At 38.1% G+C, this 142,392-nt stretch overlaps 1 protein-coding gene across 1 annotated transcript; it reads right to left on the bottom strand.

The window, feature by feature from the left end:
• Positions 1-33,074: 33,074 nt before the first annotated feature.
• Positions 33,075-101,129, bottom strand: LOC113040353 (alpha-N-acetylgalactosaminide alpha-2,6-sialyltransferase 3-like). The gene is made up of 5 exons (XM_026198712.1): positions 101,109-101,129; positions 100,278-100,472; positions 77,752-78,161; positions 37,759-37,866; positions 33,075-33,675 (listed from the first exon to the last, which is right to left on the bottom strand). Exons 1-5 carry the CDS (start codon positions 101,127-101,129, stop codon positions 33,486-33,488), a joined length of 924 nt encoding a protein of 307 aa, XP_026054497.1. The 3' UTR covers positions 33,075-33,485.
• Between the last annotated feature and the right edge of the window lie 41,263 nt (positions 101,130-142,392).

Below are 142,392 nucleotides of genomic sequence, written 5' to 3'. Positions count from 1 at the left end.
ACTTCCTCCTTCTGTCAAGCACAGTGTGCTCTGATTGGCCAACTGACCCAGTGCATTCTGATTGACCGGACATTGTTGTAAGCACTAGTCGGAAATGTAACGCCCCTTTCCATAATCGCAAGACTTATCTTTCAAAATAAATGTAAAGGTAGTTACATTCTTACACACTTCTACACACTGCAGGATTTTAGCAAACTTATAATATCATTGCAAAACACACTGTGCGAAATTAATATGATAAACTTGGGTATGACATACATGCAAACAGTATGATGATGACATCTGGGGTCCGTTCTTTGTACGTTGCTTAATACAGCCGTGATGAAATGTCACATCCAAGATGATATCATCACGCTAATCAGGATTGGCAAGACGGCAGCGTAATGACAATTAAAAAAGACAGCTGATAAAAAACTTGACAAATTTCAAGACTTTTATTACGAAACAGCCAAGAGAACAAGTCACTCCCATAAAATCTGTCATCACTCAAATTAATGCACGACTCTTAGCTGTGTGTAAGACTCTAATACAATTATGAATTAATTATTTCACTTTCAGTGAGCAAAACTTGCTGTGTCTATAGTATTAATGATGACACAACATTATTATATTATATTTAATTTAATTTTTAAATGATTATTATTTTTAATTGTTGTCCCTCTATCAGTAAGATGCTCCCCATATAAAGTAGTGCTGGTAGTGGACAGATTTAAGTATCAGTTCTGCTTAAAAATATTCGATCTAATCCTGTTTATACGAAATAAGCCAGCTCCCGAGCTGCTCCCGAGCTTACTATGACGGCAACTCCAGGATGAGCTTCCAAAATCAAATCCAGCTAACTGAGTTAGTGAGGTACGAAGAACGGGATCCTGGTGACTCGTAAGCTATGATGCATGTTACTATGGAAGAATATAACATCATCAGCATGAACTAGTGGTACACAAAAATGATGAATAATAGTTTGGCAGCTGTAGTTTGTATGTGTGATGAAAAAAAAAAAAAAAAAAAAGTGGAAGTGGTGAAAGAGGATGGGATAAAAGCTTGAGGTAAACAGTTTTATATTTTAGTGCCGTGTCGTGTTGATTTCATGTCAAATTTTTATTGACATAGGTTGTAGCAGCAAACACACTGCGATGATCATGCTGAATTTCACACTTTTGCTGCTATTAAGGTGGGATACATACAGGTATAAGGTTAGGGTCATATTTGGTGGAGTGGTTAGGTTTAGGGGGTAGAGGTAGGGTCAACACTGTAATTATAGATGTAACTACAGGACAGTAGTTTAAAATACAGTGTAACAACATGTATGTACACAATGAGGTCATTGTATCAGAAAATGTATTTAAATGAAGGCTAAAATAAATAGTAGTTAAGGACACTTAATATAAAGTGGGTCCACTAAAACTAATTTAAAGAAATTATGAAAACCATTGTTATATTCAAAACACAATAATAAAAATGTAAAAACACAACAAATCTTAGTCAAAATATTAACAAAAACTACAATAGTTTATCAATGATACTAAAATTACACAGATTTTGCGTTGTGATAAAATTATATAATATGTTTCTGCAATTGTGAGAACCATCAATATTGTTTAACTCCATTACAATTACAATAAAGAGCATGTCTGCCATATTGCAAAGGTCTAAATCGGTACAGTAACATAAAAATTAACTGAACTGACAGGTGTGGTTTTCAAAGGCCGCAGCAGTCATTGCATGCTGATTTTTTCATGCAAATTTTCAACTCAATCTCATGAGAAAACAACTATTTTACAAGGTGGCAATTTCCTATAAAATCATACAGTGTGATTTGTACAGAAAAATACAATTTTAAGCCAAACAAATTATACATAATTCAAACAAATGGGTCTTATAATGATACTGATAAATATAGAGCAGCCTGATTGCTTAAATGAGTGAGATTAGTAAACATAAATGTAAAAAATCTAAAACAAATGGTCATAAATGAATCTAGTCATCCAAAAATATCCATCGTTATTGCTATCATAATTTTTTTTTATAATCAGTAGATAGCATCAGTCTTTTTTCATGGAAATTCATTATAGGTTGTTATTATAAACCACACACTAAGCTTGTAATAAAACAAAAACATCCATTTTGGAAATTTGGGTCTTTCTCATAGAAATTTGTTATAGTCAATAAAAACCACACTCAAAGTTTGCATTAACTAAAATAATGATTATAATAATTTATCATTTCCATTTATCCTTACCATGAAATTAGCTTGTCAAAATGGTTTGAAATCAGAAAGAAAGAAAGAAAGAAAGAAAGAAAGAAAGAAAGAAAGAAAGAAAGAACTTATAACGTACATCACTTGTCTTATTATTTCTGATGAGTTCAACCCAAAGTTTTATGACGGTCAGTAACTGTTGGTGAAAACAGACATGAGTGGGTAGTTATATAAATAAATCCTATCAGTCATACAACTGGTGTGATGTTTTTTCAGCACACTCCAAATAAAGCTCTTTAAAAAATTTATATATCATGGCAGACAAGTTAAAGATTAGCATCCAGGTATTCAAATATATTTTATAATGAACTGTTACCACAAAACCCATTTGAAATTAACTTCCCAGACTCAGTTCCCTTGTGTCCCCACTATTTCCACCACAGTATTATTGAACAGCTCCTGACCATAAGTTGCAAACTGGATCATATTTTATGCCGCCAGCCAAAAGTCTGGCTCTGAGAGACTACCTATAATCCATTTTCCTTCAAGCAGTTAACTGCTCAAACTGAACTGCAACCTCAATCAATGTCCTGTACACCAATTTAGATAAAAATCCTAATGTAAAGTTTGTGTTTCAAAACGTATTTAAAAGAAAGAAGATTTGGTCCTCTGATGCTGTCTGATGCTAGAATGAAAAGTTGTGTGCAAGTCAGTTTGCTTTAAATCCTCACTGATATTAATTTATGTGAGGACCACTGTGCTGAACGAGTTTGCCAAAGCACACACCATGCACACACCGGGTGTGCTCACCTCATTACATTTGCTGCCAAAAGGCACATGTGTGGATGTTGCTATGACAGCCACATTAGGAGAGAGGGGGAGAGAGCGTGAGGAAGAGGCACAGCGACTGATTTGCTATTTGTCATCAACTGCATATGATCATGCATATTTCATCATTTTTTCATATTTCAAGTCCCTTCGAGAAGTTGTAAAACACAGCAAGTCTTAGTGACACATGTGCAATGCTGTGGGATGTTTATCCAGTAGAAGTACATGGCAGATAATACAAACAACTAATACCTGCTGTTTATGAATTTTATGCTAAACCTGCTTATTTCAGAACTTGTGATTTTGAGTGGAATGTCTCATGGTTACAGCTCATCTAAAACTTGAAAAAGCAGCATTTCTCACCTCCGATAAACAGAACAATAGGGATATTTCTTTAATGCAAATTCAGTAAAAAAAAAAAGAAAAAGAAAAAAAAAGAGATGTTTCGAAAGACACACAATTTTGCCATTTAAGACTGGAAAGCAATTTGTAAATGGTTACAGAGAAAAACTGGACATAACCAACTGAGGACCACATACTACACATGTCTCATATCCTCCAACTAGACACAATCATAGTCTGAAGTCTCAATTCATAGTCATCATACAATATAAGACATTTTCATATTTGTCAGCTCTATCCAGCAACTATCCAGACTGCAAATTGGGCCAAAAACTGGTGAAATTTTAGTTTGTTTATTGCAGCCTTTATTTGGTCTATTTTTGCTAAGTAAACTAAAATAGTTGCAAAACAGAGAAAAAAAATTGTATATAGGCAACACACAGTAGATCTGTTCTGTTTCTGAATGAATCAGTGTTTTTCAATGGATTGATTGAGTGAATAATTCATTGACTAAATAACCCATAAATAGAGTCACTATTGAATGCATGCCAATGGAGGACACTCACAGAAAAAGGCATTGATACAAAAATGCTAAATTGTGATATCTGCCAGGGGTGTCAATGTGAAACATGGTGGCAGAGAAAATCATCATTCATAACAAATGTTTTTATTTATTTATTTTTTTTATTTTTTATTTCAGTGATTAATTAATATATCCATAGAATAAGTTAAGAAGAGGTTCTAACAAAAATGTCAAGTTAGACACAGATTTCATTTTACAAAATAAATGTTTTGTTGATTTTTTTTATTGGATACTGTATGTGCAAATAAGCGATATAAATAAAAATGATAAAAAAATATATATAATAAAAATTTACATTTCCATACATTTTTTTTTTCAGACCTGAATGTCTCGCTGTCTGGTCTCTGTTTCCCTGGGTTTCCACTATTGGTCTCACTTCCCCATAGGCACCTCACCGCAGGCACTACTATTCCCACAAGCCTTGTCCCTTCATCACAGTAACTGCACTCCTGTTAATTGCACTCAGGTGTCTTCACTTGATAGTCATTACCCTGCCTATATATCTGGTCTGTTTCCCATTGTCTGCATGGAGTCCTTACTTTCCGTCCCCTAGTTTCCTCGCGTTTCCTAGTCCTTGAGTTCCTGTTCTTGTTCCTGTTTGTTTGTTTGTTTCTGTTTGGATTATGTTGGTTACGACCCCGGTTTGTTTTTGACCCTGATTTGGATTACCCTTAATAAAACCACACTGCACTTGGATCTTCCGTCTCCTGTGTTCCCGTACGTGACAGAAGTATTCCATCATGCCAAGATCCAGCGGTGTGGGATTTCACATACGTTCTCCAGACACCATAGAGGAGCGGATGGGGAGGCTTTCCAACCTAACCACTCTCCGTCAAAAGGGGAGTGAGGTGGGGTGCTTGGCACAAATGTTGTGGACAATGGCAGTGGGGATGGGGTATAATGATAAGACCTGAAGGACCTATTCAATGACTGCCTGGATGACCCTTTGTCTGGTTGGGAGATGAAGGGGCTGGAGATACTGGACTTTTGGGGTTTCAGCAGTTACCTACAGCATCGTTCTCGGTGGGATGACCCAGCCACAACCATTTCTCTCGGAGAGATGGCCAAACATGATCACAATATGGCCGCCAGCCCAGCGCCACAGCACAAGGTGGCCGCCGGTCCAGCGCCACTGCCCAAGATGGCCGCCGGCCAAGTGCCACAGCACAAGGTGGCCGCCGGTCCAGCGCCACTGCCCAAGATGGCCACCGGCCAAGTGCCACAGCACAAGGTGGCCGCCAGCCCAGCGCCACTGCCCAAGATGGCTGCCGGTCCAGAGTCATGGCACAAGATGGCCGCTTGTCCAGCACCTCTACACGGGATGACAGCCACAGTTGACCCTCCAGAGTCGAGTCAGGTTCCCGCTGACCCTCCAGAGTCGAGTCAGGTTCCCGTTGACCCTCCAGAGTCGAGTCAGATTCCCGTTGACACCAGGTTCCCGTTGACCCTCCAGAGTCGAGTCAGGTTCCCGTTGACCCTCCAGAATCGATTCAGGTTCCCGTTGACACTCCAGAGTCAGGTCAAGTCACCGTTGACACTCCAGAGTCAGGTCAAGTCACCGTTGACACTCCAGAGTCAAGTCAAGTCACTGGTGATCTTCAAGGACAGAGTCAAGTCACCGGTGTTCTTCATGGGCAGATTCAAGTCACCATTGATCTTCATGGACAAAGTCAAGTCACCAGTGATCTTCATGGACAAAGTCAAGTCACCAGTGATCTTCATGGACAAAGTCAAGTCACCAATGATCTTCATGGGCCAAGTCAAGTCACCAGTGATCTTCATGGGCAAAGTCAAGTCACCAGTGTTCTTCACGGGCAAAGGCAAGTCACCAATGATCTTCATGAGCAGAGTCAGATCACCAATGATCCTCATGAGCAGAGTCAAGTCACCATTGATCTTCGTGAATCCAGTCTAAACTCTGCGGAACTACCATAGCTTCTCCACGTCTCTGCTGAACTACCAAAGCCTCTCCACCTCTCTGCTGAACTACCAGAGCCTCTCCACTTCTCGGGCAAACTCTCTGAGCGCTCGACTGATCCTGTCGTGGCCACGGAGGCCATCCTTAACTTGTTCATGTTCTCTGTTTCAGACTTGCCTATCCAGACTTGCTCTCATGTATCATCGATCCAATTGTGGTGGTCTTCTGCACCGCCCTGGTGGGCTTCTGTATCGACCACACGGATGTGGTGGTCATCTGCGCCGCCCTGGTGGGGTTCTGTTTCGACCGCACGGCTGTAGTGGTCTTTTGCACCGCCCTGGTGGGCTTCTGTCTCGACCACACAGATGTGGTGGTCTTTTGCGCCACCCTGGTGGGCTTCTTTCTCGCCCGCACGGTTGTGGTAGTCTTCTGCGCCGCCCTGCTGGGCTACTGTTTCGACCGCACAGATGTGGTGGTTTTCTGCGCTACCCCGGTGGGTTTCTGACTCAACCGCATGGCTCCAGTTCCACCTTGCTCCACCCTGGATTACTGACGTGTCGGTTCATCCCTGGGCCACTGAACTTTCTGTCCTTCCTGGACTTGTGTTTTGTTGTTGTTGTTTTTTTTTCCCTCTATGGACCTGGCCCTCCGTCCCTCCCCCTGATCCTCCGCCGGTCCACCTCCCTCCTGGGCTCCTTGTTTTTGTTTTGCACTTCCTGTCTCTGTTTCCCCATTTTTACCTGGCCCTCCGTCCCTCCCCCTAGTCCTCCGCCGCTCCACCTCCCTCCTGGTCTCTGTGTTCCTTGGTCTCTTCTTGGTTTCGGGTGGAGCATCTGGTAGCTGCTCCGTGGAGGACGGGGTAATGTCACGCTGTCTGGTCTCTGTTTCCCTGGGTGTCCACTAGTGGTCACACTTCCCCATAGGCACCTCACCGCAGGCACTACTATTCCCACAAGCCTTGTCCCTTCATCGCAATAATTGCACTCCTGTTATATTCACTCAGGTGTCTTCACTTGATAGTCATTACCCTGCCTATATATCCGGTCTGTTTCCCATTGTCTGCATGGAGTCCTTACTTTCCGTCCCCTAGTTTCCTCGCGTTTCCTAGTCCTTGAGTTCCTGTTCTTTTTCCTGTTTGTTTGTTTGTTTGTTTCTGTTTGGATTATGTTGGTTATGACCCCGGCTTGTTTTTGACCCTGATTTGGATTACCCTTAATAAAACCACACTGCACTTGGATCTTCCGTCTCCTGTGTTCCTGTACGTGACACCGAATGAATGACAAATACATGTAGGAACTTCTCATATGAACTTGAAGGAAAGACAATTTTAACTTATGGGTTATTTTATTCTAGGTGTTTATTAGCAATAAGATTCAGTAAAGTGAAACAACAACAACAAAATTAAATCATGACAAACAGTTATTTGGAATTATTATTTGTTTATCACACCTGGCCAGGTATTTCAGTAATAAAGATATTTAGACTAGTACTCCCAATAAGATTAGGTTTGTGCCTCACATATACTGCATGTAGCTTTACAAGCAATCAGACAACAGACAGGTGTTTGAGACAGAAGCATAGATTTTTGACAAGTCATCAACAAACAGATGGTTTGAGCTAGCCCATAACAGTGAAATATTAAGGAGAACCAAATTAAAGATCAAGAAGAACATAAAACAAGAAAGTAATAAATTGCACCTGGGTCGAAGCCGGAGGAGGGTTAGGAGGGCACCAAGGCAATAAAATCTAAATGGGAAACGTGAGGCACAGGCTATTATTTATGTTTCATACAATCTTTTCATTAAAGGAATAGCCATCACTAAGAAGCTTTCCTGGAAAAGGTAATCAAGAAATGTGTTACCAAGAAACAGTGGGATGTCAGCCTTATACAGCACAGCATGTGCTTGGATCTCTATAAAGACCTCAAAGGTGATAGAATAGAGATTCAAAAAGACTCTGTGCAACAACAAGCATATCGACATCCATCTATGAGAGACATTAAAAGCTTCAACCTTTTTGTGGTATTAAAGCTAGTATTACAGATAATAAGCCCCAATTATGTCAAATAATCATTGATGGGCCTTTTTATGGCACATTAAAGGATAGAGTTCAAAATACCAGAAAAGAGCTAGCTTGCAAATCATACAAGAAATTTGTCCATATCTTCTTGTAGGTACTAAAGCATTAAACTAAGAGGCAGACAAATGATGTGAAATGATGTGAAACTGCCAGTGATTTTGTCTCTGTGTGTTCTCATCTGGACCTAAAATGACTGCTGAACTCCAGCATACTGAATAGAGCTAATTGGGATCCTTGTGAAACTTGATGATATTCACAGAAAAGTAAATTATCCTTTACATATTTTAAAGTACTTATGCTTCTGTAATGGGTCTTGAATCATAATTTAAAATTTACTTTTTAAGATTCTTTCTTTTTAAATAATACAGGCTTAGAAACTGCAGCTCAAGGGGAATGATGAAGACAATAAAAACGAGTTTTAAAACTGTAATTAATAAAATGTAAAGGTTATGTAAAAGTATTGTATGAAGTTTGTTTTTTGACTGTAATAAAGCATAAAAATACCATAATATGTTTGCAGATATTTAGGAAACATCACATTCACATACTGGTTTCTCTGAAAAACAACACGACAGCCAGTTATTCTACTTCGTGCGTTCCGTAAATGTGCGTTCCATGTTGGAATGTTTTTTTTTTTTGTCTGTGTGATTCTGCCCACTGCCAGTTTACCCAATAGCATTTCGACATACTAGGTTGCCAGTTGGTTGAAAATACAGTGTATTGGAGCCATGAAGGCCGGAAAATGAACTGGGTCAGAGAATGCAGATTCTTCTACCTAAAAATCCTTGGCATACATACAGCAACACAGTATTATCTATCACTTCTACACATTTCTCTCAGCAGTGATGAGTGTTGTATCGATTCAATGGCTCTGCCATAAAGACAGTAAAAACCAAAAGGATGTTAGTAGAGGATTCTGATATTGTGCCTGGATCACAATGGAAAAAGTTCCAGTGCTGTTACTGTCACAACGCTATGAACAATATTTGACCGATCAGATTCGAGGAACTGTTGTGTAAATTTGCTGAATGTGTAAACATTTTATTTACTAATGATTGCCAGTTTGTGATGGTGGAAGGGTGACAGTGTAAAACATTGCAACGGACAAGCCTGTTATGAATGGTAATGGTGCTGTATTTCAACAATTATTTAATATATTTTAAATAAGGTATGAAAAAGTTTATAGAAACAAATGAAATGTTTATCACTCCTTTCATTGTTCTCATGATTTTATTGTTAGATACTGTGATTGAATACTCAACACATGACAGAAATGAAAATTAAATATATACATTGAACAAAATTATAAGTGCAACACTTTTGTTTTTGCCACCATTTTCATGACCTAAACTCAAAGATCTAAGACTTTTCTATTTACACAAAAGGCCTATTTCTCTCAAATATTGTACACAAATCTGTCTAAATCTTTGCTGAGATGATCAATCCACCTCACAGGAGTGGCATATCAAGATGCTGATTAGACAGCATGATTATTGCACAGGTGTGCCTTAGGCTGGCCACAATAAAAAGCCACTCTAAAATGTGCAGTTTTATCACACAGCACAATGCCTATGTGGAATGTTGGTCCACTCCTCTTCAATGGCTGTGCGAAGTTGCTGGATATTGGCAGGAACTGGAACATGCTGTCGTATTACCCAATCCAGAGCATCCCAAACATGCTCAATGCGTGACATGTCCGGTGAGAATGCACAGATCCTTGCAAAATGGGGCCATGCTCATCGAATGTGAGCATTTGCCCACTCAAGTCGGTTACGATGACGAACTGCAGTCAGGTGGAGACCCTGATGAGTACGACAAGCATGGAGATGAGCTTCCCTGAGACAGTTTCTGACAGTTTGTGCAGAAATTGTTTGGTTATGTAAACCAATTGTTGCAGCAGCTGTCTGGGTGGCTGGTCTCAGATGTTCTTTGAGGTGAAGATGCTGGATGTGGAGGTCCTAGGCTGGTGTGGTTACACGTGGTCTGCAGTTGTGAGGCCGGTTGGATGTACTGCCAAATTCTCTGAAATGCCTTTGGAGATGGCTTATGGTAGAGAAATAAACATTCAATTCATGGGCAATAGCTCTGGTGGACATTCCTGCAGTCAGCATGCCAATTGTATGCTCCCTCAAAACTTGCAACATCTGTGGCATTGTGCTGTGTGATAAAACATTTTAGAGTGGTCTGTTATTGTGGCCAGCCTAAGGCACACCTGTGCAATAATCTTTCTGTCTAATCAGCATCTTGATATGCCACACCTGTGAGGTGGATGGATTTTCTCGGCAAAGGAGAAGTGCTCACTAACACAGATTTAGACAGTATATATATATATATATATATATATATATATATATATATATATATATATATATATATATATATATATACACACAGTTATTCAACCCCCTAGAGACTGCATGTGACGATGTGTGTTATAAGAAACACAAGGAGAGGGAAAGATCCAATTGCAGGTAGTCTTTAATAACAAAAAGGGTAATCCAAAACAAAACAGTACTAGGAAGACAAACAAAACAAAACAAAAGAGGGAACCGGATGAAACGGACTGGAACTCGGAGGAACAAGAAGGTAAGGGTAAGTCTCGGGAGACGAGAACATAGTACCACAGACGGTAAGGACTCCATACAAACAACAGAGAAGGACAGCTATTTATAAGGAGGCTAACGAGAAAGGATTGTCTGCACCTGTGTGATTAATTGGAGTGCAATTACTGTGAAGACAGGACCAGACTAGAGGAATAAAAGTGCCTATGGTGAAGTGCCTAAGGAGAAGTGAGCTCACTAGGGAACACCCAGGAAAACAGAGACTGACAGCGTGACACTGCAGTACTTTACAAGCTTTTCTGAAGATCCAGTATAAAATAAAAATTGTATCTATAACAGTTCACTGGCATATTAAAAGTAATATTGTCAATATATAATGTAATACTTTTGAGTTATAAGATTTTTTTATAATACTGCTATGTCATAATTATTCAACCCCTATTCAACATTGCTGTTTTTAAAACACTTATTTGCATGGTGGGGAATAAAACAGTCTCAAAACACAATTAAGCCTTTAGAAACTCTATTAAAAACAGAATTAGCTTGAGCCGTTACACATACAGTTAGCCCATGCATGTGTTGAAGTTGAGTAGCAAAAATTTCAACAGAGATCTCACAAAAGCTAAAGAGAATAAATATCGTAGTACTTTAGAAAGGCTAAGGCTATCTGAAGATTTCCAAGACATTGAAAGTTCCTAGAGACACAGCTCTCAGCCTTATTCCTTAGCTTAAAGTGTGTTTTACCAGAAAATCTTTGAGGTTGTGGAAGAAAAGCACAATATCATAAAATGTTTAATCAGAGCAACTGAGAAAAATCTGCAATGTTAAGCCAAAGACTTGCAAGATGACCCGATGAAAGGAGGAAAACCATTTCAAAGCAGTGTGTAAGAAGTTCACTGACTAGACAAGTATTGCCTTTATGTGGAGACATCTTACAGAATACCACTCTTGATAAAGAAGAACAAAGGACAACTTGAACTTGATAAAATTCACTTGTGTAGACTTGTGGAGCTCTGGAGGAATGTTATATGGAGTGATGTGAACAAAATTGAACTTTTTGGACCCATGGATCAGCAGTATGTCTGCTGCAAAACAGGCAAAGCTCATAAGCAGAAGAACACCATCTCCATCCTCAAACTTGGAGGTCGATCAGTCCTGTTATGGGGTTTCTTCACTGTAGAAGGAAGTGGAAATCATGACTGTATGAAGGACATCATGGATTCTTTAAAGTGTCAGGCCATTTTGACAAGAATTGTGATGCCTTTGGTGCAAAAACTGAAGCTGATGATCAATGGACTTTCCTGCAGGACAGTCATGCCAAAGTACATAATCCAAATCTACTTCTCCTTGGTTCAGGGATCAGTCATAGAATGTTCTTGAGTGATCTGTTCAGTCTCCAGGCTTAATTCTCATTTCAGATATCTGGTTGAATTTGAAGAAAGCAGTGGCAATGTGAAAACCAAAGATTATCAGTGATCTGAAAGCTTTTTCAGGTGTGGAATGGGCCAAAACTGTAGTAGAGAGGTGACAGAAGCTTCTAAACCCTTACAGACAGCGTTTATTGGAGATTTTAAAGAATAAAAGATTCTGCACAAAGGGGGTTGAATAATTTTGAACATGAATGTTTAGAGCCAATTCGAATTTTATCATGATTCATCAATGTTCCATTCTCAGAATCACTCAAAAGTGTATTTACAAACTTTCTCTAATACTTTACTGATGCATTTTTTAAATTGATTTCATAAAATGTTATCCTCCACAACAAATTGTCTTGCAAGTCAATAATTTTGAACACAACTGTGTATATATATATATATATATATATATATATATATATATATATATATATATATATATATACTGAACAAAATTATGAATGCAAAACTTTTGTTTTTGCCCCCATTTTCATTGAGCTGAAGTCTATGTACACAAAAGGCCTACAGTATGGACTATGGAAAAGAAACTGGAGCTCATAACTAGGAACCTAAGGGGAAGACAATCCAAAACAGAGTCCTAAGAATAATTCATTAAAACGTAAAGGCTATTTCATGTAAATTTATACAAAAATATCCATAAGGAAGGCTCTGTTGCATTCTCTAATGTATGACACCGTATCGTCCATCACCTCAATGCACTCTCCACAGCAGTGCCATATTTCTGCAGGGAACAGATACCGGAGTGAAAATAGGCCTCCCTCCCATTTGTCACTAGCGTTTGGGTAATGAACGAGGTGGAATGGACGTACTTGCTAATTATATATAGGACAAAGAGCCAGCCAAAGCCTCGAGTCAAGGTCTCAGTGCCACTGCGGCAATTGCTCTGGCTGATGAAGTAAATGCACTCAAGTCTTAAATTTGTCGTGGTGTAAAAAAGAAATACAAGAAGATACTCATTATCATCAGGGATGCAATCATCTAGTCTAGAGTCAAGCTGAAATGACATGTGTAGCCATTCTTTAGCTGCTGTAATGAGCTCATTTGGCAAGTCATTGCTGTATTTCTGCAGATTTCTCTGATGGCATAAAAAATTTACTCTTTCATTGGTAATACTGCTGCTGTACTTTGTTTAGTTTTAATGAAGGTTTACTATAAAAATATACAGAGAGCACAAACAAATGTCCATTGTATGTTGAGGTCATTTCTGGTGGTGAGGGATGCTTGTTGTGTGTTTGTTTTGCACTCTTGAGGTTTTAGAGTTTAACCCCTTCATTGCTATCTGCTTTTTATTTTATTTTGTTTGTTTGCTTATTTATAAAATATGTGCTGCTGAAGCATGTTTGAGTGCTGCTTGCCAATGCTTTTTACTTAAAATAAAAAAGTTTAAATCTTTGGCATAGAATAACTTGACATATTACATTATAAGTACTTTTCCCCCTTTATTCTGGGTGATATGCTATTGTCTCATGAGACAAAAACACCATCTGGATTATTTCCTTTATTTCAGATGTTTAGCCTACTTATCAAAAGGAAGACCAATCTCCAGTAAGATATTCTAGTATTCTACACTTGTTCCTGAGTTTGCTTATAGCTGATGATTGCCCTACGCTCAGAGCAGAGCTTTAATTAAATTGCTCCCTGAGGCATGATGGAGCTGGAATCTAGTTTCAGGGGTGACTACGCTACAGGAGCTCTGAGACTCCCAGCTCTTATGCCTGGCTGACTTATACACACCAGCCCTTGTAGACATTTTGCCCTAATCCACATGACACAAAAAGAAAAAAAGGAACTACACCTTGTTTCCCTTCTGTTTTTTTCCCCTTAACAATTAGTCTTGATGATAATCCCCATTAGGGAAGCACTATTAGCTCCTGCCACAGGAGCTGCTGAAACAGTTCTACTCTGCCATCATTGAATCCGTCCTCTGCTCTTCAGTAACTGTCTGGTTCTGCTCCGCTACCAAATCTGACCTTAGAAGACTACAGAGAGTAGCCCAGACTGCTGAGCGAATCATTGGCACAACACTCCCTTCTATTCAAGAACTGTTCTCATCCAGAGTGAGCAAAAGGGCTGGCAAAATCACTCTGGACCCCTCACATCCAGCACACTACCTCTTTGAACTGTTGCCATCTGGTCGATGCTACAGAGCTCTGAGCACCTGAACGGCAAGACACAGGTTCAGTTTCTTCCCTCAGGCAATCCATCTTATGAACAGCTGATAATAACTGTGGAACACACAACACTATTTATTCCCTCACACACTGATTTATCTAACACACACACTTAGTCTACACTTCAGATTGTGACATGATAAACCTATACATAGAAAACTGTCTATTGTAATATGTTGTGTTATTTCTTATTTAATTGTTCTATTTTATTTAATTTTTGTATATGTGTTTTTGTTCTGTTGCTGTCATCCTATTGCACTGCGGAAGCTTCTGTCATGAAAACAAATTTCTCGTACGAGTAAACATACCTGGCAATAAAGCTCATTCTGATTCTGATTACAGTAGGCTTATAGTCTATAGAGATCCGATCTGGTAGTAAATAAGAGGCAGCTGTTTTTACAGTCTCTCAATACAGTTCTTTATTAATGGTCCATACTAATGTGTTGCTTGCTACAGTACATCTTTAGTAGTTGTTATTAATAGTGTAGATTGGCATCAAATGTCCTCTATTTCTCTCAACTGAATAAAACACGAAATTAAAATAAAGTAAAATCATCACACTTCCAATTACAATGGCTTTGTGTAAATAATGGACTGAAATTGAAGTAGTTTTTCACTGAAATGCTGCTCATCCAGAGATCTGACACAGTAATGATACACAAGTAAATGTCTTCATATTTGACCAACATTATTTGATTAATCTTTTTTTTAGATAAATAATATTCTAACTTGGCTTGTAGCTGTTTTTGCTGTTTTTATAGAGTAGTCTATTATTGTTTTATTTTATTTTTTATTTAGACTTAATTATTTTTTATTAAGTTCTTCCATGGTGTTAGTAAACTGGTAATATAATGTTAAGTTGTCTTAAAGAACACTTACTGTATAGGTAATGTCATCCATTCAATTCTGTTATTCAGTAGTAATTCAACTATTAAACTGGCAATTTACAAAGAGCATACTTTAAAGTGTATTTTCATAAACTCAAAAGTGGGCTAAAAGCATATAGCTAGAAAACTAACAGTACCGTATACAGTAAAACAGTATATAAGTTCACACTATACATGACAGACTTGCAGTTACACTTAAAGTATAATTAAAAGAATTTTATTCTTACCTTTGTTTCACGTTACACGTAGAGTACTTACTTTTATAATAACAATTAACTATGCATAATTACATGCAAGTAACCCTGAGTCAAACCCAAATCCTAACCCTAACCCTAACCCTATCCATATAGTAGTAAGTATAACCAAGTAGTAAGTATAGTACATGTAGTTAATTTATATTACTCAGTACTTAAATGTATAATTAAACTTTACCAAAAACACCTTAAAATAAAGTGAAACTGCTTACTTTTATAAATATTTATATAGAAAACTAAACTGTACAACTATATACTTAAAAACAAAAATGGGAAAGTTAAATCACAAAAAAGTAGCCTATTGAAAACACACTGAAGATATACAAAGCACAGAATGCACAAACTTTCTGTAAAATTACATAATTTTGTGTGAAAATGAAATGTTAACAGTCTCCCATGCCCATGTCCCATTTTTTTTTTTTTATTCAAGTGAGCCATTAGTATACTTTCTTAAATTTACTTTAAATGTATTATGTATTTATTTATCTGAGATATTATTCAAATTACATGACTTATGCTGACAAGTACAGATAAGTTTTTGTCATACTTAATTTTTTGATTGCGTTCAACACAGCAAAATGTACGTATTAGAAGTATTCTTGGCTTGTAGTTGTGTTTAATCTTTTTATATAATAGCCTATTGAATCTATTATTATTTTTTCACATGTATTGGTACACATGTAAGGCCATATTTACTATAAGCTTTGTGCCAGATCAAACCTTCTTTTGGCACTAAAAAAATAACTAAATTAAACCTACTGTCTGAATTTATTAAAGACGTGCAGTGAAAAATTATCAATGAAAAGGTGTAGACACAGTTAATCTTGCCGCTGATCAATTGCACATGCAGAAGTTGTGTTATGTGTTATGGGAGGTCAATTTACTGGCACTTGTACCATTTTTTAACACACAAAAAAAGCAAATCTGGTCCACCTGGCACACATCTACTCGTACACTGACATTAGTATACTTACTAAATAACCTATATAAAGAAAATATACTTGTATTTTAAGTTTATTTAACTTGACATATTTTTTTATAAGGGCTAGGGGCATCACAAACTTGCTCAATCTAATTAACTTGACATTAACTGATATTTGAAAGCTATTTTCAGGTGATGGCAACTGATCCTGCTGTCTTATTTTGCACATCAGCTGTAAAACAATCTGTCTATGACTCCTGGAAAAAGTGACACATTTCAGAAAACTTGTAGCTTGAGATGTCCCCATGACGAAATATGATGTTATCTGAGTGTTTCTTTGAACTGTTGCCCATTCTCCAGCATGTCTCAGTCTGCCAGCGTGTTCCTCATTAAAATTTGATTGGAGGCGCTTTGGTCTTTGACTTCAGAGCGAGTCGAGCTGATTGATATTGTGGAAAGGAGGTATTAGTGTGATTAGAACTCCACCACTTAATAGCCTCCATCATTTAAATTGGCACTCATGCAGAAATATGCTTAACTTCTGTCTCATTGAGGTTAATGACAATTCATTTAAGCTAAGAAATCTGATTAAAATTTCAATTATCAAATACATCATAAAAATACCTTCTCATGATTCTTAAATGTGTGAAATCTAGGTGTTTATACCCAATTTTATTAACTTGGGATGACCAGAACCAATACTAATCAAACTAAAAAGGAAACATCTAGCATTTCTAGCATTTAACTGTCTAGTAGTCAGTGTTGAGTGTAACTTATGTTGCAAATGCAAATTACTCCATCAGATTACTTTTTTAAGTAATGTGTTACTTGAAAATTACAAGCACTTTTACATTTGCCAAAAATAGTACTATTTTATATAAAAAATTCACAAGCCCAAATGAGAGAAGGTAACACAAAAGTAATGCAACAAATTCTAAAAGAAATTATGCAATTAGTACATTTTTACGGAGCAATTCAATATTGTAATGCATTTATTTTGAATTGAATTGAACACCTTTATTGTCATTGCAATTTTCTGCATACAACAAAATTAAGTGTTAACTAATGTTAGAAAAACAAACATAAAACCACAGACAATACATAAGACTATAAGACTGTACAGTACAATTTTATAAATAAATGCAACAAGTGACTGAGTCATGATCTTCACATTGAGCAGTCTGAGTAAAGTGACCATTTATAGTATTGCACACTGGCCTTCACATTGATATGCACAGTAAGTTTATACAAAAGATACATTAAAATGGAATGAGAAACTGTAGTGATTTAGTGACTATACAGTATATAGTATTGTACATTGACATATAGTGTATATTATTGCACATATATTATTGCACCTTTACTGCAGATATGGTGTTTCACATTTAGTAGCCAGATATATTATTTCACCCTGACATACTTTTTAGTGCATTTGTTTGAAGTTCTGATAAATAAAGTGTTTCAGACAGTGGTATTGCAGATTGGCATTCTGCATATTGTACAATATTGTATATTGCATGATGTATAGCAGCAGTATTGAAAGAAGAGATTTGAATGAAATAAATGTAAAAAGAATAACATGGTTGGAATAGTATTTTAACATTAGTGCGTTTATGAGTTGGGGAAGAAACTGTTCTGTAAGCGAGTGGCTTTCGCTCTTAAGGATATGTACTGCCTCCTCAGGGCAGAAGATTAAACAGGTGGTGTCCTGGTGGGATGTGTCCTTGATTATGTTTTTGGCCCTTGAGAGATAATGGGAGCGAGCAATGCTTTCCAGGGAGGGTAGTGAGCAGGCAGTGATTTGTTTTGGGACTGTGTTAATTATTCTTTGGAGGGCTTTCTTGTTTGCTGCAGTGGAACTGGAGTACCACACTGAAATGCAGTACACTAACACACTCTCTGTGGTAGAGCAGTAAAAGGACACCAGCAGCTTACACTCTAGGTAAACTCTGCATGACATCGCCCAGGACCGACGTTGCCTACCCCTGCTCTAGGTTGTTCTTCCTGAGCACTATGAGGAGGTGTAGACGTTAATGTGCCTTTTTGATAGTTGCTGAGGTGTAGGCAGACCAAGACATGTCATTGGATATGTGTACTCCCAGGAATTTGAAGGTGTGGACCCTTTCAACACAGTCCCCATTGATGCAGAGAGGGGCTTGTTCAGTATGGCACCTCCTGAAGTGTATGGCGTCTCCTCATCTCTGTAGGATGATTCATAATCTCCTGACATGAGTCCAATCACTGTGTATCCTCTGCGATTTTGATGATGGTGTTGGTGGGATGAGTGGGAGTACAATCATATGTGTACAAGGAGAAGAGTAGAGGGCTCAATACACAGCCTTGTGGAGAGCAGTTTCTGAGCTTGATGGTCTAGGAGAGGTGGGGGCCGAGCTTAACAGTTTGTGAGGAAGTCCTATATTCATGTGCAGATGAAGGTGCTAAGTTGTTGTGGGTTGCTTAACCTCAAAGCGGGCAAAGAAATGGTTCTTCAGCCAGTGAAGCATCAGCGTTAACAGTGCTGTGATTATTTTTCTTGTAATTGGTAATGCTGTGAATACCCTGCCACACTTTTTCTTGGATTTTTGTCTGCGAGGTGGTCCTCAATTTTCTTTTTTATAATCTACTTTGACAAGTTTGATGCTTCTCTTTATGTTGGATCTAGCAGTGCTTAAATACATAATTACACTGTAGCAAGGACACCTTAAAATTAAGTGTAACCATAACTTTCACCATCTCCGCTAGTATTTTTATACTGAGAATTTCGGATAAAAGCAAATAAACGTAAATGTTACTTATGAGAAAAATATTTGATTATTCTCACACGTGTCTCATCTCAATTTTAATAAGAGAAAAACAGAAACTCCATTAAATGAAAGAATGACCTCAGAGCAAAAACATTGGTCTCTGTGAAGACTCTCTCTAGCAGAAGCTTAACATGGCATATTTACAATACACATTTTCTCATAAACCCATGTGGTCATCATTACCAGCAGCTGCAGGTAAAAAATCAGGCTATTTATCAACTTCGAACAGACCACCACAGCAGCACTGTCTGAACCTGGAGGCTTTGGCTCTGGGAGCCTATTTTTCAGCCTGCTTATCGTTGATCCATTTGGCTCATGTGGTTCTATCTTTAAATGGGAAAATAAAAAAGCTCTTTATCTAGGGCTGGAGTCAATGAAGATATATAAACAACTTTAATGGGGAGGATTTCATTTATTGTAAACATTGTGCAGGAGAATGTGATTGTACAGCATCTGCTTCAGAATATCTTTGAACCAATCCATTGCAGCAGGCAGGGAGCTAGTTAATTGGGTTGTGGCAGGAAAAAAGACAGCTTATGTGATTCAAGTCTCCTGCCAGGGAAACCTTCAATCATAGCATTATTTTTTAGAAACTCACCAGATACAAGTCAAACAGCGGTCCTCAAATATGCCCCATTTTATTTGTTTTCTTGGTCTGTTCAACACCACTGATGTCACTACTATGCATCTACTTGAATATAAAGTTAAGTAACTATATGTTAAGTATGTATTACGGTCAATGACAAATAAAAGTGTCCTTAATAAAGAACGAGGCAAATATAGTTTGTATTTATGTTGGTTTCATTTAGTTTTAAGAAACCTTTACGCCATTACTGAGAAGGATTAATTTAATGATTCTATAAAAATATCATGTGGTGTAACCATCAAATAAAATGTAATATTTTTCTTACAGCTAGAATATGTAAGCATGCACATCATTATTTTCAAAAAGGTTTTTAAATATATTTTCCAAGGTAAAAACTAATTTACCAGCAGATGCTTGTACCTGCAGAAATTCATAAATTATTCATAAATATCATTTTTGTGGAGTTGCACTACAATGACATTTAACAACCTAAACTAACCTTGCCTTGCCATAAAAAGGTCAAATTGTCAGAAATTATAATTTTTTTTTTCTCCAGTATGTACTATATGGAAGATCTCAGGAGCTGGATTGTTAAATCATCATACAATTTTAACTATTATTGCCTAGCTATGTGATTGATTATATTGTAAAAAAAAAAAAAAAAAAAAAAAAAAAAAAATATATATATATATATGAAAATTATTACTTTTGATCTAATTTGTTTATCATATTGATTTATATTGGATAATCTTGTACCATACTGATATAAAACTGAAAAGAAAAAGAAAATGTATTCTGTTCATTACTATTAGCAACTTGAAGTGCATTTAACATTACATCAATGTTTTCTAAACTGGGGTTTGTGAATGAACTGCAGGGGGGTTTGTGAAGTTTGTGAATGGTTTAATAATAATAATAAAACAATCTATCAAAATAAAACACTTACTAAAAAAATAATAATATTTGTTTACCTGCATTTCATGTGACTATTAACCAATGTCAGAGAACTGTGAAAATGTAAGTGTGTTACTTAGTAATTATTTCCTTAAAATCTCAGGGGTACTTCAAGTAAATTTATTAGGCAAAAGAGGTTCAGATGAAAAAAAAAATGTTTGGGCATACCTTTTAATGTAAATAAGAAACAATGTGAATCTGTGAGTTTTAATGTGTTTAAAATACAAAAGCATTCAACAGAGTGTGATTCATGGTTAAATAAACCACTGAGTGATAATTCAAATAAAAATTAATGCAGGAGATTCCTGCTCCTTTCCCCACTGCATTGATACCAACACAACCAGTGGAAGAAGTCACCACAACCGGACTGCTCACTCAACCACAGAGAACGTAAATATCTTTATCCAAACCTCTTCAAGAGACCTTGGATGTTGGTATTCATTCAGTAGTTTAATGATTACTTATGTCTATCTTTTGTTAATAAAATATATTTTATTACGCTTGTGTCTCCCCTGAGTTGATAATACAGTCAGAAGTTCAACAGGTTAGATATCCCACCAATCTTCCTTATGTGATGTACTCATACCCGCACCTTAAGCGATGTGATCCAAAAATCATAACGTTGTCGGTAACACGAATACCAATCACTACAATATTTCTTTTCCATAGGCTGGCGAAAGCAAAATCTCTACAATATCAGGGCAGATGTATCACCCCGACATTTTTACTTTAGGCCAGACAAACATCCAAATGAATTTTAATTAAAAGTCATTTTATTGAATTAGATTATTTTTTGAATAAATAAATATACCCAGATGAAAAAAGCATGCCATCGACCCATTAATTAAAGATTTTCAGAATGCAGTATTTTATGTGTTTCATGTTACTACCAAGCACAAAAAATTCCCTAATTTATTACAAACTGCCAGACAACAAGTACAAAAAATGAGTGTGACACAATCCCATTGCTTGAAAAGCAAACATTTATGTCAATGCACAACTTTTTTTTTATTTTTTTTATTAAAAAAACAAACACTGGACCATCCAGGCAGAAGGAGAGCCAACTCTAGGGTAAGTAGCCTAGTGTAATCTATTAAATACATTATAAACCCATCTTTTTAGTCAAGTACCATATGTGGGTGTCAAAGAATATTTTAATACAACAATTTTATTTAACGTGATCACAATTTGAAGCAAATGGAGACATTATGTCGAACGTCATATGGGGTCTCACTTGGGAGGCCAATCATCTCTGAGTTTAGGAAAAAACGCCAATGAAAATTGGCTAGTGGATTTAACACACCTGAGCCACTCCCCGTGCCAATGGGTATAAAGAGGCGACAGGTGCATCCACTCATTAGGTTTTACGCTGAGGAGCCGAACGTGTCCCGGCCACCCCGAACAGTTTCAGGTTGTGGCATGGGGACATAACGTCTCAGTTCCCTCCATCAGAGAATGAAGGTTACATACGTAACGGAGACGTTCCCTATCTTTTGGTCACTACAAGTTATGTCGAATGATCCTATGGAAAACCCCACAACCAGATCACCGTCACAACCCTGTGGTGCTGTAATTGTCGGCAAGCCATGGCATTCCGGGGTCTCAGGACAACGTGAGAGTAGGCTGGCCCAAACACAAGGCACTCTTCACTTACCGAAAATGCTTGGAGGTCTCCGACCCTCTTGATGGAAGTGAGAGCGACCAGGAGCGCTGTCTTGAGAGACAGGAACTTAAGCTCAACTGAATACAGTGGCTCAAACGGACCCCTCTGAACGGACCCCTAACCACCAGGTCATGCCTCCCCAGGGACCAGCCGTCCACTGCATCATGATGGGCTGCAATGGCAGCCACATACACTTTCAGGATGGAGGGTGACAGCCTATGCTCCAACCTTTCTTGCGGGAAAGAAGTACGACTGTGAATGGGCATCTTTGGGGGTCTTCTTGGTGAGAAGGACGCCAGTTCGTGAACAGACTCCACTTCAGAGCATAGGCCTGCCTAACAGAGGGGGCTCTAGCCTGAGTGATAGTGTCTACCACGGAGGTTCCAATGATCTGAAAGCAGGTGCCAAATGGTGCCCAACCCCTAAGAGAGGAGGTCCCTCCTCAGGGGGATGCACCAGGGAGGGGCTGTCATGAGGAGCATGAGTTCCGAAAACCAGTTCCGGGTGGGCCAGTAAGGCGCAACCAACTGGACCTGTTCCTTTTCCTCCCTGTCCATAAACAGCATCTGAGCGGGCAGGCTCACTGGGGGAAATGCATACTTGAGTAGAGCCAGAGGCCAGCTGTGTGCCAGTGCATCCGTGGCTAGGGTGGCCTGGGACAGGGAATAGTACAGCTGGCAGTGGGAGGACTCGTGGGAAGCAAACAGGTCTACCTGTGCTTCCCCGAATCAACTCCAGATCAGCTGGACCGTCTTAGGGATGGAGTCACCATTCCCCAGGAAAGATGAGCTGTTGTGAGAGCGTGTCGGCTGCACGATTGAGCACCCCTGGGATGTGGATAGCGCACAGCAACTTGAGCCGCATCTGACTCTAGAGGAGGAGATGGCGGGCGAGTTGTGGGCGAGACATGGGACATGATCGTAGACCGCCCTATCGGTTGACGTATAAAACAGCCACAGTGTTGTCCGTGCGGACCAACACGTGCCTGTCTAGCAACAGCAGCCAAAACCGCCGAAAGCTAGATGCACTGCCAGCAACTCCAGACAGTTGATGTGCCAAATCAGTCGAGGTCCTGCCCAGGAAGCTGCCTGCCCATTGCATGTTGCACCCCAGCCCGTGTTGGAGGCATCTGTTGGGACAACAACATGCCGGGACACTTTTTCTAAGGGCATGCCTGCCCGTAGAAAGGCAAGGTTTACTATGGGCTGATTAGACGGCATGATGGTGAATAGGCGGTGTGATGGTGACAAGTTGTGTACCGAGGCACGAAACCCATCTCGGGAATCCTCATCCTCAGAGGTCTATAACCCATCCCTCGATGCAGCAAGCGACAATCGATCCTCGGGGGGGTTGGTGGCAGAGAGACTGGGACGGGTGGTGACAGAGGGGTCTGCTACACTTCCCTTGAGGAGTGAGTGATGTGATCGCAGTGATGCCATGTTCATACGCCCACAATAGTTGCATGAATCATCCACGAATGTAGCCTCAGCGTGTTGGATGCCCAGACACTGCAGACAATGCTCAACCAGCAACCAAAAACAGGAAACGACTACATCCAGAGGAACACAAACTAAATGGAATCTTGAAAAAGACACGAATTGTCCGTGATTTGCTCTTTTAGAAACTGCTCTTTTAGTTGAAGCGCCCAGGGGAATCGCCGTCACAGGGATACCGCTGTACTGTGCCATCACACCAATCAGGAACAGCTCGAACACAAAGATGAATGGCTTTGTAGTGACAAGTTGCACCTGTCGCCTATTTATACCCGTTGGCATGGGGAGTGGCTCAGGTATGTTAACTCCACTAGCCAAATTTCATTGTCATTTTTTCATAAACTCAGAGATGATTGGCCTCCCAAGTGAGACCCCATATATCGTTCGACATTACTCGTAGTGACTGACAGATAGGGAACTGTAGTTTTATTGATGACAAATCTGAATGCCTCTGATTGGTTATTGCATTCATAAGCTCAACAGAATTGGTGTGATTGGTTATAATGAGCAACATTTTAAAAACAAATTTCTAATAAAAAAAGTTCTAATTTTAATGCTGTAATCAACACTTTTCATTTAATTTCCATTTTATATGTGACATCTGTCAAATATGGGGCATTTTTGCCCCGAGGCCCCATTAATTTCTGACCTGTGACCAGGGGAAGGCTAATCCTTGCCCAGCCATACATACAATCCGCCAAAAAAAAAAGCAGCATACATAGTTACAGATGTTAAAGACAAAGTGATAATATTAAACACAGAACCATCAGCTTCTACAACATAAAAATGTAAACTCCATAATAAAGGTGTCATTTTTCACCTCTGTGATGGATAAGCAAAATAATATATAATTTTCAATTAATATAAATATTACCATAACAATATATGCTACTGAAAAGGGGGATTCAAAAAAAAACCAAGACAAAAAACCAAGCCGAACAGATATCCAGGACAAGTAACAATAATACAGCCATCCAGAGTGGTGTGTGAGAAGAGAATATATAGTCCATGACAATGAGAAACAGCTGTGTGTGATTGAGAGACAGGTGTGCGGAGTGAAGGTAATGAGCACGGGAGCAAGGGAGAAACACAGGTGGAGCAACTAAACAGGAATGAGGTCACAAGGTGGGCGGGGTCAGAAAAGGACAGGAGAGAGCACATGGCACCAAACAAAAACAACACTCACAGAAGACAGTGACAGCAAGACAGAAGACTGTGACAAGTTCATCCAATAGTTCATAGCTGTCCAAAATGTAGATTTGAGGTTTGAGGATAGATGACTTGTATTTTACCCAGAAACAACAGTTTCAAGTTAAAAACATATTGATGTATTAATTACCAACACACATATTTTTGCTTCAGAAGATGTTAATTGAGGGATTGGAGTTGTGTGTGTTACTTTTGGATTATTGTGATGTTTTTACCAGCTGTTTGGGCTCTCATAATGACGGCTTTTTGGGTGAACCACTCATTTAAAACAAACCTAAGATGGTTTGCTTGTCTTAGCTGGTTTAAGTTGGTGTTCACATAGCCAGCTAGTTGGTCTCCCAGTCTGACCAGACCCCCCCCCATCCCCCCCCCCAACAGGGTCATTAAAAATATAATTGTAAAGATATTCCCTAAGTGTTTTCTCACATAGCTTCCTTACAGCCATTCAGCAGAACAGCAGTGAAATAGTGGTTGTTGCTGTGAGCGGAGGCCTAGGTGGGAGCACAGTAAATATGGCAATGCCATCTGTTCAATGAAAGGCAACAGCTATTAGGAGAAATTACTTAGTAGGAAAATCCAGCATTTGATAAGTGAAGTTACAAGCTGTCTGGACTACTTCAACAAAGTTTGAGATGCTATACAGAATGTCAAATGAACATCATTGACATAGCACTGCCCACTGGCATTAGCCTTAGGGGTCTTACAGGACTTTCAGAATTACAGAAGATATAAGAAAATGTGAAAAGGCTGATGGGGCATTAAAGCTCATTTTCCCTCACTGTCCCATGGTTCATTTAGATTTTAATGAGGAGTGTAACCATTGTTTCATTTCCACTGCTCAAATGCAACCACATCTGGAAACAACAGAGCTGTAAACCAACCAATATAACAAAGGCATGATTAATACATGCCACCAACTAATAATATATACTGTTATGTCATTTTCCAACCTGGACTGTCAGAATTCATAGTTATTTAGAGAAAATAATACTTACAATTTGCTTTTCTATTGGTAAAAAGTTTGGAATAATTACACACACACATACGCATACACACACGTGCACACACACACACACACACACACACACACACACACACATGCACGCATACACACACACACACACATATATATATATATATATATATATATATATATATATAGTATAATAATTCTTTTCTTCTTAAATGCTCACAAAAGCTGCATTTGTTTGATCACAAATGTGGTAAAAACAATAATATTGTGAACTATTATCACAATTTAAAATAAAAAAGTTTTAGCATCCATTACTCCAGACTTCAGTGTCACATGATCCTTCAGAATTCATTCTAATATGTTGATTGCCTTATGATATTTTTGTTACACTTCAACCTACCATACAGTACATTACCATACATCTTTTTCCAAAGAAATTAATACTTTTAAGCAAAGACGCATTAAATTGTTGCCAAACGTTTATTTTTCAAATAAATGCGTAATGTAATTATTGATTATTTACCATTATTGATAATTGGGCACCAATAACAGTTGACAATAATTGCGCACCATATCAGTGTATTAGAATGATTTCTGAAGGATCATGTGACACTGAAGACTGGAGTAATTTTCTTTGCCATCAGCAACAAATTCCATTTTAAAAATGCATATTAATATTTTAATAAATAAAATAAATAGAAAACTTATTTTAAATTGTAACAGAGTCAGAATCAGTACCTCTGAATCAATGTTATGAGGATATTCACACATTCTCTGACAGCATGAAGAGAAAGAATAGGAAATGACAAGACACAGTACTGTAAAATCCAGGTAAATATGTTTTATCAATAAATGAAAATTAATCAAAAAGTATGTGAGACAAACTAGCCGCTCCCTATTTGATTGTGCATAGCTGATAATTACACACTACAGTACAGTAGACTGACCAGCAAACAAACTAACCAAATATAATGTAATTATATTATATCAGTGTACTATGCCCAAACAGTTTGGATCCATCACTTTTGCAATAAGGAACAGACATCTTTTGTACACACCACAAAAGAGTTAACATAACAAGACTCATTTTTACAAACCAACACTGTGAATCCTTCAATACTTCAAATTTCATAACACGATCAAGATCACAACACAGGATGATACAGCGCTTTACAAAGGTATTCAGACCCTTAAATAGTACCCTCATTATTCTATAGGTATAAATCCAATTTTAAAGAAAATTTGTTTTACATTTTTAATAAAAATAAAAACGGCGTATTCAGTCTACACATTTGAGTATATTATAAAGCTAACATTGAAGCACTGCCAGCTACAAACCTGGCTCTATAAATGTATTTTGTGGTATGTACCAGCTTTTCACAGCTGCATTAGGGTGTAATTGTGTCCCATTTTCCCCAGGCAGACTGATATTTCAGGTTAGTCAGTGACTCTTCCGCACCAATGATTGGCAAATTGCGCCAGAGACTCATAATTGGACTGAGATCATGATTTTGAGGGTGCTATTGTAGGAAATTCACCTTGTAGACCACTCCATTGTTAAACTGGTTTCATGCGTAGGATCATTTTCAAGCTAAAATATATTTTAGAATGATCCATTCTTCCTTCTTTTTTTAACAAGATACCAAGTCCCTGCTTATGACAAACAGTCCCACAGCCACAGCAGGATGCTATCATGACTTTACTTCACTGTAAATGTGAGGGGTTTATATTAGATATGGGTGTTAGATTTGGTTTCAAAATACCAAAAATATTTTCACATATTCCAGCTAGGTCATGGTTATGTTTTTTTTTTTTTTGCTTCCATGTATATTTTTGTACCACTTTATCATAATATTATGACAAAATCTTTGTGTCCATCTGTTTAAATTGTAGCTTCATTTTGTTATTTTTAATTTAACGTTGATTTAGTTGTGATTCTCATTAATTCAGATACAGATAATTCAGATAGCGTACTGCACTTTTCATTTCAGGTTGTGACTTTGGCACCACTTTGATTTTATTTAAAAATTCAAGGCAATTGAACTTTAAAGTAAAAAAAAAACTATGGAATGTTGTGTGTGTGTGTAATTTATAAACCTAATTTATACTGAAAAAGCAAAATCTAGCGATCCGAATAACCTAACAATTGTTGGTGGGCTGTTGTGACCTAGGCCACTTGGCAACCAAATAGCAAAATGTTAAAAATCACTAGCTTAGAAAGACCTAGCATCATAGCAAGTTTTGCACCACTGTAAAAATCTAATGCTAAAGTAATAGCTTGTGCTACTGTGAACCTTCTCATCTATGCATTTCTTCTCACTTAATTGTAAAGCGAATTACTTTATTTAATATATATATATATATATATTATTCCAATAGACTATATATATATATATATATATATATATATATATATATATATATATATATATATATATATATATATATATATATATATATATATATATATAGTCTATTGGAATAAGAGAATGATAATGGATCTGAATGATGATTCCTTTTTATGTGGAAGTCATTTCAACGAGTCACAGTTAGAGGGCAATTGTAAGGCAATTGTGTCCTTGTTAGTGGGATTGTTACCTTTGAAAAGTACTGTATATTTGATTCTTAGTAGATTGCACTAACAATGGAGAGAAACACTCAGCAAATCATCGCACATCTGATTGCAGTGAATGTCTAAAACCTTAATTGTGTGAGCATATAGAGAAAGAAAAAGACATGCAGCAAAAATACAATAACTAGAATGAAAGTTAAAAGCAACTAAAAAAAGACTCAAGCTTGCACCCTTTTAAAAGGCTCAAGAAATGCACTTACAGTACAACTTTTGGAATATAAACCACCTAACAGAACAAGGTCCATGCAAAAGCCAGTATAGTGTTTTTCAGAAAACAAAAAGAAAATTAAATGTGAAATTTTAGAAAATGTGACTTAGTCGGCCATCTGGGTGACGAGTCAACATTCACATGCTTGTGCTGAAGAGCTAAAGCTGCTGTAGGTCAGTGGAAAGGCATCGACTGCATCAGACAGATCAGGAGACTGAGATAACAGAACTTTCCTTTCGCAGCTCTGATATGCTCAACATGGCCATAAGCATGTGGACACCCACTTTTAATTAACACATGTGGCTATTTTAGATACACCCATTATTGACAAGTGAATAAAATCAGGAATACAATCATGCCATCTCCTAAAATGAACATTTTTAAAAGAATGTGCCATTTTTCTGTTCCAGTCACTGTGAGCTAAGAAAGATTAATGGAAAAACTTGAGTGGCCTTCACAAAGCTTGCACAAATCCCACTGAACACCTCTGGAATTAATTTGGAAAGCTGAGTGAGCCAGACCTCATCACCCACCATCAGCACCCGACCTCACAGATGCTCCTGTGTCTGTATAGAAGCAAATCCCTGCATCTATATTCCAACATCTGGTGGAAAGCCTCCCTAGAGAGGAAGCTTTTAAAGCAGCAAAGGAAGAAGCACTTCAATATTAATGCCAATGGCTTTAAAAGAAGCACATAAAGGTGCGATGTTCAAGTGTACCTCAAAATAATTTTCTAAATGAGTTTTTTTGTATTGTTTTCTATTAAAAATATCTGTAAATCCACGAGATACACTATAGTTCAAAAGTCTGGGGTCGGTAAGATAAAAAAAAAAAAAAGTTTTCTATCTTCTATTATTACAATTTAAAAAATTGTGTTCTATTTTTAAATACTATAAATTGCAATTTATTCCTGTCATGGAAAAGCTGAATTTTCAGTCTTCAGCATCACATGATAGGAGATCACATGATCATACACAAAACTAATAATAATAATAATAATAATAATATTTTATATTTTTATCATAAAGTAATTATATAATTAAGAAATAAGTAACTATTATTACTAACAACAACATCAACAGCAACACTAATAATAATGTTGTTGTTGTTGTTGTTGTAAGAAACAAAAATAACTTTCTTAAAACTACCATTATCTTGCTTCGAATATAAATACAGCCACATTTACTTATGGTTTATGCTGCTAATACACACACACATACACACAGAGAGAGAGAGAGAAGTGGGTAAAAAACATGATAATAATAAGCAAATTATGAAAATAATTATCTTACAATTCTCGAGTGAATGGATGTGTTCTGTTGTTTTAGACTATATTTTTACGGGAAAACAAGACAAAAATACAACTAAACAAAATTATTTTTTGCATTGTCCACATACTTTTAGTCATGAAGTGTATATCATGAGAACATCAGGTATAACTGAGGCATGAACAACAGAAGCTAAGGTCAACAATACATCGCAGAGTGAAGTGCCATTTCTTGACCAGCTCTGTTTTATGCCACATGGTGAATAAAATCAATACAGAGGCCAGGAAATGAGGATCCTCGGTCAGCACTCTGAGAAATTGAGCTGACATCAATTGTTTTAATGAACATGTTGGCCAGAGAGGAGTGAGCAGTATCTCATCAAAGTGCTCCAGCACTGGCGCCTGCTTCCCATTCTGTGTATCACTCTCATATTCTCATGCCGTATAATTCTCTCTTCACACTGCCAGTGCATCCAGTCCATCTTTTCTCCAGGGAAAAAACTGTGACGGTGCTCACACGATGTTGCAGTGCTGGTCAAACATGCACAGAGTGGTGCATTAAAGAGAAAGGCTGTCCAGGCTGAGCTTCCAGATGATGTCAGAATCACAAGCTGATACGAAAACTTGTTAAGCACAGTATCGACAATGATGTATGTTTTTGATATACATGCAAAAAGAGTGCATGCAGTGTTTGATGGGGAAAAATGACGTCTCAAAGCAGGTGGGGAGCCATAAATGCACTGCATTGTCTGCTGGTTTATATGATGCTGCAATACTTAGCCACAGTAGATGATCAAATTAACCTCCTGATCTGACAACAGGGACAGTGTAGCTTCATCTCATGGGAATTCAGGATACTGACAGATGGTGGACTGGAGCGTCATTTTAAAATAACCAAATAAGGCATAAACAATGAAGATACATTGCTTTGCACAGTAAACATATGCTACACTTCTTACAGGCACAGTCTTGACATCCGAATTCAGTCATTCTGAACTGTTCCTCATCTCTTTTGTCTACAGCAGACATTGAAATCGTAAGTAATGCTGCTTTCTTGTCACGGCATGTAACAACAGAATATCACTTTGTATTCTACAGTCTCAGATCAACAAACATGGATTCTACTCATGTATTCCTTTGTTCAGGGAATAAATAAAACATGGGGAATAATAAGTTGCTGAATGACCTATTAAGCAGTTCAAAGGAGACTCTGAATGTCTCATGTTTTCAAAGTGATGTCAGCGGTGTAGTGAAACAGCTGAGGATTTTGGGCTAATGATTTTTGTAGGTTTTGTACAAAAGTGAAACATTTAACAGTGACAGATGTTTTCCTTAGATTGGTTTCAGTCCAAAGGTATGTCTATGAGAAATAACCATAACATAAGTTTATGTAAAAATAAAAATATGCAGCATTGTGAATCATCATAATTTAAAGCTGCGGTAGGGAACTTTTGACGCTCTAGCGGTTAATAAACAGAACTGCTTGCGTCTTGCGGAAGAACATCTTAGCCGGAACTACTTCTCTCTGTTTATGTCTATGAAGAATCACAAAGGTACTGGGTTACTCCACCGCGGTATCCCCGAAGCAATCTAAAATAGTCCGAATATAAACACTTATTATAGGTGCACCCTAGTGATTCAGCACAAGCTAAAAACACGGTTTGGAAAATGGATTCATGGTGTACTCGCTTATTATATAAATTTTCCTACATTTCGAACACAAACAAAGTTACGGACCTGATTGGTTGTTTCTTACCGGGAGCGATGGAGTTTCTGCAAATGGCAATAGGACCACTGGGACAAGCCAGAGGACCTTGATTTTTTTCACAGATTATCTGTCTCATATTCTACTGTCAGGACATAATGACAGGTTTAATAAATATGTAAAAAAAATATATTTTTTTACAAAAGTTCCCTACAGCACCTTTAATGTGATTTTAATTTGCCTATTGTTTCCTAAAGACTGTGTCAAACTTGAGAATGAGAGTGTTTAAAGAAACATTTGATCTGGTTTAGTGCCATTATTAAAGTCTAAACTTAATTATAGAAGGTTAATTGAAGGATAATTGATAGGTTAATTGATTCAAAATTCTGATTCAGCTATTTGTTTGTACAGATTTCTCTATTGTAATTTAACAATGGCTGTTTGTAAAAATAAATAAATAAATAATAAAATAAAATACTTTTTGTAAAAAAAGACTTTATCAATGCCTAGAATCACAGTGAAGTCTATTAATAAGAAGTGGAAGGTATTTGGTACAACACAGACCCTCCCTGGATCACGTCACTCCAAACTGGATGAAACAGCCAGGAGGAAACTGGTCAGAGAAGCAACCAAGATTCTGACAGCAACTCTGAAACAGCTGCAGGAGTTTAGACAAAAAGTAGAGTAATCATTGTGTGCTTGCAAAAAAAATAACACAAATTCTCCACAAATGTGACTTGTATGGGAGGTTTGCAAGAAAAAAGCCACTCCTCAAGAGAGTCCACATGCGGTCACGACTGAGCTTTGCCAAAACACACCTTCTGATTCTAAAGGCAGCATTAGAACAATAACAGCATTCCTACAGTAAGGCACGGAGGTGGTAATACCCTGTTATGGGTGTGTTTCTCTGCAGCAGGGACTGGAGCACTTGTCAAGATAGAGGGAAAATAGATGGGGCAAAATATAGTCATCAAATTATTGAGGAAAACCTGCTGCTCGAAAGTTGTCAGTGGGAAGAAGGTTTACCTTCCAACAATACTGTGAACCTGAGCACACAGTGGTTGAAGGAGAAAAAGGTGAATGTCCTTGCATGGCCTAGTCAGAATCCATTATTAAACCCCACTGAAAATATGTGGAATGACTTGAAGACTACAGTCACAAACGGTCACCATCAAATCTAACTGAACTTAAACAGTTTTGCAAAGAAGAGTGGGCAAATATTGCAAAGTCTAGCAAAGTTTGTAGAGATATTTCCCAACAGACTAAAGGCTGTAATTAAAACAAAAGGTGGTTCAACAAAATACTGACACAATGGGGTGATCCTTTTTACAGCTTCAGTGATTCTGTTTTTATTTTATTTTTTTTAATTTTATTTTATTTTTTCTGACATGTTGGTGTTGTCTTTCACTTGGATTCTTTTCTATACCTACTGTAAAAGTTTATGAATAATTAAATTGAGCCCATTTGAGGTGATGAAAGCTAAAGCAAGGATGTGGCATTCTTTGTAGATTTTTTCTGAAATACGTGTGCTCTGAAAAAAACTTCACTACTTGATTGTAAATGAGTATAAAATGAGAACATGTAAAATACACTATTTGATCACATCAGGATCTACACAAGGTTCATTAGAATCCTCTCCTCATAGTCACGATGGGACTTACTTCACTCAGACAACTGCTATTAGAAACTGCAATTGGAATGATTAGTTTAGCCATTGCGTGGCACATTTTGTGAGCATTACTTTACGATGCAGGAGGAACGAGCCAACAGAGCTGTAGTATCAGGGGATATTCTGAAAGAAAGGAAGTCTTGGTCATAACAGCTGCCACTCCGGACTGAAAAACTTGATGGGGTTTGTCTTAGCCCACTTTGCAAAAACAGCCTTCTCTGTGATGAACCGATGTCCACCATAAGGGGCGCTCTCGTGCAAGAGGTATTCGGGACATTCATCACGACTTCCTGCTTCATAGTAATGGTATGGTACCTTCCTGTAGCCTTCCGATCTAAAATTAGAAAATAAATAAATGTTACTTTAGTATTCCATCACAATAAAGCATACTATTAAGTGTAGTTCTCAGGATATTTAAATGCATTAACAATCTATTTTATTTCTGCATTACGTATTTCTGAGTGAAACCTAAAGAAAAGAAATAAAGAAAAAAAAAACATAGGAAAGTAAAAAAAAAGCAAGGATGTTTTTCTCTGTAATGCACTGATGAAATGTGCACAATAAAGACCTGGAAGCATGTAGCAGTTTTGATGTAGTTGAAGCTTTTACCCATTGCTACTTTTTATTCAAAGACTGAGTGCTCTGAGCCTGTAAGGAGAATTTCTGTGGAGAAATGATAATTCAGGAGGCCTTCTCTCCTCCCTTACAAATAGATTCAATTTTTCAATCCCAGTAGCACCTGTTGAATTTTAATTACCAAAAATCCAGTTAGGTCAATTGCAAAACTTCCCAGAATAACTGCCTTTCATCAAAATGGCTATGTTCTAGCCACTGTTTTAGCATTTTTCAGTTTTTACCAGCTGCTGTGAAATGAAAATTGCTCATTGTTTTTAAAGTGAAAGTGAAATGAATAAATGGCTGGCAAAACAGAATATAATAGCTGCTTTATTAACACGCTAATCACATCATTCCATGCTATGCTTATGTCTATCTGCAGCAGAGGGGAGATGAGGTAGTTATGGACACTATCATTAAAATGGAAATATAGTGTGAGATTCTGGGTAAAGGGTTTTAAATGCTGCCAGTGAACAACAGAATCACAGAGACAGACTATTTTGGCAATTTAGAAACAATTTATTGCAGTAAGGATGATAGAGCCCCAAAAACTTTTTAACCTGATAACTGTCACTCACGTTTTTGAAAATAGACATAAATGTGCATGATACAAACCTAAATTTTGATAATTCATGACTGAAAACATTTTGTAACATGATTTTGATGTACCATTTACATGGTAATGCAATGTCTGATTTTAAAATGGGTTTTGAAGGATGAATTTTGAGATTTTATGTTTTCAAGTGATATATAACTTCTGATGATTTCTAAAATGTGATAGAGAAAAAGGCAACGAGGAAGTCTTTTTTTTAAAACAAAGGTCAAAACTCCTTTTGTAATGTAGATTTCCGAGGGTGCACTCTTGTCATAAATTCATCTATTAGTTTTCCTACATAATTTTTAACAAAAAATATTGGTAAAATATATATTTGGAAGTCTTAGACCTTTCCAACGATATATAGTTTGTCAAGATTAGATTAGATTTGATTGTAATATAGTATAGTCAACGTAGGTGAATTAATGAATTAACGGGGTGACAATTAACAGGTTAAGAAAATTATTTTTAAAGTAAAACAAGAAGTGACCTGCCTGGAACTACTTTACCCATACAAAAATAAATGCACACTATAGAATGTTCCTGTTTTCTTTATTCCTGCTTCTTATTTGTTGCCATGGACATTATGTTATTCACCTGTTTATAGGTTATTCTATTTATTATGAATATACTCTTGTTTTTTGTTTTACTTCTTGTTATAATCCGTATCTCTCCATATCATATGCACAATTTAAAATCTGAATTCCAAAAAAGTTGGGACAATGTACAAATTGTGAGTAAAAAAGGAATGGGATAATTTACAAAATCTCATAAACTTATATTTTATTCACAATACAACATAGATAACATATCAAATGTTTTAAGTGAGACATTTTGAAATGTCATGCCAAATATTATCTCATTTTGGATTTCATGAGAGCTACACACATCCCAAAAAAGTTGGGACAGGTAGCAATAAGAGGCAGGAAAAGTTAAATGTACATATAAAGAACAGTTGAAGGACCAATTTGCAACTTATTAGGTCAATTGGAAACATGATTGGGTATAAGAAGAGCCTCTCAGAGTGGCAGTGTCTCTCAGAAGTCAAGATGGGCAGAGGATCACCAATTCCCCAATACTGTGGCGAAAAATAGTGGAGCAATATCAGAAAGGAGTTTCTCAGAGAAAAATTGCAAAGGGTTTGAAGTTATCATCATCTACAGTGCATAATATCATCAAGTTTCAGAGAATCTGGAACAATCTCTGTGCATAAGGGTCAAGGACGAAAAAAACATACTGGATGCCTGTGATCTTCGGGCCCTTAGACGGCATTGCATCATAAACAGGAATGCTACTGTAATACAAATCAAAATATGGGCTCAGGAATACTTCCAGAAAACATTGTCGGTGAATACAATCCACCGTGCCATTCGCCGTTGCCAGTTAAAACTCTCTAAGTCAAAAAAGAAGCCATATCTAAACATGATCCAGAAGCGCAGGCATGCGTTGCATGAGTGCGTGTAGCACGGGCAGCTTACACATCTGGAAAGGCACCATTAATGCTGAAAGGTATTATCCAAGTTCTAGAACAACATATGCTCCCATCCAGACGTCGTCTCTTTCAGGGAAGACCCTGCATTTTCCAACATGACAATGCCAGACCACATACTGCATCAATTACAACATCATGGCTGCGTAGAAGAAGGATCCGGGCACTGAAATGGCCAGCCTGCAGTCCAGATCTTTCACCCATAGAAAACATTTGGCAAATCATAAAGAGGAAGATGCGACAACGAAGACCTAAGACAGTTGAGCAACTAGAAGCCTGTATTAGACAAGAATGGGACAATATTCCTATTCCTAAACTTGAGCTACTTATCTCCTTAGTCCCTAGACATTATAAAAACAAGAGGGGATGCCACACATTGGTAAACATGGCCTTGTCTCAAATTTTTTGATGTGTTGATGCCATGAAATTTAAAATCAACTTATTTTCCCCATAAAATTATATTTAAAAAAAATCAGTTTAAACATATGATATGTGATCTATGTTGTATTTTGAATAAAATATTGAAATTTGAAACTTCCACATCATTGCATTCTGTTTTTATTCACAATTTGTACAGTGTCCCAACTTTTTTGGAATCTGGTTTGTACTATATAGTATGTGATTTTGGATGCAGCCAAAACTACTTCTTTCGTCTCGTTTCATAGGCTGTGCCTTCCAAAGGTCACATTTGTTAGCTGCATGATTCATCCAAGATGTCTCATTTCAGAAAGTCAATCAATGCAAAGTGAACTGTTATTTCTTGTGAGTTATACATTTTTGTAATTCCTTTCTTTCCTTGAAATGTACTAGTTTCTAAAATGAGGCAGCTACTGAGTATATCTTCAAATTAATGAACTGAATATGAAAGGATTGATAAATGGAACTGAATGTAGTGCCAGTGGTGTAGTCCAGACCAGTTAATTCGAGTCCGAGTCAAGATTGAGTTCAGAGATGTTTGATTTCCGAGTCAAGACCGAGTTCAGAAAGGGTTAGGTCCGAGTCAAGACCGAGACCAGAGAGATTGGGTCTGAGACAAGACCTAAAGAAATCTTCAAGAGTATGTAAAATGTTTGGTGGAAACAATAAAATTGGCACTATACTCAAACAGTACATCAAATATAACATGGTATGTACACTGTATTTTATTTATTTGACATAGGTTTAAAAAATATTATCAGTAAAAGGGTGAAAGGGCCACATATCACAGAATGTTTCTTTTTTAGAATCTTACTGCATATGAACTCTTTGTGGCTCTTATATGAAAACTGAATAATAGATGATGTAACAGACGTTTTAAAAAGTTAATGTGTTAAGTTCATGAGACATCCTGACCCGAATCCTGCTGCCTCTACACTAACGTTACACTAACACCTCATGTCACAAGAAAATCACTGTTTAGCGCTACTCTTAGTAATCATGCAGCAAATCATACTGCAGTTGTGTTATTTTACATAGGTGCAAATATTTTCTGAGGGGTTCAAAGTATAATAAAACATATTGCAACATTGCATTATCTAAAATGGTAACTAGTGGAGAATTCTGAAGCACAGATATTTGTTTGCATGTCTGTATAATGGAAGGGTGGACACTTCCCCCAATGTTTAAATGAAACCCAGAGCACTGCGCTTGTATCAGCTCTGATGTCCTATTTCACTTTGAAATCAGGTGAAGCTTCTTTAAAGCCCATTGTCAAGTGATAGATTGCATGTCAGTCTTACTTGCAGTATGTGTCATTGATCATGACGTAGACACGGATCTCCTTGCACATGTCCATGGCCAGAATGAGTGTGAACCAACCGGTGCTGAGATATGACCCAGACTGAATCCTGCCAACATAAAGTCATCACTTAATTTCAACATGCATTTGAGTGATCTATATTCAAGTAATCTACAATATAGCTCCCAAAAATGCTGTGATAGCTCTTTCAAAACAAAAATGAAGCACCTGTGTGTAGAACATAAACCGAGTGAACCTTATAGGTGAAAGAGTGACCAGGACCATCAACATAGAAGCTGCTGTATACAGAAGAGAAGCATCTCCCTTAACAGGTAAGAAATAATTAGTTTGTTTGAGATTTAATCTGAAATATGTTAAAGTAAATAAAGTTCCATCACACTTTAAGTGCACATGTGCTCCCTTGACTTGTACAAAAGCATCTCCACAGACTCGGTACCTCCATCACACAGTCCTGACACTTATATTCCCAGCAAGTTGAGCCCGTGAAACTTTCCCCACACAAGGCTCAGGAAAGTGGTCAGTCATCAAGACATATTAGAGCACATGGCCATTTAGAGAAGCTATTGGCACCTGTGGGAAGATCCATTTCCCAGGCACTTTGTAAAGAACACCGGTTTCATCAGAAAGAGCAGACCTGGTTTCAAAGTACAAGCATTAATTCCCAGCTATCAAACCTCCTCTGCTCTGTGAAGTTTTAAATTGACATTTATACAGTTTCAGAGACATTGTTCAGCTGAAGACAACACCCCTTAATGACGGCTTCTGGTGAATGGAAAACCTAAAGGGATAGTTGAGACAAAAATTTAAATTCAGGAATTACATGCTCCAAACCCATTTATTGTGTTTTTGTTCTGTGGAAAACAAATTTTAACATTTCAGAGAATGTTCATGCAGCTCTCAAAAACCTTCAGAAAAAGGAAACATCACAAAAATACCCCAACTTAAAGGAATACTTTATCCAAAAATGAAAATTCGCTGGTTATTAACTTACTCTTAGGCGATCCGTTTATATAGGCAACTTTCTTGGTTTCAGTAGAAAGTAAGAAGATTTTTTTAGCTGAAACCATGGTCCTCGAGGAAGCATAAAATGCCAGTCAGCGGCTACTGACATTTGAGAGTCAAAAAAGGATATACAGCAAGACATAATTAATACTCAAAGCTCTTAATATATTTTGAGGTCTCATTAAGCAATACCATTGGGATATGCAAGAAATACCAGCATATATGATCCTATGATGCAGGTTTTTGCCAACTCATTCAGCGTTCCATTTCCTCCAACCATCACTTAACTGAGGAAACTTTTCTGACTCGGACTGAAGACTGATGAGCTGCAGATATGAGCATGCATGAACTGAGCACTTGAATGAAGGGTACATGTAACATTTTCTCACACTAGGTACGGTTGCCTTGAACCAAGTCCGAGCGTGATTAAACCCCCTCCCCATTCTCCTGCTGGCCTGCACTCACACTTGCATTGAACTTCCCGGGCTGGAGTAAGCTTACGTCATGTATGAGATAATGGAGGAAACCACTAGCTAATATTCTGCAGAATAATTAATACAAATTTATTTGTAATTTATGCCTCACATTGATTTTTACTTTTATGTATCAGAAAATTATTAAGGAGACAGCTGAATTTGCAGCTTTACGAGAGCTTTTTTTTTTTTTGCAAACTACATTTCCTGTCCATCAATAAGGTAAGTACCAGGGGTCTCATTTATAAAAATTGCGTACACACACAATAGGCATAGAAATCGTGTACACAATTTTGTACACACATATCGGGATTGATAAAATATAAACTAGCCGTAAATATGTACGCACCTTACAGACATTATAGACCATGCATACACACTCTTTTTCCTGGCCTGAGAAAAGTAATGAAGTAAGGAATTAATTTAAAATCTGTAATTTTAATGTAATACACATTTACATTAAATATTCCACTCTCATTAATGGAGATAAGCACTGAAAAAAAAAAGTCATTACGCATAAATTAAATAGAAAATTATTCGAATTTAGACATATTAAGTGGACGTGCTTGATCACTTTTCCTGTTGCATTCTGTTTTAATGACAGCAAGGAGTGCTATGCACAATAATTCATCTTTAAACTGAAATGCAGATCTCATGCTATGCAAAATATTTTAGTAAGAACAATGATCAATGATGTGCACTTAATTCTATATTATGGGGGACACTGCTGGATTCAGTGGTCGAATGGTCCATTGTCCGGTTTAAATAGGTCCAATGATGATAGCTTACTAATAGCTAACCACAGCTGCACGGAGGTGATGATGTCACGTGAAGTCATCTCTACAACATTATGCAAAATGCTACTGTATTTGAAGTATACAACTTGAAGAAAATGGTATTTACATGCTTTCTTTTTAAAATAGGCTACTTTGTCCGTGACATGCTGAGTCAGACAATTCTATTTACACTGCAATAATAGGCTAAAAATAACTAAAAGATGTTCACCTTATCAGCAAAACGGCATAAATTAAATTTGATTTGAGTGGTTTAAAACAATTGAAATACTATTTGGCCAGTGGAAAGGAATGAGACCTACTATGTTCTAAAATATTTATCTGAGAACGATTTTAAACACTTTTGTTTTTAGGGATTCTTATTTATATATATTTATGCTAAAACATAACAAGGATACTAGATAATTTTTAGCTAGAAAAATTGTGTATGGCACAAATAGCATTTATAGTCCATATCTCATATTTCCTTAATGTCTTGTACCTTTAACAGTGTTAAATATGGTGTCACGTTGATGGGAATATGCATAGTAATTATATGCAGATGAGATTATGCATAGTAAAACTAGGCGTTGTAAGCTCCATATATGGTTGATTTTGAGGAGGAGTTGGGGTGGAGAAGCACATACACACAATCTTACTCTGACTGGATTTTAGGGATTTTTGCGCAGTTTCTGATGTACGCATGGTTTTATAAATCTTAAAACATTTGTGAGTATGCAAAATCTGGCTTTTGAGCATACATATACTTTTAAGATTAAATCTACAGAGAGTTTTATAAATGAGACCCCAGAGCTGTTATAAACCTAAGTATATTTAATAAAATTAATTGAAAAGTGTAGTGTAGTAGTAGTAATAGAATATGTTCCCTTTCAGTCGGTCATGTTCGACATTAAGTCAGAAAGAGACTGACGAATGGGGTCTTGCCCAAGAACCCAATCACCTTCGCTGTGTGGGTGTATAACTCACATTCAAGCTTTCACTTTGGAGTCAAGCACATCTAATCTGCTATTAAGTATTAAGTATTTTCAAAGCGAGTCAGCTTGTGTTGGTGAGATGGCGCGGTTCAGCAGTTCGTCAAAGAGCTTTTTCTAAAAGAGTATACAGGTTGAGTTTGTGTCTTTTTAAAGATGTCAATCCGCCCGTGTTTCTGGGTGCGGTCGATATATGGCTCAACGTGATGGCTATGATCACTGTGTCATGTGTCTGGGCTTTCAGCAAACTGAGACTGCTTTTGTGGATGACTCATGTTCTCATTGCCGGAACATGATCATCTCCTAATGTGGCCTCCTCGGGCCACACCCCCTTCACAAACACAGCAGCTGGTTGAGTTTCCAGATGAGCTTGCTGGACCCTCTCAGCAGGATCCTAGCATCTCATTCAGGGCTCAGGACGAGGACTGGATGTCAATTGTTGCATCACAAGGTGGGCTTGAGTCATTGAGTCACCTCCAGTGGAGCACTCCGTTGCGAAGCAATTGTGTCCTCAGAGCATCTCCGCCTGGCTTGGTGGTCCTAAGCTCCCATCCAAGGCCTGTAAGTTCTCATCCATGCTTGTGGCTAAGGCTTACAGAGCTGCGGGTCAGGCTGCTTCCGCTCTGCATGCCATGGCCACCCTTCAGGCCTATTAGGCCAAGGTGCTCAAGGAGCTGCACAAGGGCAGTGCTGACTCAGAGGTCTTGCAGGAGGTGTGCACTGCTACCGACCTTGCCCTATGGGCGGTGAAGGTCACTGCATGCTCCCTGGGTCAGGTGATGTCCACTTTGGTGGTCCTGGAGCACCACCTATGGCTGAACCTGGCAGACATGAGAGAGTCTGATCAGAATGAGCTCCTCATCTCCCCGGTATTCCAGGCTGGCCTCTTCAGCGACGCAGTGGATAGTTTTTCCCATCATTTCTCTGGCGCCCAGAAGCAATCTGAGGCTATTAAGCACATTCTGCTCCCATGGCTCATGAAAAATCTCAAAGTGCTACAGTAAGACATAATAAAACAAGGTAATTTAAACTAAACATTGATTTTAACAGGAAAAAGAAAAATACTTTTAAAAAAGGTACTTTTTAAGAACATTAAAAATATCAGTCCTTTGTGGGGCCCTCAGATGTTCAGGGAGGACATTCAACCGTATAGGAGCGACGGCACAGAAAGCTCTGTCACCAATGGTGCGAGTCTTAGTCCTCGGGGGAAGGAGCCGATAAGTGTTTGTGGAGCGAAGGGAACATGCTGGGATCTGTGGTGTAAGTAGTTCTTGAAGGTAACTGGGGGCATTTCCATGGATATCAAGGTCTGGAGTCTGGAGGAAGACTGGAAAGTCTCAGTTACTTCTTGAGTAAATATATCTTCATCTAGATTTTAATCTATTTTAACCTGAAAATGAGTGATAGTCACTGTTGGGAACGTTACTTAAAAAAAGTAATTAGTTATAGTTACTCACTAGGCTACTTGTTCCAAAAAGTAACTGAGTTAGTAACTGAATTAGTCTATAAAAAAACTCGTTACCAGGGAAGTAACTATTTGCGTTACTGTAAAAAAAAAAAAAAAAAAAAAAAAAAAAAAAAAAAAAGTTGCTATACGTCAAATAATTGTATTTATTTATTTTTTAGCAGTTTTCACAAGTCAGTTGAAATGAATAGAACAGACAGGTGTTCGTACATAACTTTCAACATTTATTGCACGTCAAAAGACAGCAAGAGTTTTATCCTGCACTTCAAGTATTATCTTTGTAAGAAGTGTTTTGGGCCACTAGCTTTGTAGACGCGTGTCACACATTACATGTACACATTACATGCACGTTCTTGCCTTTGACCACAATGAATTTGAAGTAGCGCTTATATCTCCACCTTGAAAATTTCAACTTTTCATCGGATTGCTCCTGACTCACCATTTCTGCTGCTGCTGCTGCGAATCTCTGTGTAGCTGTTGCGTGTGTGTGTGTGTTTGCTGTTTGCTGTTGACGGCTGTACTGCGTTTGAGCTCCGTCACTATATTCTTTTCATTGACTATTTTTAACTTAAAAATCTATTTTATACATCATTGTTTCCGTTTATATAACGCGTGAATATATCCTCTATTGTATTCTACAACAAAAACAATCAGAGCGCCTCGCTATCACTAGTTTTATTTTGATCTCCCGGCAAGCGTGGTTGCTGCTAACTGCGCTTACATTGCTAATACTCTATTCTCACACATTACCACTGCTGTACTCACTGTTACTTGCTTTAATGGCGGATGAATGTCTCCACTCTGTGCAGCTCGAGCTCGAGGCCGTGGGGAAGCAGATTCGCGACCTGGAACATAGGCAGGCCCAGCTGAAAGAGCGGAGAGCCGCGCTGGAATCATCCCGGGCTGACGCTCATAAGTCCGGGGTAAGTATACAGCGTGCTGTTAACAGTCCCACCACGTCTACTCCGTGTGTTTCTCTGCGCAGGCACGGTGCACCCAGGACGCGATCTTCCCAGATGTCCTTCACTGCGACGCCGGGACACCACGGACCCTGGGTGCATCCACAGCGGAGGACGCGAGCTGGGTCCCGGGCGACTACTTCTCCCCCTCCTGCCTTCGAGCTCTCCATCCAGAACCGCTTCGCTCCCCTCCGCGAGACAGGACGCGACGCTGTGATCATCGGAGACTCCATCGTCCGACACGTAAGTGCTACGTTAGCCGAAGGTAAAGTGCACACTCATTGTTTGCCTGGTGCTCGTGTTCTCGATGTTTCTGCGCAGATACCCGCGATCCTGAAGGACGGCGAGAGCCCCAGAGCGGTCGTGCTTCACGCCGGGGTTAACGACACCACGCTGCGGCAGACGGAGACGCTGAAGAGGGACTTCAGGAGCCTGATCGAGACGGTTCGCAGCACGACGCCCGCGGCGACGATCGTCGTGTCAGGACCACTGCCCACGTATCGACGAGGACACGAAAGGTTCAGTAGACTTTTTGCTTTAAATGAATGGTTGTTGTCATGGTGTAAAGAACAGAAACTGCTATTTGTTAATAACTGGAATCTTTTCTGGGAGCGTCCTAGACTGTTTCGCGCTGATGGATTACACCCCAGCAGAATTGGAGCGGAGCTTCTCTCTGACAACATCTCCAGGACACTTCGCTCCATGTGACTAGTAAGACAATTCTCAAATAACCATTATGATGAGTTTTGTTCTAACCGCTTAAATGCTAAAGGTACTTGCGCTGTAAAACCTATTAAGACTGTGTCTGTTCCCCGAATAGTGAGGTCAAAATATAAATATAATGTAGGATCTAGAAAAAATCTTATCGTAATTAAACCAGAAAAATGTAAAGTAAATGAACAAAAACAATTTTTAAAGTTTGGGCTCATAAATATTAGATCACTCGCACCAAAAGCAGTTATTGTAAATGAAATAATCACAGATAATAGTTTTGATTTACTCTGCTTGACTGAAACCTGGCTAAAACCAAATGATTATTTTGGTCTAAATGAGTCTACTCCACCAAACTACTGTTATAAGCATGAGCCCCGTCAGACTGGTCGTGGCGGGGGTGTTGCAACAATATATAGTGATATTCTCAATGTTACCCAGAAAACAGGATACAGGTTTAACTCTTTTGAAATACTTCTGCTAAATGTTACTCTGTCAGACATGCAAAAGAAATCTAATGTATCTCTTGCTCTGGCTACTGTGTACAGACCACCAGGGCCGTATACAGAATTCCTGAAAGAATTTGCAGATTTCCTCTCAGACCTTCTAGTTACAGTTGATAAGGCGCTAATCATGGGAGATTTTAATATTCACGTTGATAATGCAAATGATACATTAGGACTTGCGTTTACTGACCTAATAAACTCCTTTGGAGTCAAGCAAAATGTCACCGGGCCCACTCATCGTTTTAATCATACACTAGATTTAATTATATCGCATGGAATCGATCTTACTGCTATACATATTGTACCTCAAAGTGATGATATTACAGACCATTTCCTTGTATCGTGCATGCTGCGTATAACTGATATTAACTATATGTCGCAGCGTTACCGTCTGGGCAGAACTATTGTTCCAGCCACCAAAGAAAGATTCGCAAATAACCTGCCTGATCTATCTCAACTGCTAATTGTACCCAAAAATACACACGAATTAGACGAAATTACTGACAACATGGGCACTATTTTCTCTAATACATTAGTAGCTGTTGCCCCAATCAAATTGAAAAAAGTTAGAGAAAAACGTACTGTACCATGGTATAACAGTAACACTCACTCTCTCAAGAAATTAACTCGTAGTCTTGAACGCAAATGGAGAAAAACTAACTTAGAAGTTTTTAGAATTGCATGGAAAAACAGTATGTCCAGCTATAGACAGGCTCTAAAAACTGCTAGGGCAGAGCATATACACAAACTCATTGAAAATAACCAAAACAATCCTAGGTTTTTATTTAGCACAGTGGCTAAGTTAACAAATTACCAGATGCCACCTGATTCAAATATTCCACCAACGTTAAATAGTAATGACTTTATGAATTTCTTCACTGATAAAATAGATAACATTAGAAATACAATAGCGAATGTAGATTCTACAGCGTCTAACACTTCAGTTTCATCCATCGCACCCAAAGATAAACTGCAGTGCTTTACAACCATAGGACAGGAAGAGCTAAATAAACTTATCACTGTATCTAAACCAACAACATGTTTATTAGATCCTGTACCCTCAAAATTACTGAAAGAGCTGTTACCTGTAGCAGAAGAAACGCTTCTCAATATCATAAACTCGTCGTTAACTTTAGGACACGTCCCAAAACCATTCAAGCTGGTGGTTATCAAGCCTCTTATTAAGAAACCAAAACTAGATCCTAGTGTACTGGCAAATTATAGGCCTATTTCAAATCTTCCATTTATGTCTAAAATTTTAGAGAAAGTTGTGTCTGCTCAATTGAGCACCTTCCTGCATAAAAATGATATGTATGAAGAATTTCAGTCAGGTTTTAGGCCCCACCATAGCACAGAAACTGCACTTGTTAAAATTACAAATGACCTGCTCCTTGCATCAGACCAAGGCTGCATCTCATTTCTAGTCTTACTTGATCTTAGTGCTGCGTTCGACACCATAGATCATGCATACTCATAGATCGATTACAAAACTATACAGGTATTCAAGGGCAGGCTCTAAGATGGTTTAGATCCTACCTGTCCGATCGCTACCATTAAATGGGGAGTCATCTCATTTATCATCAGTAAAATATGGAGTGCCACAAGGATCCGTCCTAGGTCCCCTTCTATTTTCAATATATATGTTGCCCCTTGGTAATATTATTAGAAAATACGGAATTAGCTTCCACTGTTATGCTGATGATACTCAGGTATATATCTCAACGAGACCAGATGAAACTTCCCAATTATCTAAGCTAACAGAGTGTGTTAAAAATGTAAAAGATTGGATGACACACAATTTTCTCCAATTAAATTCGGATAAGACAGAGATACTAATTATTGGACCAAAAAACACTACACAGAATCTTGTAGATTACAATCTGCAACTAGACGGATGTACTGTTACTTCCTCTACAGTCAGAAATCTGGGTGTTATATTAGACAGCAATTTGTCTTTTGAAAATCATATTTCCAATGTTACAAAAACTGCATTCTTCCATCTTAGAAACATTGCCAAGCTACGAAACATGTTATCTGTTTCTGATGCAGAAAAGCTAGTTCATGCATTCATGACCTCTAGACTGGACTATTGTAATGCACTTCTAGGTGGTTGTCCTGCTTCTTCAATAAACAACAGCTAAATGCAGCAGCTAGAGTCCTTATGAGGTCAAGAAAATATGATCATATTACCCCAATTTTACAGTCTCTGCACTGGCTACCTATTAAGTTCCGTATCAGTTACAAATTATCATTACTTACCTATAAGGCCCTAAATGGTTTAGCTCCAGCGTACCTAACTAGCCTTCTACCACGTTACAACCCATCACGCACCCTAAGGTCACAAAACGCTGGACTTTTGGTCGTTCCTAGGATAGCAAAGTCCACTAAAGGAGGTAGAGCTTTCTCACATTTGGCTCCCAAACTCTGGAATAGCCTTCCTGATAATGTTCGGGGTTCAGACACACTCTCTCTGTTTAAATCTAGATTAAAAACACATCTCTTTCGCCAAGCATTCAAATAATGTATCTTTTTAATTGTGAGTGTAGTTGCATCTGTTCAAAGTTGCATTTTTATTCATTAGCTTGGGTTAAACTAATTTTACTTTGTTGGATCAGCAGCTATGCTAATGATGTCTGTATTTTGTTTCTATGTTTCGCCATGGGATTTACATCCCGTGGTAACTAGGATTTAAACAAGCTCCAGTCTGGATCCAGAACACCTGAGAAGAGATGATGCTGACCCTCAGAAGACCTCAGATGATGCTAACCTTGAATCAACAAACAGAACTAACAATTATTGCTAAATGTGTGACTGAATCATATAATAACTTAATTAATAATATTGATAGTTCATCGTCTAGCTGACTACGTCTTGTATTATTATTATTATTTTTTCTAAAATCCTGTCAAATGTGCACAAACTACTAGCTACTACTAAATATTGTAGAAACATAATTTTCTGTAAAGTTGCTTTGTAACGATTTATTTTGTAAAAAGCGCTATACAAATAAACTTGAATTGAATTGAATTGAATTGAATTGTGTGTGTGTGTGTGTGTGTGCGTGTGTGTGTTTGGCGCCGCTGGCGCTGGCGCGTGTGCCGGCATGTGTGTAAAAACACTGGCTCTGACTGGCTACCATGAAACACATGACTCTGCCTTAGCCAATCATAATCGCTTATCTCGTTTTTAACCCACCTCCACACTCACTGTGTGAGCCAGGGGTGCGTTCAGATTGCATAGGTTATTAAATCAATGCATAGTAACGCACCACATTTAACTTTCAGTAATGGTAACGGCGGGAAAAGTAATTAGTTAGATTATCCTGTTACTGAAAAAATAACGTTGTTACCTAACGCCGTTCTTTTAAACGCCGTTATTCCAAACACTGGTGATAGTTCACCTAAAAATTTACATTTTGTCATCGTTTTCAACATTTTTACTTTCAAACAGGCGTGGCTCATCTATATGGGCATTTGGGGTGGAGCCCCACCAAAATATTTATCCAAAACATAGACCTCTATATAAACTGAATCAATAATAAATTGCAAATGTGTTCAGCACTCAGCAACAAATATTTTTTTATCAAAAAGTAAACAGTATATATTAAATGATGTTTTATTAACAAGATTCAGGAGGAGCATGTCAGATACTAAGCCTAATCAACACAGGTGGACCATAATCCTATAGAATAAATATAGCTGATTTACCTCTATCCATTGACGTTTTATCAGCATCCATCCTCCACCCCATCAGGTCAGGATACACTATTGCTTTCAAATTATATTATTTTATTTCTTCTGTTAAGCTAAGCTATTTTCAAGAATGTTTTCAACTATTTGTGTCCATACAATACAAATTCAATGAAATTCCATGAGAAACAACTCTGGATCACACTTGCTTTTACTGTATGAATATTAGCACTATAGTATTTTTGAAAAATTTGAAAATGTATGCTTTTTTTTTTAAACTATCATTTAAAAAAAAAAGATGTATCCTTTTTTTTAAAGAAATACATCCAAGAATCATGTTTATGTTAATGCACTTACAATGGAAGTTTATGGGACAAGAAACTGGAATAAACTTTTAAATAAACACTATTGGTAATATATAGCCACAAGACTTAGCCAACATTATACTATGCCACTAGATAGAATTGCTTACCAACAAGTACTGCTATTCTTTACCCAATTGATTTATCTAAACAGCTAATTTTTAATGGTGAAATTCAGCTGACTAATACAGCTGAACAGTGCTTCCTTGAGATGTTTTAAACTATTTATTCCCTTTGGAGTGAATTTTTAATTTAGCCAGAGGAGAAGAGTTAGAGTTGCCTAGCGCTCTTTGTCTGTGCCAATTTATCTTTGTGAGAGAACTAAGTACGGCTATTATTACCTGGCACATTAAAGAAGACAGACCGTTCCTCCAAGCTAAGGTTGTGTTTACTTTCATTTAAGCAAGATCTATTAATAACCCTGAGGCTGTCAATGGGTTGCTAGTAAATGATAGGCCTTTAGTAAGTGCACCAGCTCCTGGTCTTAAATGGTTTTACTTGGTCACCACAAGTTCAATTTATCCAGCAGAAGCTCATGCTGCCGTACCTTTTTTCAGTAGGGCTGTCAAGTGAATAAAATTTTTAAGCTAATTACTTGCATGATGTGCCGATTAATTATTGAAATGAATCGCAAATTAATCACATATTAATTTTGGCTTAGAAATTACCCCCCAAAAGATCATTTAAAGTCATTATTGTGGTAGATGAGAAAAGCATTGAATAGATAATACAAAAATAACTTTAGAAAGAAATATGTTGATTGCATAACTAATGATAATATATTTATATATATATATATATATATATATATATATATATATATATATATATATATATAAAGATTGTAAAAAAGATTGAAATCACAGCTACATTTTTTACCAAGATGGGAACGTCTTGGAGGCTGCTTCTGCAACTTGTTATTGATACAAAAAATATATATACTTTTTAAATTAAGTAAGAGTAATGAATTTATAAATCTAGTTTGGATACAGTAAAAAGAGGTATCAGGACAAGATAAAAGCAATAATCAAGCATATTATCAAAACTATGCAGCCATAGTTGGCATTTACAATCATGACAGGAGAGACTTTTTGCCATGGCCGACTGAATACATTGTCAAAGGAAGTATCTCCAGTTGCTTAGCAGGAGTTTCATTTTGTCAGTGTGTGTTTTAAAAGGTAATCTGGCAATGGAATTTGTAGAGTTTATGATTTGCTGAGTGGTTGTTGCGGTTGTCATCCATGATAGAAAGTCGTACACAGCTCTCAGACACACTCTCCGCTTCTCTATCGCTTGTTTGTGTGCTTTAAAGTGAAATCAAGGAAACATGCTGTGATGCAGAGCTACAATTTTGACTGATCAATACTAAAACTTATATCAGGGCAACTAGTCGTGCTCTATAATTCATGCATCCATGTTCTCGCCTACAAAATAGATCAAACAATATGTCAAATAACTGTATTAAATAAATTAATACATGTGTATTTTAAAAGGGATAGTTGAAAATTCTGTAATTTGCTGTAATGTTTGAATTTCTTTCATCTGCTAAACACAAAAAAAGGTATTTTGAAGAATGTTGGTAACCAAAGAGTTACCAGTAGCCACTGACTTCTATTGTATTTTTTCCCCCATACTATGGAAGTCAACTGTTTAAATCTTGACAGATGTCTTGGCCTACTTTGCAGAAACAGCTAAGGTAGCCATAAGGGATGTTTCATGCAAGAGATACATTGATCAAAACCTAATGCTTCATGCAATGGCATGTTCCTAGATGTTTTGAACCCTCAAAAAATTCTCAAAGGAAATCTAGGCAGACATAAGTTTTGTTTGTGCATTCTGTAAACAGTGCTCCATAAAGTTTCAGTATCCAGAACCCTTTATTAGTCATGATAGCTCAGTCTCCCAAATGAGGTGACCTCAAATATTACTATACATTCACAGTCTTGACTGAGTTTCTGTACACGGAAAGAAGAATTCTAAAAAAATTTAATATGATGAGTCAGTGCATGAAATTATTTATCACACTACTCACTTTTTACACATTGGACTGCTTACTGAAAGAAATATTCAATAATCTATGACGTGCTAAAGCTCTGTGCTCTGATCTCTATCATTTCAGAGAAACAGCATTGCATGGTTTTGCCATATTTTATGGTTATAAATAGATTTAATGTCTTTAATGTCAGTTTCAGCTCATCTAAGGATAGTTTGTGAATTTAAAGTAGGGAGAAATATTTCTGGATTAAGCTGATTAATTTCATTAATTTGCACTTATCTTAATTAGCGGTTTAATACGGTAGAATGATTAAAAAGTGATTAAAGATTGTTATTAGAAATTATATCTGTACATGATATCTGTTTAACTGTTTAATAACTTGTATATTTTAATTGGGTGTTTGACTTGTTTAAGGCAACTTCTGGCAAAATAAATACATATTTTAGGTTTTCTTTTGCTATTCCTGTTAATTTTGTTGAATAAACAACAACAAATACACTCAAGTTCATTGCTTTTCACTTGTGAGTTGCTGCTGCATAACAGTTCAAATTGAATGTGTTAAATTTGCTTACATCTTTATGAATGCATATTTCAGCTAATATAACAGGTCACCATTTCTTTTAAGTTTTCCAAAGTATATAAAAAAAGTAAAATGCTGTTTAAAACAGTTTTACATGGAATCTGTCACACTGCAGGCTTCTGTTCTGTATGCGTTCACCGTGAGCTAAATGTCTTCTTCCTATCATTTACACATCAAAACAAAAAAATACCTTTACCGAGACAGCCAGAATTGACAATTTTAGATCTAAAATCAATCTTCAAGGGCTAAATTGACTTTGTTGAACTACAAATCTAATCTGGGTGTAGCTGCAGTTGCTGCAGGACGGAATATGAGCGAGCAGAATAATGAACAATTTCGATATTTGAATTCTGCTCACATCCCATCTGGGTAATGGCTCTTTCAAAGGCTCGAGGATCTGTAATAATAGCATATGAATGATGAGGCCTTTTGCGTGCATTAGGACTTTTATTCCCTCACCCTATTCATACAGTTTTCTGGCAGCGCTTGAATTCATGGACTATAAAGCCATCCATCCCGACACGCGGTTGATTCAACAGAACTTTCCCAAGAATACACAAACGGCGGTGCCTCGGGAAGCACTCTTTGGATAATGGGAGGTCATTTCTTCTATTTTGCTGACATTCAGCCAAAATCTACAAAGAGCTGAAATTACAGGGACTGCTAAAAAGAGGAAATGGTTTTTCTAATATCATAAGCATGTATTAACACATCAGATACTAGGGAGTCAATACAGAATATATGTATTAAAATTATGCAGAGAGACTTTGGGAAGCTGAGCAAAATAACAAATAAATGAAAAAATAAGCACATTTCAGAAATCCTCCTCGAACACTCCAGAATGAAAATAGTACGCTGAAGAACTAATCAAAAGGATTACCTTTGTGCCTCCAGTATGAATGACATGATTAGGGTTAAAATATGTGTCAGTGCTGTATGTTGACATGGTAGGTTTCAGACTTTTGAAGGCATTTTTAAATGAAGGTGCAGGCCAATTCTCACAAAGCTTTCCTATGCATTTTTAACAAATAAATTAATTACAATAAATTAACTACATAGATACAACATCACACTTCAGATGAGTCAAGATGTGCCAGTTATTCTTAATTACTTTTTTTCTTAAAAACCTACCTTTTTTAACTTAAAAATACAATGCTCATGGGGGAAGATGCTAAAAATAAATAAATAAATAAATAATTCATAAAATAATATTAATTAAACATAAATTTTGTATTTTAAGTTATACATAAAAAGTGAGTATATAATCAAGTCACATGGTTTTCTTTACACATGGTTTCAATCCAGCTGTAGAGAAAATCATGATGTAATTGTTCTAATAATAATAACTTCATATTACCTGCGTAGGACATTGGGTTGTTTTAACTCAAGTTTGGGTTGAAAATTGGTCTGGATTATAACCTAGCGGCGCTGGGTTTGGGAACGCATTGTGAAGGAAAGCACACACGTCACGTTAAGATCGTACGTCTCCAGTGCGAGCAGCCGCCATTTTCTCAGCATGAAATTAACGAGAAGGAGTGAAAGACATTATGGTAAGTAAAGATTCAAAATGTAAAGTTATCGTTTATTGTTTACCCCGTTTTATGAAAGGCGGAAACAAAAGAGCTTAACATTATATATAAAAATATGAGGACACGGCTTTCACCTCAGAAACGGAGGTCTTAATGGCCTCATTTAAAGGGGGGGTGAAATGCTCGTTTTCACTCAATATCCTGTTAATCTTGAATACCTATAGAGTAGTACTGCATCCTTCATAACTCCAAAAAGTCTTTAGTTTTATTATATTCATAAGAGAAAGATAGTTTGTACCGATTTTTCCCGGAAAAACACGAGCCGCTGGAGGCGTGACGTGTGGGCGGAGCTAAAGAATCACGAGCGCCAGTAGGCTTTTGCGTTGAGAGCGTTTGGAAGCTGTGACATTACCGTGAGGAAAAAAACATCCAAAACAAACCATGGCTAACAGTCAGATTCAGCCTATATTTATGATCCAGAATCAGATACAGAGGCTGAAATTTAACAAGAGCAGCATCAGCAACGACATCTCTATGTGGTATGTACTGAAACTGTATATATTTGATTAGCGGTTTTGGAAAATGACTAAGTTCCACTTTGTCGCCTTTTTTTCTTTTTTTTTTTTTCTTTTTTTTTTAAGCTGTAACGTTACATGTGGAAAGTGCAGTTTGATGCCAACATCGCATGTTGTTTACTTGATGTGCTTACGCGCCGATAGCTAAGTTAACAACAAAGAGATATTTTAAGCAGTTTTACTCACCGCCTGCGGTTCCAACACACGATCGTGACCCTTTTTTGTTGGGACTGCATTATCCTTAAGAAATAAACGATGTGCAAATCCGGCGTCAAACTGGGCCTTGTTTGTAAAACAAGCATCTTCGAAATGCAGGGAACAAACAAAAACACTTGCACAACTCCGTCGATGTTCTCGATCAGTGAAGGTCTCTGCTCTGCTATACGGGAGCGCGCGCTCTTCCGGGAGAAGTGCCCTTAGGACCCATATAAGGAAATTCCGCTCCATTTAACGTCACACCCATACTCTAAAAAAAACTTTTACAAACCGGAAGGAGTATTTTTGGAACAAAAATACTCCTTCAAACGTACAACTTAATTTTTTGAAACTTTGTCCATGTTTAGCATGGGAATCCAACTCTTTAACAGTGTAAAAAACTCAGTATGCATGAAATAGCATTTCACCCCCCCTTTAACGTTACTGAACGGAAGAGGTACTTTTAATACAACGTCGGTGAGAGTCTTATGTCATATTTACAGAATATTTTACAATATCTGCACTTTTTGAGGTGTTAATATACAGTTATGGTTACAGTTATGGATATGGTTGTAGGTTACATTCATGTTAATTTGTTATCTTATTTTTCGTGGTTAAACTAAATGTACGTTAGTTTCCTAAAGGAAACTGCGTTATGTAATAAAGACTAGCATGATTATTTTGAGGCTGTTGAAGTGGTAATTGTTAAAAGTATGTTTTACATTTAATATTTCAGACTTGTTGAGCTCGTGTCTTCATTGTGTTTGCACTGAGAGTCACAGACTGTCTGAGGAGGAGGTGTTCTCAGCTTTTTCTGAAGAGAGGGACAGACGGGTTTAAGGCGAGTAAACTTCAGAATTCCATCAAGTTAACTTTCTTTTTACTAAGACTAAAATAATGTTTGTTTTTGTAGATGTTGAAACCCAGAGACAAGATAACTTCATTCTTTTGAGACTGATGCGAGTTATTTTTTTTAGAAAATTAGTGTTTCTTTTGTGTCCTCCCTGTTTACTTCACATTTTGATGCAACAACAGTGTGATTACATGTTCATATTTTATTGAAACTATTGATGTCCCTTTTTTCTTTGCAGAACTTTAACTTTGGAATTAAAGACACAGAAGTCTGCTTGTGTGAGGAGGAGGTGATTTTTCTCTATTTCTATAGAAGAGAGGGAAAGATAGTTTAAGGCAAGTAAACTTCATAATTTCATGTTATTAGTTATCAGTTGTTGTTTTTTAGTAAGAGTAAAATAATGTTTGTTTTTTGTTTCTGTAGAAGTTGAAAGCCAGAGACATAGGAGAGCATCATTCTTTTGAGATTTATGTAAGTTATTTTTAGAAAATAAATGTTTATTTTGTCTCCTGCCTGTTTACTTCACATTTTGATGCAACAACAGTGTGATTACGTGCTAATTTCATTAAGAGCATTGATGTCTGTGTTTTTCATTGCAGAACTCAAATCAGCTTTGGAGTTGTCTGATTTGGAGAGTCATCATTCTTGGTCTTCCCTCATAAAGGAATAGTACACACACACACACACACACACACACAAAACATTTACTTGCCCTCATGTCATTCCAAACCTATAAGACTTATGTCTCTCTTTACAACACAAATAAATATATTTAAAATTTTCAATTTTTTTTGTTAATCCATTTATAGTCTAGATAATCAGTATTTTCAAGCCTCATAAATACAGATTTATTGTAGAAGTAATCCATTCCAATATTTATATATGAATAAATCTTATATGATAGCAAACATGTATGTTCAAAATAAAATATTGGTCTCCCACACTAGCAATGGAGGACAAAAAATAAGAGAATATTAAATAGATTTATTTGTGTTCCAAAAATGAGCAGAGTTTGTATGGGTCTGGAACAACATGGGGAGAGTAAATTATGAAGGGTTGGTGAACTAACCCTTTGAAGAGCAGCCCTCCACGTACATGAACATTTGTGAGGTATGTGTATGTCGTGTCTCTTTTAATGTTTCAGTAAAGTAGCTTTCGGAAGCAATATTTATTCAAACAATATTATATGCCCTCACACTAGTGCTGCCATTATAGCACACTAGATCGCTGTGGTAGACAGAGACATTACACAACCACACAAAGTTTTGAAATTATAAAACAGATTGTTTACCTATTCTTACGGATGTGAATATTGTAAATGTATTATATAATAGTGTTTTCGTATATTTGTATACAATATATAAAATATATAGTCCAATTTGATCTTAAAAGTTATATTCAACAAATGTTCAGTGCTTTATTGATGAACTCTATAGCTGTTAATGCCATACTTTTCTGCATTTGTTCTTACATGTTACTTTTTGACTTTTCTCTTGTTTTTAATAAATATTTACCTTTTGATAGTTATTATTTGTGTGTAAAAGTGATATTTAAAATGAACACCATTTGTAGGTTTAATGCCTAGCTTAATTTGGGTTAATTTTAGCCTAGCAATAAAGTGTTTCCTACAGCCTTACACTCAATTCCTGACGGCAATCCGCAAATAAATTTTCTGCCAGCAAGACTCGCTTTAAGAACGGGAGAGGTAGAGGTTTCTCCAGTAATGGCTGCAAAGCAGCACTGAGCTCACAAACACTGCCTCATCAAGCATTACATGCCAAATGAAATCGAACATTTTCAAAATACAGTAGGTTTCCTTCTGAAATACAGTGATAAAAAAAAAAAACACCCGCTCTGGTTTTTGAAACCCTGCAATTTAGTAATTTTAAACCATAAAAAAGCAACCCAGCATGCTAAGTTAAACAATAACCCAAGTGGCTAAGGGTTCGTCCCTTTTTGACTCAGTGCTAGGTTGCCAAAATAACCCAAATATGGTTGTTTTCAACCCAGCAGTTTTTCAGAACTTTAGAAATCCTTCTAAAAACTTCTTTTTTTTAATCCGTCATTAAGAAATTGTGCTCATGCTATTGATTGCTCTCAATAAAAATGTTTCACGAGTTCACCCTTACATCTAATCTGAAGGCGAATAGTAGGCATATTTTGGCGTGCTGTCCTGGGGGAGGGGTCCGGGCCCAATTTGGCCAATTTGGGATAAATAGATTAGAAGTGAGGAGTTGGGGTGGAGGAGGGATGCCGAAAAAACTGTCGTGGGACAGGAGGTAGGAAGACTGGATATATATATATATATATATATATATATATACACGCTTGTATGCTATTTAGGATGATTAGCTAAACGAGATGCACCTGTGCCAAATTGAATGATTATCTGATCGTGCTTCTCCCGAACTTTGTTAATAAAACCACATTTCGAGTGACATATGATATTATATATCATAGGAATTGTCATGATTAGAATGATGGTATTCTGCTTATTATCTCAGATGTATTGAACTATATACAAAGAATGAAGCCTGCAGCAGATTTATGAATGCTAACTTGATGGATTTTATTGCCACCCCCAATAAGGATTGAGGTTGTATTAGTTTTTTTTTTTTTTTTTTTTTTTTTAAATGCCTCCAAACTTTCAGTTCCAATTAAACTATTACAAAATCAACTTTGAGTCATTAGGAACTGAAACTGTTAGCTAATAAAAGTGCAGAATGGACCGTGACACCATGGTGTCCAGTGATTCAGATATGCTTTTGTTTTAAGAGCTGCATCTTGGCAACTTGATCATCAGGGTTACATTTAAAGTCCACTCAGTGTGTTTGAACGCACTTTAGTCTGATTATTTCCAACCAAACAGTCAGCAGATCTAATTATCTCTAATGATATTATACTGTCACATTATATTGCATGATGTGCAGGTGCACTCATTAATATAGTGGGTGAAAGGGTCTGATTCAATTAGGCATTGAGAGGAAGCCGACCAATGCTTTCCCTAGGCAGAACAGTAACTACTTCACAATTGTTGATGAGAACCATAAGAGTCTGTGAGGGCAATTAAATGCTACATTTAAACCCACCTGTTAAATGATGGTATAAAATGGACAGTTCAAACTTTAACATTTTAAATGGGATGATCCAAACATGAAAGCTTATTTGACTGTAAATAAATTCTGTATTAATATGGCAAGTGTATAGTGGCAAATGCAATGTTAAGCTACTGTTTGGATACTCTTTATCACTGCTCCAAAACATTCAGAATTGCAATGTTACAACAAAAAAGGGATTTTTTCCCACCCCACCCAGCCTCCCACTGCCTGCAGCTCCTGCAAATGTAATATATATGTACATATATTACATTTTGATATATAAAATATATTATCAAATGAAGTAAAATATATATGAAACCTAGAAATTGGAACAGTTTCATATATTAGTCTTTATGCCTAGATCATATAAATATGTATGTGCATATAAATATGTATGGATGTTTATGCATGTGTAAAACTTTTGGATATACAGTATATGTCATGTACTGGTATGTCCATTCTAAAACCTGTCAATACATGTTATCATAATTAAATTATAAGTAATAATAATAATAATAATTATTATTATTATTATTATTATTATTATTATTATTATTTGCTTTTATTGCAAAAGGACAGTATAGAAAAGGGGAAGAGGAGGATGGGACCGGGAAGTTTCCTCTAATCAGGACTCAAACTCATGTCACCTTTTTGTTCATTCGCAATTTGTTCATTCAACTTAACATTTTAAGTTTTCACTGTCTCAGTTTGTTTGTATGTTGAATTCTGCTGAATTCAAGTATTTGCCCTCTCAACTTATAATGCATAAGTCGACGTACGTGTGAAATCAATTCAATAACAATATCCCGTTCTCAACAACATCATTAAAAACAGCAACACCAACACCAATAAAAAACATTATTAGTGAATTGTTTGCCTTTTACAAAGTATGTTAATTTACTGTACATGTACTCAATTATTTGGTAGGGACTCATTTTGCTTTAATTGCTGCCTCAATTCAGAGTGGCATGGACGTGATCAGTTTGTGGCACTGCTGGCGTGGTATGGAAGCAGGTTTCTTTGACAGTAGCCATCAGCTCATCTGTATTTTTTGGTCTCTTCTTTCTCATTTTCCTCTCAACAATACCCCATCTCTGGGGTTCAGGTCTGGTGAGTTTGCTGGCCAGTCAAGCACACCAACACCATGGTCATTTAACCAACTTTTTGTGCTTTTGGCATTGTGGACAGATGCCAAATCCTGCTGGAAAATGCTGGTCTGGAGAAGGAAGCATGAAGTGCTCCAAAAATTCTTGGTAAACGGGTGCAGCGACTTTGGTTTTCAAAAAACACAATGGATCAATAAGAGCAGATGACATTGCACCCCAAATCATCACAAACTGTGGAAACTTAACACTAGATTTCAAGCAAATTGGGCTATAAGCTTCTCTACCCTTCCCCCATGCTCTAGGACCTTGGTTTCCAAATAAAATTCAAAACTTGCTCTCATCTGAAAAGAGGACTTTGGACCAATGGCAACAGTCCAGCTCTTCTTCTCCTTAGCCCAGGTAAGACGCATCTGATGTTGTCTGTGGTTTAGGAGTGGCTTAATAAGAGGAATATGACAACTGTAGCCAAATTCCTTGACACGTCTGTATGCCTTGACCCCAGCCTCAGTCCATTCCTTGTGAAGTTAGGGTGTCAATGATTGTCTTCCGGACAACTGCCAGATCAGCAGTTGTGAACCAAAGTGAACCAAACTGAGAGACCATTTTGAAGGCTCAGGAAACCTTTGCAGGTGTTTTGATTTGATTAGCTGTTTGTCATGTCACCATATTCTAATTTGTTGAGATAATGAATTGGTGGGTTTTTGTTAAATGTGAGCCAAATTCATCACAATTAAAAGAACCAAAGACTTTAACTACTTCAGTCTTTGTGCATTTAATTTATTTAATACACCAGTTTCACAATTTGAGTTGAATTACTGAAATAAATATTGTCTGTTATGGTGGACAGTAGAAGCTGACGGCTGTATCCAAGCAGAGGCTGGCCCACTGGATAGTGAATGCCATCACCTTGGCCTATGAAGCACAAAGTGTGCCCTGCCCGCTTAAGCTGCATGCTCACTCCACTAGGATAATACTTGATATTACCTAGAATATCAAAATCAATTGTGGGCGGCAGATCCTTTTTATACTTAATGTCTAAACTCTGGAATAACCTACCTAACATTGTTCGGGAGGCAGATACACTCTTGCAGTTCAAATCTAGATTAAATACCCATCTCTTTAACCTTGCTTACATATAACACACTACACTTCTAATATCCAAATCTGTTATTTTTAGAAAAATGGTATCTACGCTAATATTAGTCTGTTTCTCTCTTATTCCGAGGTCACCAAAGCCACCAGATTCAGTCTATATTCAGATCAGATGGTCAATGCAGTCACCCAGATCCAGTACGTATCCATCCCAGATGGTGGATCAGCACCTAGAAAGGGCCTCTACAGCCCTGAAAGACAGCAGAGACCAGGACAACTAGATGAGCCCCAGATACAGATCCCCTGTAAAGACCTTGTCTCAAACGACCACCGGGAGAAGACCACAGGAAACAGATGATTCTTCTGCACAATCTGACTTTGCTGCAGCCTGGAATTGAACTGCTGGTTTTGTCTGGTACTGGGAGAACTGGCCCGACTGAGCCTGGTTTCTTCCAAAGTTTTTTCTCCATTCAGTCATTGATGGGAGTTTTAGTTCCTCGCCACTGTTGCCTCTGGCTTGCTTAGTTGGAGACACTTAATTTACAGTGATATGATTGACTTGATTGCAAATGATTTCACTGAATTCAATGATAAACTGCCTTTAACTGTCATTTTACATTATTGACACACTGTTTTCCTAATTAATGTTGTTCAGTTGCTTTGACACAATCTGTTTTGTTTAAAGCACTATATAAATTAAGGTGGAGGGCGAGGAGCAGGTCTTGTTAGTGGCTACATATTGGCCCAACAGGACCTTGTTCCCATAACTCAAGCTCCTCACAACAACCCCTCCCTGGCTGATTCCTCTGAGAAAGAATCTTCTTTCTCAGAGATGGGGCACCCATTGGCATCCATGTCCAGACCATGTCCATGTGGAAACTCCATGTGTGATCCCTGGATGGGATACGGAGGTTCTACATTACCTACCCCAGGAGGTAGCTATGAATATCAAAATTTGTTCCTCCCACTAGGAGGACGCCTGGAGATCAGGGATGGAAATTAGCACCAGCCACCAGCCACCAGCCAAATGCAGGTGATTTTGTGTTGTGGTGGGTAAACTCGCTTCACCTATCGGCCACCGTGGCGGGTAAATAAAAATAGCATACTGTTTCACATGACAATAAAAGTTAATTTCCATCCCTGGAAATTTTCAGAAGTTAGCTCTGTGGCTAGTAAGTCAACCCTCTACATTGCGAGTAAATCACTCACATATGCGACTAAATCTTCCTTCTGGCTACTAAATGATGTCTAATATTAGCCAATGGCTAAAAAATTTTCAGATTTTACTCGCTAATGTGTTAGTTGGAGGCTAAGTATAAGTTTAGTACAGATGTTTTCACTCACAAACACTCTCTGACTCTCTGTCAGACGATCTGTGCTTTTTTTCCCTCAATGGATCCGCGACGCACCTGTATAATGTACAGTTTTAAAAAAAAGTGTTAAGGCGCACACATAACCGTTGCTTTCTCTCACACTCACACAGAGAAAGAGAAAGAGAGGGAGAGAGAGGGGATTGATGTGCTACATTTAAACAATATTATTTGTTGTATTTTCCTGTCAAAATAACGGAGTTCCTATGGAAGACTTCAGCTTTTAAGAACAGCTGGGTTTACCGGTAGTGGGTGGAGTTAATGCACGAATGGCAATCTCATTGGCTGGTGCTCACCTATTATCGTCCCTGTTTTGATTTCAGCAAATCAGTTCGACCGAACAAACGAAACCTGATTAATATTCATGAATACAGTAGCTCATTAATCCTTAGTGTTTTATAGTCTTTATTAGTAGGAATCGTATTATTTTTATCTTATCAGTATTTTTGTACGTTTGTTTTTTTTTTTTTTTTTTACAGAAACACTGAATCACCCAAAAAAGCACCACCACCAGTCCAGTTAAAATGTTCAGTTAAAATGACTAATAAGCATTCAAACATGGTTATCAAGTTTACTTCTAATTACTAAAGTTCTATTCTTAAATGATACTTGATTATTATAAAGCTTGACTGACTGGCGAGTAAACTAAAATAATTACTAGCAAATGGCGATTCAATTGCCAAGGTGTCCGTAGAGGGTTGTAAGTTGTTATGTAGAAACAACATTGTATCACTACACATGTTTGACAGCGCTGGCGTGACGAGACACGTAAAAACGATGTATTAAAAATGCTGAGCGTTCGTTTGTCGATGGTGTAAAAGTTTGTGAGCCAAGATTTCTTTCAGTAATACCGTGTTGAACAGAGGACTTTTCCCCACGTGTTCCCTCAACCACAAAAAAAAAAAAAAAAAAAAAAAAAAAAAAAAAATACACTTACACACACAAATACTGGTTCATTCAATTCAATTCAAGTTTATTTGTATAGCGCTTTTTACAAAATAAATCGTTACAAAGCAACTTTACAGAAAATTATGTTTCTACAATATTTAGTAGTAGCTAGTAGTTTGTGCACATTTGACAGGATTTTAGAAAAAAAAATAATAATAATAATACAAGACGTAGTCAGCTAGACGATGAACTATCAATATTATTAATTAAGTTATTATATGATTCAGTCACACATTTAGCAATAATTGTTAGTTCTGTTTGTTGATTCAAGGTAGCATCATCTGGGGTCCTCTGAGGGTCAGCATCATCTCTTCTCAGGTTTTCTGGATTCAGACTGGAGCTTGTTTAAATCCTAGTTACCCCGTGGCAAAACATAGAAACAAAATACAGACATCATTAGCATAGCTGCTGATCCAACAAAGTAAAATTAGTTTAACCCAAGCTAATGAATAAAAATGCAACTTTGAACAGATGCAACTACACTCACAATTAAAAAGATACATTATTTGAATGCTTGGCGAAAGAGATGTGTTTTTAATCTAGATTTAAACAGAGAGAGTGTGTCTGAACCCCGAACATTATCAGGAAGGCTATTCCAGAGTTTGGGAGCCAAATGTGAGAAAGCTCTACCTCCTTTAGTGGACTTTGCTATCCTAGGAACGACCAAAAGTCCAGCTTTTTGTGACCTTAGGGTGCGTGATGGGTTGTAACGTGGTAGAAGGCTAGTTAGGTACGCTGGAGCTAAACCATTTAGGGCCTTATAGGTAAGTAATGATAATTTGTAACTGATACGGAACTTAATAGGTAGCCAGTGCAGAGACTGTAAAATTGGGGTAATATGATCATATTTTCTTGACCTCATAAGGACTCTAGCTGCTGCATTTTGGACTACCTGTAGCTTGTTTATTGAAGAAGCAGGACAACCACCTAGAAGTGCGTTACAATAGTCCAGTCTAGAGGTCATGAATGCATGAACTAGCTTTTCTGCATCAGAAACAGATAACATGTTTCGTAGCTTGGCAATGTTTCTAAGATGGAAGAATGCAGTTTTTGTAACATTGGAAATATGATTTTCAAAAGACAAATTGTTGTCTAATATAACACCCAGATTTCTGACTGTAGAGGAAGTAACAGTACATCCGTCTATTTGCAGATTGTAATCTACAAGATTCTGTGTAGTGTTTTTTGGTCCAATAATTAGTATCTCTGTCTTATCCGAATTTAATTGGAGAAAATTGTGTGTCATCCAATCTTTTACATTTTTAACACACTCTGTTAGCTTAGATAATTGGGAAGTTTCATCTGGTCTCGTTGAGATATATAGCTGAGTATCATCAGCATAACAGTGGAAGCTAATTCCGTATTTTCTAATAATATTACCAAGGGGCAACATATATATTGAAAATAGAAGGGGACCTAGGACGGATCCTTGTGGCACTCCATATTTTACTGATGATAAATGAGATGACTCCCCATTTAAGTAAACAAAATGGTAGCGATCGGACAGGTAGGATCTAAACCATCTTAGAGCCTGCCCTTGAATACCTGTATAGTTTTGTAATCGATCTATGAGTATGTCATGATCTATGGTGTCGAACGCAGCACTAAGATCAAGTAAGACTAGAAATGAGATGCAGCCTTGGTCTGACGCAAGGAGCAGGTCATTTGTAATTTTAACAAGTGCAGTTTCTGTGCTATGGTGGGGCCTAAAACCTGACTGAAATTCTTCATACATATCATTTTTATGCAGGAAGGTGCTCAATTGAGCAGACACAACTTTCTCTAAAATTTTAGACATAAATGGAAGATTTGAGATAGGCCTATAATTTGCCAGTACACTAGGATCTAGTTTTGGTTTCTTAATAAGAGGCTTGATAACCGCCAGCTTGAATGGTTTTGGGACGTGTCCTAAAGTTAACGACGAGTTTATGATATTGAGAAGCATTTCTTCTGCTACAGGTAACAGCTCTTTCAGTAATTTTGAGGGTACAGGATCTAATAAACATGTTGTTGGTTTAGATACAGTGATAAGTTTATTTAGCTCTTCCTGTCCTATGGTTGTAAAGCACTGCAGTTTATCTTTGGGTGCGATGGATGAAACTGAAGTGTTAGACGCTGTAGAATCTACATTCACTATTGTATTTCTAATGTTATCTATTTTATCAGTGAAGAAATTCATAAAGTCATTACTATTTAACGTTGGTGGAATATTTGAATCAGGTGGCATCTGGTAATTTGTTAACTTAGCCACTGTGCTAAATAAAAACCTAGGATTGTTTTGGTTATTTTCAATGAGTTTGTGTATATGCTCTGCCCTAGCAGTTTTTAGAGCCTGTCTATAGCTGGACATACTGTTTTTCCATGCAATTCTAAAAACTTCTAAGTTAGTTTTTCTCCATTTGCGTTCAAGACTACGAGTTAATTTCTTGAGAGAGTGAGTATTACTGTTATACCATGGTACAGTACGTTTTTCTCTAACTTTTTTCAATTTGATTGGGGCAACAGCTTCTAATGTATTAGAGAAAATAGTGCCCATGTTGTCAGTAATACAAATACTGGTGAATCCTTTCCTTTGGAATTAAATACAACATTATTAATGTGTACAAAAACTGTTTAGAAAGTCGTAAAAATGTTTCTGTGCATTAAAAAGGTTGAGTGCAGTGTATCATCTGGTTGGGCTATGGAGCTGGGAGAATGAGCTGCTTCAGCAAGAGTCAGCTTTTTCAAAACCTAGTAAGCTGCCTAAATAGGCAGCATTTTTGAGCATCACTGAAAGAGAAAATGTCAGTATTTCATTGAGACTTGAGATTAAATAAACTGCTTAAGTATTGTAGATCTTTTAGTATTAATTTTCACATGCAGTTACACATTGTTGGTTAAAAACAAGAAAGTGGCTGGTAAAACGTTGAGTGGCTGGTAGATTTTGAAATCCACCAGACACAGTGGCCGGTGGACAAAAAAAGTAAATTTCCATCCCTGCTGGAGATGTTCGATCAGAGACGTGCTTTCCTTCTTGAAGCAAGGGTTGGAATTTAGGATGTCCCCCTTCACCCTTAAAGTTTACATTGATGCTATTTCAACCCATCATGACTCCAGAGAGGGGAGGTCAGTGGGGAAGCATGATCTCGTTGTTAGGTTTCTTAGGGGGGGCAGGAGGTTAAATCCCTCTGGACCACCTTCTCTGCCCTCTTGGGATTTGGCATTGGTGCTAAGAGCCCTACAAGCTGCCCCCTTCGAACCTTTGCAGTCAGCCGAGTTGAAGTTTCTTTTTATGAAAATCCTGCTCCTGACTGCATTGGCCTCGATCAAGAGGGTGGGGGACCTGCAGGCATTTTTGGTTGACAAATCGTGCCTTGAGTTTGGACCAGCTGATTTCAGTGTAACAGTGTATCCATGCCACCAATGTGACGTTGAGAGTGACTGACTGAAAGGGAACTTCTTAGTTATTTATATAACCTTCCTGAAAGAGGGAACGGAGGCATCACATCACCATGGCTGCAGTACCACCACTGAGTGGCCAGGTGACTGGCTGGACTCCTCAGTGAAAACCTGGTATGCATTGCACCTGCTGCCTTTTTATAACAATTTGCATAGATTGGCACATAGTTTTCTTGTGATGGTGCCACTTGAGGGAGGCTCATATGTGGCGTAATTCATTATTTTCATCTATTTTTGATGGATGCCATGTCCAAGCCACATAGTAGATACAGAATGAAAGTAAAAAAAATTACTTGTCAACTTCAAAACAAACACCTTTCACAGACTCCCAATCATATTTAACATCACTATATGCTTGCCAGGAATCCAGAAATGGAATTTGGAATATAGATATAAGATAAATTAGGATTTATTTTAGACTACTATACACGGCTACAAAACTTTAATGCTAGTCGTTCAAAACTGGACTTTTAAATTGTACTCTACACCACTCATGTTCAGTGTAGACAAGGTGTTAGGCCCGCCCCAAATGCTCTCTTTGGTTGAGACGCATGATGAAGCCAATCCCAAACCAGTACTGGTCAACATCCCACCCCTCCTGTGACCCATGGTGTGTTTGTATGTGTATTCAAATCCAGTGAGCATCGGACTATCAAAATATCAATTATAATAATAAAAACTGTGTTAATGCATGATAAAATAATTGTTACTTAATGTGTTAAATCGATAATAACGCGTTAACTTGCGCAGCTGTAATATATATATATGTTGCCCAGCTGTAATATATATATATATATATATATATATATATATATATATATATATATATATATATATATATATATATATATATATATATATATATATGTGTGTATGTATGTATGTATGTATGTATATATATATATATATATATATATATATATATATATATATATATATATATTAGGGGTGTAACGGTTCACAAAATTCATGGTTCGGTTCGATACGATTCACTGGTGTCACGGTTCGGATCGGTACGGATCGGCACATTTTAGATACAGCAAAAAATAAATAAATTGGCAGATAAATTTCCTTGATTTTTAAAAAAATATTTTATTTATTAAAACTAACAAAGTACGTTTTTTTTTTTTACATTGAACAATGATGGAGCTATTCTTTACCCATTTTCTATGGTGTTTTCTTAGCAGCATACTGTATATAAAAAAAAAAAAAAAAAAAAAAATGAAAATGTTATATTGTTGTAGTAGTTATGAACAAATACAAAGATGTAACTTTTTATATGGAACTCTATAACTCTTTATATTGAGTGTGTTTTTACTCAATTGGCTTATGTTTTTTGGAACAAAGCAGGAATTACGGTCTGGCTGAAATGGGCGCGTGAAGGAATATTGTAACGGGGCTCAATTACACATGTTCTTAAAACCTGCGTTTTCACTACACTCTTTCACACAGGACGCGGTATGCGCGGCGCGGGACCCTGGGCTAAGCGTTGCCCTTCAGATACAACGTGATTTGCGCTGCACTATGCCAAGAGCAAAGTAGGTGGAGTTTTCAAAACTGCCCGTGCATACGTTCTATTTATAACAGTTCTTCTATCTAATAACGTGCAGGCCTGTTAATCGTATCGTACTGCTCAGGAAATTCCAACACAGTACACTACTAGTCCATTTTGATTTCGGGATGCCCTGATCGATTGGTAAAGTGCACCCAAACACCAGACCTGTTGGTTATTGGAGGATCTTCTATTTCTGGTCTGTTAAACGCATTGGCTATTTTGCAACGAGCCTTCAGCGTGTGCTGAGTGAGCCAGCGCCTGACTGAGTAGCCTAACATAAACAAAGTTGGTGTTTTTTTTCTTCTTCGGGAGTGTCAGGGGCGTTGACTGTTACGTCGTTTGGGTTATTGGGCTACCTTGTTGAATGCATATCAGTATATTTCACAATTTTTTATTTATTTTCCAAATATAATTAATTAGTCCAACGAACCGTTCGGTACATAATGCGTACCGCGTACCGAACCGAAAGCCTCGTACCGAACTGTTCAATATGAATACGCGTATCGTTACACCGCTAATATATATATATATATATATATATATATATATATATATATATATATATATATATATATATATATATATATATATATATACAGTGCCCTCAATAAGTATTGGAACAGTAAAGACAAAATTGCTTTCTCTGCTGTGGAATCAAGACATTTGTCTGTTATCAACTACTGTTGTTTTTCTCAGCCGATCAGGTTGCTGATGTCACTGGTAGCTTCAAAACTCTTTCATATAGTTCTAACTGACTTCCTCTTTTCTTTTAGAATCCAAATTGCTTGCTTTTCTTTCAGAAGCAATAGACATAACTGATAAGACACATTCCCTGCTTTTATTATCTGAAGAATCATTGCAACAGGACACAGCTGAACATTTAGAAAGACATGTGAGGCAACTGTGCCAATATTTATGCTCACATAAATATCCTTAAAAAGTGGGTTGTGGCTTGATGACCATGGGAAAATGTGGGTCCTATGGGAAAACCAATTGAGAAACACTGATCTAGCCATTTCATCCACTGTTATTCGGGATCTGATCATTTCTGTATTTTCTTTAATATATTGATCTGTCTTCCCAGTTAAGCTAGAGCTGCTCCTGTCAAAAAGAGATGCAAACATTACATATACCTGCAGAATAGGCAGAATATATGTAGATGAAAGAAGCACAACAGACCTTTCAAACATTATAAACCGCACCTTAAACAAAACTTGCACTCTTTTTGCTAATATAGAGAGGCTAACAATCCCCCCCCCCCAACCCCAAGTCACATTCCCAGTGAACTACCATTTCCTTTTTTCTGAAAAGTTTGATAATACCTGAAATGTGATCAACATGTCCTCAACTTGCACTGATGTCACACAGATGTAAGGGAATCAGGTCAATTTAGCTCAAAGGGAATCGTTTAAGATTTTAAAGGGAATTTGAACAGAATCACTGTTTCAAGGCTGATCACTGAGACGCCCTGCGATTCACTGAACGAGCCGTTTAACATCAAATCTGCGCTGGATATTAATATCCAAAGTATAGTGAAAACACTATTAATTAGCACAGTAACAAGATCGGCAGTTTAAGACATTAACTTGTAAGCACAAAACACAAGATACTTCTCTTTTCAATATGAATAAGGCTTTATTAGATAAATCTAAGACATATAAACTAATTTAACACATAAACGCACGCATGCACACATTCACACAAGTTGCAGGAAGATCGAAAGTTAGGGAAAGATGAGTTTAAGAGAATGGAAATGTGGAATCCCAAGTTTACAGCAATAGGTTAAATTGCATAGACATGAACAACCATCAGTCACGTACTTAGCCCTCGCATTGAGTTCCTCAGTGAGGTTAATATTATATTAGATACACCAGTAAAGGTCACAGTCTGGAGGTAAAGTTACTTGCAAGGGAGTCCCCTTTGTTGTCTTGTCTTTGCAATCTGACTTTGCTGCAGCCTGGAATTGAACTACTGGTTTCGTCTGGTCAGAGGAGAACTGGCCCCCCAACTGAGCCTGGTTTCTCCCAAGGTTTTTTTCTCCATTCTGTCACCGATGGAGTTTCGGTTCCTTGCCGCTGTCGCCTCTGGCTTGCTTAGTTGGGGTCACTTCATCTACAGCGATATCGTTGACTTGATTGCAAATTAAAACAGACACTATTTCATCTGAACAGAGATGACATCAATGAATTCAATGATGAACTGCCTTTAACTATCATTTTGCATTATTGAGACACTGTTTTCCAAATGAATGTTGTTCAGTGCTTTGGCGCAATGTATTTTGTTTAAAGCACTATATAAATAAAGGTGATTGATTGATTGATTGATTGTTGTCGTTGAAAGGGGTATCCCAATGTCGCTGATTGGCTGGAAGTTCAGTAGTCGCTGAAGTGACGTCTTGGGAAGCCCGTGGTTGGGCGTTGACTGAAGATGCAGAGTTGTGTGGCTGGGTGTAGTTGAACTTGACGTTACAAAACTTAACTCAGAACACGAAACTCTCAAACGGAAAATAAAAGAAGTAAAGTTTAACGAGACTAGGTGGTGTTTCTTCTCATCGTGGCTAAGTAGCAGTAGGCGTGCAGGCTGAAGCACGCTGCAACCGCGCTCAAAGAACAGTGATGACAAACAGCATGGCTAAAAGCTAAAGCTAAGAAGCAAAGCTAAAAGCAGGCATGACTGATAGCAAAAGCAAAGCTAAAACTACAAGTAAACATGACTAATAGCAGAAGCATAGCTAAAGACTAAAAGCAAGATTTTATGGTGTCCTGAGTATTTAAACTGGCCTGTTGGCCACACCTCAAATGTTGTCTTGACCAATCAGATATTGTCTTGGCTCGGGGGTATCATAAATCATATGTTATCTTACCAAGCATGTGGTCCGAATTTTCCTATATAATTTTCCTATATAGATTCCTATAACAAGAATATGATACATTTGACAAATAACTGATTGTCAGGACTATTTCAAGCAAGCAGATGCGATTTCATAGATACTAGACATGGATATGTATCTTTAAGCTATCCGATAGTTATTAAAAGACATACACAATAAGTGATTATAACATGATAGTCAAATGTGTGGGTCACATATAAATGAATATGGAGTGAAGCGATGGACTGATTTTCATTTATAAGTCTTTTTGAGTTCATTTTTGTCCATATATATGTAGAAAAGACAGTTTCTTTGCCATTCTCTTGACAAAGATTTCTGTGGAGACCAGAGGTTCAAAGCCTCCTCCCCCTTAGGAATTTCTGTCTGGTTCTGCTAGGTGGGGGGAAGTCAAAGGATCTTGTGTAGTGCACTCATTGGTTTACACGTGATGTCCGGCGTTGCATTTCAACAAATTGGACAATCTTTTCTGCGAATTAAAATTGACAATAATTGTTCTAGTGGTGTTAATGTTGAAAGCTGTTCTGTGAAAAGCGTTGGTTGATTGGTTATCTCTGGTTCGAGTCATTTCTGCTACACAGACCTGGCCAGAACAACTTAAAGAACTTCAATTCAACTTAAGAAATTAGTCAACGTATGATTTCAAGACAACTGATGGTTATGTAATGGATGTTCTGGAAGAAACTGTACAGCATTTTAAAACATCAACCGGCTCCCTTAACACACCACAAATCTTTTTTAAAAAGTGCATTTAACGGTTTAGAAGATCTCTTTGAAGTGGTAAATGCCTCACTGAGTCCTCTTGTAGCTATTATGCCACAGCTGGAACCAGCATCTAAAAGAGATCAGATGTGCCCCAATACATTTGTTTAGTTGTGCATTTACTGAATGAGCACTCGGCTACATCTGACTGATTGCACTGTATCTTATCTATGTATCCTTTTCTTTTAGGGTGTACTCACACTAGCCAGTTTGAACCGTGCCCGAGTGCATTTGACCACCAAAGAGCGGTTCGTTTGACTAGTGTGAGTGCTCCAAACCGTGCCCGGGCACGGCTCGATTAGCCGGCCCTGTCACGCTTGGAAGAGGTGGGCCAGGGCACGGTTCAGTTGGACTCGGGCGCGGTTCGCATGCAGTGTGAGCGCTAACCGTGCCGGAGCACGGAAAAGGACGCTTTGCATCACGGTTTTGCGACTCTCCAAAACCAACATGGCAGGGAAAGGGTTGCTTTGGTCTACGGCAGAGGTGCAAAACGCATAAAAACTAAAAACTGCAAAGTCCTTGCTGCACTTCAGCTGGTACCTTGCAAACATCCTCATAAGAACAGCACAATTACGTGAAAATGTTCGCGCCACTAAGGCGACACATCTGTTTAACAACAGGCTGTGAGAGGGCTGTGGACCAAACAAAACAAAATGATCCACAAAGAAAACAGAGCGATGCACTCCATTGTGTTCAGAGAGCGCCGCTCTTCCTGTTTATGCCGAAACCGTCGCACCATAATGACGTAAGCGTGCTCCGGCACGAATGCTGAAACCCTATATGTTAGTGCAGGCCAGAGGGGGAGTGGGGAGGGGGGACAATCGTACTTGGGCCCGGTTCATGGCAACCGTGCCTAGTGTGAGTACACCCTTAAACACTTTTTTCTTTGCTTTTATTGTTTTTATTATTATTATTCATTATTATTAATTCATTCAATAAAAAAATTAAAAATAAATATGCTTTAGAAATAAACTTGCCTTGCTTGGTAACCACCATATAGTACCATGTAGTGTTGTCAAAAGTACTGATGTTGATACCAGTACTGAAATTGAAAAAAATTTGATGATGCCAGCATTTCCCGCTAGCATTTTGAGCACAACTGAGCAGATTCTTAAACCACTCTGATTGGCCACTGTATTCACACACTCAACAGATATGTCTTTCAGCGGATCCATATATGAGCAGATATATTAGGGATCCACTGATAGATGCTGCTTTCAAACGCTCCCTTGTGTATCTGTGTAAGCACTCGGTGAAGAACATGAAGCGATGACCATTGTAGCCAATCACAGACATATGTGTTGAGTGCGTGAACACAATGTGAACCCTGTGTGTTTGTGTCAACAGAGGGGTCATCAGGACTATCATTGCAACAAGGTAATGTGACAGTGTGATTTAGGAGGCTTGTCCGCTGTTATCTGCACATAGTTTACCAGACCACCCCCACACACAGCATGACAGCAAACCGGTAAATGTGTGACATTTAAGATAAAAGAACTCAGTCTGGAAGATTCTGCCTGGCCCATTGCACTGCAGGTGCTGTTCAGGTACAGAGATTGCACATAAGCTAACACACAGCCTGTGAGGAAACACAGAATGGTTGAGGTGGCGGTCGAGGAGGGGAGAAATAAAGGATAATGAAAGCAGAGAAAGAAAGGTCAGAAGAACATAAAAAATGATAAAAGAAGAAGGCTAGGATGCATAGTAAAAATAAAATAAATTATATAATACAAGTGTATAGTACTGCTGAAAAGAGTTAGTACTGTGCTGTCCTTGGTAACACTTTACAACCTTTCATTTGTTCAACTACATTGGTTAACATGAACAATAAAAAATACTTATACATCATTTACTAATCTTAGTTAAAAACAAATTTTAATGAAAATTTGTCTCTGTTAATGCACTGTGAACTAACTTGAACAAGCAATGAATAATTGTTTATGTTTGTTTGTTTACAGTGAGTGAGCTGTTGGAAATGTGCCAGAAATGAATGTATAAATGTTAATTATTGTATAGTTAGTTAAACATCATTATATTAGATAAAAGTGAGAGTTAATCTATAAATTCAAATGTTTAAAATGTATTAATTAACTTTATTATAGATGTATTCATCCGTCAGCAGATTTTACCTAAGTTTATTCCACTGAAATTGACTTAAAATATGCATGCAAAAACTTCTAAACTAAATCTTACTTGTCATTTCTTTAAGCTGAAGAAAAATGAGCAGTTCCATCTCTAAGCCGATTAAGAATCTGAAAAATTCACAAGTTGATCCATATACAATACAAAAAAAGAGAGAACTTAATCATTCACACCATGATGTGAGAAAACAAATATTTAATTGCTTGGATTAGTGAGTCAGAGGACTCTGTAGTTCCTGCAGTAATACAGATGCATGTCTCATTCCACTGCAATGCAATGATGCTAATTAAAGTCGTCTGATATGCCCTGTCACAAAAAAAAAAAAAAAAAGAAGAAATTATACAATATGCCAAAGCACATGCCTGGTATTATTATGAAGCTCAAACTCATAAATGCTCATAAATCTTTGTTTACTGCACTGCATTGTCTTTATACAGTACTTGTACTCCCTGACTGCCTTTTAAACAAAGTTAAATTTGCATTTCCCAAAGGAAATATCAGTTCCTGCAAGGCTGCAAAAGCATAATGTTAAAGTTTTAACCTTTAAGAATCATGTGCACACCAGGGTGACTTTAAATGTCTAAGTATATGGAAAGATTACAAGACCAATGATAATTCAGTATGCAAATATATGTAAGTAAGAAGATGAATCACAATCGAATATGGAAATATTATGACAACATCACTAGCAATCATATTTTGAACATTAAATGTAATCTTTACAGACATTTTCAGACTTTTTACTAAAATCTAAAATGAAAACTATGTACAGTAAAAAAAAAAAAAAAAAAAAAAAGAAAGAAAGAAAATGAATAGAGAAAAGTGGTTTGTGCTCAATTTATGGTTTACGGGATTAGAACCTGAATATTTTAGAAATAACAATTAGTGGAGAATGTTTAAAGACTTCAAGTGATCCAAATATAAATCTACTTAATGTTGACAGTAAATGAGAGAGTTTTATCCTGTTTGCTTTTCTACTAATAACAGAAAAAAACAAACACTATAATACTGTCTCAAATACCATTTACTAATCATTTATTAGACAGAACTGTTAAAAAGTGACAGTAATCTGATGAAGACAGAGAATTGCCTCTGGCATTCTGAGGTTCCAAAATAAAATTCCCGCTTCTGACACATCGGCCAAACAGAGAAACTTATTGTCTGATGCCAATAATAAAAAAATAAATAAAATCCAAATATTGTCTATGCATTGGCCAAATATATTGGTTGACCACATTCATTTACAAAACTGAATACAGAAAATCACAAATGTTAACATAATCTAACCTTATTATTTCCAACCTACAGTAGGATTATTGGAAAGATGCACCTCTATACATTTTTGCGATTCCAAAAAAGAGCAGTTGTGTACAAGTCCTATGAAACACAAGTTGTGATAGAAGAGCTCACAGATCATTATAAGCAAGAAAAAATGTTGCTTCAATTAATGCTTTGTTATCTCACGTTTGCACATTTAGGGTAGGGTTTAGTGTAAGTGGTACTTCCTGTATTAAGCCTCATTAAACAGGGAGTTTACTTTGGGCCTTTTTGTAATGTCTACTGTTAGAACTGACAATCAGCCTCAGACTGCTTTCACTTACAGTACAGTATCAGGAGAGAACACAATAGCTCAAACTGAGCACAATCATTCTCCTGGAACCCTTATGTTCTCATTCATCATGTGCTACATTAGAGCTGTCATCACTCATAGCTGAAACGTCATTTGTGCTCACAATCAGATGGGTGGATGTCTGACACTCAGAATAATGGGCTGTCTTTCATTCACTTCCCCTGCTGGTTCACACTGTTAGCCTCTGATTGATGGATCACGCTGGACTAATGTGACAGAAATGGATGTTCTCATGTACTCTTGGGATTTCATTCAGTGTTTGACAGGTATTTAAAACTGGATTTAGGTGTGAACAATGTGAAAATTGAAACTCGAATAATACACAGAGATAAATAATAATGCATACATCAAAAAAATAAAGTTTTGCCATCATTGAAAAACAAAACAAAATAAATAAATTAAATAAAGCACAGAACCATTATTTTGAATTGTAACGATATTTCACAATATGATAGTATTTCATCAAATAATTTTTTGACTGTTTTTTTCTATGCAGCCTTGGTGAGTAAAAGTAAAATATATAAAAACGGTATATAAAAAATTAAAAAACACAGTAAAAAATACTACAGACTCCAAACTTTTAAAAGGCAATGTAATGAAAAGATTGTACAAGACTACCCAAGGTTTTCTTTTCAAAGCTCCCCAAATAACAAGCATATTGCTTCCAAAGAGGAATAACAATATGCTTAACATAGAAGAGGTGTATTCAAGTGTCATTGTATTTATGAACTGCATATTAAAAAAAAGAAAAAAAAAACTTTATTCATTCCTGTTAAAAGTCAAGCAGCATGTCATTGTCCCTGACACGTTATCCTAAATTTGACCTTAGTCTGTATGTGCTGTAATAAATCCAATAAAGTTATTGATAAACCAAAAGATAAAGGAATCTGTCTTTATAAAAAAAAAAGAAAAACTCCCTTTCACAATTTCACACTCCCCCAAAAATCAAACAGCCATTAAATCCATTGCCATCAAAGATCTCAAAAGGATTCAAATATGTAAAGTGACAGGTTGCAAGCTATCCTGTTCATCTATTACTCTATATTGAATAGTTCTCAGTAGAACCTAAACAGAGTGTGAAATTGGTGTGTGAAATTTGCAATGAAATTCTCGGGAAACAAGTTCTCGTTAGGAGCTGCTAAAACATTTATCTTATTTTTAAGTCTTAAAGTAGTTTAGATTTTTTTTATTTTTTGGGGTGTACTATAATTGATTGACTGAATGTGGATTTTAAATGCACTAAGTACTTAAATTTTTTGCAATTGTAACAATAAAAGAAGATGGCTAGGGTTTCAGAATCTAATCTTGTTTTGTATACACAGTGTATAATTTAAAGTATTCGTTTTTTTTTTGTTTTTTTTTTGAGGAAATTAAAGTCACCAAGACATTTACTTTAGTAAAATGGCAGATATCTGTGTGTAACGGAATATTTTTCTTTTCTTTCTTTTTTCTTTTTCTTTTTAAGAACTAAAATACCTTGATTTCATCTTTTTAGAATTTATTGATGTGTTAAAGGGGGCATTAGGTTAGAGGGAGAGGGTAAAAAATTAAGAGAGATTTGTGACATCAGTCAAAATAGAAAGCTGTTACTGAGGTGGAGAAAGTTATATATATATATATATATATATATATATATATATATATATATATATATATATATATATATATATATATATATATATATATATATTTGTTAGTGTGAAGGGTATTTAAAAAAATTGCTCCTTCCTCTATAAAGAACTTGTTCGGTTCTTCATGCATCCACAGATGTCAATAATAATAATAAAAAAACTCTTTATTGTTATGATTCTATAATTATTGTGTTATTCTGTAATAACCATATCCACAGGCATTTAAGTTCTTTTGAATTCTGCTACAGCTTTCTGTGATTTAAAGCTGTATTAGTGATAATTCGGTGCCTTTCAACTACACTGTTCAATCAAAAGTGCTGTCTGGAAGTGAAGCTGGTCCGAAAATGTGAATCAGAACAAAGGCTTTGCTGCCAACTGTTTCCTGACATGCCGATCTGCTCTATTAAGGCTGATTTATTACTGATATTACACACACATCTGCTCATGGCCATGCATTCACTCACACTATTAGTGACTCTTCTCTATGTGGTAAATGGCCGCATCTCACCTACCAACTACAGCACACTGTTAGAGACATCATTATCTGCTTGTGTTTCCTCTAAAGAAATTGATGTAGGATAAAGGATAATCCTCTTCAGCCCTCCTTAGGAATATATCTTATCTGTGCTATAACACAACAGCATTAGGGCTATCATGTGGGGATTACTTTTGAAAGGCAGAACTATCGCAGCATTTCAGTCGGACTGATCAAATATAATCTAAGCCTCACAATGAAATAAAGATTTTTAGAGAGTTACAGTGAACCTGCTGACTTTGTGAGCACTCAACTTCAAATGAAACATTCATGAGGGTGTTATGTTATGGTCTGATGACTGTAATGAGTAATATCAACAGCTGATTAATTCCTGCGCTATGAGCGCACAGTGTGCCAGACTCATTAGCACACAGCGAGTGCACTTCGAAACTCAAGTAACCTTGAGAGTCCATTGATTTCTTCTGACAACATCTCACCTTTGGTACCGCTGGGATGTTGACAACAACACGAGGAAGATTTTACTTAATCTGCCTTCCTGAGAGTTGCTTAAGTGCCATTTTACAGAAGGCTACAGATATTTGTATTGCAGATCTAAAGAGGACAAGAACACATTGGCTTCAGATGTGACATGATAAAATGAAATGTGCAACTGACATTCCGGGATTCATGTCTGAATCAATAAAAAACGTATATGTATAAAATGTAAAAAAGCCTGCAAAGCCACTATTCATGAATGTCTTTAACTATTTCAAAACACACAGTTTTGGTTATGGGTTACTTTTTACCCCTCTGTATTTCCAAGTTGCACCACATGACCTTGATTCAGTGGACAAATGCTTTAAAAAATATTAATAAGGAATAAGTACCATCACCTTTTATTAATTAATAAGTAAAGTATAAATACAATTACTATTGAATTATATTTTATATTAAATACCATTAATTAATAATAAATAATATATAGCGTTTGCACCATATGACATTTTACAACCTAAAATAAAAAAATATATATTTTAAGAGACTTATTGATTAATATAATTTCCTGCTTACCTTTTTTTCTACGTTTCCACGTTAGTTCCACGAATCTGACCAGATTTACTACTGCCTTCATATGCACAGTGCACCTCAAACAGGTGACAGTGGTTACAGTATTCTCACCTGTCTTTGCCCGTCTCCTGCTTGAAAACGGTGTCGCAATAATTCATGCGGTCTTCTGTGGTGATGTAGATGCGTGCATGTGGGTAGTTTTCCACCGTTTGCCGCAGCATGTTGTACACAATGCCCTTGCCATCCTGCCTCATGTTGCGCAAGGGTCCCCACACCACATTGACGGTCTCATTCCCCTGGCCAAAGAAGTGCTGGGGTTTTTGGATTAGCAGAGGAACACTAGTGTGAGACACCACTCTCAGGTCTGTTCTGTGGCCCACGTCCCTCTCAAAGCCTCGGGTGGGTGCACTGTTCATTCTCCATATGCAGGAGGACTGGTCGATCTCAGCTCCTGCTTTTCGGCCCAGCATCTGGCCAGAGCTGGACACTATACTGCAAACCTTACAATTCAGCTTCAACGGCTAAAGGAGAGAAAAGGAAATTGGTGAATTAGCATCAGAAGTTTATTTAAATCATGCACTGAAAGCTTTTATTTTATAGTCTATTTTGACTGTGTTAAACAAACAGCTTTTCATTGCAGTGACAATACTAAATCTATTGATCCTGATTAGGTATGTGTGTTCAAGTTAGTTTTATGTGTGTAGAGCTTTTCACAATATGTACTGTTTCACAAAACTCCACACATTACAAGAAATGTGAAAACGTAATAATGTCATTAACTTGTGAACAATAGTGAGCAATGCTTGTAAAAACACGAATGGCACAATTTTTTTTTTACATATTTTACAATGTAATTTATTCCTGTAATTGGTAAAACTGAATTTTAAGCATCCATTGCTCCAAACAATTTTTTGTTGTTGCTGTTGCTGTTTATACTTAAAAAATATATTATTCCAATGAGTTCTTGGAAGACTTTCTTTGAAACCGAAATATTAAAATGTCTCTATTGTAACTTTAGTGCAACTTCATGCAATACGTATACACACACTGACAAACACACAGTAACATGCATATATACATAGACAGACAGACAGAGAGATAGATAGATATAGATAGATATATACTGTAGATATATTTATGATCTTTAGTGTCTGTTTATGGCATGAGCAACAACTCATTTTGTTTTCCGACTGAATCATTCATCTAAACCTTGGTCTAACAACTAAATCCACTGAGTGTCTGATTAAAGGCAGTACTTGGCCTGGAAAGTCTGAGAACCACTGTAATAGATGTAATAGTCCGCTTTGCTTGACAAATATACTAAAAATGTGGGTATGCAGAGTGTGAAATTCTGCTTTGACAGGACCCTTAAATTCTTACCCCTTCTAACCAGCAGTGTAATGACTAATCATCAACACCATGGCATTAAATCTATTACCCTGGTCTATCCATTTATTCACTTAGAATACAAAAGGGATGCTGAGTGCCAAGAGATTGGCCTAATATATTACAGCATGTTTGCCCTGCTTGGCTGATCTGCCGATCTGAGCACAAATTACTGTTGCTCAAGGCAGGATAATGGTGGCAGGGGTCGATCAATAGCTTATGACTGACCAGCAGATCAGTAACAATTAGGAAGTAATTTGAGTTACGCCTCTTTAAATGTTACATTACTCACATTATTCTCCAGGGAACAAAGAACTGATAAGACAAGCACTGAATCACTGTGGCTGTGACATGCAGAAAAACAACAGCAGTAAGCTTTCAGGCACACTTAGTGCTTGGAAAATGATAGACATTTGGCTTCCAAAAGTGGAAATGAAATTATGTGTATCAGCAGATGAAAGAAATATATGAATTTAAAACAGATGCAGTACAATCTACAGTATTTTAAAGAAGGCCATCTTAGCAAGGCTTAATCTGACTAATTTAATCAATCAAATTAAAGTAAAATTGCGTAAACTACTCCCCATATTAATTAAATCAATATAGCATTCACCATGTTTTTTATACCATTACTATTCATTCATTTTTCAAATCACACCTGTTTTTCTGCATCACTATATATTAAAGCATGACATTTATTTAGAAAAGCCAGTCATGATCTGAAACAGTCAACTTCAAGTCTGTGGATTAGGAGGAGGTTTAGAGCTACCTTGAGTCCTGCCTTATAAGTATAGCTATGGTTCCCTTTCAGTTGGTCACTCTCGACGCCACGTCGGTGACCAACGAATATGGGATATCGCTTTGATAGACCAATCTACTTCGAGTGTAAATTAAATGAGCCAATGCACATTGGCATGCAATTATTGCATCCAGCTGCCGCTGATCACTGCGTGAGTATAAGAGGGCAGCAGGTGCAATGCATACCAGTTTTTTGCTGAGGAGCCGAGCCGGGAACCCGGCAGCTCAGCGGCGGTACAGCAACCATGGCGATGGGACGTGGCGTCTCTGTTCCCTCCTTCAGGGAACGAGGGTTACCATAGGTAACCGAGACCGGTTAACCGAGCTTTTCGCTTCAGAACCGAGCGTTAGTATCGCCATGCTCAACTGTGTCTGCTGTGAACTACGAGTTCAGCATGGTCACGATTGCTGCCTCATGTGTCTGGGTGAGTGGATTGCACACTTCAGGCTGCACTACCCCTGTTGTGTTGCAAACGGACAATTCCCCTGTGCGCCTCAGCACTAAAAGAGCATTTCCTAAAGAGCAAATTTCTCTAAAAGACCCTTCATGGGTGCGTCTTTGTAAAGGCGACGGATCGTCCTTATAAGGATGCCGTTTCACCCGTGCGTTTCTGGGTGCGGTCGTTACCTGGCAACGTTACCTGATCAGTTGTGCGAGCACAAGGATGTGGTGCTCCGGCACCTGAGCCTGTTGGGCCTTCAGGTCAGCTGGGAAAAGAGCAAACTCTCGGTATGGAGTTGGATTCGGTCGAACAGACAGCATGCCTCACAAAGGAACGTGCGCGGTCAGTGCTAGCCTGCTAGAATACGTTCAAGAGCAGGACAGCGGTCCCACTGAAACTCTTTCAGAGGCTCCTGGGGTATATGGCGGCCGCTGCGGCACTTACACCGCTCGACCTATTACATATGAGACCGCTCCAGCACTGGCTTTATGGCCGAGTCCTGAGGTGGGCGTGGAAGCATGGCACTCACCGGGTCCAAGTTACACCGGCCTGTCGCCAAACCCTCACTCCATGGTCAGATCTTGCATTTCTCTGGGCAGGGGTGCCCCTAAAGGAGATCCCCAGGCATGCTGTGGTTTACACGGATGCCTCCACCACCGGCTGGGGGGCCATGTACAATGGGCATGCAGTCTCAGGGGTTTGGACGGGCCCGCAGCTGCAGTGGCACATCAATTGCCTAGAGTTTTTAGCAGCGCACCTTGCCTTGAACCGTCTCAAAGGTCTCTTACGAGGCAAGCATGTGCTGGTCCGATTGGACAACACTGCGACTGTTGCGTACATCAACCGACAAGGTGGTCTGCGCTCTCGTCGCATCTCGCAACTCACCCGCCACCTCCGCCTTTGGAGTCAGAAGGTTCTGAGGTCACTTCGTGCTGTTCACATTCCAGGCCTGCTTAGTCATACAGCCCACGAGCTGTCTCGAGCAATGCTCCCGGGAGAATGGCGACTCCATCCCCTGACGGTCCAGCTGATTTGGAGGCGGTTCAGTGCCGCTCAGGTAGACCTGTTTGCTGCTCCAGAAACCACTCACTGCCAGTTGTTCTACTCCCTGACTGAGGGAACTCTCGGCACGGACGCACCAATTCCTCTGACGAAGGATCTACTGACTCAGAGATGGGGCACCATTTGGCACCCGCGTCCAGACCTTTGGAAACTCCATATCTGGTCCCTGGACGGGACGCGGAGGTTCTAGGTGACCTACCCCAAGAGGTAGCGAACACCATCACTTCGGCAAGAGCACCATCTATGAGACACGCTTACGCCTTGAAGTGGAACCTGTTCATTGAGTGGTGTTCTTCTCGCTGAGAAGACCCCCGAAGATGCCCGATTGCGGTTGTGCTGTACTTTCTGCAGCAAGGGCTGGAGCAAAAGCTGTCTCCCTCCACCCTCAAAGTCCAGGTTGCTGCTATTGCTGTGTACCATGACCCCGTGAATGGGAAGTCTTTGGGTAAGCATGACCTCATCATCAGGTTCCTTAGAGGGGTCAGGAGGTTAAATCCATCCCGGCCCCCCTGTATACCCTCTTGGGACCTGTCTCTAGTGCTTAAATCACTACAGCAGGGCCCATTCGAGCCTTTGCATTCAGTTGAGCTAAAGTTTCTTTCATTGAAAACTCTGCTCCTGTTTGCATTGGCCTCCATCAAGAGGGTAGGGGACCTGCATGCATTTTCGGTCGACGATTGGTGCCTAGAGTTCAGGCCGGCTGACTCCCAGGTAATCCTGAGGCCCCGGCCTGGCTACGTGCCCAAAGTTCCCACTACACCCTTCAAAGACCAAGTGGTGAACCTGCAAGCGCTGCCCCTGGAGGAGGCAGACCCAGCCCTGGCTTTGCTTTGTCCCGTCCGAGCATTAAGGTGCTACGTAGACCGTACGCAAAGCTTCAGGACCTCAGACCAGCTCTTTGTATGTTACGGAGGCCGGAAGAAGGGGAATGCCGTCTCTAAGCAGAGGATGGCCCACTGGATTGTGGATGCCATAACCCTGGCTTATCAGGCTCAGGATGTGCCCTGCCCGTTCAGGTTGTGAGCTCACTCAACTAGAAGTGTTGCATCCTCCTGGGCCCTGGTTCGTGGCACCTCACTGACAGATATTTGTAGAGCTGCGGGCTTGGCGACCCCTAACACGTTCCCTAGGTTCTATAGCCTTTGTGTAGAGCCGGTATCCTCCTGTGTTCTCACCTCAAACGGGTAGTGGCACTGAGAGGCCCTGGTTAGTGTCGGCTTGCTAAAACTGCTCCAGAGTGTCCGTACTATAGACCCTGTTGAGATCCTCCATCATCCTAGGCAGCTGGCCGTGGCGGAACGTCCGGCGCCAGGCCTTCATGATGAATCCGTGAGAACCATGGAAGGCTGGGTTCCATATTGAGACCTAAGTGGTACTCATATGTGTATAGTCCACGGTATAGCCTTAGAGCCTGTGTTTCCCTGGCAGACTTCTGCCTTCCCAAGAGGGTTTTAAGCAACTCAAATTTCCCCATATACACCTAAACGGATGCTATATGTGCATTTGCTCCCGAGACCTCCTTCGGAAAGGATGGGGCTTCCGCAGTGTCCCTGTTCCAAGCGAACGGGTACGTTTTTCCAGTGTTATCCAATCTCACCCAGTGAGGTAGTGCTTTGACAATGGTGAGTGGAACTACTTGTTCCGAGCCCCGGCCTACACCTAATAGGGGCGCAGGCAGCTCACACAGGGCACTGGAAGGGGCAGAACCCATGGCGCTTTGGTAGGGATCCCATGTGGCGTCGAGAGTGACCGACTGAAAGGGAACGTCTCGGTTACGTATGGTAACCCTCGTTCCCTGAAGGAGGAAACGGAGACGCCCCGTCCCGTCGCCATGGTTGCTGTACCGCCGCTAAGCTGCCGGGTCCCCAGCTCGGCTCCTCAGCGAAAAACTGGTATGCATTGCCTCATTGTTCAGGCCCCTTATCTTCTTGATAAATCACACTATGTTTCCTCACTGCATGTGTTTTATTTTGAAAAGTATTGTCTCCGTTGTAGGTCTTAAAGGGGTCATATGAATTTGTCATATGAATATTATTTTGTGTATTTTGTATAATGAAATGTGTTTATGCGGTTTAAGGTAAAGAAAAAATAAATACACATTTTCTTCTACATACTGCACATTATTGTTTGTCCTCTATGTCCCGCCTTTCTGAAATGTATATTTTCGCTTTCGCCACGAAACGCAGCGTCTCTATAACTTGGCAGCGGCAACAATACTAAAGTGAGTATCATTTGGACGGTGCTATGCAAAACTTCCACACAGCGACTTAGATATGTGGGGGACTGTTTAAACGAATCGATTTAGGAGGGCATGGATGAGTATTAACTTTTATAAAGAATATCTGTTGGGTTTGAGACTAATATTTGCAACTTCAGGGATCTTATCTATTCATGAACAGCTTGTAATACTCCAAAGAGAAAGGAAAACTTGAAATCGCATCATATGACGCCTTTAATTTCATACTTTTCACACAAATAAAGTATAAACTCACCAGTCTGAAGGATAACTTTGCTCCAGCCAAAACTTTATTTGAATTAAAATAATAAACTAAGTAATAAATAAATGAAATGTAACACATTAGTATGCATATTACAATAATTGTTTAGTTTTATAAGTTTATTAGTACTCCCTTATAACAACCCCATAACCTAAACTTAACCACCTTACTAACAATTAATATGCAGCAAAGTAGTAGTTTACTAAGGCAAAGGTCATAGTTAATAGTTAGTTATCAGTGAGAATTGGTCCCCATTAAAACTACAACAGGTATTTGAATTTATTCTACCTCATTTCCATTTTAATCCTATTTCTTTAAATTCAGTGTGATTTACAAATTTGCATCCTGTTTGCTACCTCATTTGAAAATCAGTTTAAAATCTACTAGTTACCTGCATTGAATATAATAGTGCACCACATCCAGATCTAATCCCTCCAGCATGAAAACATTTAGGGGACATTGAGGGAAATTTCAGAGCATCTGTGGGACTCTTGCTTGTCCTTCTATAAAGACCCAGTTTGTCTAAACTTGCTGCTGGACTTTTACAACTTACACAATCTACAAATATCGATTGAATGGTTGGACCAGGAACACACTGTCATTGGTAGTCATTAAACCGTTCAAGAACATCTGGCCTGTGCCTGGGTTTCATATGCCAATCTGGGCAGAATAACAAAAAATACATGCACAGACGAAAAAACACACAAGGCAAATAAATAAAGTGTTTTGATGTATAATGGATGAAATGAAATTCACTGCTACAATATCATATATTTACATTTACAACAGTAAGTATATTGTATAGCAACACTGAAATATTAAGCAGTGGGTTATCATGTAAAATACAAGGTTATTGTATGAGCACCAAATAAAATATTATGCTTAAAATATCTACAGTAAAGCCTCCACTAAAAATGCAGAAGAAAACTATGCCCGTTACAGGAGTTTTTTTTGACATTCATAAGTTCAGTTATAGATAACTGAATACCTTTATGGATAATGTTTATGCTATCGGTTCAGAGGTCTGTTTTATGACTGGGCTTCATGTATTATCACTTTTGATGTAAAGCCCCATGCAGAGTTCAGCACCTCTGGATATGTTAAATCAGACTGAAAACAAGGTCATAAAGAGAGAGAGAGAGAGAGAGAGAGAGACCAAATGCAAATAGCAATGACTAAATGTGATCCAAAGCAGACCAGCGCTTTTATCATAAAAATAGTACATCTGATTAAAGACAAAAGCATGTTTGTCCTAGATTTTACAGTTCCACTTTGGAGACGGGATGTATTTTGTAGTTTATTGTACAATGGAAATTAATTCACTTAAAATTAGTGATTAGACTTTATGTGGGACTCTTTTTCTTGATGTAGTTTAAAGCAATACTTTGCTGAAAAAAAAAAAAAAAATAATAATAATAATATTTTATATATATATATATATATATATATATATATATATATATATATATATATATATATATATATATATATATATATATATATATATATATACACACACACACACACACACACACACACAAACAGTATATGCTGAAACTTTACTAACACTTAGGTTACCCGAGATGTTTCTTCATTCGTATAGATTTGGAGAAATTTAGCATTACATCACTTGTTCAGCAGTAGATTCACTGCTGTGAATGGGTGCTGTCAGAATGGTTTGGGAAGCAAAAAGTAATATATTTGTAATAAACAAAACCCTAAAGACATTTTTAAAAGGGTCAAATGATGCTATTTTCAAAGCTCATCATTTTGTGTATTGGGTGTAACAGAATATGTTAGCATGCTTTAATGTTCAAATGTTCATGTACTGTTCATTATTGCAGATCCTCTATGCACAGTCTTTCTAAAATGTGTGGATTTCTACAAAGCCCCTCCTTCGAGTGCAGTGCGCTCTGATTGGCCACATGACCCAGTGCATTGTTATTGGCCGAACATCTCAAGCATGTGTCGGAAATGTAATGCCCCTTACCATAATCATGAGCTTTGGCTTTCAAAGCAATTATAAGACGGTTAATAATGTCATCAGTTTTACTATATCATAACGGGCGCATACTTCTTCAGCTCTACTTGAGTGACCAGTGTGAAGCAGAACATGTAATGAATTATGTATTTTTGCCGCCAGTTATTCAGAGAACAGAGGATACTACGTTTCTTAACCACTGACTCCTAATTGCATCCAGTATTGCTTTCAGAAGGCCAAAAAAAAAGTGCTTTTGCTTTCGCATAGAAATACATGTGTCTCCACGGCATAGCGGCAATAACGCCTTCTTTTTATGTAATCCATTTGGGTGGTATTATGCAAATATTTCCACATATAGTGAGGTAGATATGTGAGGGAAAATCCAAGGCATTTTCAGCTGGTCTGGATCAGTCTTCTCCTTTAGATAGGAAAAAAAAAAATTGTGTTAGACTTCGAGCTATTTTCTAAGCGTATATGTTGGCCGATTTTTATTTGAGAGGACAACAGGAGATTGACTTTTACACTGGAGAAAAAGCCGTTGTTGAGCAAGTGATGTAGCGCTAAATTTCTCACAAACTCCCCTAATAAACAAACAAATTCACTTACACCTTGGATGGCCAGAGGGTGAATAAAATTTCACCTAATTTACATTTTTGTGCAAACTATTTCTTAAGGGAATATCTCTTGGCTAAAGTTTAAAAATCTTAGCATTACAGAAATCTCCTTGTTCATGACATCAAATAAATGATCAATTAGATCTTAAAAGTAATGATATTAGATCACCTAAAAAGTATCATCTAAGCATTGCAGTTGTGTCATTTGTTATGAGTGACTCATTACCTTTCGCAAGTACCCAGCACTGCTGGAAGACATAAACAAATGGTTGGCATTGTAGGATCCTAATAAGTTAGGGATGGATAAACAAACACACACGATACACTAAGAGAATGAATAATAGGCACGTCTTAAAAGCACATATTTTACAACTCTGAACCCCTATTTGAATTAAATTTATACTTGTTTGTTTTTGTTCAGAAAAAAATGCCATGTGGAATGGTAATTACTACACTATTTAGTTCTCTGACAGTGCTTATACAATTCTTTATTAGATAAAAAGAAAGAGAGAGATGAGAGACAGAGAATTCAGTTTTCATTTAGTATTCAAACCAGAGATGGAATACAATACTTCAGACCACTGCAAGCCAATATAAATTGAACTCTTCAAGCATTTATATACACTCAGCAGCCTAACTCCAGTGAACAGAATAAAACCAAAAATTAGGCTTGTCCTGGTTCACCTGCCAAAACAAAGAAGGTCTCTGTGACTCGATGCAGAAAAGATTTAGCTTTAGGACTGCTGAAAAATAAATAAATACATTTTTACCATAATCTCTATTTGCTAGGAATTAAAAGCATCAATAATATTTGCCATAAACAAGAGGAAATAAATGAAAAACTATGACAAATTGGCCCATTTCTAGCTGAGAATGTAACTTTTGCTAATTTAGGTGGGGTCCATATGGTGAAACGTTAATTGTGCTTTCAAGTTCAATTTAACTCCAGTTTTATTTGACGCTAAAGTGAAATTTAATAGGATTAATCCATTATATATCAAGATTAAACTGTTTGTATTAAAGCAATTCAAAGTAATGTGGATCGGATTAATGTAATGAGTATTTTTGGGGTGTTTTACTCCTTTATTTTTTTTATCCTTTAAACTTTCTCTGCTGGTAAATAAAATAAACCTCAGATTTTCTTACCATTTTATATCTACACGAATAGAATAGGGTTGGTATTATAACTAAAGTATATCCTTCAACAAAGTGTCAAAACAAGGCCGTCCAAATAGCATGGAAGACGATGTAAACACACACAATAAATAATACAGCATAAAGTTATACTATGTGATATCATACTTGTCAATAAATCATAATTATAATCTTCAGAATTACACACAACCATGACATTCATTAAGATTCTTAAGAACTTTTCTATAAATTATTCTTTGAAAATAGCATCTATATTTGCATTTTGTGCCAAACAGGCAGCCTCCACAGGAGTCTCTTCCACTACTTCATTTTAGACCAAAAAAAAAAAAAAGTGATCTTAATATGCATGTGTGAAGGTAATATTATGCACCAAAGGTTGGATAAAACGTCCTCTGTCGACAGATCCCGGTTTTTAAGTGTATAGCACTATGCCCTTGGCTCGGCTATCAGCCTAAACATCGCTCACTCTTAAAGGGCAAGTCACACATTTCTGTCAAAATAAATGTCAGAGGAGGCACATTTATGGTCTCTGATAAGATTTAGTCATGTTGAAACATAATCCTGTGCTGATAATATACACTAATGACATAATCAAATACCCCTAGTACTTTTAACAAGGACAAAAATAGATTAGAAAGGGACAAAAAAAAAAAAGAAAAGAAAATATGCAATGTCAATAAAACCAAAAAACAGCCTCAATACAGATTAGACTATAATGCATTTGAAATGGCATACATGATGCCTGCGTAGGGGACTACAAAGGGAGAACAATCACGTCTGATCCGATACGAACAAAAAAAAAAAAAGAAAAGAAAGAAATGCTTCAAAGGGCACTTTGAAATGAAAGTTTTTGTAGAGTTCAACTGAAGTACACTGTGATAACTTCTCTGTCTGGTTCATTTCTTCGTAAATCTGTACAGGGTTTGTCAAGAATTGTGTAAACCAAACAATCTTCACATGAAAAATATGCTTTGATTGAGTAAACAAAAAGCAGTGGGAAAAAACAACTTCATCTCAGTAGCTCAATTAAACAACAACAACAATAATGATAATAAAAATAAAAGTAAATTTGCTTTTGCTTTTGGAACTGGTTATTGCTGTTAAAAGGTTTAGATTTAGAATCTTGCTCATAATCATGCATAATTTATTGTTATTGCAATAATTTACAACAATGTCACTGTAAAATAATGTGCTATCAAAAAGAAACAAACTAGCATTTACATTTTTTAATAATTGAATATAAAGTTTTGTGTACTATATCCTGTTTAACTACTAAATAAAATTCACGATCTCAACAAATTAGAATATTATGCTAATCAGGTAATCAACTCAAAACACTTCAAACCTTCAAAATGGTCTCTGACAATCATTGACACACTTCACAAGGAGTGTAAGTCACAAAAAAAAAAAAATTTGCCAAAAAAGATGGCTGTTCACAGAGTGCTGTATCCAAGCATGTTAACAGAAAGTTGAGTGGAACGAAAAAGTGTGGATAAAAAAAAGATGCAAAACCAACCGAGAGAACCACAGCCGTATGAGGACTGTCAAGCAAACTGGATTCAAGAATTTTAAAGAACTTCACAAGGAATGCTCTGAGGCTGGGGTCAAGGCATCAAGAGCCGCCACACACAGAAGTGTCAAGGAATTTGGCTACAGTTTCCAGAAAGCCAACAGTTCACTTAATATTTTAATTTATTGGTTTTATGAAGTTTTCTAATTTGTTGAGACTGTGAATTGCTGGGTTTTTGTTAAATGTGAGCCAAAATCATCACAATTAAAAAAACCAAAGACTTAAACTACTTCAGTCTGTGTGTGTTGAATTTATTTAATACGATTTTCACAATTTGAGTTGAATTACTGAAATAAATTAACTTGTCCTCGACATTCTAATTTATTGAGAAGCACCTGTATAACAAAATATCAAAGTGGTAATTTATTAGGTAAACAATTAAATAGGTTTTCATAAAGTTTACTGATTTAAAAGCATTTTATTTTGGTTTGCATTCTAAAAAAGTTGTCAATAGAGTCAATATATAAAAACTTGTATTAATTATATTAATCCACTCACTGCATCTCAAATAACATCACATATGAATTTATTAATATAATCGCATTATTTATTATATATTTATTTTTTACTTTGTATGGCACTTTGTGAACTATTATGAATAATGTGTACAATTTCAAAGTGTTAGCTTATCTACACCATAATTATGTAAAATGCATTTTTACCTAAATAAACTGATGAGTCAACAACAGTTTTCAACCAGATGAAATAGTTTAATCAAATAATTGTTATTTTAATTGCACAACGCTTACTTCAGACTTTAACATTTAAATCCAAAAGTATCTTAATTTTAGAATGTGGAAGAACAATCCTGAAAAAAAAATCTTTTCATTTTATTTATTTATTTTATTTTTTCTGAAAATGTATCGTCCAACTGTCCCCTGTTACAGTCAGCCTGGTTTTTCCCCAAAGTAAGTTCATCATTCACATGGAAAGCACGCAAGAATGTGTAAGAATGATAATTTAGGAGTTACTGATAGCTTACACAGCAACCTTTCTGAAAGCACACAACCTGATATGTCACCTGACAGAAGGCCACAACCTTAACCTTTCTGACCTCATGAAACACCATGAATGATTCATGGGACACACAACAGGAATTTTGCTGACACGTGGCCTTACATTACCTGCAGACAGGAAAGAGTAGAGCTGTAGTCAAGTCCGGCTTTGTCGAGTCCAAGTCAAGTCCAAGTCCAGGACTAGTCGAGACCGAGTCAAGACCGAGTCCAAAGAGGTTCGAGTCCAAGTCAAGTCCAAGTCCAAAAGTTTCGAGTCCAAGTCCAAGACCGAGTCCAAATGAAAGAAAAAAGGGTCCTCTTCAAGACCACATACTTAACTACTGATAATGTTTGTGATGCAAGAGAAAGCATATCTCCTATTCTAAGAAAATCATTTTACATTATTATTTGTAATGATCAAAAAGCATGTGCAAAGTAACAACTCTGTAGGACAGGGGTCTCCAAACTACATCCTGGATGGCCAATGTCCTGAAAAGTTTAGCTCCAACTGGCCTTAAAACACCTGAAAGATTAGTGTGTCTAGTAAGAGCTTGATTAGGTTCAAGTGTGTATAATTAGGGTTAAAGCTAACAGGGGCGTTAAACAAGATCCCGGGCCCTATGCATAGGCAGTCCTGATTGGCCCCCATGGCCCCCACCCATGAAAATATCCAGGTAAAAAATATATATTTCAGATTCATACTTTTCAAGGGCCCTCTCTTCCTTTGGGGCCTTGCTAATGAGTACTGGTTTTACCCCCAGTCCGACCCTGGGAGCTAAACTTGGATAAACAAACAAAGTTTGGAACTGTAAGGTCAAATAATTTTTATGTACTTTATTTTTTGTTGACATTATATCTGTGGTCAAAAATTTATATGACTATGCCTAATTGGCACAGTGCACAGACACACGCAAAGCTCGGGATATGACAAATGCGCGCAGCAAGGCTAGAATGGATACGTTTGGCTCTACTGGGCATGCGCACATAAATACAGCAATATTTTTGTCATACTGTACTAGGGCTTGCATAGACTACTCGGCGCTGTTGGAAACAATCGACTACTCCAGCATGCATTAAACATAATGCATACAAAGTGTTTGCAAGTACGACGTGAATTTTAGAATTACAATATTGCGTGGAGCTGTAACTATATGACCTTATCTATGTTGCATGTAAAAATAAAATATGTCATGTAATAATTAGGGTTGTGCCTGAAGCCGAAAACCTTATTCGGAATGGCACGGATAATGGCTTAAAAAACGAATAACGCTCAAGGAATAATTCTGCCTGAATACTCGGCTAAAGCTGACAGAGTCTGGTGTTTGCTAGATAACAGGTGAGCCAGGGGGATCAGCGCCAGAAGTGAATGAATGTAAACTTTATGAGTGAAAAGAGAGCAAATCAAACACCGCATTGTTGTCGCCTCTCTGTTTATCTCTCAGAAATCAGAGCGTTGCAAGAGTAATTTTACCTATAATAATACATCATACATGTTATTGTATTTGTATATATTTAAAAAGCAAATATTTAAAGCTTAGGCCATAGCTACACGTTTTATTATTTGTATATATTTAAAAGGCAAATATTGAAAGCTTAGGCTACCATGATACGAATGAATGGAATAAGCACAGCGCGCTCACCAATCAAACAGCCGCGCTGCGCGTCTCAGTCTCTCAAAAACCAAATCAGTTCTCTCTCAAGAGTAGGCTAATAATCAGCTTCGATACGGATACATTGTCTACTTGTCCTACATGTTTGCATATTTACCTTTTGCTGGTTTGCGCGGAACACACACATCTGTTTAGTGAAGTTCATTAACATTAAGACTCGCTCAAAGTGTTCTGCGTAATGAGAATGTGTGCATTGAATGGATTCAGTCGTGTTCAAATGATTACTAAACGTTTGTCATGACATCTCTCTGCTTGCATGATAAATATTATTTTAGAAATTAATAATTATTTCAGTTTAACACGACATACTTGTTCAGTGATAACTACGAAAAAATATATAAAAAGTCATAACAGTCTTATCAAGTAACTGTACGATGTTGTATCCGAATGCAGATAGGAAAAATTTTGTGATTGTTACAGATACAAATACTGGCTGTTACATGAAAATGTAAATATGTAATGTCATATATAAAGTTTTTAAAATTTACATATGTAATTGTTGCATAAGGCTATACATTAATATGCGTTTATTGATAAAAAAAAAAAGGCCATCTAGGTGTAGACGTAAATAAAACACAATCTAACAGGTAGAAAATTAAATTAGAAACATCTAAACTTTTCCTGTCGCAGTAAGTGCACCACTGGTCATGCACATCCTTTCCCGGAACAATACTGAAAGCTAAGGCAAGATGGAGAAACAGATGATCATAGTTGTACAAGGATAGCCATTTTGTAAATGAATCTATTAGCAGAGCTACTACAAGAGATGTTTAGTGCTGGAAATCCATTTATTCTTTGCTGAAACTTCTGCGTCATCATGAAGAGCGGGTCATGGTTGCCCAGCAACAGCAGACGCCACTGGAGCGCGAGCGCAGATTACAGAGTGCTTTGGAAATAAGGAGAGCGGCGCTCCTAGCGTTTTCCACACGTTTTCAGTCGCGACATCATGCAAATGTGGTTTTGTATTGAAGGAGAATTTTTTTATTTTATTTTTTTGCTGGACTCGGTCAAGACCAACTAGAAGACTTGGCGAGTCCAATGGCCAAGTCCAAGACAAGTCCGAGTGCAAATTCAACGAGTCCGAGACAAGTCCGAGATGACAGAAAAATGTCTCGAGTCCGGACTCGAGTCCAAGACCGGACTCGAGTACTACAGCCCTAGGAAAGAGATATATTGATGTTGAACATTTTTCTAAGAGCTAAAATTCTTCGCTCACTCCCCTGCGGCTTTATAAGACGCTCTGAAGTCTGGGTTGCTTTTAGAACACTGATTGTGTTGTTTATGTGGTTGATGGGCCATTGTGGACTGGGTCCCTGTTGAGCCAGATCAGTTACTTGTGATTCATGCGTTTCTAAGGGCTAGAAAAGCAATGAAATGCAAACTGATATAGGCCTAGTTGGGCTCTGGGAAGCTGTGCAGACAGTTTGGATGTTAGAATACGGCAATGTTCATGGCACTGCTATTGTGTAAGAAAATGAATGATACACCACATTAGTCCAACAGCCCAGAGAAAATAAGACAACATTTTTTCATTAAAACTGAGATGAGAAAAACAAGAAGAATACGACTTCACTTTGTCAAACTACAACAGCACAGCACAAGCATGTAAACAACTGTGCTTTATTTCTTTGGATGTAGATGGATACCAATAAAGTTTAGAGAGAAAAAAACTATTTTTAGTCTTAGACAGCTAGATTTGTTTGCTTTTTGATATATTGTATTTTTTGTTATTGGATTTATGTTTATAAGCTACTGAAAATGTACTTTTACTAAACACTTTTGGAGGGCCAAAATCATTGACATAGTTTAGTTAGCGCTTGTCCAATTGCATTTTTTGATTGTGCCAGTGTCTATTTTTGTGCATACAACTTGGATTAACTACAACAGGTACAATATTATTTTCTCCTCTCAATGTGGAGGAGCAGCGGCTCTACTCTGAGCTCTTCCCCAGTGGCTGAGCTCCTTACCCTATCTCAAAGGAAGCGCACAGCCACCCTACAGAGAAAGCTAATTTCAGCCCCCTGTCTCCGGGATCTTGTCCTTTCGGTCATGACCCACAGCATAGGTGAGAGTAGGAATGTAGGCCTACCGGTAAATCAAGAGCTTCGCCTTGCAGCGCAGCTCCTTCTTTACCACGACAGACAGGTACATCGATCTCATCTCTGCAGAAGCTGCATCTATCCACCTGTCAATCTCCCCCTCAATCCTTTCCTCACTCGTGAACAAGACCCCAAGATACTTGAACTCCTCCACCTGAGGCAGGAGCTCTCCACCAACCTGAAGGGGATATGTCACCCTTTTCTGGCTGAGAACCATGGCCCCGGATTTGGAAGTGCTGATTCTCATCCCAGCCACTTAACACTCGGCTGCAAACCGTCCCAGCACATGCTGAAGGTCCTGGCCTGATGAAGCCAACACGACAACATCTTCTGCAAACAGCAGCAAAGAAATCATGCTGTCCCCTGAACGGTCACCCTCCAGCCCCTGGCTGCGCCTAGAAATACTGTCCATTAAAATAATGAACAGGACCGGTGATAAAGGGAAGCCCTGCCGGAGTCCAACATGTACCGGGAACAAGTCTGACTTACTGCCGGCAATGCAAAACAAGCTCCTGCTTCACTCATACAGGGACCGGACAGCCCATATTCGAATGCCTTATCCAAATCCACAAAACACATGTGGATTGGTTGGGCAACCTCCCATGAACCCTCCAGGACCCCGGTGAGGGTATAAAGCTCGTCCAGTGTTCCACGACGAGACGAAAACAGCATTGTTCCTCCTGAATCCAAGTTTCGACTATTAGCAAATATATATCAGAATAATATCAGAAGATATGTTGAACTTACTGAAATCTATCATGTCTCATTTAATCACTCAATCAGTATTTAAACCAGACCCACAAAACTGTATGTCGTGTAATGCTACACATACCTCTGGAAAGCCCCTCATTGTCCTTGCTAGTCTAGTACAAAAAGTAAATAGTAAAAAAAAAAACATTTACATTGTTTTAAGCCCTTATAGTTCACATCTCTTAATGTTGTACACCTGTGTCTTGTTTAGCTCTCATTAGCCTGTGTATATGCCCTCAGTTTCTTCAGTTCTTTGACAGGTATTGTCTTTACCTTGTAAAGCTTTAACGTTTAATGTGCTTTGGATTATCATCTTTGTTTTTGGTCATCCAGGATGATTCAGGATGATCCAGATCACCATCGCTGGTTCCATCCAGCTCTTCGGTTCCTTCCCTTCAAAGATTCAGTAAAATGTCCACTTTAGACATTCTACTGACAATAAGTAACTTTGTAGCTACATGTCAACTACATATCAGCTAAACCTCAGTAATTTGCAACTACATGTCTACTAACTCTCGGAGTAGACTGTTAGGGTAGATTTAGGGTTAGTGTTGGGGTAGGTTTAGGCTTAGTATAAGTTGACAATAAGTTGACAAAGAAAGTGTTAGAAGATATTAAGCAGACAGTCTACTAATACTCTACTAACTGCTAGTTGACATGTAGTTGCAAAGTTACTTACTGCTAGTAGAATGTCTAAAGTGGACTATCAAAATAAAGTGTTACCGATTATTTTTTTTTTAATATCTTTGTTTCCTATATATATATATATATATATATATATATATATATATATATATATATACATTAGGGGTGTAACGGTTCACAAAATTCACGGTTCGGTTCGGTTCGATACACTGATGTCACGGTTCGGTTCGGTACGGTTCGGTACGTTTTAGATACAGCAAAAAGAAAAAATTGGCAGATAAATTTCCTTGATTTTTATTTAAATGTTTTATTTATTAAAACTAACAAATTATGTGTTTTTTTTTTGTTTTTGTTTTTTTACATTGAACAATGATGGAGCTATTCTTTACCCATCTTCTATGGTGTTTTCTTAGCAGCATACTGTATAAAACAAAAATAGCTCCTTATAAATTTTTTTTACAAATTAAATGTAATATTGTTGTAGTAGTTATGAACAAATACAAAGATGTAACTCTTTTTATATTGAACTCTATAACTCTTTATATTGAGTGTGTTTTTACTCAGTTGGTTCTCTATTTGGGCTTATGTTTTTTGGAACAAAGCAGGAATTACGGTCTGTCTGAAATGGGCTCGTGAAGGAATATTGTAATGGGGCTCAATTACATTAAGCATGTTCTTAAAACCTGCGTTTTCCACTACAGAGTAAGGTCTCATATCCGCGGCTATAACGTAAATGCACCATTCGCTGCGGTGATGTCCGTATACGGAGCCCGGGACGTCACCTGTAGGAGAAAAAAAAGCAATCCGTGGCGACGGTTTTGCAATCCGTCCCCTCAGTTTATAAACCGTACTCACGAATTCATAAACTGTTCACTCGATTTAACAAATCGTGCCCACGAATTTCCAATCCGTGCACTCAGATTTTGTAAACCGTACCCTCGGTTTTTGAATCCGTACTCACGAATTCATAATCCGTGCGCACGCTTTCGCAATCCGTTCCCTCGGATTTGTAAACCGTACTCACGGATTCATGCAGCAAACTCCTACGTGTTAACATACAGTTTTATTGAATATTATTATGTGGAATAGGTTTACAGCAAAGTGCCTTAAGTGATTCTCTATCAAGTGTAGTACGAGGTGGAATACAAAGATTTAATAAGAAAGATGCGCATTAAAATCTTGTTCAATTGCTGATAATCTATAATAGCACTTGATTATTATTGTGCAATAAACCTGGCATTGTGACTGACTCTGGAGTAATTTTTTCCTCTTTTGTAAGTTATTTTGGATAAAAGATTCTTATGCATAACCTGTTTAATAATATATAATAATGATACAAATAAAAATAAAGTTATTTTTTATAATTTTAATTTGTAGGCTAAATAAATGAGTACAAGACAGTAAAAATGTTTGTCATAAAATAATTTGTGAATTGCTTTATTTTTAAATAACCTTTGACAGTTTTGGAAATGCTTGTGTACAATTCTTTCTTAACATGAAGACTTATTTTTGTGATTTTATTATACTAAGCTCCACCCACCTCACCCCACCTGCCGGAGTTAGATGCATGTTTCACTGTTAAGTGTAAAATGCGTGTCAGTTTTCAAATCCGAGGGAACGGATTGCGAAAGCGTGCGCACGGATTATGAATTCGTGGGTACGGATTCAAAAACCGAGGGTACGGTTTACACAATCTGAGCGCACGCATTGGGAATTCGTGGGCACGGTTTGTTAATCCGTGGGTACGATTTGTTAAACCGAGTGAACAGTTTATTAATTCATGAGGATGGTTTATAAACTGAGGGGACGGATTGCAAAACCGTCGCCACGGATTGATTTTTTTTCTCTCCTACAGGTGACGTGCGGGGCTCCGTGGTACCGAGCCTTCAGCGCGTACTGAGTGAGCGAGCGCCTGACTGAGTAGCCTAACATAAACATATAAGTGTGTTTTTTTTTTTTCTTCGGGAGTGTCAGGGGCGTTGCCTGTTACGTCGTTTGGGTTATTGGGCTACCTTGTTGAACGCATAACATTATATTTCACACACCTTTTTTATTTTCCAAATTTAATTAATTAGTCCAACGAACCGTTCGGTACATAATGCGTACCGCGTACCGAACCGAAAGCCTCGTACCGAACGGTTCAATACGAATACGCGTATCGTTACACCCCTAATATACATACATATACAACACACAAAAAGTTAACAAAGTGCTTATTCTTTAACAAAATATACATTTTCATCTTTATGGTAGAAGATACAATACTGTACAAATACAATCTTGAAGATACAGTACAATCTTCATATTTACAGTAATGGTAGTCACCTTAAAAATGGTTTTCACCTTACAACCCTTAGTTACAGCAAAGGCTGTCACATAATTAGTTTCAAATAATAAATGAACCATGAACCAAGAGAGGCAGAACCATGAACCAAGAGAGGCCTCTCTTGAACCAAGAGAGGCAGTTAACACTAATTTTAACTGAAATGTTATGTTCAGTTAAAATTAGTGTTAACTGCCTCTCTTGGTTCATTGTTGACTTGAAGTATGTTTTTATCAGCTTACTAGTTTTATTATTTGAAACTAATTATGTTAACTCAAGGAATTTAATGTAGAAGAGCTAAATAAATAATGTCAACTAAATGTAATGATATTTATTTATATAAATTTGAGACAAGCCTTGTCAAAATACCCACACTTGCAGTTTTTGCACTTGACTATTTGACTACTTCTATGACGTATTTACAGTATTTGGCAGTGTTGCTTTTTTACCTGCCTTGGTTTCATTGAACAAAGTCAGAAATGGTAACCTGATTTACCCACCCAATCTTAGTGTATGGCAGAAGTTCAGAGCAAACTGCTGACAAAAACATCAGCAGAAAGATTCAGAAAGAGACATTCATCTTGCTATGAACTGACAGACAGAGACACTGATCTGACAGGTCAGCCTGCTCTACTGTGAATGTGAGGCCCCTAACAACAACACCCACACTTCATCATTTCAGACAAGAACATGTTTCTAAGTTATATATGTGAGTATAAAACAAACAAAAAAAAAAAATACAGGTGAGCTACAGTAGTAAAAAATGTAAGCTAACTATAAAAAAAAAAAAAAAAAAAAAAAAACATTTTAAAGACTGTCAGGGTTTAATAGTTTTCAAAATGATTTCAAAGAGGAGTAAAGATGAAAAGAAAGGGTACATTTCAATGAGAAGAAAAGGTAAGTTTTATTTAGTGCAGTCAAGGCTTTAAAAAACTAATCTATAATAAAGCCTGTTTCACTAAGATTTGATTTACTGAGGCATTTCAAAATTGCCTTCTGGCAATCTGCAAAGTCAGAGGTGTTTACTGTGGAATTACAGGGGTGTAGATTCTGAGAAGCTTTAGTTATTATTAATTCTTCCATTCTGGATTTATATGGTCTAAAACAAATAGTTTTTGGTCAGGAGACTTTTGTGACTTTAAAAGACTCAATTATTTGGAGGTTAGAGAGGCTGCCCAGCAACTAACAGATCTTTTGTTCAGACATGACTGCACTTTTAACCTTGACAAAGGTATTCAACATATAGTAGCTTCAGTATTAGGATTGTCTCTTCCCCTGTATTTGTGCATAAAGCAGGATGAAAGCACAAACAGCAAAATTAGTCTAACCTTCCTGACCCATCTCAACCATACTAAATTGCATTTAAAAAGTTGAATGCTTCTAAGAGATCAGATTGAATCAATAAATCCAATAAATTTTTCTCTTTAATTTCTTTAGTAATTTTTCATTGTTCCATTGTTAGTAAGAGAACACGCAAACCTCTCTGCACTAATTGAGGCAATAAATCACCTGAACCATTAAAGCAACATGAACCTGGCAGTTAAGATTCAAAGCCTCATCTGTGTGAAGGGAAAACGCTCCAATGACCTTGAATATGAGAGAAAAGACTTGCAAAAACTTCACTTAAACATTTGGACTGCAGCTTCTTTCATCATCCACACATCCTTGACAACATCTTGAGGCAAAATAGGCTACAACTATTGTTAATATACTCATACATATTTATGCTTGTAGAATTCAGCCTTAACAACAAACTCATTAGCACCCAGAAAGAAAAAAAAAAGAGTTTTTATTATTTATTTATTTTCTGAAAACTCTTTTTAAGTGGAAAAATGCTTACTGAGTACTTTGATCACTACATATAAAACTCTTGTGTGAGAAAGTCATAACCTGCAAACCTTACAAAGTATATTCAGAATGATATGAGTGGCCATAGAAGAACTGGACCTTTGGTGCAAATAAATTATGTGGTCCATTATGAAACAAAAATATATTGTAGTATATTGGAAAATCATGTAATATATTAGGCATATATTCTTATATATATTTATTTTTTCCAATATATTGCAATATATTGAAAGCGGCAATCAATTTTATATTTTGCAATATATTATATAATATATGTATCATCAATGTATTATTAAATGTATTCAAATATATAAAATATTAGAAAATAAAAAGGGAAAATAATATATTACAATATATCACAATATATTTTAAGAAATATATTGGTAAATATATTTTCCTTTCGTAAGGGGTGTACTACAATATTATTTATAAAAATGTGATAGCAAGTAAACCTTCCAACTAAAAAAAACATACATGCAACTTAATTAAATTAAACTTTCCAGATTCCATTGCTTAAGGAAAAACTGAAAAACAGGAAGCAATTCAGCAGTGTAAAACATTATTACACACACCTTTGACTGCATAAAACTGATACTGATAATGTGACAAATATGAAATATTTACTGGAGAAAAAAATGACTGAAAACATGCTTTTCAATGAATTCACATCCACAGTGATTGTTCAATTGATTGTGAAATCACATTTTTCTCTTTGACTGAAAATCCACCTGTTTGTATCTTTTTAAATATAATGCAGCTCATACGAGCCACTGAATGTTTTAATTGTGTTCTAGTCTCACCTCCTGGTTGGGGATGCTGAGGTAGCCACGGTGGGGTTTGAAGGCTTTGTGCGGCGAGTGAGAGAACATCCAGTTCCTACTGAAGCACTGGCCAAATACAGGGTGCAGCAGGAAGTAGGGTTTCTCTGAGAAATTAATCACCACCAAAAACCGAGACACCACCACGATCAAACTGGTCACTATCACTGACGACTTCTGTGAGAGGGGAAAGAAGAACAGAAAACATGGCCTCATTGAGCTTTTCTGCATTGAGCCTGTTTATTTTTTATTATTATTGTTGTTATTAATTTTTTTAATTATTATTATTTTTTTTTACAAATGCTTAGTTAAACGAGTAGCCTAAACCCTCAGGAGGTCAAATTTACGGTGTTCGGTTTACTTAGTTTTGTCATGGCCATGACATAATAACTCGTGGGTTCTCATTAACTCATAATAACGTGATAATATGTCGTGGCCTCGAGATGCTATGTTGAGGGAACAACATCCATTTCTCGTGGCCACGACTTCTTATGTTGAGGGAACGACATGTTTTTCTTGTGGCCACGAGTTTAATGCGTAAACAAACCTGCGTGACCATAGCAACCTGGGATTAGCAGAGATGGATTCATTCATATTTTATTTTGAATTACGAAATTATTATACTATTTATACATAGAAAATTGATTTTGACATAGACATTTTATGTTAATGTCGAGCATTTACAGTACGCTATTATTTACAAAAGTATTCAGAATGTTAAGTCAAGATATCTAAATTGCAGCAAAAAAAAAAAAGTATAAAAAAAGTCTATAAAGACTATAAAAGACTATAAAAAGGCTGCCAGAGTTGTACCTGTGGCTCATCACTTGCCATGGATCAGGGTCAGGTTGTTTGGTGTTAAGGGAACAAGGAATAGAAGCTCGTGTTAAGGTACCTTTTGTTGTTGTGTCTATGATTCAACAAAGAGACTTGTTCATGTTGTTTTCTTTCTTTCTTTCTTTATTTGTTTTGTTTTGCTGTGGGATCTACACTATGAGCACAATAAATTCACTTCCACTGGAATTTCCTCTCGCCGTGGTCTTATTATGCCTCCGATCGTGAGTGCCATCCCTAACAACAACTCAGAGAAACATTACTTGAAACATGCCCATCTTGATTAGACTGAATGCATACAGTTCATGGACAATTACTTATAGTGTTCAAGATATTCTATATGAGATATAATGTAATATACAAATCAGATTCCAAAAAAGTTGGGACACTGTACAAATTGTGAGGAAAAAGGGAATGGAATAATTTACAAATCCCATAAACTTATATTTTATTCACGATAGAATATAGATAACATATCAAATGTTGAAAGTGATCAATTTTGAAATGTCTTGCCAAATATTGGCTCATTTTGGATTTCATGAGAGCTACACATTCCAAAAAAGATGGGACAGGTAGCAATAGAGGCTGTAAAAGTTAAATGTACATATAAGGAACACCTGGAGGACCAATTTGCAACTTATAAGGTAAATTGGCAACATGATTGGGTATAAAAAGAGCCTTTCAGAGTGGCAATGTCTCTCAGAAGTCAAGATGGGCAGAGGATCACCAATTCTATAAAATTAGTGGAGCAATATCAGAAAGGAGTTTCTCAAAGAAAAATTGCAAAGAGTTTGAAGTTATCATTATCAGGGCCGGCGCTCCGCACATGCACATCACGCACTGCGCGTAGGGCACCAAGTGCTTGGGGGGAGCACCAAAAAATATGGGTCGTGAAAAATCATCACAATAGGCAGTGTTGGGTATAGTTACTTTGGAAAGTAGTTAGTTAGGTTACAACGTTACCATCAATTAAAAGTAATCAGTTATGATACAGCGTTACCTATTCATAAAAGTAACGCGTTAGAGTACTCATGCGTTACCAAAAATTAAAAGCCGTTTGCAGCGGCTCACACACGACACACGACAGACATAGCCCCCGGCCCCTTTAAATGCACCTAGAAGTTGTGACTCCCGACAATGAATAATGTCAGTCATCCGACTAAATTAACACTGCAGGATAACAATAACAGGAAAGACAGTCAGCAATCGGCTATTCCACATGGCGTTTTATTTATTTATTATCACAGAACATATTATTAATCAAAATTCGCACCTACCCAGCCCGGGTAGCCTAGGCTACTGTATATTATGAGCACCACAAGATAACTCCTGATTTTTCTTTAACTTTAAATAATGCAGTTATCAAAGTACAAGTATGCTTACTTGTAAACACAACCTTAAACAGGCTTGCAGATTTAAATCCATTTAGAAATGATGAACAACCAGCCAGCCAATGATCTAACAGAAATTAACAGCTGCCTGTCAAACAAAAATGATAACAAACCGAATTAAATCCTTCACTGCCACACAGGCAAATGACAAATCGCTTAATAGCCGAACTAATTATTATTAAAGTGTCACTCACAGTCACAAGCCTAAATTCGCTTTAACACAGTCCTCTTACATTTACTCTTCAAAGTAGCGATTAAAACGTAGCGTTAAATTTGAGGTAGAATTTTTGGCGGTCGACAGAAGCTTTTCACCAAAGCAGAGTGTGCATTTTACCGTTATGTTCTTTTCTTTTTCGTTGACAAATTGAAAATAATGTGCGTACTTCCATAAACCAAACGCTGTCCTCTCTGCTATCTTGCCGGGAGTTCAAAAAACAAAACAAAAAAAACACACACACACACACAGGGTCAGGCGCAGGGCACAGACGCATCACAGCCATTGACTTTACGATCACAGAGCTTCGGCTCCGCTGATACTGTACATCCGCAGGTGGCACAGTAGACCTAGGACTACTGTCTGACAAAAAGCAGGCTGCAGTCGGGATTTTCCTTTCCTTAAAATAACGGATTACTTTTTTAAAAAAAATAACGAAGTTACTGAATACTTACGCACGAAACTAACACGTTAAGTTACAAATTTCAGGAAAAAAGTAATTAGAGTACTCTAACGCGTTACTTTGTAACGCGTTACCCACAACACTGACAATAGGCTATTAGTATAAATAACAAATAAAATATTTCTAAAAGCATGTTAATATACAAAAGCAATACAAAATTAATATAGGCCTAGACCAAATTAGTCGAGAAAAAGGTGAATCTCTGTGCCAGTCTCCCTCTGGTGCCCCCCCTTCCCCACCTCCCAGTGGTCTGTTCGATTATGCCTCAATCAATGTCAAATTTGGCAGACACACAACCTCAGACATGGCCTCGAAAAGGCACCAAGAGTCGGGGGCGGAAAAAAGAAAAAAGAAGAGACAGCGGAATGATGCTCGCACGTCGCTTGCAGGTAAGACAATGTTTTAAATAAAAATGTTAGTTTTAAAAGAACGGCGTTAGGTAATGACATTATTTTTTCAGTAACGTGGTAATCTAACTAATTACTTTTCCCGTCGTTACAACGCCGTTAACGTTACTGAACGTTAAATGCGGTGCGTTACTATGCATTGATTTAATAAACTATGCAATCCGAATGCACCCCTGGCTCACACAGAGAGTGAAGAGGTGGGTTAATGACGAGATAAGCCGTTGTGATTGGCTAAGGCAGAGTCATGTGTTTCATGGTAGCCAATCAGAACCAGTGTTTTTACACACATGCCGGCACACAAGGCTGCCCCAGTGGCGCCAAACACACACACACACACACACACACACACACACACACACGCAACAGCTACACAGAGATTCGTAGCAGAGATGGCGAGATGGCGAGTCAGGAGCAATCCGATGAAAAGTTGGCATTTTCAAGGTGAAGATATAAGCACTACTTCAAATTCATTGTGGTCAAAGGCAAGAACGTGCATGTAATGTGTACATGTAATGTGTGACAAGCATCTATAAAGCTAGTGGCCAAAAACACCCTTTCTTACAAAGATAATACTTGAAGTGCATGATAAAACTCTTGCTGTCTGTTGACGTGCAATAAATATTGAAAGTTATGTACCTGTCTGTTCTACTCATTTCAACTCACTTGTGAAAACTAAAAAAAAAAAAAAAAAAGTACAAATTCTCTGACATGTAGAAACTTTTTTTTTTTTTTTTTTACAGAAACGCAAATAGTTACTTTCCCTGGTAACGAGTTACTTTTATTATAGAGTAATTCAGTTACTAACTCAGTTACTTTTTGGAACAAGTAGTGAGTAACTATAACTAATTACTTTTTTAAAGTAACGTTCCCAACACTGCTGATAGCTGATTTTGCAGCTAGGAAATGTAGGCATGTGCCTCTGTAGGGCCTCTGACAACTGATGGTAGGGAAAATGTTTAATATAGTTCTATAGAATAGCAGAATGGTCTCTTTGTAGAGATGTAGTCCCTCTGTTGAGTAATTTCTACTGTGCAGTTATGCATGGTTATTTGCAGTTTAAAATGTGCACTTTAAAATTTATACTTCATAAAATTCATACACTTATACTGTTATTTGCACTAACTGGTTGGTTGGGGAGGGGGGGGGGGGGGGGGGCACCACCAAGCATTTGTGCTTAGGGCACCCAAATGGCTAGCGCCGGCCCAGATCATCATCTACAGTGCATAATATCATCCAAAGATTCAGAGAATCTGGAACAATTTCTGTGCTTAAGGGTCAAGGCCGAAAGGCACTGCATCACATACAGGAATGCTACTGTAATGGAAATCACAACATGGGCTCAGGAATACTTCCAGAAAACATTGTCGTTGAACACAATATTACCATTCGCCATTGCCGGCTAAAACTCTATAGGTCAAAAAAGAAGCCATATGTAAACATGATCCAGAAGTGCAGGTGTTTTCTCTGGACCAAGGCTCATTTAAAATGGAATGTGGCAAAATGGAAAACTGTTCAGTATTCAGACGGATCAAAATTCTAAGTTCACAAAGGACAACCAAAGTTGTTATCAGTGCTCAGTTCAGAAGCCTGCATCTCTGATGGTATGGGGACCATATTCCTATCCCTAAACTTGAGCTACTTATATCCTTAGTCCCCAAACATTATAAAAAGAAGAGGGGATGCCACACAGTGGTAAACATGGCGTTGTCCCAACTTTTTTGAGATGTGTTGATGCCATGAAATTTGAAATCAACTTATTTTTCCCTTAAAATTGTAAATTTTCTCAGTTTAAACATTTGATGTCATCTATGTTGCATTCTGAATAAAATATAGAAATTTTAAACTTCCATATCATTGCATTCTGTTTTTATTCACAATTTGTACAGTGTCCCAACTTTTTTGGAATTGGGTTTGTAAACAAGAGTTGAGTCATTTCTCTTTTGAAATAACACGGTCTAAACATCTTATGCAATAAACTATCAAACAATGTAATTTGGAAACCACAAAATCAATATCAAAGTTGTCGTCAGAATGAGAGTCCAAACTGATAAAAACATCACACAAATCCATAAGTAATCCACATGACTAGACAATCAATTAGCTTCTTGTGAAGTGAAAAGCTGTTTATAAGAAACAAATCCATCAAGGCATTTTATTCCATGCCATGCCTTGGTTTTTTTTGGGGTTTTTTTTTTTTTGCTTGTAGATGGTGCTTGATATATGTGTATTTTTCTCCTGATTCTGACAAGATGACTTTTCCACTGGAGAATGCAATATTATAGATAGAGAACACTATCTACACTATCACTATCTATACTACATTGGAAGCAATGTTTTAAAGTTAAAAATGTCTTGATTACAAATATGAAGCTTTTTCGTCACAAGATGTTAACTGATAGGGAGACATGTGGATCATCTGTGGATTTTTTGTGATGTTGTTATCAGCTGTTTGGACTCTCATTTTGACGGCACCCATTCACTGCAGATAATTCATAGGTGAACAAGTGATGTAATACTACATTTCTCCAAATTTGCTCCAATTAAGAAACAAAGTCATCTGCATGACCTGAGGGTGCATACATTTTCCGCAAGTTTTTATTTGTGGTGGAATGATACTTTTAAGGTGCAGTCAAATTAGCAAAATTTTGGGGGCAAAACAGGTCAATTGTGTTTTCATTATTAATATTGTAACAATGTACAGTATAGACAACAGAAAACGCCTCAGTTACGTATGGTAACCATCGTTCCCTCAAGGAGGGAACGGAGACGTTAAGTCAGTGACTGACGATTTGGGATCTGTATAGGAGGTAACGTGGAAATTACACATATGGACTGGCCATAGGGCAGTGCTACATATGGAAGTCAAACAGGTCTACCTGAGCATCCCCCAAGCATCTCCAGTTCAGCTGAACTATCTCGGGGTGCAGTTGCCATTCTCCTGGAAGGGCGGGCTGATATGAGAGCTCGTCGGCTGCATGATTGAGCTCGTCTGGGATGTGAACACCACAAAGCGACCTCAGATGCTTCTGACTCCAGAGGAGGAGATGGCGGGCGAGTTGCAAAATGTGATGGGAGCGTAGACCGCCCTGGTCATTGATGTACGCAATGTTCGCAGTGTTGTCCGTGCGGACCAGTACGTGCTTGTCACGTAACCTCGGTCTGAATTGGCATAGAGTCAGCCGATGGCAGGGGCATCTGTTGAGACAACAACATGCCTTGACACTTGCACTAGGGGGACCCCTGCACGCAGAAAAGCAAGGCCCAACCAGGGGCTGAAGTTTTGGCTGCACAACTGGGTCCCTAAGACTCGGTGCATGATGCGTTGCCATGCCCATGTCGGGACTCGACCGTGAAGCCAAGGCTGAAGTGGTCTCAAATTAAGCAATCAGAGCAGCGTGACAGTGGAAGTGAATGCCATATGCCCCAGCAGCCCTGATTCCAGCCAAGATTGCTCTTTTCCCAGTTGACCCAAAGCCCCAACAGGCAGAGGTGGCTGAGTACCACGTCCCTGTGTTCGCATAACTGAGCTCGGGACTGGGCAAAAATGAGCCAGTCATCAAGATAGTTGAGAATGCAAATGCCTCATTCCCTCAGCTGGACGAGGGCTGCTTCCATGACCTTGGTGAAGAAGTGGAGAAATGTCCTGTGTCAAGGGAGAATCGAGGCATGAAAGTACACCTCCTTTAGGTCAATTGCTGTGAACCAATCTCGAAGATGAACGCACTGAAAGACAAGTTTCTGCGTTAACATCCTGAACGGGAGCTAGTGAAGGGCCCAGTACAGAACACGCAGGATTGGCCGTAACCCACCGCTTTTCTTGGGTACAATGATGTAGGGATTATAAAACCCCGACTTCATTTCGGCTTGAGGGACTGGCTCTATCACGTCTTCCACCAGCAGGACAACGATTTCGGCTCGCAAGATTGGAGCATCTTTGTCCAGTACAGAGTTGGACTGCTTGCTTCGGAACTTGGGAGGACTGGTGGACTGAATCGCATAGCCAAGTCTGATGTTTCTCGTGAGCCAGCAGGGAAAGTCTGGGGAGTGCTAGCAAGGCCAACAGAAATCGAACAAGCAGAACTAACGAAACCACCGATGTACCCGCAGTGGGGCAGTGAGGTGCAGTACAGGGACCCAACCCGGAAGGCACAGCATCCCGGAGTGTGGTATGAGTGCGTGACGCGACTCCTACCTGGCTTCCGTCTGCTTCTGTGCGCTGGAGAACGGTTGGCCGAAGCTCTCCACCGCATCGCCAAAGAGGCCAACCTGGGAGATCGAGCAGTCCAAGAAGCGGTGTTTGTCGGACTCCCTCATATCAGCCAGGGTAAGCCAAAGTTGGTGTTCCCGGACCACCAGAGCAGACATCGTCTGACCCAGAGACCACACAGTGACTTTTGTAGCCCTTAGGGCAAGGTCCATCGCAGTGTGCAGCTCCTGCATCACACCTAGGTCAGAACTACCCTCATGCAACTGCTTTAACACCTTGGCCTGGCAGACCTTCAGGAGGGCCATGGTGTGCAGTGCAGAGGCTGCCTGTCCAGCAGCCTCGTACCTTGGCTGTCAGAGCGGACGAGAACTTACAGGCCCTGGAAGGGAGGCGCGGATTACCCGCCAGACGGCAGCGCTTTGCAGGCACAGCTGCATCGTAATAGAGTGCTCAACTGGGTGGATCTCCACATACCCCTTAGCCGCACCGCCGTCGAGGGTAGTGAGGACAGATGAGGCACTAGATCTGTTTCGGGCAGAAAAAGGTGCCCTCCAGGACCTAGTAAGCTCCTCATGCACTTTCGGTAAAAATGGAACCAGAGGTGGCTGCCGACGATCAGTGTGCAGCACCCCCAAGAACCAATCATCCAGCCTTGAATGTTCGGGAGATGGAGGGGCCTTCCATGGCAACTCGACGCTCTTTGAGGCCCAGGCAAACATAGCAGTCAGCTCTGGATCTGAATCGGGCAACACCACTCTCCCAGGAGGAGGCAACGCAGGTGAATCCTCACCTCCAGAGCCTAGATCATCCCCCGATGCAGTGACTGCCATCAGGTCAACTGCTGGTGGGCCGGATGAAGTGCTGGGCCCCGCACTGTCCAAGGCTTCAGCATCCGCATTGCAGTACACCAGAGGGTACGATGCACCAGAGGAGTGAGGGGCCGGTGGAGACTCAACGGGGAAGCCCTCACTCTGACCCTCAGATCACCCTGGCCATGAGCCGAAGGCGACATGATCGCAACATTGCAATGGAGAACATGACTCATCCACGAACGCTGCCTCCACTTGCTCGAAGCCCAGACACGCAGTGCAATGCAGTGCTTCAGAGGGAGCCAAGAAGCGACCACACTCAGAAACGATGTGGAAAGACATCTTTAAAAACATGGCATGTCATCTTTCATTAATTGCTCTTTTATACACAGAGCAACATCTGTGTACAGCAATGTAACACATTACAGATGCTTCTTCAAGCAACAGAAATATATAAAAACAAAACCACCCACTTTCACTGCTAAGGTGTAGAAGTCTGTGTTCTTTGATGTAGTTTGATGGCCTGTAATTTGTCATCTAGAATGGAATCATGTCTGGAATAATAGGGTGGCTGTCAGCAAATCTTTCTGAGCCAGTGGGGCTCAAATTTGGCACATCAAACATCTCAGGCAGAGTGTTTGGGTTTGCACTTCACAGGATGACATCAAACATGAAGAGTTGAATAAAAAAAAAAAACATTACAGCTCAGACTAAAAGACTACATTGCATAGATTGCTGGAATGTTACATCATTATATTAAAAATGGTGTCACATTTATTTTGTGGCAATGAGATGAACAATAAAGACTCAATAAAAACACTACTTGTTTTTTTTTTTTTTTTTTTGCACATATATAGTGATGGGTAATCCGGATTATGTCATCAGATTCCAAAAATGTGATACTTGTAATGAGATTACATGTTTTAAAAAGATCATTAATCAGATTACAGTTACTTTCTATGGATTACATGATTACAAATTATTTACACAATGGCAGTAAATTATTCTAAATGTATTGAATCTCACTAATTCTTCTTGTTTTCTCTTTTACATTTTTTTCTTTTCTAAGAAATTCTACTGTGTATCATATTGAATACAATAAGTATTCATAATATAGACTGGCCACATAAATGCTATATATTAAAATGTCATATTTAATTCTCTCTTTTTTAATATATACACAAACACACACACACACACACACACACACACACACTTTCTCACTAAAGTGATCTGAAATTAAATTAGGCTGAAAATGACTATTTTAAAACACTTCTAATATCTCTGTTACATATTGCAAAACCAGATTCTTTCTCACTGCGGTTGTTAAAAATAAACTCTAATCAGATTAAAGACTAAAATTTGATTTGGTTTTGACAATCATCAAAGTATCTAAACCATAGAGAAAAATTTATTTAGAACCTAAAGCACTTTAATGCAACCTACATCTGTTCTAACAGCAATAAAAAGAAAATATCCCCCACCTTGATTTCAGTCTGTGGCAACAAATCTTGACAGAGTATTGTGTCAGTTTCATGGGGTGAGCTAAAGGCTTAAGGGAGATGGAAAAGGTAGAAGAATTTCCATCAGCAACAGCATATGACTCATCTCATTGTTGTACAATCCATCAGGTTAATCATTGCACAGGCCTTGTGTTCTGCACAATTTCACCCATTTTGGTGGAGAGGGATTATTCAAAAGCAGTGACAAACAGAAAGAGATGAAAGAGATAGAGAGCATGAGAGTGGACCACAGCGCCATCATAGGACAACTGTGACACTCAAAATAAAAAAAGACCAATTTGATCCATTTATTACATTAATGAGAAAAAAAAAATCCTGAACACTAGCATTGCTACCATTAGAAATCCGAAAGAAAGAGATTTATTGTACTTACAAACAAGGAATTTGTCTTGGTGACAGAAGCTTTCAGTGCACAGATAGGATGACAAGTGACAAGACACAGATAACAAAATAAAATCAAGTATTTTAAAATTAAATATACAAAAACAATACACATTAGGCAAAAAGAAAATAAACAGTATATGTACAGATATGCTATATAAAAATTAAGCAAGGGACGTATGATATGTTAAATAAATAGCAGTGTTGTAATGTAACAAAGTAAAAACACTTTGTTACAGAAGGCTACTTAAATATTTTTTGGGAGTATCTGTACTTTACTTGAGTTTTTACATTTCAGGCAACTTTTACTTTTGCGCCACTACATTTCCTAATTAAAATGTATACTTTTACTCAGATAAATATCCCCTAAGTAAATTCGTTACTAACGACAAAATAGTCAGAAGAACATAGATTGCAGGAAAGCAGGTTTGACGAATCAGTGGTCTGGCATTTGCAAGTTAGACTCAAAAAAACACCTCTGCTCATGTGCAAACAAGCCACGGATGATTTAACTTTTCCACTTAAGTCAGGGCTAGGGTGTGCGATATACAGCATTGTCTGCAATAAAATGGTAAGTGTTGTTGTAATGATGTGTAATCAGAGTTATCAAGTAGGCCAGGGCATAATTTGTGCCGGAACAAGCCGGATCCGAAATCCTTATTTTGGCGGATCCCCCTCCTCCAGGGGCGCCGTTTCCTTATGGCATACAGAAAATAGCCAGATATGTGGCGTGAAAATTTTTCCACATTTCATATCTCTATTATAATTCATTATTATTATTTTAAATCTGAGGGTTTTTACAAATATTTAAGAAATGATAAGTATTTAAAATAGCTTGTCAGTAAAACTTTATGACGCCATTGGATCCTCAAGCTCTCGCGAAATCTCGTCACTTCACGCGCACAGCCTGGAGGAGACAGATCACTGCTTTTTGCAAAGCAAGGGTAAACAAATAACTGTTTGAGACATGATTTTATTTACTCAAACACTATGCCTGTAATGGCTATTGTTTGTGTGTGCTTTAAGACTGGAGAAGTAGGTTTTTTGTCATCTAGCCAATATACTTTTGTACGTTTTAAATATCCTGTACATGAGCGCTTTATCGTTTATATAATGAGATTTTGGCCAAGTGTATTAAACAGCAAAAAAAACTAAGCACCCATATAGCAACAATAAACGTTATATAGCCTGTAAAAGGTGATGATAGCATATAATGCGCTGCACTTCCCTCAGATGAGGACAAAACACAAATCTCCTCATCAAGGCCGTTGGACTGGGGGTAAAAACCAGTACTGATTACCAGGGCCCCAAAGGGCCATTAGGACTGCCTATGCATAGGGCCCAGGATCTTGTGCAGCGCCCCTGCTCCTCATTCGCCGGCCAAAGACCTTGTTAACGCCATTTAAGGTTGTTTTTATATGGCCTAATGTTAATTGCAAGTGTCTGATACAAAACCAACACTGACGACGCAGTGTTGTTTAATTATTGATTTTTCCGCCTTTTCTTTCTTTTTCCCCCTCTATTTTAGCAGAGTGTCCCATGAATCTGTCTTATTTGTCAAAACCCATCAGACATCATATTGTCTGTATTTGGTTGCTTAAACTCAACAAACTACAGAAAATAACTCGTATATTATACTCGCGAGTTTTGGATGTGACTGTGAGGGCACATACTGTAATACAGCCTGTGGAGTGCGCGAATACCAAATGGCTTAAAATACTTAAAATGTGTGCAAATTATACATTTTTGTGACAATGCAACAATAACCCGATTAGTCAAGTGACAGTTCTGTCAACAGTCCCGATCGAAATGCGAGTGAGTCTTATCTCAGCGTGCAGCAGGTCGCTTTAGTACAGACAAGATGCGCTGATGAGAAGCACGCTCCGAGAGAGTTCTTTGATTCGAAGACTGGTTCCGAATGACTGTGGGTCAGCAGAGTGAAGAGGAGGGGGCTCAGCACACATCCTTGGGTGGCCCAAATGTTCAGTCTGATGGTGCTGGATGTGTTGGTGCTGACCTGTACTGCCTGAGGTTTACCAGTCAGAATGTCCCACATCCAGTTGCACAGTGAAGTGTTGAGACCCAGCTGGACCATTTTGTGAATGAGCTGTTGCGGGATGATAGTGTTGAATGCTGAACTGAATTGTATGAACAGCATTCTGATGAATGAGTCTTTTTTTTCCAAATGTGTAAGTGTTGAGTGGAGGGTAGTGGCGATGGAATCATCGGTTGAGCGGTTGGAACGATATGCCAACTGGAAGGGGCACAGTGGGGGAGAGCAGACTTGATGTGGTGTATGACTAGCCGTTCAAAGCACTTAATGAGAATAGGGGTAAGTACAACTGGATGGTAGTCATTGAAGCAGGATGGAGATGGCATCTTCGGGACTGAAATGATGGTGGTAGCTTTCAAGCAGGTGAGAACAACAGCCAGACTAAGCGAGATGTTGAAAATGTCTGTAAAGACATCAGTGAGTTCCACTGCACAATCTATCAGTACATGCCCAGAAATGTTATCAGGACCCGGAGCTTTGCGTGCACTGATCCTGTTGAAGTATATCCTCACGCAGTCTGGTGTCAGCATCACCACCTGGTCACCAGGAGGAGGTGGAGTCTTTTGTGTAGTGGTACCGTTTTGTGCCTCAAAGCGAGCAAAGAAGGCGTTCAGATTGTTCAGCAGTGAGATGGTGCTGTCACAGGTCCATGGTGGGGGCTTGTAGTCCGTAATGGTCTGTATCCCCTGCCACAGGCTCCAAGTGTCTCTGCTGTCGCTGAAATGTTGAGCTATCCTCCTGGAGTACTGTCTCTTAGCCTCTCTGATGCCGAGATATAGGTTGGCCCTAGCTGTCTTCAGACCTACCTCAACTCCAACTGTGAAGGCAGCAATCTGCATGCAATCTGCATCTTCAGGAGTCTGTAGACCTTCCCTGTCATCAAAAGCTTCTGGTTGGCCCAGACAGTGATGATTTTTGTGACTGTTACATCATCAATACACTTGTTGATGTAGGCAGTGACAGTCTCAGAGTACTTTTGGAGGTCTGGGACCCGTTTCTGACTAGTAGACCCGTTTCACTAAGGAGGTTCAACCAACTCTGAGTTTAAACTTGAACTGTGAGTTGACTTACCCTGCGATGGGGATGGGATGGCTGGTGGCGTGTGATGGGGCACACCTGAAGGAAATGAAGCCTCATCGCTGCTGCTGTTTAAAAGCCCAACGCGCCTCTCCTCGAGAGGGCGGTCTCTTCCCTGTGCACGCACACTGATGTCTTCGTGGGTCCAGCAAGGGTGCATTGAGGGACTCACGTGCCACCAGATCCGTGAGCTGCCGGACCCGCGGTCCGGATGAGAACCGCACCAGTTTACACGGCCGACTGGCCAGGATGCCGGGCCATCCATCCCCTATCATGGATTTACATGTAATGGATTACATGACTTGGTTACTTGTCCCAATCTCCTTCTTGAGTCGAACAAGACAAGATGGCAGCTCATCACACGCAGCGGCTTCTCTCTCCCGTCAGAATGGTGTTTTCGTGTTTTTTGTTTTGTGAGTCGCAATGTTTTTGTATATTTTCATCACATCTACCTGTCTTTAAGCGCGCATACAGTTGTGAGTTTATGCTCGATGTCGGCAGAAGCACTTTTTTAGAGTTAAACTCTGCCCACGCCAAAGAGCTGCGGGATCTCGGTCTGCTCCAGAGGCCTTCACAATCACAAACCCCAACTGCTGCTACATCCCGCCCATAGTGGAGGTCCCACATGTGGCATGAGAGGAAGCAGAAGAGGGGTAAGCGTGGAGGTATCCAAGAGGTAAATTACGCAGGAGGTAAATCACGTGGCTGCAGGCTTGGTGTTTACATCAATGATGCGTGGGGTGGTGTTGGCGCAGTGGATAAGACACATGCCATTGGTGTGATAGACCCAGGTTCGAATCTACTGTGAGACACCAATGTGTTCCTGAGCAAGACACTTTACCCCAGTTGCTCCAGAGGCGTGCAACCTTTGACATATATAGCAACAATAGCAACAACTATTTGAAAACAAATATCATTGTTGACAATAATGACGACTAATCATTTCATCACTACTGACAACCATATTATCCTGTGTGAATGTGAAAATTTGTTGTTGAGCTATACAAGTATGAAATGCAACCTGCAAGGAACAATTCCCCACTATAAAATTCAAGGCTACTCTTCAGGACTGGACAATCAGTTGGATACATTCTTTTCTTTATTTTATGAAGCTTCTTTACGACTGGCACTGAGAGGGAGTTTTACAGTGCTGGAGATTGCAGCTGACACGGTGGCTAACAAAGCTTTTTCTGTGGAACATCTCTCTGCTGAGGGCTATATCTAGAGCCACGACCAGACTCATATCACCAAGTATTGATCTCCATTGACAGACCGAGCACTAGGTATCACAGCAATCCCATACACTGACTAGAATCATCCTGTCAGCCTGGTAAGTATGTGTGAGGAGAGTAAGCGAGAGAGAAAGAGAGAGAGAGAGAGAGAGAGAGAAATTGGATTTCTCCCAGACATAAGGTGGGAAATTAAACACATCTGGAGGAGCGAAAACTTGGATGCCACACTGAGATGCATGCTAATAAAGCATGAGAGCAATTCTGATGGGAGCATTTATATATGATCTGTTATCATGTATGTAAAAAATAGTGAAATATTTATGCACAACAAGTACAAATCTTCTCAATAGTTAACAAGCCGTTAATGAGAATAAAAGGGAACTTCAAACACAATTGGTAGAGACGTAAGGGAAATCTGACAAAAGTTTAAATTGCTTGTTAGATCAACCAATGTATTTCTACAGTATTTTTCAGCAAATTCCAAAGGCACTGGTACTGTATATCACCAATGCTTCATTTACTTTACCAAATACAGTAAAAACAGTAAAATTGTGAACTATTATGAGATGCACCGATCCACTGATCAGGACCCGGATTTAGCCAATTTTCCACATGATTTGCCCAGACCGGGCTGTCAGTCTGCCGATTCTGAGTTGGTCGGTTTTGTTGTCACACCTACGCTTACATTCTTTATGTGTTGTCAGTGTGGAAGTTATTCACTTTGAGTGAAGAAGACACAAAGTTCTCAATTTATAATATGTGTAGGGCCAAAGTAAACAATGGGGGAACCACAGGGCTCGATTAACGCTTGTCTGGGGCAAGTCGATTATTTTAAAGGGGCAGGAGAGCGTTATATACTTGCTCGCGCTGACTTTTTTTTTTTGAGTGTGTGTGTGTGTGTGAGAGAGAGAGAAAGAGAGAGAGAGAGATGTGCAATATGTGTAATAAGTACTAATAAACAGCAAATATGCTAGTAACATGCATGCAAGGAATTATAAGATTGGACCTAAATAAATAAAATACATTAAAAAAAATTGTGGAGGAAATTTATAGCATTAAGTAATTTGTAATATTATAGTTGTGTTCTACTACTAAAAATGGCTTTTATTGTTTATAACTACAGATATAGCAAACCCTATGTCATTTATATTTATTCAATATTTTCTTTTATTGAGACTGTTTTATATTGTATTCATGTTATACATGTAACCAACAGGTGACTTTTAAATTAAATTAGTTGCATGAGTAGGCTCATAATGTTACATGTGCTCTAAAGCAAAGAAAAATAAAGCGCACAAGCTTTACACAGAATCTATTTTCAGAACCCTTCACAGTAATAGCAAGAAATGCAATAGCAAGCATGGAAATTACATTAGCAATGCAAAAATGTTTTCCCCGACAAACTGTTTCCACACCCATGGCAGAGTGACCCATTAAAATCCAATTTCAATTAATAAGAGATTCTATAAATATTTACTAAGCATTTGTGCTCTATCCTGTCCTCCAGTCACTACAGATTTTAAAATATAAGCACTAGCGCTCAAAGGAAATGAGATGGCAACTCACAATTAAAAACTCACCTACTAATGAAGTGGATTCAGTCATGTGATTGCATTCAAGAGATTGATCGATCACCCTCATGTCCTTACAAACCAGTAAGAGTTTCTTTCTTCTAGACCACAAAATGAGATGTTAGGCAGGATGATCACCCTGCTCTCTTGCATGCAACGAAAATGAATGTTAACTTCAGTCCGTCAAGCTCCAAAATGACTAAAAAAGCACTATAAATGGTCCATAATTTTCAGAAGACTTAGAATATAGGGTAAAGGAAGAACTTTAGTATATCAAAAAACAATATCGCAGGCATTTATTCTCATGATTTTTATTAAAAGTGTCAGAAATAGTTATGAACAGTAGGAAATTACTTTTCTCAGCAGGTAATTATTTCAAAACTCTTCACACAGTTCTCCTCGCATTTTTTTCAGCTTGACGCAGCAGTAAATTTCTAGAATTTCAAAATGATTCTATATTATATTAATGTTAAAGTATGCGATCTGAGGAGTTTTGAGCACTCTCACCTGTCTCACATCGATCACACATAGTGGAGCAGAAATGCAATCAAAATTTTATATATATAGATTCAGGCTATGAGAACATATGAGATATGTTCAGATTCAGGCTATGAGATATAGATTCAGGCTATGAGAACAGTTTTTGTTAAGTAAAATGAATTAGCATTTTAAACAACTCATTTAACTCACTCATTAAGACAATAGCTGCCACCTACTGACGGTTGTAATTTCATATTTTAAAAAGTAGCTCGTTTCATTTTTGCAATAATTTCCAAGAGCCTTTTTTTTTTCTACACAACTTAAGTATGTCATCAAGAGTCTCAGTTGGAGCTAAATAAAAAATATAAAAACAAATACTAGAATTTAAGGCAAAATTATATGCTAAATTACCTCAACTATGGCACTCACTTTCATAGAACACTCACATTTTATAAAACTCTGAAACAAAATTACTTTTCACATCTTTCTGTTGTAGATTTTTATACAATATCCCAATGGTGTTATTACTTTGTCCAAAAAGCTCATTTTTAATTTGTTTAATGGTAACACTACATTTGTGAGTGTAATGTTAAAGAAGTTTTTTTTATTATTATTATTATTACTGTTTCTGTATAATAGATTTATTTTAAAAGCTGTTTTGCTATAAGAACATAGAATTTTGTGTAATCGAATTTTTCTGTCCACTACTGGCACCAGTGCTGAACATAAGTATACCAATAAAATATAAACAATTTAAAATCAATAAATAAATAAATAAACTATACCAAAGCATGGCCTGTAAAAACACATAAATTCCAGCGACCCATGTGAGTGATAGCACCCTGTCGTAAAGCCAGCACAAGTGAGGGCCTATAGCTCACACAGAATACACTGGGTAGCATATTCCAGCTGGACATATGCTAGCAGGCTGCCTGCCCGTGGGAGGAATCACAGAAGGCAGGTATCTACCAAGGTGGTGATACATAAGGACTCTGAGGTACCCAGCCCGTAGGGTGGAAGTTTCAACGACAGAGCTGGAAAGGGGCTTGCCAAGGGAAAGACACATGCTGCAGAGAGACTTACTGTGGACATACACATGTGGGATTACCCAGAAAGGAGAATCATGACACATGGAGGCACCTAGTCCCACACATGGCTGACCAAAGGGCATGTACGCAAGTGTTGGACATCAACAGTGCTGGAGGAACCCAGGGTTCTGACTGAGGAACTCACCTGAGGGAAATAGCGCACGCATCCAGTCCGCGGAGTGGAATGGCGCAGGAAGCGGATTTATTTTTATTTTATTAGTTTATTTGACAGGGACCGTGCACAGTTCAAGCCCTGCACCAGAGTTAGCTGTAAAGCTAATTTACCTCTGTGGTTCCAGGTCAAGGAAGATAAAAAATAATAATAATAATATTAAAAGAAAAAAAGAGGAGCAATACAGACAATATAGACAATACTATCAAAACACATAAAAACAAATAAAATGTAACAAACAGTACTCACATATAAACCAAAACACAGATATAGTTACACATTCCATGGATTAATGATTCGCGAGATCGACACTGAGCAGGTCCTTACTGGCCCGAAGGGGCAAGTACCCGGGAGGACATGGGCTCTACACGGAGATTATAAAATCTCGCGAATGTGTTAGGTGTCGCCCAGCCCGCAGCTCTACAGATGTCTGCTAGCGAGGTGCAATGCATCAGCACCCGGGAGGAAGCTACGCTCCTAGTTGAGTGAGCTCTCACCCCTAGGGGGCATGGCAGGTCTTGAGCCTGATAGGCCAGGACAATAGCATCCCCTATCCAGTGGGATAACCTCTGCTTGGAGACAGCCTTTCCCTTCTGCTGGCCTCCGTAACAGACAAAGAGCTGGTCTGAGGTCCTAAGACACCGAGTTCTGTCCACGTAGGTGCGGAGCGCACGTACTGGACAGAGCAGCGCCAGGGCTGGGTCTGCCTCCTCCAGGGGCAGCGCTTGCAAGTTCACCACCTGATCCCTAAAAGGAGTGGTGGGAACTTTGGGCAAGTACCCAGGCCGGGGTCTCAAGATAACGTGAGAGTTAGCCGGCCCGAATTCCAGGCACGCTTCGTCAACTGAAAATGCCTGCAGGTCCCCGACCCTCTTCACCGTAGCCAAAGCCGTCAGGAGCGCAGTTTTCAAAGATAAAAACTTTAGCTCTACTGAGAGCTAGGGTTCGAAGGGAGCTCTCTGCAATGCTGATAGAACCACTGCGAGGTCCCAAGAGGCGACTTGCTGAGGGCGAGGCGGATTGAGCCTCCTTGCTCCTCTCAGGAACCTGATGATCAGATCGTGCCTCCCAAGAGACTTACCTTCAACAGGGTCATGTTGAGCCGAAATGGCAGCCACATAGACCTTGAGGGTGGAAGGAGACAGCCTTCGTTCCAACCCCTCCTGAAGAAAGGAAAGCACTGACCCAATCAGGCATTTCCAGGGGTCCTCACGCCGTAAAGAACACCAAGTGACGAAGAGGTTCCACTTCAAAGCATAGGCATGTCTGGTGGACATGGCTCTAGCTGAAGTGATGGTAGCTACCACCTGTGGTGGCAAGGTACCTAAACCTTCCGTGACACGTCCAGAACCCACACATGTAGGTTCCACAGGTCGGGACGTGGGTGCCAGAGGGTGCCCCGTCTCTGAGAAAGAAGGTCCTTCCTCAGAGGAATTGGCCAGGGAGGGGCTGTCGCTAGGAGTACAAGTTCGGGGAACCAGGTCTGGCCGGCACAACCATGAGGACCTGCTCCTCGTCCTCCCTGATCTTGCACAACTTCTGTGCAAGAAGGCTCACTGGGGGAAACGCATACTTGCGCAGGCCCAGCGGCCAGCTGTGTGCCAGGGCGTCCATGCCGAGGGTGCCCTCGGTCAGGGAGTACAACAACTGGCAGTGGGAATTTTCTGGCCAGGCAAACAGGTCTACCTGAGCGTCACCGAAGTGTTTTTCAGATGACAAAGCATAATTTTCCCCTATATATAATCTGAAAACTTCTTTTGAACTACATTTATGTGGTAGCCTGCAACAATCATGCCATCACTTTTTTGTATCAACTACATGGTCAGTGTGCATCAGTGTACCTTAATTTATTTGCTTATTATTACCTTAATTTATTGGCTTCTGTATGTATTCAGTTTATTTATTATCATGCATTTAAAATTGTGGCCTAAACCTCTGTGCAATCTGGTTGATTTAGTCAAATCATAATTTAGTTAAATCATATTTTTACTAATATTTTACATGTCACCACATAGCATTTTAGGTTTCCTGACAAAACAGTTTACAGTCTAGAATATTTTCTAACTGAAAATAGGTTTCATGTAGAAGAATGAGACCACAAACAAATGGAAAGCTAAGAATGTTTTCATTACATCTAGCTGTTTCATGTCTTATTCTATACGATTTTGTCAATCACAAACATACAACATCCTTGCCTTGTAACTTACAGCTGACACAGTCAGTAATTTCAGTGCTGTGCTCTCCAAGGCCAAGACAATGTCTTTCAGCTCTGTGGGTGATTAATGTGAACAGTGAGCTGTTCTCTGACACCCTGCACTTAAAACAGTTGAGCACCATTATTCCTGGCTAGGGTCACACAAAAAAGCTCTCATTCACTGATGTACTTCTTTGGCTTTATATTTTGGAATGACCTGGAACTTTGCCCAGACACGTATATCAGCTGCCTTGTGAAATTATTGTGACTTTTTTAGATCTAGGACACTGTGTACTTGAGGCAGATCCCCGGAAATGACCATCTGCTTCAGGAAATAGCTACACCATCAGAGAAATACTAAGCCAGGACTGGGGATAATGTATGATATCTGGCAAAGTGTCAATACACTGGCTCTAGCGTATTGCTTTTTAGTGCAGGTTTTGAAATGTATGGCTTTCTCCATATAACAAGAGAGGCATATATATAAAATCAGGGAGTAACGAGGGAGCCATTTAAACTGCTATTGCATGACATTTCAAGTTTACAACACATTTTCTAAACTTCGTAAGCTCAAAATGCATATAAGATGACAATGAAATGGCTAAAAATTAAGGCATGATTTGAATGGGCTAATAACTGTCACGGTGCAGGGTGCCGTCTCAGCTTCCCCTGCGGACTGTATTGTCCTGTCTGTTCGGTAGCTCGTGGTCTGGGCAATCAGCGCTGATCGTGGCCGGGTTGTGCAGATCACGAGCTGATTCTTCCCCACCTGTCGCTCATTCCCCCACTCTCTTATATGTCTCTGCTTTTCTGTCTGTTGTCGTGAGTAAATGGTTTTGTCTTTGCCCATGTTTTGTATGTATCTAAGAATCAGTCTCACCTTCTGTTTTTTCCATCAAAGGATCCGTAGTTCGGAGATCCGGCAGCGCGAGTGGTCCGCAGTGTGCCGGCCAGCTCGGAGATCTCTGTGTGCGCCAGAGCATTTTATTCTCTACTCTGCATCTGAGTCATCTGTCTAGTACACATCCTGACAATAACATAAACAATTCAATAATAATAATTACAAACATATGTTTTGGGTCACATATAAATCAACCTGGAAAATTTTCCCTACATACAAATAAGAAATGTCTGGGGAAACGCAATGATACTTGTAGTGTTTGTGAACACTGGCTCAGCACTTATTTGATTACAACCGTTACCGGAGAAACCTCTCTCTCCAGCTCTACAAGCGCCTCCTGCTGACAGAGAATGAATTTGCATATATGCGGACACAAGGGTGCAGGGCTGTGGGAAACACTGCTTATGTTATTAAAATTTTATATTGAATGTTGGATTGAAATGAACACTGTTATTACAGTAGTTATTCGTCAGCATAAGCCATAACAGTCAGAAAAGCAATTGGGATTTATTTTTTATGTTTAGCTAACGTAGTTTTTATTCTTGGCTTTAAAATTCAAAAGCCCTTTAAAATTAAATATGTACATGGTTTGGATTAAATGAAAGTATAGTCAAATAGTCAAGCGTGTTTTTGTGTTTTGGTACTGAAATTGCTACCATGAACCATGGATTTCCTGTGTGCCTTCCTCGTCACAGCCGTGACAGATATATGGCACCTATATCATATCTTTTTTTTTTCTAGCACAGTATGAATCTATATCTTTCTGTGAGTTACTTAGTGTGTGCTGTTGCACTCATTTGTTTTGATTTCTGCAGGTCTTTCTCTCTCTCTCTCTCTCTGTCTCTCGCTCGCTCACTTTGTAAAAAAAGTTACAAAAAAAGTTAAAAGGTAAAAAAAGTTACTTTGGATAAAAGCATTTTCTAAATAACTATGCAAATTTGAAACTTAAAGTAGTCCATATGACTCACTATTATCCCAAGCTAAATAATAATGAAAGATTTTTCATTTATTTAAAAATAATATACATGACAATGATCCACAACACTATTAATTTTTATACACTGAATTAAATGTTTAGTCATAATAGAATGCAACATATTATCACCACAACATTTTTAATCAATCCTTTGGTGTGTGTCTTATGAGTTAGAAGAACTGATTGCTTTTATTACACCACAACAAATGTTAAGGAAGCATATAAACTTCATTAAAATACAACCAGCAATCAGCTATAAAACAAATATCTCTAGATTTTAAAACAACATTGGTCTCCAATAGCCCAGCATATAAAAAGCCTCTCTTATTTTCTGAAAAAGACTCCTTGTTAAAACCATAGGCATGCAGGGGCATGGAGTAACACTGTTAACAAATTCATCTAAATCAAGAGTGACACTTGGGTTGATGGTCCAAGATGTCATCATAATTCATCACATACTGTTTATAATGAAGGGGGTGGTAACATAGAATAACAGCACAACTGATCCGCGTCATTTGTGGCACTGTATATTGATTAATTATGTGCTGATTAATTGTGTCAAGCCACTGATGAGAAGAAATCATATTTTCAAACAGTATGCCTTATAGTGTCATTTTTATAAAATTTATATTTGATACACATCAAAATGACCTGCAATATAGAGCTTAGCAATTAATAAATTTTTGGCCTCCAAAGATTACGAAAATACACGGATAACAATAGATAAAACAATTATATCACCCCCTTTCCAGCAGTACACTTTTGCTCCTCTATAAAAGTCAAATTTCACATGCAAATCAGTAAAATCATGTAATGTGGATTAAAAAAAAAGAAAATGGTATGTGCTTGATTTATCAAAGTTAATTAGATGTATTCATGTTTTTCAAAGCACAAAGGCTTTCTGTGCACAGCACATGTAAATTTTATGTTTAAATTTTTAAACTTTTATCTTAAAGGGATAGTTCACCCCAAAATTTTTATGTGATCTTTATCTGCTTGCCAAATGGTCATGTGGCCCACTCATAATCATGTTAAATAATCATGATTACAATGTTGATAAAAATAATTGATTATGTTTTTTGCTATAATCGAGCAGCCCTGCAATATAGTAAATTAGGCCTATAACACCAGATTTGCACAATACAAAATCATCCCTTCGAAATTCTACTTCATTAAAGAAATGCAACTAAAGTTTGGATTCACATATGTTGTGTGCAAATGGATCAGAAGTGTAAATCCTCAAACAATCCTCCACACAAGCAGATGCCTGGAATATCTCTCCCTGGCCTCCTCATATTCCTGCTAAGCTACTTACTCACATCAACACGGTTACCATTCCAAGCCAGATTACTAGTCAAATGAGATGTCATTCACTTCCTGGCCTAGCAGTCTTTCACCGCCCCCCAAATAAGGCTGGCATACCATGACAAAACTAAATGTTGCAAAATGATACATCCAGGCAACAGAGAGTCCTTGTTGGACATCTGAATGGAACAAGGACCAAATTGGATTTAATAAAGGGGGAATCATCTTGTTGGAAGGTTAATGTGTAAAGCGCTTGCTAATCCGTTTTACCTGCAACCTTTTAAGCTTGGTTTGTTAGACAACAAAACATGCTTTCAAGTGTTGCATATTTTATAAGCAGTATAATTATTCAGAGACAGCATATGTATACATTTTTATATCTTAGCCTATATGTTTGGGGTCAGAGAGTGAGATGTATTAAAGAAATAGTTTTATTTATCAGGGACCATGGGTGAAAATTAATGGGTGCTTGTAGCAAAAATTGTGTCAAAAATCACATTCATTATAAAGGGCAGAAATTCACCCTGTATAATTGAAGTAAAACTATTATGACTGCCGTGATTAAAATGAATTGGGAAAATAAATGAAAAGTTACAGATCTCTACAGGGCCATGCAGAGACCTTTGGAGGGGCAGGTGCTCAAAGTATAAAAGGGGCACATGGAACAAGGTTTTAAATGGCGCTGTTCAAAATATCAATACAGGATTCACATATCGATATGGATGGTTATGTATTGATACAGCAGCAAATGCTTTGAAGCAAAGAAACAATAGAGAAGACAATTTTAAGTTTAAAATAATAACAGCTCTGGGATTAGAAACTGAAATGTCTTAAATTGTACCAACCTGATGGCTTTTTCTTCTCTGTTTCAGCATTAATCTATTATTTTAAACATCACTACTACTCTTGCACCTAATAAATAAGTCCACCTTAAATATTGATACAAAACATAAAAAAACTGATCCACTGGAATATAGTGATTAATATTATTATTACTGTTGTAGTTGTTATTGTCTCAAATTGAACACCTTTGCAATGTAAACAAATGACAGGCTACATTTGTCATTGACAGGCTACATTCATATCCTTCACACTGCACTTTGATGTCAGGTATATCATGCATTTTTTTATTGACAGTGATATTTTTACATTTATTTCCAGAGAGATATTATTGAGTTTAAAGGCTAAAGTGGTCTTGCTGTTGTAAACACTGCTGTTATTGTAGAAAAAAAAAATTGCGTCACATTTAAAATATAATTATATAATTAATTCCTGAATTTTTATAATGATAATTCAGAGAATGAGAAAATCTGAATAATCCTTACCAGTGTTGTGATAATTATTTTTAAGGCACTCAACGTGTTAAAAAATAAATAAGTACTGTAATATAATAAAAGTTTAGTCAAATAACATAAAAAAGACCAGACCCCTCGATGCCTGTGAAACCTTTCTCCCTCAAACAGCACGCTAGTGTTACTACTACAGGCTACACAAAGCAACTTATCTGCATGTTCTCACATCACATCGTTCTTGTAAAATAATAATAAGTAAATAAACATCAAAATCACTTAGCTGAGAATGAAACACCACTTACCAGCTGCCACGGTTCTGAAAATACAATTAAAAATGCGCGTGCGGCCTGAAGAATTTTCCCGGTCAGGTGAAAGGTCATCATATTGGTCACTTATTTACGACTAAATTATTATTAATAAATTGTAATAATATTATGATTGGGCGTTGGCAGGCATTCACGAATGGGTATGTTATTACAAAAAAAAATCGAGGAAATTTTGCTTTGACAAAAGGGCACTTTTGGGGCAAAGGAGCAGGTGCTCAAGTGAACCGGTTCTTTCGGACAATTCGATCAAATAAACCAGTTGGAAAAAAAACGGTTCACCGGTTCTTTTGCGCTCGATGTAATGTCATTAGCGATGACTGCCCTTAATTCAAGCCTTCAGTTTACCCGCGCTTATAACATAAGCACAGAATCAGTTCAGAATCAATCACCAAAAGAATAAGTTCGGTTCAGACGAGCTGTGAGTCAGTCTGCTTCACACTGAATCACACATGCGCAGTATCATCAGCTCCTCGGTTCTCGACGAATCAGACGCGTCTGACAGAAACGGTTCTCAATGAGCGCTTGAGAACTCCTGACCTGATATTTAGATATACTATTCTTCAATAAATATATTTGTTTGACAGGGAAGCTGTGCGCAAACAGGAATATATATTATTTATACAAAAAAAAAAAAAAAAAAAAAACACCCCAGAAAAAAGGGCACTTTCTCTCCAGGAATAAAAAGGGCAGGTGCTCAAGCCCCCTTTGATGTCTATGTGTGCACGTGCCTGGATCTCTACAAATTCCATCAGATTGTCTTTTACATGTGGTTGTTTTGCAGCGTACTACATTATAACTATTATAACGTTTCAGTTGAGCTTATGAATGCAATGGCCAATCAGAGGTGTTTAGATTAGTCAACGAGTCTCTGTTTTATATATTTATATTCATACAATTTTAATCAGTTTGTTGGTATTGGTAACTGTTTAAAATATTCTGACTGCAAGTGATTGATTAAATTTAAGTATTTTAAATTAAAGATACAATTAATAATGGTAATTATCAAATTTGCCCTGCATAACCTATGTAAAAAATGCTGTTGAATATCAATAAGGCTACAGTGGAGCAAATATTCCCCCTTAATGTAAAAGTTCATTTCTGCTCATACCTGGGATTGTAGGCTACTCTCCCAGGTTCAGGAAACAGTCTTCCGTAAAATGCGCTGCACACATCTGAATATTTGGAACTTGAAACTTGGAATTTGAATTATTATTGAACAGTGTTGATTTAGATTATTTGGATGCTTACTATTTTCTAAAATGTTAAACATATTTGCAATGCCCGATTTGACTTCATGTCAAGTCATAACTGTCCCTATAAGACACTCTTCCCATTTAAAACACACAGTAAAAAAAAAAAAAAAAAAAAAAATATATATATATATATATATATATATATATATATATATATATATATATATATATATATATATATATATATATATACATACACACACACACACACACACACACACACATAAACTATTGATTAAGATTTACAGGCATATTCATCAGAATAAACACAAGGTAAACTTTTGGACACTAGAAAATCTAATATATATTTTTTTATATATTTCATTTTTTTATTTATTTATAAAAACAGTTTAATAAATATACTCTGTGCTGCATGTTTCAGAGTGAAGCACAGCACTGTGTTCATTTACATGTGTGCAGCTCATGATTCATTGTTTCAGCATCTCAGAGACTGGATGTTTGACTGGAAAATTGAAATGTTAATACAATAAAGTAAAACAATTACTTATTAATTTGTTAAATTAAATTGTAAAATTATTGTATAAATTGTATAAATAGTTAAATTGTATTTCAACAGTAATCTATTACGAAATAATAATGACAATAATAATATTATATTAGTATTGTTTTTGTACAAATTGTTTGGCTTTCTAACAAATGTCTAAATACATCTAAATATCAAAAATATCAATCTAAATATAAGTTACACCATCAAATCTGTGGTTAGATCAAGTAAGGTAACAATTGCAGGTCTTTTTACAGTGAAGTGTATGTATGCAGAAAGCTGAGCACAGGCCGAACTAACCACTGCGGCATGGCTGTATGGTGAACAACACCGGAACTAATTCTCAACAATTACAAAGAGTCTCTGTGGATCAACACACTCTGACCAGCTCTTGAACTTTACATTACCATGACAAAACCACCCAAACTGTCCAGAAGAAAAGAAGTGTGCTTAAAGAGAATTCAGGGAATTCCAACGGAACTCCAACGCTTCACGTAATCATAAGCAGGAAAAATAGTTTTAAATAGTTAACCAGTTGCTTTTCTCTGTTTGCTGAATGCTGTCTGATGCAGATGTATATATTAAGGGTAATGAAAAAGCACTGACAAAGGCACCTCTTTATCAGACAGTACAGCCAACTGATGCTATTTACAGTCACACAGGCATCAACTGATTATATGTCTTCAGTTTCAATGAATGGCATGCAAACATTGTAATTTCAATTAAAATTGTTACTTGTTGAACATAGTTGCAAACAGCTAAACAACCCTTTGCATGTAGGAAATTTCATCCTATCCATACAGCTGTTAAAGTGTTGTTTCTTTTAAACATTACTGTTAAACACGGTTTTGTTTTCACTGTCGATATTTATAAAATCAAAACATTTTAAAAATACAGTGTAGAAAGTTATGCATGATGGTCTGCACAATTTTACACACACACTAAAACTGAAGTGTGATTTTTGCACATCCTATATTGTTACAGGCAGAACTGCAAAACAATAATGGTCTTCAGGCAAGTTTCCTGAACACAACTTTGTCTGCATTTGATCAGACACACAGATCCAAAATCGTGGATCAGCACGGAATGGATGGTTTGTAATCGTGGCACGCTGAACTAAGCTCAAATGGAAATTGTTTGTTACCATTCTTAGACTCATTGGGCTCAACTAATTCAAATTCAAAAAAATTCAAAAAAGCTTTATTGTCTATCCCCACAGGGGTAGAAAATTGTCTTTAGACAAGAGGCTCAACAAACAATATACAACTATCAATACACAGCTAACAACAATACAACAGACAACCACACAATTTAAGATAACCCCCTCCCCTATTTCCTATTTAAAATGTCAACGGCAGTCGGGATAAAAGACTTCTGATATTTGGCCTTTTTCGCCAAAGGTACTTTAAATCGTCTTAATGTTTGACTACTGACTCAACTAATAGCATGGTTTTGGGGGGTGGAACTATAGGTTTGTCTGACCAATTGGAGATGAAGGATGTGTTGATGCAAAGATGCTGTTGTTAGGCTGGTTGGGATACTCAACCAAACAAATCAATGGTCTAAAATTAATGTTTTGCACAAATCAACCTACCAATGGTTAGAAAAACACTATACACTACAGCTTTAATACTGGTTGGATCACAATGGTGAACAACACTACCTGAACAAAACTAGAGAATGGCAACTTAAGTTGATGCATCCAGACTGCAAATTAAGGCAAAAGATGTGTAGTGTATTCCAGCTATTATTTTAATTAATATTTTATTTTCTATTGTTTATAATTTACTACTCATGTCTGAAAGTTTGAAAAAACAAAACACTTCACAAAGGTGTCACGGTTGGTAAACCGTGATCTTGGGGTTTTGCACTTTGTGGTGAAGTCTGTGTGTTTCGTGTCTGCACTGATTAGTTTGTGGGCGTCTCCACTAATTGTCATCAGCAGCAGCTGTCACTCATTACTCTCCCTCTATATAATGGCTTGTCTCACGTCTTGTGTTTGTGAGAGTGTTGTTTCATGTTGGTTAACTGTGCTTTGCGTTTGCGGTTTTCTGCGTTTGGATGTCCGGGTTTTCCTCCGGAACCTCGTCCACTCATTGCAACCATCACAAGCATCACCACTTACCGATTCCCCGCAGTTCCTGTGCTACTCTCTCCTGCTGCCAACTCACCACCACCATCTGGATTCCTCACCGTCTTCCACCATCTTGGATTATATCTTCTTCCCAGTGGTGTTTGTGTTCCAGTTTGTTTTGTTTTTTCTTTAATTAAAACTTTGTTCATACACTTTTTTTTTTTTTCAGCTTCTCCTTCACCCAGTCGTCTCAGAACGGTCTCACCACCATGGAAGCAGCGAGCACCACCTCTGACTTTATCCACCACAGCATCAATGGTATGGATAAGCAGCTGGAGAGAATCGCAAACCCTGGATGCGCTATCCAAGCACTGGTGACACAGGTGTCTGAGCTCACCCAGCAGATCCACCAGCTCTCCTCTCCCACTGCGCCCATCGCACCGCCTGTTCCGCTCCGTCCCCCGGGAGACCTTCCAGGAGCCGTGGGGCCCTACAGCGGTTTCTGGGGTTTGCCAATTTCTATCGGCGTTTTATTAGCAATTTCAGTCAACTAGCCTCACCTCTGACGGCCTTGACCTCTCCCAATACTCCGTTCAGGTGGTCAGACGCAGCTGAGACCGCGTTCACTAACCTCAAAAGCCGCTTCATTTCGGCTCCCATCCTTGTGGCCCCTGACCCCACATGGCAGTTCGTGGTGGAGGTCGACACATCAGAGGTGGCGGTAGGAGCAGTGTTGTACCAACGTGCTGCCTCGGACGATAAGGTACATCCATGAAGGATGTAGAAGGGGTAACGCCTACACCCGGTTGTCCACCGAATCGTTTATTTGTGCCGGAGGAGTTAAAGTCCGAAGTTATTCAGTGAGGTCACTGCTCTAACGTTGCTTGTCATCCAGGGATAAGTCGTACTAATGGGTTAGTTAAACAATGATTCTGGTGGCCACTTATGGTTCATGACGTCCACTATTTTGTTTTGGCTTGCTCAGTTTGCGCCAGTGGTAAGTCATCTAATCGACCTCCTGATGGGCTCCTTCAACCGCTGTCTGTCCCTTCGAGACCCTGGTCCCACATCGCACTAGATTTTGTTACCACCCTCCCGCCCTCTAATGGCATGACTGTCGTTTTGACCATAATGGACCGGTTCTCGAGAAGGCACATTTCATTCCCTTGCCCAAATTACTGACAGCCAAGGAGACAGCGGTCACTGTCCTAGATCACGTCTTTCGGCTTCATGGCCTCCCAGTAGACGTGGTTTCTGACAGGGGCTCTTAATTTATATCCACATTTTGGAAATAATTTTGTAAGTTGCTAGGAGCTTCAGTTAGATTGTCTTTGGGTTATCATCCCAAGAGTAATGGGCAGTCTGAGCGATCCAACCAAGATTTAGAGAGGACGTTGCAATGTTTGGTCTCCAAGAATCCTCCTTCCTGGAGCCAACAACTCTCTATGGTGGAGTACGCTCACAATTCGTTACCAGTGTCAGCCACTGGCCTTTCTCCATTTCAATGCAGCTTAGGTTACGAGCCACCAGTTTTTCCCAGTCTGAAATCTGAAGTCGCGATCCCGTCCACTCACACATTTGTCCAGAGGTGTCACCGCACGTGGACCAGAGCCCGCGAGACTCTGCTCCGGGTGAGGGAGTGCACTAAGGCCAAGGCCGATCGCCACCGGTCAAAGCCTCCCGTTTACGTCGTGGGTCAAAAGGTGTGGCTTTCTACCAATAACATTCCTCTGTGATCTGTATCTAACAAGTTAGCTCCCAAATTTATTGGCCCATTTGCTATCACCAAGATCATCAGTCCGGTGACAGTCCGCCTCAAACTACCTCCAGCGTACAGGAGGATACATCCCGCCTTTCATGTGTCCAAAATTAAACCCCTGTTTTATGCACGTATTAATCCGCCTACTCCGGTTCCCCTGCCGCTGCGTCTCGTAGATGGGGAACCGACTTATTTGGTTAATCGTATTCTGGACTTGTGTTTGTGAGCGTTGTTTCATGTCGGTAACTGTGCTTTGCTTTTGTGTTCTGCGTTTGGATGTCCGTGTCTTCCCCCGGAACCTCATCCACTCATCGCAACCATCACAAGCATCACCACTTACCTTCGGTTTGATTTCCCCCCGCAGTTCCTGTGCCACCCTCTCCTGCTGCCAACTCCCCACCACCATCTGGATTCCTCACCGCCTTCCGCCATCTTGGATTATATCTTCTTCCCAGCGGTGTTTGTGTTCCAGTTTGCTTTGTTTTTGTCTTTAATTAAAACTTTGTTCATACTCGCACTTGTTTCCAGCTTCTCCTTCACCCAGTCGTCACAGTTAGATTTTTAGAGTTCAGTGTTCTCATGATACATGAAGGTCTTCATTTGTTTCGAAATAGATGGTTGTAAAACATCATGCAGGACATAAAAACCATAAATATATCACTGGTTGTAATAAAGTGCATATTACAGGAAAACCAATAACGTTGTTACATATTGTCTCATACAACGAATGGTCTTTGCAGAATCAGACATGTATGGATACACCAAGCTTATCATTGCATAAGCCAGGACACCTCCATTAAATCTGGTTGCAAAGTGTAAACAAACTGGGTGATCACACGTATTGCATTTTGAACCGTGTTACCAGACATGAGCTTCTACTACACCGTTTTATTCTTCACAAAAGCAAACAGCTGTTAACATAAACCTATCCGTTTCTCGCTGCCCACTTTAGATTTAAAAAAGGAAAAACACACACTGTGAATGTAATCTGACCAGAACATTCATGCGCATCCATACCTTACAATATAAGGTTACAAACATTAATCTGCTCTACTTACCTTCCAGATCCAGGCCATTTTAAGACTGAGTAAATAGCTTGCAGTGCCGAAGCGCTCATCTCAATTTATAGACAAAAATGCCAATGATTTATTTATGCGCCATGGATTTCTGACTTTGGTGTGGCAATAATGAAACATTTCAGTACATATTGTGGAGTACCGTTATTCATGCTTAGTCCCTGATCTACAGAGCTTCGGGTTGACGTGCACTGTTATTGGCTCATAGCTAAGAGAGCCACGCCCCTTTTATCATGTGACTGATATTTCATTCCTGTGCTATTCAGCGCACTGTGATGGGAAGGACGATCAGTGTTGATGTCAGAAATGAACTTCACTATTGTTACAAAGAGAGTATATTCATGCAGTAATCATAAGACAATTATTGTCTGTATATAAGATTTACTTTAATGTTACTTATGTTTGTACATATGGAGGTACAAGCTCACTGGATCATTATTGCTTTTAAAAAGGCTACACAAAATATGTTTTGTCAGTTAGCCTAACCTTAACATAAAAATGTATAGCTTAATAAATTTGGTTACAAAAAAAGGTTATATAAAAAAAATAGGAGTGAAAAAAAAGATAAAAATAAAGAAAAAAGGATTATAGACAGACGGATAGATAGATCACGCTGGCGTGCTGAAGCGTCTCCGCACAAACTATTGGATATAGTGCACATTTATCTAGGTATAATGTTTAAACATTGCTATATGCCTGAACTGTTTTATAAATGTAGATTTTAAATGTAGCTAAATTGATCAAACATAGGCTGTCTGCTGCTGAAAAATATATATATAAAAAAAAAATATATATATATATATATTATATAGGGTCAGGGCCGGGCTAGGGCCTAAATCTGAGGCCCGTGCAGAGCTCTAAAACAAATCCGCCAGAAGCAAGCGTTTTAAGTAAAAAATGACTTAATGAATTTCTTTATTACAAACATGCAGCTGTAAAGTATTTACATTAGTTGTGTGTTATTCTTTTAAAGGTATAGTTCACCTAAAATAAATAAATATACACATATATATATATATATATATAATTTACTCAACTTCAAGCTGTTCCAAACCTGTATGAGGTTCTTTCTTTGGTTGAGCACAAAAGAAGATTGTGGAGAATGTTGGTAACCAAACAGCTGATGGTAGCCATTGACCACCATATTATGAAAAAAGTCTATGGCTATCGTCAATTATTTGGTTACCATTATTCTTCAGAATATCTTCTCTTGTGTTTAGTAGAAGAAAGAAACTCATACCCATAAGACCTCCATTCATCTTCAAAACACAAATTAAGATAATTTTGATGCATCCCAAGAGCTCTCTGACCCTTCCATAGACAGCAAGGGTACTACCATGATCAGGTCCAGAAACGTAGCAAGGACATTGGTAAAGTAATCCACGTGACATCAGGGGTTCAGACGTAATTTTACAAAGCTACGAGCATACTTTTTGTATGCAAAAATAAATAAATAAATAATGACTGTAACAATGTAAAATCATTTGTGAGTCGGGAAGGAGGAGGTGGGAATCAGTGAACATTTAAATAAAACTTTAATCAATGCTGAAAGGTATATCCAAGTTCTAGAACAACATATGCTCACATCCAGTCGTCTCTTTCAGGGAAGACCTTGCATTTTCCAACATGACAATGCCAGACCACATACTGCATCAATTACAACATCATGTCTGCATAGAAGAAGGATCCGGGTACTGAAATGGCCAGCCTGCAGTCCAGATCTTTCACCTATAGAAAACATTTGGCTCATCATAAAGAGGAAGATGCGACAAAGAAGACCTAAGACAGTTGAGGAACTAGAAGCCTGTATTAGACAAGAATGGGACAACATTCCTATTCCTAAACTTGAGCAACTTGTCTCCTCAGTCCCCAGACGTTTGCAGACTGTTATAAAAAGAAGAGGGGATGCCACACAGTGGTAAACATGGGCTTGTCCCAACACAACTTTTTTGTGATGTGTTGATGCCATGAAATTTAAAATCATCTTATTGTTCCCTTAAAATGATACATTTTCTCAGTTTAAACATTTGAAATGTCATCGATGTTGTATTCTGAATAAAAAGTTGAAATTTGAAACTTCCACCTCATTGCATTCTGTTTTTATTCACAATTTGTACAGTGTTCCAAATTTTTTGGAATCGGGTTTGTAATATTGTGAAATATGACTACAGTGTTTTTAAAAGTGTTGGCTTAATTCTGATTTTCAGGAAACAACCTTAAAACACAATAGCATTAAAACACCAGTTCCAAGTCTCTTTACAGGTTTTTTTAGCAACCAGCTGAGAGTCACAAAAAAAAGAAAACACAGAAACAAATTGATATGTTAGGAAATGCATAAAAGTAGCAAGGTTTTCTACAATAAAATTGGTTAAACTCACCTCTCTACCCAGCATATTAAGCAGAAAAAAATTCCCTGTTGTCACTTCTCAAGCCAGAACTACTAAATCATAAGACAGAGTAGTTTTAGCATACACTTGTTCCAATTTTTTCTTTGGCTGAACAGTACTTTTCATCATTGTGGGTTGCAACAAAAGTATATAACTTTTAAGAATATTCAAATAGGAATGTATCAAACAAATAAAAGTGTCATAATAATTTCCATATTCCATAAACACTTTAATTACCACTCATATAACTAAACAGTCAACGTCAAACATTGCCATGACAAAATGTATAGAATAAGACACATAGAAAGAAATATTATTTTAGGACTGAGCCAAGAGACTTAATGTTCAGTGGAAACAAACAAAACCAAGAGCTAACATCAAGCGAACCACCGTGGCTGTATGGGTACTTTTCTCTTTTATCCCATAGATAGAGAGCGAGATAGTGAAGTTGTGAGCTGGATTAAACCGGCCTCAGGCAAGCTTAATAAAATAAAAGGTCACTTAATAACTGTACATGAGAGGAAGGCAACAGGGGAAAAATTTGGACAGTTGGACATCAGCACAATTATTATTTTTATTTTTTGTGGTCAAAAAAGCATATATATATTGTATGTATATATATACACATTTGGTTTCAGTGATATTTAATAATATTTTGTGCATATTTTAATGTGGGTTTGGATTATTGGATAAAGAAATATGCATAATCAAGCAACTGATAAAATCTAAATAACATACTTGTCAGGTATAGCAGCTACAGATAAAGCAGATATTCAGAGTGAAGGCATTATCAAACTTTGTGGCCTGAAGTAGTTTTTTATTTGATGATGGAAAACTGGATTATCCGGTAAAGAGGGTAAAATCACTTTGAACTTTGCTTTGAAGTGCTCTAATTGCACTAATTATGATTGCATCCCTAATCCATCAACAATTATTAAAGGGATGGTACACCCACAATTTCCCAAAGTTTGTCATAATTTACTCATCCTCATGTTGTTTCAAACTGTTATGTCTTCGGTGGAATGCAAAAAGAGAAGTTCTGAAAAACCAAGTGATTTAACCCATCCAAAGTGCACACACACTCACAGCAGTGAACACACACCCAGAGCAGTAGGCAACCATTTATGCTGTGGTGCCTAGGCAGCATTTGGGGGTTTGGTGCCTTGCTAAAGAGCACCTCAGTTGTGGTATTGCCGGCCCAAGACTTGAACCCACAACCTTAGGGTTAGGAGTCAAACTCTCTAACCATTAGGCCACGGCTTTCCCTATTACAATGAACAGGAACTGAAGCTTTGATGCTTCTATAAAGATGCAATATTTTTAGTCTAATTCCTTCCAAAGATATACTCTTTGGGAGAGAAGTAGCAATTTCCGTGACCAGAATGCATAATGCAGTTGTTCCAACATTAGCAGGGCTGTGATTCGGCCATAGTGTGGTATTGACTTTATACAACAGTATGGAAACAAGAACTTAATATTGACTGACTTTTTGCTGGAGTAATACAAATAAATGTCTTTGATAATCTGCAGCAAACAGAGAACAAGGAGAACATTCAACAAGTATAACCAACAAACTGGAGCTTTTAAAAACAGGATGATTGGGAAGACACATGTGCAAGGAATGACTTATTAAGAGGGACCATGGCACACATGGGGAGGAAAAACACAATCATATGAGTCCAGGGGTGCGACATTACTCCCCCCTCCCAGTAGGTGTGACCTCGTACTGTAGAACAATAGGGGGGGAAAGGGTAAGAACAAATAAGGAGGTTCCGGTGGAGGACAGACACCCGGGAGGGGGCCAGCAGAGAGGCGACCGGAGGTCCTAGGTAGAGCCGATGGCACTGGCGACCGACGCAGAGTGGATCCAGGAGGCCATGGTGGAGCCGGAGCAACAGAGGACAGAGGTGGAGCCAAGGGGATGAAGGAGCATGACGGAGCCGGAGGGATGAGGCGAAGCCAGAGGAGTGGAGTTCTGAGGTGCAGGATGGACGACGCCCAGACCAAGGTTAGAGACGGAGGGACGAGGGAGCCTGGCGGAGATTGTGGATTGCCGGGCCACGACAGAGAGGAGGGGGCTAGGAGCCAACAGGCAGAGGCAGAGTCCAGGCCGGAGGTGGAGGTGCGAGAGACTCCGACGTTGGAGGATCGCAGTAACGCGGTTATCGCACCGCAATGATAGTGGGCTGAGGGTGAGCAGAGGAGCTTCCAGACAAAAGCGGTGGATGGGCCTGTAGCGGGTGGACATTTTTGAGAATGGGCACTGAAGGGCACATTCTAGGAGCAGGCACTGGAGGGTGCTTTCTAGGATCAGGCAATGGAGAACTGGGATCCCCCTCAGGGCTGGACAAGGGAACCATGGACGAAGGAGTGCTGGATGGGACCAGTGGAGACAACGGAGAGGGGAGCGGGTGCAGTTTGATCTCCAGATCAGCTTCCTAGTCAATGAGGACATTCAACAAGTATAACCGATAAACGCAAACTGAAATGACTGGAGCTTTCAAACACAGGATGATTTGGAAGACACGGGTGCAAGGAATGATTAATTAAAAGGAAACATGGCACATATTGGGAGAAATGAGTTTAGGGGCATGACACTGACTTCTACAATATGGACATTGCCATTCATTCATTTGTTTGTTTTTGCTCCGCCAGAATGAACCATAAAGTAATTGAGTTTCAACCATGAATAAATCAGTGTTTTTGAAATTAATTGCTTGAGTGACTTGTTTTTATCTGATAATCAATTTATAACCAGTTTACATGACAGTTTTCACTTATATATCAAAATACAACACATTAGATCTATGACATCATTATATAAATGTTTTAAAACCTGTTAGCCTACACCAGAACGACCGTGTCCTCAAAATCTCTCAACTCGCACATGTCAGTGTTTACCATTATAAAGATCTAAGCCTCAAGCATCAACGACAGATCAGTTTTACAATGGAAAGCTTAAAAAAACTGTATTTGCTACATTTGTGTAAACAGTACATCACGTGAAGAATGAAAACGCAGTACATACCAGATTTGTCTGATAACGAGTCATAAACACACCCCCAGCTGTAAATCCCGGTTTAGTTAGGAAGGTAAGGGTCCACTGAACGACATCTCATGGAGCATGTTTAGTCCAACAAAGCAATAACTTTAATTCCTTTGTTTACGTTTCAGTTCTTCGGCAACAGAACTGTTTGTGTCCATTATGGAATAACGGAAACTGCGACTTGGTAGTAAAAAACGGCATGGTTTTGCAGCGTACAGTGTCACAAACAGAATGAGACTATCCGCAAAAAAAAGTGAATGAAAGATAGGTGAAAGATAGTATATTTGAATTCTGGCACTCTCTCGTGACAGCTCTTGGCGCGCGCTCTGACGCACCTTTCAGCTGACGGAGGCGGAACTTATAGCAATCACCTTTTTCTTTGTTTCTTTTATTTTTCAACAGTTTTTATATATGTGAGGGTGTGTTTTATGTTAAATGTGAATGTATCTGCATGATTACCATCTGTTTGAGTGCAAATCAGCCCATATCAGCTCGCTATTACTGTATGATCATGGCTATCAAAGTGAACGCGTCTATATGAATAGAGAGAGTGGAATATTTACTTTATGGCACATTTGTGTTATTACCATCTGTATAAGTGGCCATCAGCACATCAGCATTGTAATTCAATGTAAATGCTGCATTTCTAGCAATCTCAGGATTTTCTGTAATTTGCATACAAAGTTAAATCTTTTATTGTTATTATTATTTTATTTTTTCTTGCTCAAATTATTCTTATTGTATTTTTCTAGTGCTCATAAATCACTTACATGATATCTAAGTTTCTGTCTAGTGTTTTATCATTGAAAAAAAAACAATATTTTGTATATTTGGGGGGGCGGGGGACTAGTCATAGTCTCAGAAAAATATTTGCAGGAGTCTCGTTTTTCATGATATCTTATTCAGATTTGAAATAGAAACTCATGAGACATGTGACTTTCAACCCATTATTTTTTCTAGTTTGCTCCAGGACTGATTTCATGTATTTTTATTTCAAATAAAAAAATATTTAAGTGTGGCCAAAAAAAAAAAAAACAAAAAAAACAATTCAAGGCACTTCAGTGTCTATAACTTTTAATATTTTAATATTTAAAAGCCCAAAAGTTCTTCTTTCCAAAGTCACCAAAATTATGTTTGTAACCCACTGAAGTAGGAAACTGTTACAATTATAAGTTAGGTAGAGCACTTTCAGCTGTGAGTCCGTGCTGGCTAACAGGTTAAATGCTTTTCAAACCAAGAAGTAATTTGTTATGTTTCATTTCAATCTTCAGTATTAAATATGTATTAATTATAAATGCCACATTTGGTTGTCCTATCTATATAGCCTAATCTTTTCAGTAAGATTAACTTTCATACCTTAAGACTTACAAAGAATATCTTCCATACAAATCAATAATGTTCTGCTATAAAAGAAATACAAAGTAATTAATATATAGAATCCTCTTAGGTTCAATGATTTTTAGTGAATGCAAGAGTTAGTAATATTTCAAGATTCATATTACTTGATTATCCATTTATCAATTTTTAGAAAAATAGTGTTAAAATATATGCATCAGACATGACACAACTGGCTTTTGAGCAAATACATATTATAAGACAAATTACTGTGAAATTGCAAACATTAATACGAAATTATTATTTGTGTCTCTGGCAGTAGCCGGCCTCTGTTCTAACCTAGCATAATATTAGCGCTCACAATGAATGTGTGTAGTAAAGCAGGGCAGGTACAATAAACTAATTTTGGTGATGGTGTTATCATGGTAAATTTGTGCATTTACGACTTTAATATTTATATCTGTTGAAAAAAGATCATGTCTTCAAAAGGCCTACAATGTACATTGTACAATTTAAATACATTACATGCATTAACACATATTTTAAAATGCAACTCCACCTACATCATCATCATGCAATGTCCAAAATGTTATAGTATTATGTCAACCACAGCTAGACTGCTATACCAGGACACACAACAACAGTACACACTTTCAAACTATACTTAATCAAACACTCATCAGCTCATTAGAAGAGACTCCAAAACCTGAAATGGAAGGGTCAGAGAGGGCGACATCCAAAATGTTTGCTGTTAATGTGCTTCCAGGGGAGTTGTGCTACAGTACTGTATGTTGTCATAGCTCTGTGTTGAGTAGTGTTAGAGACGTTAGTAAACTGTTGGAAATATTTTGACATCAGTTTAAACGGCAGTACATTCAATTCAGTATGTTTGCAAACTAACAAAGGGCAAGTAAAATGGTAGAATGATGCAGGGGCATGAAAGTAATATATGCTGCCCTCATGTGGCAATCAGAGGAAGCACAACCACTGCCACCAACCACTTTAGGAAAGAAAAATCATCTAAATTACTAAATGTTAGAAACAGTCTAAAAAATAATAATAATACACAACATAAAGAAATATATTTGGTTGAAAAAGAGTTATTTGGTCAATGTTACTCTCTGTAGACCACTTCTCTACAGGACATCACATGTACATCACAATGATATTTAGCAATCTCCTTCCATTTTTTTTAATCACTTTAATTAAATTATTTATTTATTTATTTCAGTTCAATTAAACATTCCTGCTAATATTAAGTCACAATACTACATCTATTATTATTGGAATCTGGAGAAAAAGGAAAAAAAAGCCTTTTATCTAGACTGTTCATTCCAAACCGGTTCCTCAAGCTGACCTCACATCATTAAGCTGCTGGACTGACTGAACCACCCTGCAGAGGACACCACACCTTTCACCCTATGAGGACTTGCTCGTTCTACAGAAGCCACTTCAAGTGAGGAGTTCACTAGGCAAACCATTGAAGTGGCTGTCAGCTGCCGTTCCCAGGGGTCTTACATTGGGACATTAAGATTAAGAATCTCCTTTTCAACAAGGACACTCTGGAGATCAAACTGACTGCCTTTGGGCGTGAATTCCTGCTGAAAAGATCTTTTTACAAGAATTACTATGGTATACTGTACCTTAAACCTGTAGCTTGGAACTTAAACACAATTGACACCATATGAGTTGCTGTTATAACCAACAATTTTAATCTCATGAACAAAAGTAATGAGAAAGATATTTGTTGAAATAAGTTTTAGTTTTCTCAGTGATATACTAATGTTTTATGAAATATGTTTATTTTATATGTTATAAGAATTGTGCCTTCCCTTTTTATGCATGTTTTTTGGCTGTTTTTGTCTGTTGAGGGATGACCAGTCCTGCTCCTGCAGGGCCACTATCAAGCAAAGTTAATGTCCTATCATATTTTGCTGTCAATCTCTGAATTGCTATGAAGGGTGAGATTCTAAATCATCAGTCCTCATTCTACTAAATGTATCTGCTGCTTTCAACATTGTTAATCATCTAATCCTTTTGTCCACACTTTTATCACTGGGCATCACCGGAACTGCATTCCACTGATTTTAGTCTTACCTCACAGGTACATCCTTCAAGGTTGCTTGTGGTGGAAAGGTATCCAAATCACATCAGCTGGTCACTGGGGTTCCTCAGGGATCAGTTCTTGGACCCCTCTTCTTCTCTATATACACTACTTCACTGGGACCCATCATACAGGCACATGTTTTTTTCCTACCATTGCTATGCTGATGACACACAGCTCTACCTCTCATTCCAACCAGATGATCCAATGATACCTGCACAGATCTCAGACTGTTAAATGTTTTAAAATATTAAATGTGTATCACTAATTTATAAAAGTGAAGAGTTCATACCTGGTTCTTCTGAGAACTGTTTCTGACTTTCTGTCCATGTATCAAAAGGGTTTTGTTCACCATGAAAGTCAAGGTTCAGTCCTTTGAGGCCTTTTGACTTAATTTCTAACTTGCATTTCTATGAAAAGAGTGAGAGACTGCAGAGTGACATAATGAGACACAAAAATCACTGATAAATTTGTGTAGTCAGAAAGGAAGATTGACCATACACATTAAATGTGTACTCACTAACTTTTTCTGAAATTTGTCATCATTTAGTGCATTTATTACTTTGGTTAACTTTTTACTGTTAAACACAAACAAAAACAGCATCAATCACTGGTGCCATCATACCAGACCAACAAAATGATTTCTGCCGAATGGGAGAACTTGCAAATTTAGTTCAAGGTTCTTAGCAGGTGACAACAAGTAACTCAACCAGATGGCATCTCACCACGAGTCCTCAAACCTGTGCGAAGCAGCTGGACCCAGTCTGGACCAATATTTTGAAGAGTTCATTGACTCATCCTGAGCTTTCAGTCTGTTTCAAACAGACTACTGTCAAACTGTGGTCACTTCTGTCCTCTACTGACAGCATCATTCATGAATCCTTGGACCCTCTGCAGCTTCATACTGAACAAATAAATCAATGCATGGCACCACTTCTCCAACCTTGCAAGCGGTCCTTGAGCTGTTTATACATATACTGGGATGTGTGTACTGATTTATTGCCCACAGCTCCACCTTCAACACTATAAATATGTCAAAAGTGGTCCTAAAACTCAAAGAGCTGAGTAAATCTATCTCAAACCTGGCACTAGACTTTCCATCAGGCAGCCTCCAGATGGTCAATATAGTAAACATAATAAAAGAAGTACTTAAAATGTGACACACTTGGTCATTTAGTCATCTTTGTCTTATGATATAGAGTATGTGTGTGTTTGGTTACTTTTCCAGGTTCAGTACATAGGCTGAATCAACAGCATTTCTGGCATAATGTCGATTACCACAAAAAATAAATCTTTACTTGTCACTCATTTTGCTTAAATGTGGGTTACATTGAAACACTTACAATGGAAATGAATGGAGCCAACTCATAACCTTTTAAATACTCAGTTTTACAACTCTGTTGCCATGACAGCATATTTAGTAGGGCACATCCTATCTGTGGAGTACAAAACCCTGAGACCATATGGAAAATGTGATATTTAAAATGTGTTCTGGTCTCAGATGTTTGGACCCAGTTTTGCATTTACATCCATTAAAACGTAATTAACTACAATGAACAGGTAGTAATAATGTCTTGGGTAGAAAGGTATAGAAATCAACCTGCAAGCATTCTGAGCAAACTAAATATTGTCCTTAACAAATAAAGGATAGTCTTTTCTCTT

This window comes from Carassius auratus, chromosome 2 (assembly GCF_003368295.1).
Source record: "Carassius auratus strain Wakin chromosome 2, ASM336829v1, whole genome shotgun sequence".
NCBI classification, from domain to species: domain Eukaryota; kingdom Metazoa; phylum Chordata; class Actinopteri; order Cypriniformes; family Cyprinidae; genus Carassius; species Carassius auratus.
Note: the sequence above shows the minus strand (reverse complement) of the source record. Positions and strands in the feature narration are given on the sequence as shown.

Coding starts and splice junctions, on each gene's coding strand:
- LOC113040353 (XM_026198712.1), bottom strand. CDS start 101,129: ATGGCAAGTGATGAGCCACAG. Junction 78,162..100,277: donor TCAGCATCCCCAACCAGGAG/GTGAGACTAGAA, acceptor TCTCTCCTTTAG/CCGTTGAAGCTGAATTGTAA. Junction 33,676..37,758: donor ATCAATGACACATACTGCAA/GTAAGACTGACA, acceptor TTCTAATTTTAG/ATCGGAAGGCTACAGGAAGG.